The 125,380-nt window shown below is 38.3% G+C and overlaps 1 protein-coding gene across 2 annotated transcripts; it reads right to left on the reverse strand.

The window, feature by feature from the left end:
* Positions 1 to 2,051: 2,051 nt before the first annotated feature.
* Positions 2,052 to 106,393, reverse strand: ARFGEF1 (ARF guanine nucleotide exchange factor 1). Of its 2 annotated transcripts, XM_075023394.1 has the most exons (39): positions 104,752 to 106,277; positions 72,024 to 72,054; positions 67,611 to 67,767; positions 66,393 to 66,539; positions 55,930 to 56,109; positions 53,649 to 53,922; positions 52,984 to 53,097; positions 52,161 to 52,333; positions 50,907 to 51,040; positions 47,141 to 47,375; positions 42,626 to 42,725; positions 42,366 to 42,505; positions 42,155 to 42,263; positions 40,942 to 41,143; positions 39,753 to 39,864; positions 38,311 to 38,516; positions 38,126 to 38,210; positions 37,139 to 37,310; positions 35,770 to 35,921; positions 30,887 to 31,015; positions 27,594 to 27,752; positions 27,123 to 27,273; positions 22,834 to 22,924; positions 21,657 to 21,697; positions 21,379 to 21,548; positions 20,598 to 20,749; positions 20,264 to 20,436; positions 19,098 to 19,258; positions 18,305 to 18,435; positions 16,640 to 16,769; positions 15,462 to 15,597; positions 15,236 to 15,374; positions 10,441 to 10,510; positions 7,948 to 8,077; positions 6,952 to 7,091; positions 6,412 to 6,580; positions 5,325 to 5,463; positions 4,261 to 4,378; positions 2,052 to 3,517 (listed from the first exon to the last, which is right to left on the reverse strand). In XM_075023394.1, the coding sequence occupies exons 1-39, from the start codon at positions 104,873 to 104,875 to the stop codon at positions 3,353 to 3,355; spliced, it is 5,541 nt and encodes a 1,846-aa protein (XP_074879495.1). In that variant the 5' UTR covers positions 104,876 to 106,277; the 3' UTR covers positions 2,052 to 3,352. The 2 variants fall into 2 exon arrangements, 1 of the variants encoding a protein (XP_074879495.1); XR_012649819.1 differs by lacking the exons at positions 2,052 to 3,517; positions 4,261 to 4,378; positions 5,325 to 5,463; ... (3 more) ...; positions 10,441 to 10,510; positions 15,236 to 15,374 and having other exon boundaries at positions 18,316 to 18,435; positions 104,752 to 106,393.
* Between the last annotated feature and the right edge of the window lie 18,987 nt (positions 106,394 to 125,380).

The raw sequence follows: 125,380 nt of genomic DNA on the forward strand, positions 1-125,380 counted from the left end.
CCAAAATACTTTTAAGCAGCTAAGGTGAAAATGTTTTATAACAGTTATCACCCTGCCACTGAGCCTCTCATGCTGAAGCCCACCTTTGGTATTTTGTACTTCTCTTCCATTTGTCACCTGCCAGCCTGTCCCTTGTTTTTGATGCCTGGTGGCTCTTTTCAGCTGCTTCACAAGTTGAACTTTGTGATCCATCACTGTACTAACCCCAAGCTAGACATAGAACTTGTCTTTTCTTCTTCATCTAGTGGCCTCCATAAACTAGTTTGTCTTTGTTGCCTGAACTTTAACCAAAGTTTCACTCCCTGACAGAAGCATAAAGTTAAGTGTTATCCTAAAAAGCCAGCTTCATTTAACTGCAAGAATTGTTGTAAATGTCACTGACCATCACAGACTGGCACTCGTTTCCTCCAGTTCAAGTCTCAGACATGGCACAGCCCCCCCCTTTACATTGCTTCCTTCACCTCTGCAGTGACCTGAAACCACTGATCTTATTTTAACCTCACTACTCAACAGCATTTAGCACTGTGAATTACACTCTGCCTTGCAGCTCCCCTCCCTTTGGCATCCAGGCTGCTATTCAGGATACTCTTGGTCCTTCACATCTTTCCTTCAGCTTTCTCTGCACATCCAAAGTTCAGTTGTAGGCAGGGTGTTTCTGCCTGCCTTCCCTCATTTTTTTAAAAATTTTTTTTAATTAAAAAAAGAACTGCAAGTTGAACATAATACCCAGAATACAGCTAGTGCAGTTCTGGCATTGCAAGAACTAAAGAGAGGTACAGAAAAGAGAAATGATGATACAGGAGTTCAGTTTCCAATGAGCCAAGACTAAAGAGCTATTAGGCCTTTTCCACGTAAGCAGTAAATAAAGGTAAGGCATGAGAAGGTCATGCTGTAAAAAAAAAAATAAATCATTACAGAATAGGAGTACACAACAGAACAATGAAGCAGTAAGGTTTAAAACAAAAAACCCCGACCACCCAAACTACACAGACATTTAAAAGAGAATTAGGCAGACACATGGATAACAAATACATAAACAGTTGTTAAAACAGTGCTCCAGGCAACAGTGTTGGGAACACCTTGACAACGGTACCAAGAATACCATTTGCCACAGGCATGGGGGAGAGTATGACATCACTAGGAATGGGACACATTATACTTACTCTAAGAATTATTACTGATCACTGTCAAAACAGACAAGACTGACCTCAGGTCTGGCCTAGTACAGTTGTTTAAGATTTAAACATTACACAACAAACTGAAAAAATACAATACAGCCCAAGAAGAAAGGCTGTACAATTACAATTAATTAAATAAACGTCATTTCTCCCCCTTCTGACTTTGATAAATGCAATTTGGTTTTGCTCCACCCCAATTAACGTTATCAGAAAACTCCTAGTCACAGGTCATGCCTTTTAATTCCCTTCACTGGTTTTTCCATAGCTATCTCATTGAACTGCTTACACTTATTTTTGGAGCCTGCTGCCAACAGCCACAGGCTCATTCCCCTGTGAGATTAGGCTCCCTCATCCACTTTCTCAGCCTTCATGCTTCTCTCCTTTGCTAGTCATGCATTTTGTGAAAACACACTGGAGAACAATCCAATCCCGCTTTTACTTACAAAATTAGCTGGCTGCTGTATTCTGAGTCAGCAGTCAGATGAACTGTAATCCCAGCCTTTCTCCTCCCATCCACCCTTATTCCATAGTCTGTTTCGTATTAATATTTTAATCCCCAGAAAGCAAAACTGAGTATTTGAGTTTCTATCCATGCAGCACTACAGGGTTCATTTGACTAGTCCACCTACAAGTGCTTTTAATCTTTCTTTTTTTTGTTGTGTGGTGGGGGTTTTTTTTGTTTGTTTGGTTTTTTTAAACTTACCATTCTTTTTCACCCTGTATTTGCCTAACAGTGAGAAGACACATCCTAGTCAACCAAAGGACACCCACCTTTCTGCCCCCGGAGGGCTGGAGTTTGTTCCTTTGAAACGAGAGCATGAGATGCAAAGGAAACTGTAAAACAAGTAGCTGTGGATTAGACTGGTTTTGATTGCACTGATGAAAGAGTTCAAAAACTTTATTGACCTATAACCTGATTAGAATATGCCAGATGAGAACCAAATATTGTACAGAAAGTTGTACAGAATTTTTTTTACATAGAAAACTTTACATATCTGTACCATATACATTTTGTCCATCTGAAAAAAATTTCTACATCCATTGTAATACAGAATGCTTGACAATCTTCGTTTAACCATCAGAGCACAATTCACAGTATGAATACATTTCCAATAAATTTAACCATCCCCAAACCATGCCAGATTTGTTACTTGAATATATTCAACATTAAATTCTGTACATAAGAGTGAAATCTACATCAAACAAAAAACATCTGACAGCAGACACAACCTAGACTTGTTTGCAGTGATTCAAGTTCCAGTCCTTGAAGGATCATCATTTCAATGGCTCGTTATATTTAAAAGCCCTAAAACAAGTATATTACAGGTAGTTATGTCAGTCATGATATTTCTACCTCTGTTCTTGACAAAAGCCAGCAACACTAACTTCTGGGCTACAATGAAACAAAAAAAAAAAAAAGAAAAAAAAAAAAGAAAAAAAAGAAAAAAAAAGAAATCACAACCCCCAAAAATAAACCCAAACTTCTAGTGCACTTGGTAAACAATGAAGTGTTACGGGTTTTCAGCAAATCAATAATACAGAAATAAAACAATTCAGGAAGAACTGTATAGTGTTAAAGAGTTTATATTACAGACCTGCATCTCTGTACATTTTTCACAGAAGGATGATTACCAATGTCTCAGACAGCCTGAGTGTGCAAAAATCTTAGAATATCAGACATAGTTGCTAAATATCTTTTACCATGAACAATAATCTCCATTTTCTTTTCACTATAAACATTTTATCCTTCAAAATACAGCTCTCCTGAGTTGTACTTCTTGCAGAAGCTCAAACCTTTACATATATAGTTCTTTGGGTACATTTTACTTTCACACCCGCCATAAACATCTGTTGCTATACTGCTGTCTAGGACAGTAAAGGATATTGCAGCCCATGCTGACAAGAGGACTGTGCTAAAAACTGGCTCGGTGCTCAGCATGAGCCAGGTAAGAGAAACCGATAGAGATAATCCATCAGGAAATAAAGGGACTGGAGTGTTGCAAGCCTTAATTACAGTTGTAAGCATCAGTACCGTTAACCCTTGGATACACACTGCCATACAGAGAAACCATTTTTATGGATATCCAGACAGAATGGCTCAGCTACCTGGTCCTTTTATTTAGCTGAGGAATATAAACTTTTAAACGGAGCAATACTCAGTCAGTCACTATCTGTTACTGCTTGCTTATTCCAGACTCTTGTTCTGGTGGTTGGGATATTTGGAAAACCACACCAATCCGCAGGAAAAACCTTCGCAGAACGGCTCTAAGCTCAGGAATAAGGTCAAACTGCATAATTTCACACAACAGAGGATAGTAGAATGAGGCATGAGCCTTGAACTGAGGAGAAAACAGAAGAAATTATTCTATTATGCATCAATACACCTCAGAAAGTGTGTTGCAAGTGAAGAATTTTAAATAGTCTCCCAAGTCGAGGTGAAAAACCCACAAAGTGACAGCAGAAACATCTTTATAACTGAAGCCAGCAGTGCTAGAATAAGGCTAAGACAGCTGTGATGTACTCTGACAGATGCTCACTAACTACACACAACTCCTTGCTAATGCTTATTCTTCAAGAGGAAGAATTTTTCTATTATCAGTTAAGTTTTTTGTTGTAGTTGGCCCCTTTCAACTTATTACTTCAGCCAAGGTTTGTTAGAAATACAGGGACATCTAAATATGGATTTATGTACTGCAGAATTGCTTTGGAGAAGGTCAAGGTGATGTACATGTAGCACTGGAAGAATAAACAGGAGTTATTTCTTTAAATAAAATAATCAGCTGCTAATCCTTTTCCTCAGCAGGAGAGGGGTAAAAGCAACTTGCCACACACTTCTGAAGGATTTTATCATCTTTTAGATTTTCTCAGACACATTTTATTTTATCACTCACTGCACCCTCACTCTGCATTACTACTGTCTGTATCTGTCAAGTGCAGTTTCAATGTATATTCCCTCAACAAAGAGCGTCTACAGTGCAGTAGGAGCTTTGCAAGTCAAATATATAACTGCGTGAAGAACTGGTCTGGAACTACTTCTTACTTGTAGATGTTGTCTTAAATACCATTCCAAACAGTCACTTACCCTTTCATCACTTATCTTCAGGACTTTAGTCAAAAATAAGAGTAATAGATTAGTCCAGGCTTCCCGATGACTTTCTGAAGTAAGAGTGAGGAAGTAACTCAGAGCCTCACTGCAGACACTAGAGAGAAAAGACACAAAACCTAGTAACTAACATTTTATTTTGAGCTTTACTGCAGAGAGGGAGCTTTGACTTTGCAACTATACCAATGTAGAGCCCTGGTGCAGAACAGCATCGTTTCATGAAAGCTACTGTAAGCCTGATTAGTAACAGCAAGCAGTGGTTTTGTTCAACTCAAAACCAAAGTCCTAGGACTTCAGTATTAAATATGCTGACAAAACATGATCGTGCTCTTTGTGCTATATTTAATGTGTATCAAGTGCTCTTTGAGAGGTATTAAAATGCATGTGACAAAATGATATGTAGACTTTAAAAATTAATCTCATGCTGATGTAACCAGGTAGTTTTCAGCTCTGCTCCCTGGTATATAAACCTTAAAATACTTTCACTGCGTTACTACCACGGTTTTAAGCCCTCTGCTATTCCAACACTTGTTTGAACAACTTTGTAAACTACAAACCATTCAGGTGAACCTTAGTATTCACAGTAATGAATAATCAAAAAGCCAAAAGCTTCTGTATGCCCATAGGCTCCTCAAGCCCAGTGCTCATTTCTGCAGATGAGAACAAACAGCATCAGTTCCCTGAACTATCTGAGGTTACTGCAAGAATAAAGCAGGGTTTAGGTGATAGCTGCTTTTCTTTTTAAAGAGGAGCTATAACAATCCCCCACCTACCCACACGCTACAAAAAAAAGAAGGTGACAAAACCTTTGTTCTCTCCTGCAAATCATGTAATAAGAACAAAAAGCAGAGGCAGCGTTAGTAGCTGGAGGTACAGCACTCTCCCCACAACATAAAAACCCTTAATATTAGCTGTGACCACCACCATACTGTGTTAGCTCTAGGAAGTTTACTGCAAAAGGAGGAGGTCTATCCTTTTAAATAAAAATAAACATTCTTTAACATCAGAAATAACATCAACCGGTTCAGCTACATGGACCTTACTTTAGTAGTCTTTGCTGGACTTCCTCCCATGCACTGGTACGGCTTTCATCCATGTACATACGGAACAGAATGCGCAACCCACAGGCAAGACTACTAGTCTCCTGTTTCAGAAGATTAGGCTTTGATTTGCCTTTGAAACCTAGAGAAATTCCAAGCATCCACTTACTTTGTTTCATCTGACATTTTTCCTTACAGTCCCCCACTTTGCCTCTAAGCATCTTCTGCACATAGACAGAAGAACCACCTTATGTAATTAATTTCTCACAACATTTAGTACAACGGAGTACTGCTAAAACTTAACCTACGTATATATACATTGTGATTGTGTTTGGTGCCCATTTTTATATAAGCTTCCAAGTAGATGTGAAACCTGGGTGTATAATAAAAGTGCATTCTAACCACTTGAACAACGGACCAGTTGGTCTCAATCATATGTATCTATAGTGTATACTGTTTTATTGCTTGTTTTTGATAAAGATGTCTATAATGCTACTGTTTCCAAAGCTGTTACTGTATAATTAAACTCAGTTTGCTAGTGGAGGTCCATACTAGCAAGAAGCATACCCATAAATATTAATACCACCTCACTCAAGCTGAAGCGGTTCTGTGTATGCATACATCAATGTACCAAACAGCTTGCTGCATATTCACAGTATGCATTCACCATTAAAAATACTAGTGTAGCTAACCTTTGTGCAAAGAATAGATTAAACAAAATGCTACAGAGTCCATTTTCCATCTGTCTCAGAAAATGACAGATATTTCACTTATATACTGGTAGGTAAAACAACCCCCCAACAAGTTTTGGGGTTTTGTGCCTGCAGCTTCCAAGCATGGGACTCACACCTACAGCCCAGGATCAGCTTGGCAGCCATAACCCAGTGAAACCTTAAGTTTTAGGAAATTGAAAAGATATTTGCACCTGCACAGATGAGGTCTCCTCCCATTAGGGATTCTAGGGTTATAAAGTTACAGCCTGATACTCAATTTTACATTCAGCATCAAAATACTTCTGACCTATTTTTGGGTCAATTCAGAGCACAGTAACACACTCTCACAAAATACTTCTCCAAGGTGACTGACTCACCTGCTTTCCAGAGAGCAGTTCTTTGTTCATTGTTTGAATTAAATGCTTTAGCAAACCTGTGAGATTCCAGCAGACAGTCGAGAAGTTTGAAAAGCTGCTGTGATGTTAGAAAACGATACATCCCTTGATCTTGTGTATCCACATGGACATCGAACTCTACTGCATCTCTCTATTAAAATAAAAGAAAAAAAGAAAAGAGATTTCAAATAAAAATTCACAATTGTCTTCAGAAAGCTCCTGTGATAACTCAGTCCTACCCTGTTTTCATCTGTACTTGTATTTGAACTTAAAACTATGTTAAAGGTTCTATCCACATCGCAGTTACATAAATCCCTTTGAACAATACATGTCTTAATCTTCACAGTGTGCTGCCCCAGCACAGCAAATGCAATTTAATGCAAGATGTAGAAGACCTCAGTCTGCTGGAAGTTCTCAAGTGCTTCTAAAAACTGTAAATTAGAAGATGTTACAGGAGTTTATGAAACTTTATCTACTAGAGAAAAAGGTGTTAAAAAGAGAGATACCTATCGTTCTACTTACTTGTGCTGCTGCTAGATTCTCTGCATCCTCTTTTTTGCTAGTTGCTGGGAAGAACACAATATTGTCGATAGTCTGAATGAGTTCCAGTTGTACAACGCATTTGATCAAAAGAGCAGCAAATAACTTCTGTTCTGGAAATTCTTTAAAGGAAAGAAAAAGAAAATTGCTTGTTAACCAAAGAACTGCAATACTTTTTTCTTTTTTGAGCTATTTTGGAGTTAAGTTGAACAGCTGAACTTCAAGCACATTCATAAACCAAACCTGGAATCCACCCATCTGAATTAGTCTTCTAAAACCATGACTAATCATGATGTTAACAATAGGCAGGTTTTAAAAAAATATTTCCTAACTTTAAAGTTGCCTGCCATATATTGGACAAATACTCAACATTACCTAAAAATCACCAAAATTAGTGACCTTGTTGTGCGCATCAGTGCAATGGCAAGAACCAGAGGTGGAGACTGTCCACAGGCAGAGAAGGCTCAGGATAGCACTGATATCACTGATCCTTGTTTGTACTTGTGGCAAGTACTAATACCACCAGGCATGAGCATTTTAAGCACCAAAACGTAACTCTGCACAAGTATCCTAAGGGTTTGGTATACTCTCTTCAAATCAGTCTAAATACACCTTTTTTTTTTTCAGCTATTGCTTCAGTTGCATTCTGCACAGAAAGAACTTCGCTTTTAAGAAAAAAAATATTCCTTATTTACAAAGCATTATAAGGAGAGTACTATTTTTAATATTTTGCTTTGGGTAAAAAGCCTGCAAGTTAGCAGCTGAACTCTAGATTTTTAAAGCACATGTCAAAAATGTGGACCCACAAGAGTCCAACAGAACCTCGTCATACTACACAAAGACAAAAATTTAACCAATGTAATTTTTTTCACATCATGTTTTTAAAGTTATAGCTGGTGCTATAACCAAAGATATCAAACATCTGCTAAATAATACTCTTAACAGATATAAAATGCCAAATCACTACAAAACACGCACTTGCTGTTGGCCTGGTTTTACTCATTTCTTCAACTACTGTGGACCCTGCGCTGGGTTGATATGGACGTCCATCTGAAGATCTAGGCTGAATAGAATCATGAATATCTACAGACTTCTGTGAGATTGTATCCTGAAAAGAAAGAAAGAAAAAAAAAAATTAAAAAATGAACTGACAGAAAACTTCTGCAAGCTAATTGTCAATAGCGTTGTGCTCTTCATAGCTTAAGACGTTTGCCGTTTCAACACTGCACTTTTTCATTCACTTCACTCATATTTGGTATCAGCATTCAAGAAAGATGTACTAAAAAGATGACCTACTAAAAAAGAATTGAATAATTAACAAGTAACAAATATTTAATCACACAGCAAAGTCAATGAGTAGTATTTTGCACATAGGTTGTTTGTATGCCATCCAAGTGTTTAGTATGTCAGCCAACAGTTAGTTTGACTTTTACCAGATTAAGTGTATGAGGTTTGCTGCAAGGTTCCAATACTCGGAAATGCAGTACCCACCTTGATGTACAAGAAAAAACTCTAATAGCTTCTGTGAGAATTTGTATTCCTTTTATAACAGGTGAAAATGTGAACACACAGCTCTTAAATGACAAGTCCAAACAATACGAGGTATCATCAAACTTTGACCTTTACTTGCCTTCACTCCCTTGACTGTTCTGAATTATATACATGTTTGTAGGTGCTACAGGAATTTACCACAGTAAAATGATGGAGGAGGAGAATATATGCGTATCAAGAAAATGCACTAATTTAAAATCCTTCTGCCAGAGAGCTGCTTCAGCAGACTACTGCAATGTGTGCTGATTCTCCATGTTGTATTGTGTTATCTTGAGAGCTAGAACTCAATGACTCTGGAAGATGAATTGTTGGGGGTTTGTCTTGTTTTATTTTTTAACAAATACCTTCCTTCTTGATCAGTTGAATGTAAAGTATTAAAATCAATGGTAATACCTATTGCTTTCATTTCAGAAAGCATTCATTGAAAGAGGGAAATGTAATTAATAACAAAATATGTTATCATTAACTGCAAAGCAGTTATATATAGCGATTACTGTCCCTTTCAATAATCCAGCATTTCTATTGGCATTTGTTCCCTAAGTACCACTGGAGACTACACATTAATTCCCTGCATTGTGGTGTTAGCAAGATTTAAATCTACACATACAGCTCCTACAAAGAACATATCAACTTCTCATACCAGTAAATAACCAAGGTTTTAATCTCTATGAAGTATAAATATACTTTTAATAGATATTATGTCTACAGAGAGTAGAATGCTTCCTTATATTTGAACTACCTGAAGAAAAATTAGATGGAAATATCTAAAGCCTGCAAAAATTCTATTCTACCAAAAGAAATGATCCAAAATATATCTCCTTTAACACTACTTATTATACAAATTCTGTTAATTTTGAAGTTTTAAAATGTCTTTCTACACTGAAGACAAAAAAGATTTTTGAAAACATTCATTTTAAGCTGTTTCAAAGAGAAAAGACCTTTCAATTTATTCATAAGACATTTAATGTATTTGCCATTTTTGCACGCTATTATATTTAACATAAATGGATCAAAAACATAGCCAACGTTTAGATCAAACGTTTTATACATCAAACCACTACAAATGAGTCAAGATAGAGCAAGCACATTCAGTCACACGGATGTAAAATACCTGTATAATGAGAACTGGCTATCACAAACATTTACACTCTGTTATAAGTAAATTATGTTAATCGTCCATAAAGATAAATGGAGGGAGTTGGTCTCTCTTAGTAGAACTCATTTGGAACGATATCCTTGAAAATTTTTTATCAAATGTTTCATTAATCTATAAAGAACTTCATGCAGCAATCTTGTGAGAATGTCCAAAAGCTAAACTAATTCTCATCAGCAGTTAAGTATCTACAGGGCTGCCACTTGGAGGCAAATCCAAATTTTTACATCAGTTGATTCAATCAGTGCTAAGAAATCTGATGGTTATACGTATTTTCTATTTTAAACACTGATGTTTAAGTCCTTATTACCAGAGAAAATTTGAAGGGAATAAAAACCCCAACAGTCAATCTAACTGGCCATCTTTCCACCTCCAGCATTTTCTCATCATGCCAATGTATCAAAGAGAATATTGAGCAAAATATAAGAAAAACCATGCCCCAAACTAGAAAACAACTCAAACCCTAAATACAGTATTATAGAGACCTACCAGATGTAAGACATTACCTAAAACATACACAGATAACAACCTACAGCCAACTTCTGGAAGCTAACTTTGTTGCAAACAAATACATACTTTTCTTTCTCAATTAATTCCTTGCCATTTTTAAGGATCAAATAGCACTTTAACTGGAAAAAACTTTTTCAAGTAAACCAAAATTGAAAAACGGGTTTAAACTAAGTTTACTTTTCACTTATTCTACATCACAACACATTTGTACCAAACGCTTGCAAGCTCTTAAAATATTTTTTATTTCAGCAGCTTACCAGTTTTTCTTTTGTATCAGAAGGAGATCCAGAGCCAAACTCCCCACTGACTGGTCGCCAAGTCAGCAGCCTTGAAAATACAAAACCAGCACCAAATTTATTAAGTTTGAAATGATTAAATTTTCTCAGAAATACTGGATTTGGCTTTAGGCAGTGCTCTAGTGCCATTAGTGGGCCTTATTCTCTCACACTGCCTTAAGCTTTACGTGGAATAAGGAATGAATCTATCTCAGGACAAATCAGCATGAATGTCTAGAGATGTTTTGCGTTCTCTGTTTGGGATATGTTCCAGCATTGTGGTTCTATTTTCACTTAGGATTCAACACTTCCACTTAGGGGTCATTGCTGTTAGGAGGTACCATGTCACTGACAATACTTCTGATCTCTTCCCTGCTGTTTTCCTATAGCATGTTGCTATCTCAAGGATCTTTGCCTCAAGCACAAAAAAATTTCTACATTAACTGTAACTTACTGAGGCTGTCTGTGCCTGCCAAGAATTGAGGGAAATTGGATTAAATAACCTAAGTGGTCCCATCATCTCTTGTTCTAACAAATCTATTGCTACAAAGCAAGATTGAAGTTATTTGTCATTGTTAAGATCTCAAACTATTTAGCCTCAATCTACGTGAGGCAATGCTTATGCTTGATGGACATTTGTGTCTGCGTATCCTAAGTGAGGTCTTTCCCATTGTGTTAAGGATCCTAAATTAACGTATCACTGACCTCCATACAACTAAAGACTGTATAACTCAAAAGACAAGAAAAGATAAAATCTTGAGGCATGTAATGAGACAACAAATAAAGTAGAGCAGAGAACTGAGTTGATTCTTGAAAGCTACTAGGACACATATTACAGATTATTCTGGATTAGAGGTTGTTAAATACACTGTCATTTATTTGGGGCTATAAAGTCTTATAAAATTCCATCTGCCAAAGGAGGTATTGGAATAATGAGCCATTATGAGCCAGCAGGGGACAGATCATCGTAATTTCTGCAAGGAACCAATTCTAACTCTTGAATTTCCCCAGGATAAAATGGCATTCACCCTGGCTTCACGCTGGCTTTCTCAGCACCGGCAAGCCAATACTTGTTCTCATGATGCTTCAGAAAATTTCAGTTAAAAAAAATTATAAACAGAATAGAAAATAAATAAAAAGAAGACTCAAAGAAACTATTAAAATGAGGTAATGAATATGGGCTGGATGAGCAAACAGTGTGGTGGATTGAAAACTGGCTGAACAGCTGAGCCAAGAGGGTGGTGATCAGGGACATAAAGTCTAGTTGGAGGCCACCAGCTAGTGGTGTACCCCAGGGGTCAACACCAGGTCCAATTCTGTTCAACATCTTCATTAATGATCTGGATGATGGGGCAGAGTGGAACCTCAGCAAGTCTGCAGATGACACAAAACTGTGAGGAGTGGCTGATACACCAGAGGGTCAGGCTGCCACCCAGAGGGATCTCAACAGGCTGGAGAAATGGGCTGATGGGAACCTCATCCTGTTCAGCAAGGGGAAGTGCACAGTTCTTCACCTCCAGAGGAACCACCCCAGGCACCAGCACACACTGGGGGCCACCCAGCTGGAAAGCAGCTTGGCAGAGAAGACCCTGGGGGTCCTGGTGGCCACATGAGTGGACATGAGTAAGTAATGTGCCCTTGGTGCAAAGAAAGCAAATGGTATCCTGGGCTGCATTAGGAGAGTTGTCAGCAGGCGAAGGGAGGTGATCCTGCCCCTCTAGTCAGCACTGTGTCCAGTTCTGGGCTCTCCAGTACGAGAGAGGCACGGACATACTGGAGAGGCTCTAGCAAAAGGCCACAAAGATGATTAAGGGACTGGAGCATCTCTCCTATGAGGAAAGGCTGAGGGAGGTGGGACTGTTCAGCCAGGAGAAGAGAAGGCTCAGGGGGGATCTCATCAATGTATATAAATACTGAATGGGAGGGAATGAAGAAGATGGAGCCGGCTCTTTCCAGTGGTGCCTAGTGACAGCACTAGAGGCAACGGGCACAAACTGAAATACAGGAGTTTCCTCTGAACATCAGGAAAAACTTTTTCCCTGTGAGGATAACTGAGCACTGGCACAGGTTGCCCAGAGAGCTTGTGGAATCTCCATCCTTGGAGATACTCAAAAGCCAGGACATGGTCCTGGGGGAAGTGCTCTGGGTGGTCCTGCTTGAGCAGGAGGGTTGGACCAGACAACCTCCAGAGCCCCTTCCAACCTCAGCCTTTCTGTGTGATTCTGTGTTAGTATCTTTGGCTATCAACACCTCAATGATTTTCTGGAAGCTTGGCAGGAGTACAGTTTGGGCTTTTCTAGTAAATGCTGAAATTGGTAGCTGAGTAAATACTCCAGTACTAAGTTTTCCAAACAAGGAAATAATATGATCATCTCTCTTTGCAAAAAGGTAACTTGCCAAGAACCAGCAGAGGCTAGTCCTGGAACTAAGAACTCCTGCAGCCAGTGCTGCAATTCTTAAATTGAAGAAATTATACAATACCTGAAAGATATTTTACATGAATGCTAAAAAAAACCAACAGATGTAATCCTACCTGACTGGATTAATAAAAACCTCTGCCAGAAGATACTTTACACTCCAGAGATTCATAGCATCTGACTATTTCAAGACAATTAGCAATAAAGCACTTGCCCATAAAACTTTCATATATACCACTGTGCAATTTGTCTCTGTCTTCATTTCAATGTTAACTGTTGTGTTACTTCCAGACTTGGGAAAACAAAGGTAAAAGGAGCATTTGCCTTCCCCTCTAAGTACTGGGGCAGCCTCCACAACAAGCTGGGTACTAAAAATGTGTTGTCAAAAAAAAAAAAAAAAAAAAAAAAAAAAAAGGCTGGGAAGGCAGGAAAAGCTCCACTGCAAAAATAAGGCTAACAGAGGTACTAAGAAATACAAATATGAAATGCCAGCCAAACAAAGAGTCACTGAAAAAGAACCAGATCCCATTAAAAGAGGGAAAAAAGAAGGAGCTATAAAGAAGGAGAAAGAAGTATCCTCCTAGGGCTCAGAAAGGGAAGGGAAAAAATTAGTACAAAGTCTCCATTAAAAAGATAAACGAATACCTGTATATTGTTATCATAATTTTTTCTTAGCCATCTAAAAAGCTTCAGCTTTAATCAAATATGGTCAAAGTGAAAAGACTGTTTTCAGCAGTTTTGTGTCATCCAACAATTGTTTGGAAAGGTGCAGGCATGCCTTCACCATGGGAAAGGAGACTCATTACATATGCTCAAGGGATTACTGATGTATAAAATCCAAGTAAGATTTACTTTACCCCGCAAAAGTTGGGAACCTCCCAGAAATATAAATAGGAATAATATAATGAAGTTCTCAAAGAAGGCATAGAAGATTAAAAAAGGAAATGAGAAGTAAAGAATGGAAATCTAAGGAAGGAGTCAGATACCCTCATAGGAAAAAAAACCCATTTGAAAAGCAGAAGTGCCATAAACATCAAAGGGAATAATGCACATATTTCAAATCAGTTATAGCTAAAGGCAACAAGAGTATTCTACATGTGTCTAAATATGAAGATATCCAAAATGCTGCTCTAGAAGGGTTTTTAATATTCAGCTATAAGAATACCCGGAAACCTAAGTTTTGATCATATGTGGAACCCAAAGCAAATGTTCCGCTAGTAAGTATTCACTTCAAAACCTTTCCAAGTACAGGACATAGTAAGTTAGGGCTAATTCAATTGGAGTTTTACATGCAGAGATTTGGCTTCAGATTTTATTTTTGACAGTTACCAAAATGCAAAAAAAAAAAATTTTGCTAGCTCCCAAATGTTTCAGCTTTATTTTAGTATAATTTTTTGGATGCAATTAATTCATACCGACTCACATAGAAAAGTAGGTGAGGTAGTGACAGATGGATTAACTCATCTTTTAAGCATGAATGAAGCTCTCTTACAATGCTGATACATAACTCTAAAATAAAGGAATGACTGACATGCAGAAGGTTCCTTTTTGCTTCAGTTTTCTTCAGGCCTGAACTAGGTGACACCCAGAAGCAAATGCTATGAACTAGTTGACAGACACAGGACAAGTAATCATACAACAGTTCAACATTAAGACTATCAGATTTGAAAACAAGTAGTGTTTCACCTCAGTGTTGGCAGGATAGGGGGAAAAAAACCCCTCATCTTTGGTATAACGCTGGACACGATTTCTTGTTATTCTGCTCTATGATGTATATGTACAACATACTACACAGAATAGTACAGCCTTGTTCCAAGAAACTTCACATGGAGTTATAACATGAAGGGAAAGACAGTTACCAAATATGCAAGATAATTTTCATAAAAAGATTAGGATTCATAGAAACATATGATGGCAGTTATCCATCAACCACAGAGACTTAAATCTGTAAGACTGTTGCAGTATTTTACGGAAAAAGCTTCACATGTAATTACAAATTGCAAAGTCTGGCTATCAATAGCATTCTTCTATTACAAAAACAACATGACCAAAAAATCAGATGGTACTTCTCAAAAAATCCAACGCTGTAAAATTGATTCGAGTTACAGTTTTAGGTTGTGGGTTGTTTTTTTCTTATCTCCCATATGGTATTTCTAGTTTTTAACAGTTTATCATTTACAACACAGAAGTAGTATATCTAGCACCTAATTTATCACTATGTTCCAAGAAAGTCTGCTTCTATTTAGTCCACACATAACAGCTTTTTGTTCACCCCACCAATTAGATATCTAACAGTTTGAAATCAGTAAGTCATCTAGCTAAACTATTTTGCAAAGTATAAATATCAACAGTTGTCTTACGCATGAGGGATTGTAGTTTTGAAAATATCCAGCATGCAAGTACAGGTTTTATCCCAGATTTCTAGGGTAAACTTTTCACCATTTAGGATGACAACATTCTCCAAACAGTTTGTACCAGACCGTGCCAGTTGTTCATTGTCTGGAAAAGATGAACAGTGCATTTGTTTATTCACATTCGACACAGTAAAATGTTAACATCGTTTAACATAATTTGGTATAGTCCTACCTTGCTGCACACACCAGTACAGCTGTGCAAATATATCATCCAAAAGAACATCACTAAGTACTTCTAAATACTGTGTGAATACATCACATATTGCATAAAGTGCATGGTTGCAAGTAGTTGTCATCCATTCAGCTTTCTAGGAGGGGAAAAAAAAAAAGTTATAACTTTAAGGTGACATTTTTAGGATACACATCCCTGCAGGCAGGCAGATATACGTATTTACTCAATCTGAATTGCCTTATAGTGACATGCAATTCCTTTCTATATCTCAAAACCCCCAAAACTTGGAGTCCCAACTTTTGCTTTGCTAACTAGCCGGTTCAAAAAACTACAGAAACAGACAAACAACTATTCTTGGAGACCATATTATAAGACCGACAAGCACTTACCATCATGAGATATTGAGTTTGACATTAAACTTGATGTCTAACCCTAGCTCAATAGTTTAACGCCAAGCTAAGTTTTCTGTCTCTCTTCTAAATATTTTCCAGTGAATAAATATTTAGAAAGTGAGACACGTCTTTCTACAAGTAGACAGAGCCTCTCAAACAGTTGACAATTTTTAGCAAACTTCTAATATTAATAATTTACACGTAACTTACACTAGTAAGCCCATTTCTGTTTCACTTCCTTGTTAAGACAGTACCTGGTCCTGGTTTGGCAGGTCAAAACCTCTTTGGCTGGTCAAAAGGGTGCAGTGAAAGCACAGTGTTGTTTTATGTGGTTTTTTTTGTTTGGTTGTTTTTTTTCTTCCTAGTCATCAGAAAGTTTTGAACTAGCAGAACTTATTTCTTCTAATTGTGACTTCACTGCTGATTACAAGCCTCATCCATTCGGCATGCATGTTGCCATGAAATTATGCATGTCTCAGATTCCAGACATCACGTGTAGAAGTTGCAATTCTTCTTACAAACCCTAGATATGTTGCATTTTATGCTATTCTTCTATTGTTCATAGTGTAAACTACCAGATTTTTTATACACATGGTTTAAAAAAAAGAGAAAAGTGACAATACCTCTAACAGAATGCTAATAAAATAAAGTAAGGCGACTAGAACTACAGGTCAACCATGCAAGTTTTAGGGTTTGCCTTACATTACTTGGTAAGTTATATTACTAATTGAGTTTCCTACTGTAAATATAGATCTCATGTAAATTATCTTCCCCCGCTTTTTTCACCTCAGTCTGCTGTTCTGGCAGTTTCATATTGTCAAATATCCTGAAGACAATCCGAAACAAATCTTGCCACCAGTGTTTTTCATAAGTATGGCCATATGTTTTCATTATTTCAAACATTACTGTTAAGCCCCTGAAATGAAGAAAGAATATATATTAAGATTTACAAAAAGACATGCACTAGACCATGTATGTCCAACTGCAACAGCAATAACAAACTCAAATACTGTTAAGAACATTATACATTAATCTGATGTGGATCAGTCACACTAGTACACTAAAATTAAGTAGAAAATCAGCTTGTTTAAAAAGTACTTAAAAATCACAGGCAATAGCCAGAAAATACTTTTGGGAACTGTGGTAATTTCAAATTAAAATAGGAAAACAACTTCTTTACAAAGGACCACAAAAATAAAGGAACAAGTATTTCCAGGTAAGAAATACAGAGGTCTAGAAATGAGTATTAATCTTCACCAGCTATAAAGGGAGTCCAGATGCACAGCTTGTGTGTAGATGTGCAAATTTAAAATTATTTTCATACAGCCTCTCATATTTAGCATCTGAACTGCAACAGAATATACTTTATAAAGGAAAAGCTATATTCAAGGAAAATAAGCAGGTTTTACATCAAATCAGAGTACAGCTTTTTCAACTGTTTCTGCAGTCATGATATAAAACCAGTTTTAAAATCCTCAAAGGTAGTATGATGGGCAAGACACAGGAAGGCAGGCAGGACTGGGGTCATGAGTTTTAATTAAAACCAAAAAAAGATTCCAAAAGAATTTTGCTGTTGGAGTACACTAAAACAAAACTTACTCATTGCATGGAGCATTTTACATTTGTTTTAAACAGAGCAAAACCAGAAATATGACACGAGGCTTATCCCGGTCAACTATGACAAATCACTAAAATGGAATATGTAACAGGGGCATATATCATGGAATCAAACATTATACATTTATATTTACTAATGAATAGAGAGGATCAGTATTGCCACTGGAAAAATACAGATTTGGATATTAATCCAATGTAATACCTTATTTAAAAAAGGGGGGGAAGGAGAGGGGAATTTAATGCATATTGACCATTTATAGTTGACCTTCCACTTTAAAATAATGCTTGCTTGTTATATCTTAGAAAAGTTAAAAGTTGACTTTTACATTTTATTGTGTTCTATGCATAAGCTGCATCCATCGCATCTGACTAAGTTGAGCTGAGCTGTTTTAAATAGTTTACAGGTTCTATAATAAACAGAAAACACTCACTATATTTTCACTTAATTAAGCTTTAGTTTATTTTCAAATGAATTATTTAAATAATTATCTTTGTGATTTCATGGCTATTCATCCTAAACAGGCACTATCTGAATTTCAACTCTAAGGAAGTGTAATACTTACCTATTTAACATAATGCAATCACAACCACATAACTTCATTATTTATTATAATGGAAGATAAAAATTTCATGCATAAAGAACACAGACTTAATTTCTACATTCCAGCATCTATTTGAAAGGTGTTTTAAAAAGTCTGGTGTTCCCACAGTAATATCCCCTAAATTACATACATAAGTCATTTTACAACCATTACATTTACTAAGAGAGTTGTTTCTATTTTAAAAGTGTAAAGTAAGCCTTTTAAAATTTGAATTACAAATACTGATTGTTACCTGGTTCTTACATCTAATTTGCATCTATTGATGATACAGGACAACTCAAATAGAATTGGGAACCATCCTCGCACCCACACTCTGTCTTCAGGAGCTACGTTCATATCATCACTTGTGTATTCCTTGAATGCCTTTAGAAGAAAACACAGGGTTATACAAAGTCGTAACAGTTAGATTCTTCAAAATAAAACACAATTTGGACTGCAAATAACAATCTCTGCTGTACTAGTATTACACCCCGATACCTCAGGGGAGCTGGCAATCAAAATAATAATACTGAGAAGGTGAAGTGTTTTTCAAAGTAGTGCTTAGTATATTATGAAAAATAAACTAAAAAAATAAATGAGAAGATACATTCAAGCATCAGGTTTTGCTTGCAGTTCAGTCTGAGTCTGTCACTCTCTTTTTATAGAGACAGTACTGGAAGTGAGGATCTACCATAATATTTTGAGGATATCAAGCATTTTTACATATGCCATTATCCCTTCTTCACAACATTTCTCAGTAGAGAGCAGATCCTGAGATACGTTGATTTCTAGCAGTTCTCAGGAAAGCTAGCCACCAGCTGAACTGGGTGGATGGGGATAGGCAAGGGGGAATAAAAGAAAAGAAATAAATTGCTGATACTTTCAAAGCCTGTGGCATTTTATACTCTTATTGCTTCTGAATAAAGTACATTTCTCATTAATCTCTGAAACCTGAAGGGAAGCCAGTAAGGTTAGCACAAGTGTTTTTTTCTTTATAAAAGCACTATCAATTAAAGCACTTATAATTTAGTTAATACAGACTATACCTGAGGTCTATCAGATACATATTTTGCACAGTGGCGAATGAGGCGGATCGCTTCCATACTGGTATCTGGAAATGCTGCATTGCAGGCAAATTCAGACAAGCACTTTACTGCATCCTGGAATGAATCTATGGTTGCTGGGAAGTGTTTTTCAAACACAATTGCTGGGAGAAAAGTGTAAACAGAAGAAAAAAAAGTGTATGCTTTAACATCTATTAATTCTAATATGAACTGACTGTAACAGAAGTCATGAGAGACTGGTTCATTGATTGGTGCTGTCAAATGCTTAAGTAGTAATAAAAACTGAAAAGTGAATGCTCAACCAAAAAAAAAAAAAAATCACCTAGAGGGCATTCTATTTTGACAGTAAATAAGTGTCTAAAATAAATCAAAGTAGCATCTAGTCTAAAGGAGGGAAATTTAACTGTTAAGCAAGAACAGAGCAATAGGCTTACTGCTTAACAGTAAGTAGTCTGTGTGATCAGAGCTTAAGAGGGCTACATAAAGCACAGAGCTGCATCTACAAAAGGACTTCCCTCAGCAATATGGCCCTGTTGCCTTGATTTAAAATAGTCACTTTTGAGGAAAAAAAACATTCTTCATCAATGCTGAAAAAGTTTTAGGAACTTAGAGAGGTTGAGACAGAATAAAGAGATCCCTTATGGCACTTAAAGCCTGAGATCTAGATGAGAATGGGAAGGAGGGGGGGAAGAAAAAAAATAAAATCATAGTGCCACCTAGCTTAGCACTTTCTTCTAAGCAGGGCCATAGACAAGCACAATTCAGAAACAAGGAAAAAGATAAGCAAACAACATAACAGTAAAATGACTACACAATTTTTTTTCTGAGGGAAAAAAATTATAAAATTCTTCAATGAAAATGTACACATGAAGTAAAATTATCTAAGGCTCAACTTGTTTTTACTACAGAATGCTACAAACTGATAATTATTTTTTTTAAAAGCACAAAGGAAGAGAGGTAACTATAATCTTACTGAATTATTTTCGTAAGTACTTTTCCCAGAGGATTGGTTGAAAAGTGTAAAACATTGGTTCTAAAGCATGAAGTAGGCTTTACTATACAGGTTGTAGAGCCAACAGTTAAACGAAGTTTCTCAGCCTCTGGAGTCACATACACTTTCATGATGTCTGAATATCGTCAATACTCACTGACAATGTGTCCTGTAGTCTGGAATGCAAGTTCCACTATACTTTCATCCTGATCTGAGGCTGCCAGATGAAATACTGAAAAAATGTTTTTCCAGCCAGAACGAATGTTAGCAGCCTGGGAATTTACCATCTGTGCAATACACCGTACAACCATGTCTCGAATAGTAGGAGACCTAAAATAAAATAATAAACAATAATTGTTTCAACTGTATTACATAATCAATTAGAATAGTATCATTCTCCAGCAACTGATTTTACAAAAGTAATCTGAAACACTAATTGCAAAAGTTGGTGCTTATGATCCCAGGCGACTCAGTTAATTGTATGTTATTACCTGTTTCTCTTCATGATATGTTCAAATGGTCTTAGGAAGTCCTTCTGGAATCGGAAATTAGCGAGTTCTCCCTTTTCTAAGAACTTCATTGATAATTGTCTTAATGAGTCTACTGCAAAAATAGCTACATCTTCATTGGGATTGCAGCCAACCTGATAACATAGAATAGAAATGCATAGTAAGCTTGCATCAGAATTCTTACGGATTCAGCCCAACCTGCCTTTACATTTGATAATGCAGCACTAAGCAGTACTGGAAAATTAACAAAATTAAACAGGAGCCAGTTCCATAAACCTTATTGTTAATGCAATTCAAGAACCCCTAACCAAATCCAGCTATTGTCTACATTATATATCCTAGCATTTAAAACTTTCTAAAAATAAGCGAGCTGTCTAGAAAGACTTCAACAAGCTGTATTAAAAATGCAAGTCAAACATTCACCTGATAGTCAATTTAGTCCTAAACAGAAAACAACCTCTTATCCCAAGCCTCATAAACCCCCCCCACCAAAATAAGAAAACATAACTAAAGGCAGCCAGTTCTAGACCCAGATCATGATAAATAACTTAATGTGTACTCCTGCTTTTACATTTATTATATCGTGTACCTCTGTCTTCTCGCAGCCACTTCCAGCTTTACAATTTTTGTTGTGTTTTAAGCTACTTATACAGACGGACAGAAAAAATAGTATAACTCAGATGAGCACATGCTTTTCCAACAAATCTGTTGTATCAATTGTATCAATGCAAGGAGTATGCAGTATAATCATTAACAGGGATACCTTATTAAAGTGATCTCCAATAACTTCCCAGATTCTAGACCACTGTAGCCTTATCCGGCCCATGTTGTAGTAAGAAATCTCTACTATCTTCTGCAAACTAAACATTCGAGGGTGGGTAGCAGACAGCAGTTCATCCATAGATACAGCACAAAGCCAGCGAACGAAATCCACTGTTAAATGACCACAAATTTTAATGCAATATTTTTCCAAGGTTTAAGACAAAGCTGCTTTATGGGTTGGGGGGGGGGGGGGGTGGGGAGGGTGGTGGTAAAACCTACCAATAGCATTTCCATCCAACCTTGTAGATCCTGTAAATATTCTGTAAAGTGCAGTTTAAGACATTGTTACAATTTCTTAAAAAAGCACCTATTAAACATGCATTCAAGTTTTTTTTAAATATACATAGAATTAGCAATTGTGGAAAAATACTGAGCTTTGAAAATAAAATCAGAAATATTTCAATTACTTCTAATATTTAATATATGCATGGAGGCTGGGAGGTGAGCATCGCTGCTAATCCTATCCTCTCATTGACAGTGACTGATGAATAATGTCAGTAGTTTAGAAACTATTCAGCCCTGCTCCAAATACAAAGTCAAACTTCTCCAGACTACACAATTCCTATTTGCCATGACAAATAGATACTTGAAAACTTCCCATTATGAAGCGGGGAGAAATACTGCAAACATAAAGAGCTATTATCTGTTTGACATTAAGACTCCAGTTAGCTTGATGTGATTTTACTGCAAGGCAACTTTCATTGAACTGACATTGATCTTGCTGTCTATACTCAATCACAGGAATGCTTGTAAGCCTTCAGAATGATACCCCTTTGCGATTGTCAATTTTGACAACCATTAAGAAAATGACATTTTCTGATTTCTTATATGCTGAGAGAGCAAGATCCATTAACACTCCAGTCTGATCAGTACTTTACGATATAAACAGGGAATGTTTATGATATGTATTATGCTTGATGAAATCCAGTTATGATAAATACGATTCATAGAAAGGAAGACTGGAATAATAATTTTGGTAATTTCAGACAATATCTACATAATCTAGAGGAAAGCAGGGAGTCAGTAATTATATTTAGGAGAAAAAGGGTCTGTCAGTAATGCTCCCTGTACTAAGGCAAAATGAGATTTGCTATGTGTTACTATTTGCTATATGTCACTGGACAGCACAGCAGTCTTCATTCTGCAACTCTCCTGCAATAATTTTATATCAGTAAAAAGGCTTCTTGCTTAATCTTTGTTCTGTTCCTTCTTGCAAAATTACTTCTGCTCCATAAAAAAGGAAAAAAACCCACAAAACCAAAAAGCACTTTAATATGGTAATATTTATGTAGTTTTTTCTAAATAGGGATAAAGTAATAATGTCTGATTATTAGCACAGGGTATTCAAATATTGCTTAAAAACCTTGAAGTGGCAACAGCAAATTTAATACAATACCTGTCTACAGCAACGACAACACTTTGGGAGCTAGTTTCACCAATGGATTCCTGAATACTTGCTATCTGCTTCCAGTCCACGTTTCCACCAACTAGTGAACAAAATTTGAAAAATGGGTAAGAGATAACATAGAAAGGGCTAGGAATAAAGAAGAAGAGAAACTGTGCCACTACCAGTACAATTAAATGCATTTTTAATTCACAAAAAAGAGAAGTTATTAATTTCCCTTGCATAAGCTGGTGTAGTGGTTTAACCCCAGCCAGCAACTAAACACCACATAGCCGCTCATTCACTTCCTGTCCCCTGCCCCGGGGGATAGGGGAGAGAATCAGAAAGAAAAAAAAAAGTAAAACTCATGGGTTGAGATAAGAACAGTTTAATAGAACAGAAAGGAAGAAACTAATAACAAGAATAACAACAATAATAAAATGACAATAAAAATAATAAAAGGATTGGAATATACAAAACAAATGATGCACAATGCAATTGCTCACCACTCGCTGACCGATGCCCAATTAGTTCCCGAGCAGTGATCCCTCCCAGGCCAACTCCCCCCAGTTTACATACTGGACATGATGTCACATGGTATGGAATACCCTTTTGGCCAGTTTGGGCCAGCTGTCCTGGCTGTGTCCCCTCCCAACTTCTTGTGCCCCTCCAGCCTTCTTGCTGGGTGGGCATCAGAAGCTGAAAAAATCCTTGACTCAGTCTAAACACTGCTTAGCAACAACTGAAAACATCAGGGTGTTATCAACATTCTTCTCATACTAAACCCAAAACATAACACTATATCAGCTACTAGAAAGAAAATTAACTCTATCCCAGTTGAAACCAGGACAGCTGGGCATCTCAGTGAACAGTTGCATGTTGGTTTAAATCCTAATTCTCTAGATTCTCTATCCATGTATAAACTATTAGTCCCAGAAAATCATCCACATTTGGAACAACTGTGTGAATAGATAAAAGTGAAAAAAATTCAAAAGCACAAGAACGACCTTTTTCTCTCCATCTTTCAATGGATCTTTGGTAATTCTGCCACTGAAAATACACAACATATGATAGAGAATACTGCACAGAGGAGAACTTCTTACACTTTATTAGCAGCAAGTGAGTAAATCTATCCTCATAGATTTTCTTTTTAATCATTCACAGAGAAAAGCTCCCACCAAAACTCCATCTTAAAGCTACATCTCAAGTACAGCAAAATTATCACCTTACAGTAGTGAAAAAAACCTGTAATTAAAAATAGCAATATTTATTTTGGAGGCTAGTAACTGTAATGCACACCTGCGAAAGATCATGTTAAGAAAATGCTAACTTCACAACAAGCAAATTTCTGAAATTCCTGGCAATCTCTAAGCCCCCCTCCACCCCTCATCAAAAAAAAGAGCAGGAATTTTGCAACCATTCTGGGTAATTCCACCTACCCTGTATTTAGTTTTTTTTCTTAAACAGTCTGTCAGAAAGATAGGGGAGAACAGAAGACTGAAAGAAGTCCAGCAGTTCTGTTCTCAGAGCTTTGCAGAGATGAAAAGTTCTCATGTTTCAGACTGACTCCCAAAAGTCTGCCTCTAAGCCTTGTTGTGCTTCACACTTGAAGGTGGCTGGAGATGACTGGCTGTCAAAGCCAGATAAACTGACCCATCTGAAGTATTTTTCCAAGGCATTTATGGAGTAACCTTTCTGTGCATACATATGTAATCTTATACTAGTACTTCAGCAACTTATAATACTATTGGGTTTGACCAAGACTTCTCTTCCAAGCACACAAGCTACGAGTATCAATTAGCTTTAATCTTGGTAATGCATCAGCTAAGAAACATATCAAACAAGCAGCTGTGTGAAGTGAGTTTGAAGGGCTATTTCCAAGAAGTCAGGTAACCCTTACCAACTCTGCCAGTTTACATGAGAATTCCTTATTATCGTAGGATTTATAATCAATGCTTGAAAACCTGAACAGATAGCAGATTTATATTCCAACAGTTATGACATCCTTTACAATGAAACAGAGTCACCTATATAATTCTGCTTTACGTAAAACTGATTCCTCAGATTGCCATTGTCCAAAGAGGATTTCTGGTTACCTAAGAAGTACACTTTGGCTACAACCTACTCACAGCACCAAGTTTTGTCTTTCAACTTTGTGAATAGAAACTACAGCAGAAGCAAGCTGAACTTCACAGTTACAACTCCAAGACAGACAACATTCCTACCAAAGAAGCAATGGAATAGATGCTTATTCGTTTACTTTCACAACCCACATGCTTGTGATGCCTTGAATTTTCAAATAAAACAAAAAAGAGCTACAGCAGGAAGATAATGCAAGAGCAATGAAGACATTCAAATGTAGATGCCTGAAGAGTGCACACGTGAATCCTTGTTCAGGCAGCAAATGAGCAAAGGTGTTTGGGGGGTTGATTTTGTTTTGTTTTTTTAAATAACACACAATTCTAACTTCAGCAGGAAGAGTGAATGCTGATGCTTTTGAGTGAAGAGTGAATGCACGTCTGATTTTGCAAGCAGGTTTGAAAGATGAAGCTTCTGTGTCACCAGTCTGCAACTTCACTTACTCTAATTAGACAACTATTTTCCTGTAAAATATGTGCCTGTATATATGGACATATGCACTATGGGTTTTTCAAAGGAATTTAGGTTTATAGGAAGGTTGCCTGAAAGCCATAGTTCCAAAGGATACTTCAGAGTGATTATAGAAAGAAAATTAAAGTATCTGCAATACTGGACTTGTAGAGAAGAGTGAAAAAATTCAGAGTTGAGAAAATGACTATGTTCTAACAGCCCCTGAGTGCATGAAAACCAAATTCCTTTGAGTTAGGCATTTTCCTGTAAGACTGAAGTGATATTATTAAAAAGAAAAAAAGAAAAAAGAAAGAAAACCATTAAGTTTCCATATGTGCATTGTAACAAGTATTCCAGAAATTCAATTCAGAGAGAAACATTTTATGGATTTTGGGTATAGACTATTTTCCTTAGAAATGTAGTTGACAAGAGACGAAAGAAGTCTTTATGAGCTGGATCTACACCAATGACTAGCAAGTATGATTTAGAGACACCTGACTACATTCTTCAGCTATTAGGACTTAAAATTTTTAAAGGCCAGTCATTTCAGCATAGAGAAACTGCCAGCATTTGGAAATAGCAAAGTTGGATAGGTCATCGGGGAACACTAAACTGTAGGATGCATATTAGAAGGGCAGGAAGAAGCTCAGTATATGAGATGTTGGCAGACACATTAATTTCCAGGCATAAGGTTTCCCTTCAGCAGCTCTTGGCAAGGTGAGGGGAGTACATAGAGGCAGGCCAAAGGAGAGCAGAATGGAAAGAAAAGGACTGACTGCAGAATAAGAAGAACTGTCTGAGGAGAACACAAAGCCAGATGATTAGGACTAGTTGAGGGCTAAGATCAGGGCAACTAGTGAAATAATCATTACTCCTAGAAAAAGTTACAGGAAAAATTGAGGGAACACAAAGCTTTGCTTGGCTGCGGGTGAAGTTGTTCAAAAGGCAGGAGATACTGAGCATCATACTAAAATTGAGACTTTCTAACAGTCAAATGGAGTTATACAAACTTTCTTGATGGTTCCATAGTTTCCTAATGCCCTACACCTGCATGTCTTTAACTGTGTTCCCATTAAATAAATGAATAAATAAATAAATAAATAAAATGAAATCAACATTTTTAAGATAATTTAAGGTAAGACCGGTATACTTTTCTAGGAGGATAGGAAACAACATCTCATTAATGGAGTAAATTTTGGCTCTTAGGCCAACCTAAAAAAAGCACTTATTGAGTACCAAAGTAACCAGAAGAGGAGGAAACAGAATTTCAGAATTTAAGCTAAACTAATCTCCCACTTGGATTGAACACTGCGTTTTTCTTGCAAAGTTTCGTAACACAATGCTTAACCTACACATACTAGCTTGCCTGTTTGGTAAAATACTTTGTGCACTAACATTGCAGTATTATTAAATCTGGTCATACCATCAGCAATCCATTCTTACTTGGTCAGCTATATTTTAATAAAAATCAATAACGTATCATTTTCTTACATCTCCTACTCTCCCATTCTAGCAATAATACTTAACAGAGTAAAACAAATATTCCAGAAACAGGAATAGGTCTATTCAAAGCCTACGACAATTTTACAAGGACTACTTCACAGTCTCATCTCTGAACCTCACAGTCAATAATAACAAAAACAAAGGACAAACTTTAGTATCTGTCTGAACAATGCCAGTTAAATTAAATACTTCATATCTGCATTACTTACCCAGTCCCAGCCCCACAAATTCATCAGGTGCCTGATCTTTTGTTCCAGTAAAAGAACCTTCCCTGCCACGTACTGTCCCTGAGATGTAGCGAGGTTTTACTCCAGTTCCTATTAACTGTGCCAGTTCAAGTTGACTGATGCATTTCAGAATCTATTCCAGAGAATAAAGAAGTTGTTACAAAAAGCAGTTTGAAATAGTAAAAAATAAATAAATAAATAAATATTTTTAGGCAGATCTTTAGAAAAAAAGAATTCTAAACACTCAAGGTCAGGCAAGTATTTCTGTTCTTGTGTCTAAAATGAATATTAATTTAAATACTATCAGATTAGTCTCTCACAATTTTATGTACAGAAGTATATACTTGGCACATATCTAAAAAAACACTGTATTTATGCACAAACAAGTACACTACTGTGTTCAAAATCAGTACGTGTGCTTTCTTACAGTTTAAGTACAAATGACTCTTGTACCTCATGCCAGGAATTTCCTAAATAGTTTCCATCTGTATGAGCCACTGTGATGAGAGTTTTAATTGTGTCAATATTCTTCTGCTTCATTTCAGTAATACCAGAACTCACTGTAAGTAACGTAAATCTTGCTAATGCTTGGACATAGGCATCTCTTTCCAGCTACAAATGGGAGAAAAAAAAAAGGAAAAATTGTCTTCTAAGTATTTTCTCAGTTTCTTGTTCTTAGTACAATCTGTGTGATTTCAGTAACTATATTGTTTACCTTTCTCTTCCTAGAACTAAATTTCCAAAGCATTCTACATAGTGAAAATGTCTCATGTTCTTCTGGAGTAAGCTGTGGGATAAAATTACGCTCCCTCTGTTCAGGAACATGAAGTGTATGTCTGACAGCATAGAACACAGAGGTGGTTGTTAGGTTTCTCGTTTTGGTCTTTTGGGGGGGGGCTTTTTTTGGAAACAGGATGCTGTTTCAGAAGCAATGTGGCTTCTTAGCTAAGCTTTTAGTATTCTTTTACTATACCTGGACCTACGCTGAAAATGCTGCCTTAGCAGACTCTCTCAAGTTGTAGGATTTTTTTGGCAACAGAATCTAAATAATATATCTAAAAGGCATGTTTTGCCAATTCCACAAAACTGCTCAAAATACTTGATTTAATCTACACCATTTGGAGCACCTCAAACAGCAAGTGACCTATAATCTAGGCAGATGAAAACAATCTCACAAAAAAGAACATTCCACATGTAAGTACCCAATTTTTATGTATAGGGTATCTATAAACACCAAAGGAAATTCCTCAGATCTCATATGAATTTATTACAATGGTAAAAAGGGGATTACAGCTGAGCTCAGAAGTGCATTTTACTGTCTGTTATGTATGATCCAAGGCTGTAAAGTGAAATGGTTGTACAGAGAAACAAATGACAGCTATGAAATATATTTAACTGTTTGGATGTTTAAGACTATTTTGAAATAAAAAAAAATCACTGAGCACATAATAAAACCACATATAAAATATTTCAAAAAAAATCCCAGGAAGAATGTGTGTTTCATAGAGAAAACGTAAGTGCCACAACAGTGGCAATGATAGAAGGGATGGATTTTCACAGAGCCACAAAGCATGGCTGCCGTGTTCAAACCCAACTACTACTACAGGGTACACTGGCAAAGGCACAGGAAATGATGTATAAACACAGAAAAATGGCAGTTTCATGGAAAGAGTACTAAGCAAAGAAGCTTTAGAGTCTACAAACTCTGTATCTTCTGTAAAATGAAAATGTTTTCTGTCCTACATTCCTTCTCTGTGTTCCATACAGATATTCCCCCTCTGCCCCTTTTTTTAAGCCATCAAAGTAGGAGAAAAACAACTAAACAATGCGTCCATCAAACAGAAGGTAAAAATGGATGATACAAGCAAATTACGTACATCCTTTTGAAACATATCTTGTCCCAGATGCTTAAAGACAAAAGCCAGACTGTGACAGTCTAAGATTAAAAGCATAAATAATTAAAAACAGAATCTTTAATTGAGGTTTTAGAAGTGAACATGTATAGCTTAAACTATATTGTGTACTTTGGGAATTTTCTTAAAACTAAAAGCCTCCAGTTCCCTCGATTACCTCTCAAGGTGCGTAATGTTAGCTGTTCTTAGACATCAATCTTAACTTCCGTATGCTTATTCAGTGAAATAGAAAAGTTGCCAGCACCAGTTAAGCACAAGAGGAAAAACCTGCTTCCAACAGAAAAGACCTATACAGATTTTCCAGTCTCCTTCAAACCACCAGAACTATCTGGCATCTGAAGTCAGACAACACTGCTGTCTAATCAGGAACTTGTGCAATGGAATCATCCTGTAATGTACTGAAATCATCAACAAACCAGTATTGTTTTTAACAATATCAACAAAACAGAATTCCCATAGGAATACAAGAAGGAATATAATTTATATTGAAAATACAAAAACAAGTTTTTAAATTTCAGCAAATGAGAAGTTTTGGTTTTGAAACACCTCCAGTTCAATCAAGTTTGTCCTAAGGCAATGGAAGGGCACGACTGATTCTGGTACAACCTTGGAGCATGGGGATCTTAGTGTAAACGTGTCCTTGCCCTCCCCGCTCAAGGCAGAACATTGCAAGACTGGGAGCTGACCTCTGCAGCTGCTGAAACTGGTATTTGTACCAGTTTCACTTTCACAGATTAGAGACAAAAATAACAGGAATGTGAATTTCATTGAACAGCTGCAGGCTCCAGGGAACGCTTTGTTAATCAAATTTTTAAGTTTGTTCAGTTCAGGGTGGGGGTGGGAGGGAAGATGAAGTGAAAAGACAGAGGAAGGAAACCTTACATGATCTCAAATGGGCTTTTTTAAGCAGCTGTATCAGAGGTCCCACTGTGCCTTTCCACATTAGTGAAAAAAAGTTATCTAATTTGTTAAATACAAGTGCAAGGGGAGAGGGAAGCAAAGCATTCACTATCGTATCATAGTTCAACAGTTTTACTTAAAGTTAGTCTTACAAGGTTGTTGGTTTGGTTGGTTGGGTTTTTTTAAAATGTTTTCAATGTACACATGAAATAATGCAATGTCAAACATAGGAATTTTGCTTGCCCCTCTCTTCAGCTACCCCTACAATGGACTTATGGCAGACCAGTAGTCCATTTATTAACTAATAGTCTGCAATAACATAATACTATATTCACTACTGATGATTTTAAAATGGAGGGGAAGCAAAAAACCCACCCAAATTTAATCAGAATTAAGCTCTGGAGCCAGAGAGTCTGGAATTCTTGGCATTGTGCTTGATGCAAGATACATTCATGTGTTACATCAGGAATGACATTTCCAGTGCCATAACTGTTAAAATGGCATCCAATTATAGAAGTCTCAGATTAGTATAATCTCTCTGAAGTTGCGAACAACATTTCAAACACAGTTCACAGAGATACTATTTTACTTATGAAACAGGATTGAAAGACTTATTTTGTGAAACCTCAGAACAAAGCTAAACAGTTTTGGAACAAAACTAGAAAGTACGTACTTTGACATAAAAGTAGTCAACTTGTGGGGAAACAAAAATTCAGTACACAGGCATAGCAGCAGTTACTACAAAACACCAGGAAAAATAAAGGTCACTTTATTTAAAACACCTCCAATGAAGTATCAGATGAAGTAGTAATTGCAGAAGCGGGCAGCCCCTGGGTATGGCAGTGGATAGCTTCAGCAACAAGGACTCTTAGATCTCCACTAACATTTGCTGGAACATAAATCAAAGTATTGTCTCAATCTTAATTTTTTTACCTGAATGTTGAAAATGCAAGCAATCCTGATTGCACATCGTATACCCTCCAAACAAAGAGAGGCAACTTCTGTGTCATCACAGTCCTGTAGACCGACACTGAATGCAGCTAGAAAAGGTGTCCATGCCAACTGGAATGTACGCAAAATAAAAGTTACATTAGCAACTGTTAGTACTTGAAGGGAGTGTTATAGTTTCAACGTCTTGCTAAAGTGTAAATTCCATCCTTAATTCACATTATTAACCTTGAAGGTGCCTTTTGCCAAAAGAAATGGAATAGAATAAACATGAGACATTGAATAGGACAGAAGTATGTTTAGGAGAGACATGAGACATAGAATAGGATAGAAATAATGCAGATTGATGCTCCCCTCCGAAGCACTCTCCCTTTCCCTCAGCAACCAACACACACAACCATCTTCAGATAGCTGGAAAAAAAACAAACCCCAAAACTATGTCAGCTAAATGTCTATTGGAGTTTTGGTATTGCTGGGGTGACCTTTATCTTTGCACAGTGAGAAATAGTCAATACTTATTGCAAGAACCAACACAATGTATAATAGATTCTTTTATGATGAAAAGTATGTACTTAAATAAGACAAGTTTGTCCTGATAACACCAGAAGGAAAAAAAAAAAGAGGTAGGGTAAAATAGGGCAGCAAACTTTATTAGACAACAACAATAGGAGACAGGACATGACTCTTTCCTTGATTTCTCTGCTGTTGATTTTGTTGCCCTCGGCCCTCCACCTTTTTGCATCTAAGCCACTGTTGATGTTTCCCATTCCTCTTGCCTTAGGTGGGACTGAGAGTGTAATACACTCAACTAAAAGTTATTGCAGGAGACTCCATGTGGTCCCGTCCTCATAGTCAAGGCTCCCTCTCCCACAAGCAGAAAAACCAGTCAGAAGATGCAGAGGATCTTGCTGTAACTACACGTGGTTATAGAGAGAAAACCCCAGGGTATCCAGAATAATTTTAGAAATAATTTTACCTGAAGTCTCCCCAGATGAAATACAGAGTCAATGGGCACAGGAGGGAGCAACAGATATCACACTTAATTTCATAATAAAATGATGCACCACAGAGCTTTGGTTTCATTTAAGCCAGCAATTCCAAAAGCACTACCTCAGAAAAGCATTTAACACTTGCACACACCAAACCGTAACTCTGGGACAATATTAAAGGCACCACACAAATTCCTAGATCCAGGACTTAATCCCCTATTGCATGACCTTTAAAGGTCCCTTCCAACCCAAACTATTCTATGGCTCTGTGTTCCAGAAGTGCATGTTTCTTCCCCTCCCCTTTCTAATTTTTCACTCCTATTGAAACCAAAACTAATCTTAAAAATTGCAAAACTTTCTTAATACTTTCTTAAGAACTATGTAGAGATCTTTATAGTATGCTTTGTAACTAGATGCATGCTGTTATTTATAATAGACTACTTTGTCATTAAAGGTGAAAATTAGGCCTCTAAAATAGACAATCAATTTGGGGCTGCTTAGGTGGATGCATAAAGTACATTTTTTTTCTGTTTTAATCATTTAGCAAATCTGTCTGTAAATACAGTTATAATGATAAGTTTTATGCTGGCATCAATGGGTGAAAGAGATACCCAGAAATTTATATAAAGTTTTGCTAAAATAAAAATTAAAAATTCTAAATGAAAGATGTGAAATAAAATATTTAACTTCCACAGTTCTCACTTTTTTGAGAAGACAGCTCTCTGTTCAACATATTACATTGTCCTCAGTACTTTAATTAGTTTATGAACATCCTCAAGTAAAAACACTTCTAATTCTTAGCACATTCACAAAAGACATTTAGGGTGTTAATCTACCCTGATGCTTCATAGTTTGATCCTTTGACAATGGATTTTGCAATTGTACTTTTCAAATACTAAAGGCTAGGAATGTTATAGAGTAATAGGGCTGGTATCTTAAGGAAAAATAAGTCTATGAATTTTACAGATGTCTGCATGCAAGTTATTTCATTTCAGCCTTAAAGAAGTCAAGAGAGAGAAATTATGTCCAGTACACCTCTCTCAAGTGACACCCTGACAGCAGATCTTAAACAAGGGCTTCATTTAGCATTATTCTGTACAAACAGAGTACTATCCTACTTTTACTAATATGGTGATAAAAGAACTCAGAAGTTCATGGACAGCAATCTTACAGCTAGATCCTCAGAGTGCCCAGGTGGCCAAGGCGGCCAACAGCATCCTGGCCTGTATCAGAAATAGTGTGGCCAGCAGGAGCAGGGAGGTCATCGTTCCCCTGTACTGGGCACTGGTGAGGCCGCACCTCGAGTGCTGTGTTCAGTTTTGGGCCCCTCACTACAGGAAAGACATTGAGGTGCTGGAGCATGTCCAGAGAAGGGCAACGAAGCTGGTGAAGGGTCTAGAGAACAAGTCTTATGAGGAGCGGCTGAGGGAACTGGGGTTGTTTAGCCTGGAGAAGAGGAGGCTGAGGGGAGACCTTATCGCTCTCTACAGCTCCCTGAAAGGAGGTTGTAGTGAGGTGGGTGCTGGTCTCTTCTGTCAGGTGGCTGGAGATAGGATGACAGGAAATGGCCTCAAGTTGCGGCAAGGGAGGTTTAGGTTGGATATTAGGAAAAAATTCTTCACCAAAATGTTTGTCAAGCACTGGAACAGGCTGGCCAGGGAAGTGGTGGAGTCACCATCCCTGGAGGTATTCAAAAGACGTGTAGATGTGGCACTTGGGGACATGGTTTAGTGGTGGACTTGGCAGTGTTAGGTTAACGGTTGGACTAGATGATCCTAAGGGTTTTTTCCAACCTAAATGATTCTATGATTTGTGAGCCTGGGCCCGGAGCTCAACCTGACGTTGCAGCACATCACTCCAGGGAACCATTTGTTTATTATAATGGTAGTGGTCTGAGACCTTACCTCCCTGGACCAGTTCACAAAGGAGTCATATGAGTACCACTACTTGCACAAGGGCAGCAGATGAGAGCGCATAGTAAGGGTGCAACAATTTATTTCAGTAGCAGTTAGCTGTAATGAGTTAGTTATGCCAAAGACCGTATCCAATAGCATACTGCGGCAAAATACACTACTGAACAGACTTTCTATCTACGAATCCGACTCACTGGTGTGGAAAAAGTATTCAGGATGCAGACAGCTTTGCACCTACGCAATAGCGAAAACAGGTGTTTAGAATAATGGTTTAATAATACAGGGTCCAGCTACCTCCTCCAAAACTAGATGACAGTCCTAGCCTTTCTGAAATATTAATTTGCAAGACACAACATTAGACAGAAGTTTGTTATGATAATTGCTCCCCCAAAATGTAATGAAGTAATCACCCTTAGGAGGAGTAGGAGGGACTCAAACAATGAACTGGGATTAAACATTTCTCATTTTCATAATTCTGCTGTTTTGACTACACCTCTACACCTGAAATAAAAATCCTATCATTTCAAGTTTTTAACTATTCCCTGTACTTTTGTCCCCTCGACATACTCCTCATGACTCCTTGTATTGGTTTTATGTGGCAAGGTTTTGGTAGCGGGGGGGGTGGGGGTTACAGGGGTGGCTTCTGTAAGAAGCTGCTGGAAGCTTCCCCTGTGTTCAAGAGAGAGCGAGCCCATACCAGTCGGCTCTAAGACGGACCCGCCGCTGGCCAAGGCCAAGCCAATCAGTGATAGTGGTAACGCCTCTGTGATAACATTTTTAAGAAGGAAAAAAAGTTGGGAGTGAGGAACAGCCGCCGGAGAGAGGAGTGAGAACATGTAAGAGAAACAAGCCTGCGGACACCAAGGTCAGTGAAGAAGGAGGGGGAGGAGATGCTCCAGGCGCCGGAGCGAAGATTCCCCTGCAGCCCGTGGTGAAGACCCTGGTGAGGCAGGCTGTCCCCCTGCAGTCCAGGGAGGTCCACGGTGGAGCAGATCTCCACCTGCAGCCCGGGGAGGACCCCACGCCAGAGCAGGTGGGTTCCCGAAGGAGGCTGTGACCCCGTGGGAACCCCGCGCTGGAGCAGGTTCCTGGCAGGACCTGCGGATCTGCGGAGAGAGGAGCCCGTGGAGCAGGTTTTCTGGCAGGACTTGTGACCCCGTGGGGGACCCATGCTGGAGCAGTGTGCTCCTGAAGGACTGCACACCGTGGAAAGGACCCACGCTGGAGCAGTTCGTGAAGAACTGCAGCCCGTGGGAATGGCCCACGTTGGAGATGTTCGTGGAGGACTGTCTCCCGTGGGTGGGACCCCACGCTGGAGCGGGGGAAGAGTGTGATGAGCCCTTACCCTGAGGAGGTGAAGCGGCAGAAAATAACGTGTGATGACCGTAAACCCCATCCCTGTCCCCCTTGTGCCGCTGGGGGGGCTTGGTGGAGAAATCCGGGAGTGAAGTTGTGCCCGGGAAGAAGGGAGGGGTGGTGGGAAGGTGTTCTGAGATTTCGTTTTATTTCTCATTACCTTACTCTGGCTGATTTGTAATAAATTGAGCTAATTTTCCCTAAGCGGAGTCTGTTTTGCCCGTGACTGTAATTAGTGAATGATCTCTCCTGTCCTTATCTTGAGCCGCAAGCTTTATGTTATATATTTCTCTCCCCTGTCCAGCTGAGGATGGGGGAGTGATAGAACGGCTTTGGTGGGCACCTGGCGTCCAGCCAGGGTCAACCCATCACACTCCTCCATTATATCAAGATGCTGCTGCTATCAGCATAGAAACTTCTTAAATCCCAGGGTAAACGAAACTGGAGTAGAAGGCTCAAAATCCCTTCTTTCCTGTAGCAAGTTAAATAACTTACAAAATGATCAAAACATAGCAGACACAAATCTTTAGTATTTTCAACAAATCCTGTCAGTATTTTGTATTAAGGAACTCTGTGATATTCTAGGTAAACATTTAAACATGTATCTCACCTTAAACATAGGTCTCACATGCTCCAGATGTGTTGCACTAGTAAAAGGTGCCTGAACGTGGCTCACTGCCTCCATAAGAGCTTTAGCTGTTTTAGCCATTTGTTCCATTTCCAAATTATATAGAAGTCTTCTCTGCTTTTCACTAGCAACACCTGTAAACACATTTTTTTCCTCTCATTTGTGCATCTTTAGGAGTGGTGTCTTCAGGAATATAATAATTTTAAATTTTTCATTCAGTGCCATACTCAGATGCATTTTTTATATTATCTTTACTTTCTGAAATTACCAAACCAGCAATATATTTCTTTTACAATACAGATAAAATTTAACGTAAGGCAAACTTACATATGAAATGTACCCTAATTTTAAACCTTTACAGAATTTTAAGATTGGCACAACAAACATTTCTTCTCCATCACCTCAACTGACAGCAAAAATATCACATCCAGTAAGCTAAATTCAAAGTGAACAGAAGTTTCACAGCAATCCATCAGCACAGAAAATAACAATAAAAATAAGTGGACATCCTTTTTCTGAGGGAGAACTACCTTAATCACCTTTTCATTTCAATAATGGAAACTCCATCTCATCAAGAAAGTGAAACCCAAGTAGAATGTAATAATCAGCTTCTTTAAAATTACAATAAAAGATGATTAACATTATGTTAATCAAACAAGTATTGAAAATAAGAGGGATTCTTTCTTCCAGATGCAAATTTCTTGTAAGCAATGTGCTCATGAGGCTAACCTAGGATGTAAAAGTATACAAATTTGACTATGTTGGGAAAAAGTCAAGTGTCTCAATGTTCTTTGTGGAAAAGCTAAAACAAGTAACATTTGAATCTTCACATTGTGCAGAAAACAAAAAAGTTTTTCTGGTATTTGAGAGAGGAAAACAATTAATTTTAAAAGTGCATAAATTAGGGCCCTACAAACCAAATAATGCAACATTTTTGAAGATGACAGACTGGTTATTGCAGAAAAACACCACAGTTACCTTAGAAATAGAAGGCACAGTTACTGTGTTTGGTCTGCACTATGCCCATCAGCAACACTGTTACTTCATAAAGCCCTCATAATGCATTTCCCTATGTTGCTGTTCCACAGCAAAACCTGTCTTCTCCATGGTCAATGCACTGAATACCAAGAATTCAGATGCAAAGAGAAGTGAAAATAAGCAGTTGCATTTAACGCAGATTGGAAGGTAGCATCGTGCATTTATGTTAATGGATATGAAATTAGAAGTTAGGACTCATTCTGAGTTAAGTAAGTGGTGCTTGGCTTCATTCATCTCTCATTTTAAAAAGGAGATAGCTTCATGAAACTGAAGAGCCAACACTTTCAATAAAGCTAACTTTGCAACTACTTACTTTGTTTACTGGATTTTGTGGGTATTGTTAATTCTTTTGTTTCTTTCATTGAAATCTTCTTTCCAGCTATTTCATTATAGATAGCAGACAAATATTCTTCAGGGAGATCTTTACTGTCATTGATACCTCTATTCATTTTAATATACTGTTCTTTTGTCATTTTATTCTTAACCTGAAACCCAGAAAAGCTATTAATATCAACAAATAAGGCAACTTTATAGCAGTTACAATGCTGCCTATAAAGCAGCCAAACAGATGAAAAGTTACCAGCAAGGACAAACCTGCTGATTCAGAAGACATTTTTAACTATCCAACATATGCAAGACTACACTGTCAAATCTACAAAATAATGCAAGGCCATGCAGACATTACAACACTCATGAACATTCAGTAGGATCCGCAGATCAATTAGACATACATTTAAAAAAAAAAAAAAAGAAAAAGTTTTTTATCTTGTCATACAGACCAGACTATCTATTTTAAACATAATCCCATAATCTCTTAAGAGTTCAATACTCTTTCCAGATTTTTCTTAAGTAAATCATGATGTCTTATCACTGCAACTTTGAATATTATGCACTGCATAAGTTAGCTGTATTTATCAAAACAAAGCTGGTTATTTTTTTCAAAAAGACTGAAATCAGGAGCAGATTTGTGTTAAAATCAACTGGTAAGTACAAAAGTTCTGGGTTTGACTGTACGTTACATCATTACTGTAAGTGCCGTAATATGAAAGCAAATCCACACAATTTCTATTCAACACACAGTAGGGACGTGATACCTTACAGAAAGGTCTAACCAAAACAACTTAAAAATCTCAACACCCATGAAACAATACTGTTACTTAAAGATGCACACATTTAAGCTACCATATTTCTTACAAACATATTGGTGTTAAATTGAACATCAAGCTTTTACAACTACATTCTCACAAAGCCTGAAAGTTAGATGTCTATAGATTACACAAATATTTTTCTAGCAACATACCTGTGGACTGTGAAGATCTGTTGTCAACATGATAATTGAGTAAGCTAAAACATATGCAGTATCTGCACTAGCAAAAAGAGTTTGCCTGACGGGAGAAGGGAGAAAAAGAACAGCAAATGTAACATAATAGGGTTTTTTACTTATTATTCAGCTTTCCAAAGTTCTGAAGACAAAGTATAGCTTACCCTTGGTTACATTCTAAGTATCTAGCAGCAAATTTCTCCATTAGGCGATCAATTTTTTGAGCCTCTCCTGGAAGACGAAATCCCTCTAGAAACATGCGCAGAGCTGAAACAAAATCCTTTCCTGAAAAGTCGTGTTGGTCTACATATGCATACATGACTTCTTTGTTAAATTTATCATTGTCTCCCAGGAACTCCCCAACCTGAGTCTAAAATAAAAATAGAAAAGACAACTAGTGCATTTACACTGGGGGGAAAAAAAAGTAAGAAAGAACAACAAGAGTCGTACTGCCCATATGTCTCACAAAAAGAGAGGCCTCTATGCTGTTAACTAAGACAAAATCCTGCTTCTCCTCTTCTCTCTAAAGCCAAGTACTTTGGCCGTATATTCCATTAAACGCTCTTACATGCTCATATCTGCCTACTTTCCTCCTTCTCTGGTTTTACACATGTATCATTTTTTTCTATTAAATGAATTCCACATGTGCACAAGACAAAGTTATTATTACCAATGATTGATTGTTCTCTGCTGTAATGATTTTTGTAGTTAGGAAACTTAGTACAGGAATGAAAAGCTTACTAAACTCAACTTTATTCCTACTAAAGTACATATCTCAAACAGATGCAAGTGATGCTCGAATGTAAATAGCTGGTACTCAAATACACCCATGTTGATCACTGTCAATGCAACACAGTACAGTGAAAAATACTGTGCATTCAGATAAAGATGCCTGTATATGTAAACTGAGGTTAAAAATTTGTTTTGATGGCTGATTCTGAGCTCTAATACTGAAATTTGTGACTTCAGTCACAGCTGCAAGTATGCGCATATGCAAGCTTTTCCCTAGAAAACAACAAGGGTGGCTACTAAGCACAATGGTGCAGACTGCTGTTTCAAAAAGCTAAGTTTTTCATGACAATACCAACATGAGATATTCCCACCCTCCTCAGCCAGATATTGCAGGACCCTTCCAAGTCCGGCAACAGCTGCTGGCTGTAAATAAAATGAAAGAACTAATCTAGATTAAATAACTTTCCTTTGGGAGGCAGCAAAAAATGTTTTTCATGTTGCTGTACCATGTTATTTTTTAGCTGTCTCTAAAGGACACTTACTTCTGGCAGTCCCTTATTGGACTAAAGCATATACAGTTTAGTAAGTTGCTTCTAGCTATACGAGTAACTAAGTACAAGTTTTGAGTCAGCTCAAGTAGGTCAGTCTTTTCCATTACACTTCACTGAACTGCAGGATGCATATAATACAGGGTATAGCTCTAATGCATACTCCAATTCAAATTCCTTGAGCTTACAAATTTTAGAAGAGAGAAGTTCCCTTTTCTTCATTGTACAATAATGTTATACACTTTAAAACGCTATCATGTGATTTGCAGTTAGTATAAAAACATCAGCATAAGCAAAAACAACCATCAGGAAAACAGTTTTCTTACTGAATCTAATCTTTCCTCTTGATGCAAGAACTGAGCAATATCTTCAGGGGTAGTGCCAAGCATTCCTTGTTCTTGCAGGTACTGAATTCCCCTCTTTGGTTTCTTATTGAATCTGTACAATCAAAATCAGGATGGAATGGGAGTTAACCCTTTTACGCATTCACAAAGCCTTAACAGCGTAATTAAAAAGATTCAATAATTTGGGATGAGGTATTGAAAAATCTATGTATTAAAATATTTTTCCTTTATCAAACTGTGTATTAGATAGGAAGGAGCTATTCCCTTCTATGATTATTCCCTTCATCACTGGATGACTTTATGTCCCGTCATCAACCCCCCCCGCTCCGTGAACAGGCTCCTCTTCCTCTTTGCTACGTAACTGCCAGCATGGCATCCAAGCAGCTCCCAGTAAAGAGAGCTAAACACTATCATTTACTCTGGCACTTGTGAAGAAAAAAAATATTCCACAGAAATAGCAAAGTCTTGGCTTGGAAAGGAACAATCATGCTCTGTTGCTTTTTGTTGTCATCTGTATGAAACAATCAAGAAATCCATGAGTTACCTCTAAGAATGGAAATGTACAAGACAAGGAACCAGGCAACAGAAAGAAACTGAAACCTTAAAGAGCTAAGGCATGTTTGTTCAGGGTCTGAGAACTATACTACAGGAAACTTATTTTTGCATGAAGTGACCTCACTGAGGAGCTAAGCTGACAAGGCTGAAATCACACAGAAGATTCATGTCAGACTGCACTGAGAAATTATACTATCCTCCAGTTCTAATTATGACAAGTTAATTAATCAGAAGGAAGAATCAGCTTAAGCATATAGGCACTTTCAGCAGTAACGTGTACACTAAAACAGGTCGTATTCAACTGATCACACGAGTTCAATGTTCTTTTTATCCAAATATAAAAATCTTATTTTTAGACAAGCAGGTCTGGAGAAAAAAGAACAAACATTCAGAGTACTCATCTTCTAGCTGTGAGGAATTAGGTTAACACAAAACACTGTTGACAGGCTCCAAAGGGGACACCATTCAGCACTCTTTCACCAGAGGAAGTGCTGTTACATCCAGAGTTTTTTTCCTAACACAAGATGAGTATCTATGAGGAGAAGGAAGAAAAACCCAGGAATCTTCATAGCTCCAAAAGAATCCACCCTCCCATGGGCGATAAAAGGGCACTCACAAGTCAATTCCTTGTTCTATTATTTCCTTTTGTTGCTTTAGGACCTCAAACTGCTCTGGGTTATCAGTGCCAGACATCTGTGTGCTGTAACTGCCAATTCCTGATGAAGCAGTAGAATCCAAGGAATTTAAGCTTCCGTATCTGTTAATTGTCTCAGGGTGTTTGGTTTCATTGCTGTCCTGTTCTGTGGGTTTTTCTTGGCCTATAAATTGGAAAGGGTTACATACAAAATACATACAGTGAAAAGAAATTAAAAGCACAGGTTATTCTTCAAATGCTCTCTGAAGGCTTCTAAAACTTACTAGGGTTATCTTCAATGATCTATTTATTTTCATATAAGTATTCTGCTTTCGTTTTGGTTGAGGAAAAAAAAAATCACTACAATATAGCAAGGAGGATTCTTTCAGTTCATCGCATACCTGAAATTTAAGCCTTAAATTACAACTGTAATTTGTAAGCACTTGGAAAAAAATATATGACACCTTAGAAATCCAATTACCAATCTTTCCTTTTATTTTCAAGTTCGATGTTACTTTTGACCTCAAGTGAATCACACTATTCTAAGTTTTTGAAACACAGTCCCTAAAAGTATTTATGATCAGACATGCCAAGGAGCTGGTGCTCTCAGTTCACAAAGACAGCCATGCTAACCACCTCTAAAAAGGTTATTACTTAACCTACCAACTTTAAGCACTTAATCTGAAAATTCTGGCATAACCTTAGTGCTTTTCATCTCAGGTCAGACAGAAACAAGATTAAAACAAGTAATGCTTTAGTTACTTCACTGCTTACAACACTGAAAGTTCTATAGCTATATATTAATCAATAAAAAAATTGCTCCCCATCCAGCTTGCTTCAGTAGTAATTTAATCAATATTAAATTAGATGAAATTAGGGGAGCTTGAACGTAAGTTTTGTGATCTTTTTAAAATTAGAAATACAGAAAATAACAGGATTTAGTAATTTTCAGTGTAGTAACTTTCTAGGAATTCATACAATTAAGAAAAGACAACTTAAGACAACTTGTTCAAATGTCACCAATCCAAACTTACCAATATTTCTACCAAAGAAAAAAGAGTTTATTCTCCCTCTTTTTTTAATGCAAGAGGTTTTATCAATCTGGACATTAACAGTATCAAAACACTGGAAAAATGCACTAAACTCCTGCAGCACCTCTTTACTAAAGCCAGAAGAAACACAGTTCGTGTCTTACCAAGTGTTGTCTGAGAATTGGGATTTACATATTGATCTTTACTCCACTCCACCATACACTTCAGGATTGACACTAAGCATTCCAATCCTTTTTTTCTCAAACTTAATTCCTAGAGAAGATTTTAAAGCAATACATTAGTGGAATGGAGAGTTTAGTCTTAACCTATCATGCCAAAAAACATAAAGCCTCATAAAGTTCGGTGAATTTTTACCTGAACATTAGACATGCCAAGTTCTTGGCTACCCCTTCCTTGAGCAATCTTTGATAGGTCATTAACCAGCCTTTCAAATATATTTGCTGCATTTAAATCACAATCATAGTTCACATAGATGTCCACTACGCTCTGGGCATCTATAAAAAAAGAGACATTGTCAAACTTGGAACAAAAACTTGATCATTCAATGAAAGGCAAATACAGTTTTGTTCTTTAGCATAAAAATGTAAAAACTAGAACCAAACGGTCCTTAATACCTGCACATATCCTTGTCAGCGTTTGTATAACCATCCATTTATGATCAAATGAGCTAGTAGAAGTTTCCAAGATGTACAGGAAAATTTCTTTGAAGAAAACCTAACAAATATTCCAGGAAGAGGGAGAAAAAAATAAAATCTATTACAAACACAGTCACTAACTTTGATGGCCAATATTCTGACATAATTCTGAAAGCAGCACTTTAGAGGTACAGGAGAGAAAAAAAAAAGCAGGAAAGGAGGAAATATAACTTATGATTGATACATTCAGATTAGGAATTTGAATTATTACTTATGTACTTCTGTGCTATGTACTTATGTGCTTTTTTTCCAGCTGAAAAATTTCATTTATATTCTGATTAATCAAAAATATAAGAACCAGGAATGATGTGAAGTCCTGAAGGACAATGTAGCCTAACAAGAGGTCTAAGCTGCTGTTAGAGTTCGTTTGGGATTTTGAAAGGAGAGGTATTACCTCACCACAAAAGATCTTCTGTACGAGATGATGATATGGCCCAAACATAACAAACAGCCACTTATGGCAATTAAAAGTACTGGACCTTCATTAGAAGGGAAACAACTTGACACAAAAGAATCACTCTGTGGTATTAGATTATTGGAAGAAGGGTACTGGTCAGGCACAGCATAAAAAATGCAGCAGTTCCATTAATAAGTTACTCTTCCCTAAAAAAAAAAAAAAATTAGTTCTCCACGAAATCACTTTAGTACAGATGCTTTTGTTTGAAAGAGAGACTATTTTATCCCCTCTCAGTTAGTTCCTCACCAGATCCATTAGCATTATAGGCTGACTATTTCAGCTGAGCATGCTTAGCAGCTAGGGCAGGCTTTTTCTCACTTCTTCCCTAAGCAGCAGCAACTGCTGTAACAGCATATGAACTCAAAATGTGAACTGCTACACGGCATTACATCACCACCCTACAGAGCATTACATCACCGTTCTGCACTTGTGAGAGCTCACCTCTTCACAGCCAGTTGTGGCTACCAAATCCACCAACATATGTTTTTCTAGAACACTGCTGATAGTCTCAAGCCATCAAGCTCCTCTTCTCTGATAGCAGCACACAAATATCCAAATATATAACTACCCTTGTTTTGAATATTAGATACCTTATACCGCAGAATTTTTACAGAGATTTTTGTGCTATTAGCCAGGCAGAGATAAGCATAAGGCTAATTTTGCTTTAAGTCACACGTTCGGGGAAAAACAGCAACACTGCTTTTTAAAGCAACTTTGATGGTAAGCCATTTACTCAAGCAAAATATGCTAACAATACTTCCATTTTATTGGCCTCTTTAGAGAAAAAGAGGCACACAGCACAATCCCAGTTACTAGTCTTAATAAGAAAAGCATCCCTACAAAACATAAGGAGTTCAACACATAACAGATCAAAGACTTTCAAGCGCTTAAATATACTCAAGAGTGCTAGACTGATTTTAGCCACAACTTTATGTAATCCAAACAGAGGAAGACATAAAATTTTAATAAACTTGATGCTATGAGCAATCCTTAGTTACATATTTGCTGTTTTCTGTTTTTTTACTGAAAGACAGTAATGTTATATACCCACTGGAATCAGGAAAATAATTTTTTTCTGGTAGAGAATTTTAAAAAAAGAAGTCACTGATGGAGCAGACAAAAAATGTTTCAAGTATAAAAATTAAACCCAAATCTAAGCTAGAAGAGAAATTAGCTGGAAGGTCTGCATACTATGAAGACACTTTAGATCTCTGCTTCTGAGACAGCTGACTTCTTGCTTCTGGTGTCAACTTTCAACATGCATATCTTGGAATGAACAGCTTCTCATAACTGTAGTGATTATTTACATTTCAGATACTTAAAAATGCCATCTATCACTATGTTACTCATTGCAATTCATGCCACAGAGTTGAGACCTTGTTTGGAAAAGTAAACCAGAAAAGAGCTAATTATTTAGTTTGGTCAACTGTAAATAAGAGTTTTAAGATAGCTTATTCACAGTTATAAAAGAGTGGTAATGGTAAGTATAGCTAAATGACACCCCAAATCACCTGATATCTAGGACTTTATTTGCTGCAAATGTATTCATTGACCCATTTAGAAATACAGTTAAGGTACTCAAACTATTTTAACTGTCAGAGGGCAGTGTTTGCTAAATATCTAAGTCAAAGGACCAAGGGAGGACCACTTTCAACAGAATCCGAAACTATTATTTTAAAATATGCCAAAAATTTCTTACACAGATGAAGGATGCAGCCTCAATCCCAAAATATATAGATTTTGCATATTATAAATCAGAGCATATGGCTCTCCTTGCAGCTCCAAGACACAAACTGAATGTGAAGTTATCTACTTGTCTACCCACCTCTTCTGAATAACCTTTAGGATTAGTAGCTAAAAGAAGAGGAATTCTTAACGCCCAACCAGTAAAAAGAATAAGCTTCTAGAAATTGTTGTCCCCCATACTTTGTAATAGATGGATACCTAGGCAGCATCAAGCTTTTGGCTTTCGTGTTTGTGAGGAGGAAATGCAGCCCTGCTGCTATGTGGTGATGGTCCTAATTTAGCATATTCTACAATAGCGTAGGCTATCCCATATCCAATTTTCCTCAGATATGTCTTAAGTTTCTGTTTGGAATTTGGGGAAAGGATGGCAGGAATGAAAGCTCATCAAATTTCTGTCAGGGAAGCCGGATTGCAATGCAGTTACCACCTACATCCTGACTTGTAAGCTCTGTGAACACATAGCGAGTCCAACACTTTCTGGGAAGCAGGCTGTGTGACTGAAGAGCAGCTCGGCCCAGTCTGTCTGATGTGCTGAACGCTGCACATGCACTAGAGTCTTGTTGAGTACACAGTTTGTCTTGAAAGTCTTCAAAATGCATCATATTTTCAAGGCACATTCAATCAATCACCAAACCTGGATTTCTATCCAAGCTATGCTCAAGGAAATACTGGAAATCCTATTGTTTCTTCCCCTAAAGGCATCAATAACCTGGTAAGTGATTAGAACACAATACCCTTCTGACATGGTACTGGCAAAATGAGTTCTTCCTCCAAAGCTGCCACAACGTATCAACTTACACAATGACATCCATAGATGAAGAAATGCCTGAATTCAAGGTCCTTGTAACAGCAACATTATCAACATTTCTCAGCATCTTTTAATGTACTTAACCTCCACATTTATGGAGCAACACGTAGTCTTCAGTATTCACATCGACTCCCAAAACATAAAATTACCAAAATGAACAGTAAGAACACACTGCACACACTACTACTTTATGCACCAGGGAATTAAGATCTTTAACACATTGGACACACAAGAGGATAGCATCCATGTGGTTCAAATGGAGAGAATCATTCCAAGAAACTGCTTGTACCCTATGACACAAGAATTAGAAGTCAAGAACAAAGCCTCTACATACGTCTTGTTTCCCCTATGACTTAGAATATGTCCATCCAGTGGGAAAATTTGCAATGTCTGTCAGGATTCTGATGACTTATTGCTAAGAATACAGACTTATCTCTACTTATGGCCCAAGGAGTTAAATCATGTGTACACCTTTTGAGACCTGAGGAAATAAGATTATCTTATTCAGGACATATATTGATGTAGGCCCTGATATACAAAGGGAAGTGGCTATAATAATCAAACAGCTGGGATTTCCCTAGAGAAAGAAATCTGTTCAAGTGACCTCAAACAGAATCCACAATGCATTTCAAGTCATTAATTTTTATTTGAAAATTCCTTTGCAAAACCATATATTACACAGTCTTTTCATAAGTGTACTCATGATCTTCATTTGTACTGTGTCGTGCAGAGTTAAAACTTCCTAATCACATTATTGAACATTTGTTGACTGAGCTTATCCACAAACCTACTAATTTCTGAGTTTCAGCATCATTCTGCAATAACACTATGCCACAGCCAACAGAAAACTCTCTTTTAAATAAAGGAAACTAACTCATATAGTAAAGAGTAGTGAGTATGGGCATAGTAAATTATGATTGTAAAAATTCCACTCAATCAGAGAGTAAATCAAAGTATGTTTTGCACCGTAAAATTTCTTAGTTTATGTTAATGTCTATTATTAAGTGATGAAATGGCCTACTTCTTTAATAGGTACTTCATATTCTAGTTAAAATATGATGGAAATTTTTTTAAGCAGCCCTACAAAAGTTTTCCCATCACTTTCCACTTCACCAAACAACACTACAACAAGTGTCATATTACTTCTGATGTTGCAGAGCAAATCTTACTTAATCTGTAAGTATTCCAAAGGAAATGCTATTTTATTTGAAGGGGGTTTCAAGGGCATTGTTCCAAGCAAGTCCTTTGCCACTGGGTGAAAAAGAGCTTCTATGCATAGGAAGATCTGGCAAGTCTTATGCAAAAGCTGAGGTTCAGAAAGGAAAACAAATTTATCTAAGCAAGACCAAGCTACACACAAATATAAAACAATGTTCACTTAACAGCACCGCCCCCCTTTAAATTAGAAATTCATGTAACGTACCTCAATCTGCATCTTTAGGTGAGTCTTAAAGTTTGAGAGGAGGGTAAGAAATATGGAAAGTGAAAGTTCAAAAACTTCTGGAACTGATGAGACTCCATTTTTTGACAGTGCAACACAAAGGTACTGCTTAATAGCATTAATAAACATCTCATTTGTCCTGAAGACAGGTCCTGCATTTTGCAGAATGGACAGGAGCAACTGCAATGAAAGAATCTTCGATCGCAGTTCATGAGATCTAGAATAAAACAATGCAGCATATCAGCTCAATGTAAGTCATAAAAAATAAAACATTATCTTGAAAAGTCAATACACACCACAATGATTTTGTATGTGGAACATTCATCAAATAAATTCAAATTTGACACAACCTGGTGTAGACATCAGAGTCATAAAAAGATGACCTTTTTTGCTGAAGCAGTCACTCTTCAGCCAAGAAGTGGCAAGAATAACCTTTCCCAGTTACTGTTTCTCTCCATTACTGTTGAGCCATTCTCTCTTCTGCAGCATAGCACCGCAGGATGCAGCAACAGTAGGCAACGCTGCCCACCTTAGCCAGAGGATGAAGGGAGCATTCTTTCCTTTTAACGTTTTTTTGGAAGATCCCATCTAAAATATCCAGCCCATCTACATAACTCTGACTACCAAAAGGTGGAAATTCCTCTTCCTCCTCTATTTCCACCAGCATGGAAAGAGAATTGAAGGACCATAAAGACAATAGCTGTACTGCCTGACCTACTTCCTCCCAACACTGACATCTCTCTTCTAAAATACAGTATTTTGTATCATTTATCAGTCACTGGCCCCATCCCACTCCAGGAGTACCTAAGATACATAACATGCCTATTTTAAGTATGGCAAAATGAGGCAACTGCAGTGTTGTCAAGTGCTCCACAGTAACATCACACTTCTTACAGACTGAAGTAAGCTCTAATTCATGTTCAGAACAGTGCTACTATTTATGCTTCAAAAAAAACCACCCCAAACCCAAAACAAAAAACAACCCAAAAAACCAAACACCCCCCCCAACTAAAAAAAAAAACACACACAAACCAGCCAAAAAAAACCCCAAACCACACATACAAAAAAGTGTAAAGGAAATCTGCATGTATGAAAATATAATGCAATTTAAATAGCATTCTGGGTGAAAGCATTCTCTCCTCAGACTCCTGATGCTCCTTCCCACTTCCGATCATCTCAAAAAAGACTATAGCTCTTCTAGGAGCAGGTATAGATACAAATGGCTTTCCCAACAAGACAGTCCACAGCTTTCATTGAACAACCACCCACTAACAGAGGACAGTTATGAAACATAAGGAACAATGCCAGGAAATTTTTCACATAGTACAGCCTAGACATGGTAAGGAGCACTTCAAGTCAACACGTGACACACACAATAGTTGTATATTTGCTGTATACTGCAAAAATACAAAAGTAATTCTAGTCTAGCTAAAAACAAAAATGCAAATTAGTAACAAGTATGTTGCAATTAAACTTGGTGATTTCTGCACACTGGCAAACAAAGTGGGATGGGGGGGAAAATCAATCTGCAAACATTTCAAACTGATAGAATATAATCCCAAACTGAGACTATTTGTCTGGAGACACTTTTGAGAAGCAAAACATAGCCAGTCAAATTGAGTGAGGAACTTGTTCCTCCCATTCCTAATGGCTACAGGTCAAAGTAAATGCCCTGAACAGCTCACTGTAGGAGTTCTTCAAGAAAATGCCTGGCTCTGGACACTGCACAGCTGTATGGAACCTAACATAACAACCTCCTTTGACACAAAATGCTTGATTTTTGCATCACGTGTATCAAGTGTGCAGACAGCACATGACCAGACCATACTTCACTATGAAACATAACAATTTAAATATGAAGAGAATTTCAATCATAAATAAAATATTAAATATTTCCTACTTCCAGTGAGTGTCAGCTCATGACTGAAGCCCTAACTTGCTGGCCTTACAAATTCTGTATGATGTGTAAAGCCCACTTAATTTAAAACAAGTTTAAGGACTAAAATCTAAGTGAATCTTCAAGGCATGTCTCCCCAGTCTTATTTTATTTCAGGGAAAAAGGAGATAAAGACATTAAGCAGGTTCCCAGGAAGCATAACCTTGATCTCAACTCCCGGCCTTGTGATTTTAAGCTAAAGCTCCACATTCAGTTACCTAAAACTAAAAAATATTTTCATTAAAGACTTCATAGCTAATTTCACTGGAAAGATGGTTTTTAAAGAGGCAGATAAGACTTTTTTAAAATGCTGCAGATATCCTATGCCTCCTCTTCCAATTACAGCATGTTTGTAATAGCTCAAAAAGCCATCAATGCCTCAGAACCACCAATAAATTCTAGGCACTTCTCCAAACACAGGATGTCTTCAAATGCCTGTGCAGCTAATTCCTCTTGCCCTAAATGCCGTTTCCTCCAATTTGTTCTACATGAAGAGCTTAATCAATTCTAATACTAATGTCAAGGACTCCATGGATTCAGATGAAATGCTCCAAGTGCCTCAATAGCTATTGCTGCTCTTCCAGAGGGACTTACTCCATTAAAGCCTTTAATAAATGGACAGTCTTAGTCTCAGAGAACTGACTAAACCCACAGGATTTTCATGGCATTTCCTGGAAGACAAATTCTCAAAAATAGTGAGGAAAAACCTCATGCCTCAGTCTTCATTCTTGAATGTCCTAACTTTCCATAGTGCCTCACTAGATAACAATTTGAAAATGGTTCTAGACTAACCCTTCAAAACTCTTTCTACTATATCATATTTTTTTTCAGCTTATTAAATCCAAGACATGTATCAGTGATTAAACTAAACTGTCTTAAAGTTACCTGCTTTAAAAGTTAGATCTTGGAACAGTAAAGCTGATTTTATTTTGAAGAATACTGGGCCTTTGATTGTCACGAGAAGTCATACTACAGTTTTAGTATCTTAGGAACAAAAAAGCATTCCTCTTGAAAATTATTACCAATTGTTCCTAACCTCTAAAAAAATATGCATATAAATTCTATCCAAGATCAGAAAAGCAAAGTTCTTTGCCAACACTCACAACTAACTAATACTGGTACCCATCTATAGAGGACAGTATTTTTTTTTGGTTTACAATGAACAATTCTGTAAGCCAAATTGAAAACATGGTATCTTCAGTCAGAGGACAAGATTTCCAAAACAGCCAAATAAAGACTTTGTTTTCAAAACATTTGTGTTTTGATTAAGGAGGCTGTCAAAAGTGTATAATCTGAGCAAAAGGATGAAACAATATATCACAAATTTATCATAACCAGTATCAGCTCAAAGTGAGGAGCATATATTAAGATGAAGCAGAGTTGGGTATGTGTACTGGACACCCAACATGCAAGAGAGGTGAGAAATTGTGGAGCATAAACAGCAATGGTTATGAACCTAGGTATTACTTAAAAGCAGAGCAACATTAGCCGAGACCAAAAATACCTGACGACCTTCTTCACAAACCCTTCTGGAAAGTGTTATAAAGAGCAACTTAGAAAGAACATGATGTACTTACAGGAAGCATAGGCATTGTGAAGAAACGTCTAAACAGGTAGATGGGTAGCAGCAGTTGCTTTCATTTAACATACAAAAGATGCATTAAAACATAAAAGTACCTTTTCAAAATTTCTGGGTTCTTTTTACCACACTGTTATTTTCTCAGTAACTGAGGACTCTCAAAAATATTTAAATAATTTTTTTAAATTTTCAAATAGAAAAGATTCATTTTAAGAACTCTTAATTCTACTTACTTTGGATCTGGCGGTCCATCTGACAGGGGCTTCATGGAGAGTTTACACAGTGACCTGAATACAAGGAAGGCATCCTTTTGTAAAATGTGGGAAAACTTAGCACCAGGGGTAGGTCCTGAAGAATTTCCAGATTCCTAAAGAAGTTAACATATTTCAGTATTCCATTTTGCATTAGCAGGGTGTGTAGGGAAATCCCCACCTCCTAGCAACAAGAAGTTAACATATTATACAAATATAACCAATTCACTATAGCTTTATGGTCTCAAGACTAAACTAAAACAAACCAAAATATTCTGCAGTCCAGTTAAAATGAACAAACTCACTAATAAAAATTGCCATCTCTGTAAAAAGTTAGAATTAATTAAAGACTGTCATGAAATTAGGTAGGTCAAGTTTAAGTAAGGTAACTTGCAGTGAATTGCCTTCAGATATTTTCAGTACATAACTAGTTTAAAAAAAAACAAACCAACTTGAGATTTTAATAGAATGCGAGTAGTTACATATCTGTGGTAAGATACATTTGGTAACATTTCTATGGTACAATAACCACCCGTATTACTAAGTTCTTGCAATTCTGTATTGTTGTTCCTTATATAAGCAACATGCTTAACGTTAATCTATTTGTATGGTATATGTGACTGTAGCTTTTTAAGCTTAAAATCTATTATTCCCCAACCTAATTACTCAACACACTTTGACAGCAGATACCCTTGGTCAGTAGATAGTGCATACATGCTGATACCGGATACAACAGAGGGAATATATTTTCACTTCTTTTTTGTTAATGAAAATCAAATCCTCTCAGACATGAATTTTTTTATCTGAAATCATTGCAGTAAGGTCATGCTACAGGCTTAAAATTTCTATTTATCATTTGAAAAGAGCACACTGTAATTATACAAGTATGTCTATAATTGCCTATATTCTTCACTATGTATATTGAGTACTAGTTTTCAAGTTTCTCAGGAGCACTTAAACAGGGAACTGAGTTCCCTAATCTTGGAACAGTGTACTCTATGGTGCAGCTAAAAATATGCTAGGATAAAAAAGGGATCACATGCAAAATTTACTTACAAAAATTTAATTTAAATAGTGCATTAAAATAGAATAATGCTTAGAACATGACTTAATACTTGAAATTCATCTGAGTAACTTATTTTATGTAATTATATTAAACACTTTCTGCACAAGTGTTGGGTAACACTTAAAACATATCACTTTTTTCAGTATTTCCTACTTTGTAACTGCCTGTACCTGAGTATCATTGGAAGAGACAGATAATCTGTCATCGGGTAAAGATGGTGTATAAGCAACAGAAATTGGAGTCCCTGGAATTCCATTTGCCTGAATGTTTTCACTGTCACTGCCATCCTCTAATGTTACAATTGTGCCATCACCACCTCCACTTTCAGCAGTCCCTTCCACATCTATCAGAAAAGATGTAAGAATTATAAACAAATGTTACATAAGAATGCAAATTAAAAAGAGCTTTTAAATCTAACGTTTAAATACTAAAACAATCATAAGCAAAGTATCATAAGGAGGAGCTTAAGGCAGAATGTACATGGCATTATATAACTAAAAAAACCATCCAAATATTCTTAATTCCCACTAACGAAAATTACAAATTACAAAATTACTTATAACCTTAGGTCGCCAGGTTCACCATTCTACCAAGTTTCCAAGAAGTATTGGCGGGGGGGGGAAGTCACTGATTTGATACTCACTTTACAACAAACTGAAAAAGGTAGTGCTATGCTAAGCACTACAGGGACAGGCCCATTTGTGAAGTGTTTATGTGGAAACAAAACAGAGAAAAAAAAAAGGAACAATAATTTGTATTTTCAAAAGAACATTAGTCTCCAATATAGAGAGTGTAAATTAATGTACAAAATCTTGTCCATTTTACTGTTAAATAATGCACAGCTAAGATCAGACAACTGAAACTGTTTTCTTCAGCATCTAAGTGTTATTTAAATAATGACATATTTTAGCTAAATATTCAGAAGTGTTAAAATAATTCTCAATGTCAAGATTCAGAGTGCAGTTGCTATTGACTAGACAGATATTAATATACCTCCAACTACTATGTTCACCATTTCCTGCACAATACTTTCTACAATTTCTTGCGCCTTCTCTTCACACTCATTGCTTTCACCATCATATGTTCCTCCATCAGCTTTAGAAAGATCTTTAAAAAGAAAAACAAACCCAGACAAATATTAATGAGAAACTCAGAAATTAAGGAGATATTTTACTTGCATTTAATATTTTAAAATTCAATTACAGACCTATTAATAGGAAAGTATACGTTAAAAAAAGCCATGTTTGGATGCTTTGAAAACAGTATTTGCAGAACATAAGTATTCCAGTGCTTAACCTGTAACTGGTAATTAATCCACAGGCCTATAACAACAAAAGACATGAATTTTGTATTTTCATGTACATTAATCACTGAAAACTTACTAGTCTTGAAATGTTATTCTCAAAAACCTTCACAATATTACATAGGCGCAAAGAGGAATCTTTGCTACAGTGACTACAACAGAGTGCAGGACTAAAGGACGTTCATGATAAAGTTTAACAGTGGTAACAAGGACAACAGGCATTTTGCATTAGTCAGCTATTTGCAAATACATGCCTGACTCCAGATTTGGGAGAGGGCATAAAAGACAATCCTCAAGCCTTTCTTTTTACAGACCTTTTCCCTCCCTCCATGAAACAGAAATACACACTGATTACTTTCTGCTGCTGTGGCTTGGTCGGCTTCTGTCTGTTCATTTTCAGCACTAGAAATATCAGATCCATTTTCTGCCTCTATATCTTCTTGAAGGTTCTTGTCCACATCATTTGTGCTGTGGTCAAGCTCTCTCTCATGTTCTTTGGACAGCTGATCAGTCTGTGTTGGAATATGTCTCAGTTGAGGTGACTCAGGCTCATGATGGCTTACTGGAGACTGCTGTAGATGGTGTTGCTGTCTGTGTCTTTCCTTTTCCATCTGTTTGGCTTCCTGAAGCTACAAAAACATTGCAATCACACAAGAATTTCACTATCCAAACAGAACACTGATCTGTATACGTTTTATACATTATTTTATAAACATGAAATCTCTATTGTCTCTGCTTAAACAGTGCCTTAATAAAGCTGTAACAGTTTAAGAAAATGCATCCTTTGTATTATCATAAATAATTTTAGTATCATGGGATAAACATTTGCAAGAGGGTTGCTTCCCAACTATGCACATTACACTTAACCATACCTTCACTGTGGAAGAGGGCTGCCTAAGCCACACATAATATAGGACCAAGAGTTGTCTGCCTGCCCTATAAAGAAGTTCAGCCAGTACATGTGACAATATACAAGGACCACATGGAGAAACATCAGGGCAGATTTTTTTTCTTTTTTGAAAGTTGTCACAAAGAGAAATACACTGGAGAACTTACAAGTCTTCTGTTATCCTACAAGCATATGGTACTAAGGGAAAGACCAAAAAAAAAGGAAACTGACTAAACATCCAGGGTGGGGGAACAAAACGAGAGTTAAAAATTCAGAAGAGCAGCATTTCCAAAACACTACAGAAGACAGATCCTCAGGAAGAAATAATCATACTTAAAACTGTAAGACAAGGACTATTTTAGTTTCATGGTTCCTTGATCTGGAATCCCCAGAAAGGGAAGAATTTCTGTAACTTGTCTAATGGATTAAGACAACGGTTGTTAAAGTCAAACCAAAGCAGGGTGTCCTTCGAGGCAATGCTCTAAGGACTTTCTATCCCTGCAGAGCCTAGTATTTACCACAAGTCTGTAACTTTTTATACTGTTATTTTGGCCACTATAATCTCAGCCCTTTACTCTTTCACTTAAAGCTTTCTATGCTGTATCTTTTGGGGTGCTATAGATCACCAAATAAACAGTACCTTTCAAATTACAGCTCAAACAATTCCTTCTAGTATTTGTTAGCTATCATATTAAAATAACTGCCCTGAGAGTGTGCAAAACAGGTAGAACTGCTTATTAACTTGCATAAAGACTAGACTTATAGTCTGGCAAAAATGAAGACTTCCATTGTAGAATAGTAATAATAATAATAATAAAATAATAAAAATAATACAATAATAATCTATATTAAATTGGTTAAAAGGAGAGTAACTGCAGATTTCTCAAAGCACTCAGACACTGCATAGCTTTTGCCATGACATCATAAATATGATGTCTCATAAATCTTAAGACTGTGACGGTACCATGTACAAATATGCAGTTGCTTCTGAGAGGAAAGTAAGTTAAGTATTACATATTCTTAGAGAAAAGAGTTTGTAATAATACAGCAGAATTACTTCTAGAAGTAGCTAGGAATTCAACTGATTCTCAAATCTGGGCATCTGCTTTTGTGTGTGTTTGAGGTTTGGGTGTTGTTTTTTTTTAAAATAGGAATTACGATAATTACTTTGCCTTACTGATCTTTATTATCAGCAGTAGAAGGCACAGGGCATATGTTGGGGTCCCTGCTGACAACTCACAACAGCAATTTCAGTGACATATAAGTATCTGTTTGTGACTACTACACATAAAATGTTAAAAAATGTAAATGATTACATGACTGGAAAGGGTTTTTTTTGGTTTGATTTAATCATGGATTACTTCTTTGGTGTTTATCATCACAACAACATTGCAGCATTTACCTAACACTAATGTACTCCTTATGCACTCTTACGCAGGTAGTGTGGCATCTCTTGACAGCCTGACAATAGAAACTGAAGTTGAATTAAATTTTCTATCATTAAATATAAAAGACCACTACGAGAAGTTTAAATGGTATACACCATCCCCACCCCCCAAAAACACATTTCACACCTATTTCAGAGTGAAAAACACAAAAAGAACAATGTAAGATACCAGATTTTTTTTTCTTCAGAAGTACATAAGCTAGGAAAGCCCAAAAGCTTTAATAATAATGACAAAACAAATCTTTCAAGCTGGTTTGCATTTAAGAGAGAGTTTCTATATAAAGATACTGAGATACTCACTGCTTGATTTTCCATACGTGCAAAAATGACATTCAGCATTTGTGTTAGAGTGGCCTTGGCTGTGGTTTGATTTATGAGATTTTTGCTTGCTAGATAGATATTGTAACATGTTCTTACAGCCTGTAGCACTGTTCCTTCGTGGATTTCTATGTGTTGAGATGTTACTGCAGTGAGCAAAGCCTAAATAAACAAGCACACACACACATATTTTTTTTCCAGTCAAAACTTTTCTTGTCAATCAAATAGTTTGCAAATGAGTAAGTATCAAAATTGCATTACTTTTAAAATATAACTAAGTACACATCTTGAACTGCAGTTTAATTAAGTTTTCCCATGTACGCTGGTAGACATATCAGAACATCATACATACCAGTTATATTAAATTGAGAGTGGTTTTAATCAACATATCTAGGAAAAACATGCTTTATAGCATATAACAGCAAGAAGTAACCAATGGACATATCGGACAGGTAGTTAATAAAAATCATCCTAAATTTTCTAGACACAAAACATGAACAACAGACTACCTATTAAAATCTGGAAAGCAATCCAAAGGGTCCAAAAGTTGTTTTATACATAAATGTAAATGTGAAGAACAAAGACTGAGTATGAGATTAGGCAGCTGTAAGTGGGACAACTACCCTTTCTAAACACTCTCTTTGGGTAGATGCTAGAATACCGTGTTGCCCTCTCTGTAGAAATTAACTTCTTTCTTTCCATTTGAGCTAGTACCTGCTTGTCTTTTTTTACAAAAAAAATAGGCAAATAAGCCTTTAAAAGATCAGGTAACACAGAAGTAAGGAACACATCTTTAGGTGAGGTAAAGGCAGGCTGGATTGAAGAGCAGAAATAGTGGCAGATGAAAGCTGAGGACAGGGTGTGAAGACATTGTCAGAGGCGCATGTTGGAGAGTGGAAGGAAAGGGGAAGAGCTTGGTCCGCAATAGAAAAAACATGTTTATACTGATCATTGTACTCCAGTAGAAGAAATCAGGGAATTTTATGCATTAAAGACTTTGACAGAGTTAGTGATTTAATGGGATGTTTAGGGTAAGAAAGAAAGAACTGGAAGCACTGGAAAGCTCATACTTTTCTATCACAGTTTATCACAGTTAAAAACAATAGTTATTTTAAGTGTTGTGTCATTTACTCATCAAACTATGCCTCATTTCTCTTACTCATATTGCCAGCACTTCTGTCCACACATGGCACCAACAAGTGGACAAAGAGTATCCATTGCTCACTCAAACCCTTTAAAAATCACTGTACAGCTTAGCAGGAAAAAGAAAATCAAAGACCCACCTCACCGAGCTGATGCTGAAGAGACCTGAATTCTACTCCCAGATAAGCAGTCCACTTAAGGTCCCTTCTTATTCTACCTGTGGTGCCTCAGTTCTCTCATCAGTGGACATAGGGAGGTACATATATGGATGACTGTACTTACGTTTCCTACTGGAGAGTACACATTCTTACCTGCATGACCACTAAACAGCATCTCATGCTACAATCTACAAAGTAGTACTGCCTAAATGCCCACTAGAAGTCTTTTTAATAAAAAATCAAAATAAAAAAAACCAAAACCCAACCAACTGAAGAAAAGAAATCACAGAGGTAGGCAAACTGTAGACAATGGCTTTGTTAAAGGAACTTATGTCTCTGAGCACTGGTACTGGTTTTTTTTCCTCCCAAAATTCAGTTTACGTGTCACCAGCCTTCTAAAAACCCAGAAGTGCTAAGTTGAAATTCATACTATCATCCTTAATTCTCACCCTCTGTGTGCAACAATTCAGTATCTCCACAGAACTTATCAATACTCTTCTTCTGTTAATGGAAAAATCAGTCAGGGAAGAGGACATACAAAAGCCATAACAAAATCCAGTGCCTTATCTGGATGGAGATCAGTGACAAGTGGTGTCCCTCACGTGTACATATCGGGATGAGTACTGTTTAGTATCTTCATCAGTGACATAGACAGTGGGATCGAGTGCACCTTCAGCAAGTTTGCAGATGACACCAAGCTGAGCTGACATGCCTGAGGGATGGGACACCAACCAGAGGGACCTGGACAAGCTTGGGAAGTGGGTCCATGTGAACTTCATAAAGCTCAACAAGGCCAAGTGCAACGTCCTGCACCCGGGTCGGGGCAACCCCTGGTATCAATACGGGCTGGGGGATGAAGGGATTGAGAGCAGCCCTGTGGAGAAGGACTTGGGGGTATTGATGGATGAAAAACTGGACATGACCCGGCAATGTGCTCTCACAGCCCAGAAAGCCAACCGTATCCTCGGCTGCATCGAAAGAAGCATGGTCAGCAGGTCAAGGGAGGTGATTCTGCCCCTCTACTCTGCTCTGGTGAGACCCCACCTGGAGTACTGCATCCAGCTTTGGAGTCTTCAGTACAAGACAGACATGAACCTGTTGGAGCAGGTCCAGAACAGGGCCATAAAAACGATCAGAGGGATGGAACAACTCTCCTATGAGGACAGGCTAAGAGAGTTGGGGTTGTTTAGCCTGGAGAAGAGAAGGCTCCAGGGAGACCTTATTGTGGCCTTTCAATACTTGAAGGGGGGCTTACAAGAAAGATGGGGTCACTTTTTAGTAGGGCCTGTTGCAATAGGACAAGGGGCAATGGTTTTAAACTAAAAGAGTGTAGATTCAGACTAGATATAAGGAAGAAATTTTTTATGATGAGGGTGGTGAAACACTGGAACAGGTTACCCAGAGAGGCTGTGAATGCCCCATCCCTGGAAACATTCAGGGTCAGGCTGGATAGGGCTCTGAGCAACCTGATCTAGTTGAAGATGTCCCTGCTCACTGCAGGGGGTTTTGGACTAGATGATCTTTAAAGGTCCCTTCCAACCCAAACCATTCTACGATTCTGTTCTATGCTCCCTATATCAATGAGTGTGTCCCCAAAACCTATTTATATATTTAAGCCATTCACCACCTGTCTCTTCCCCTCTCCCCTTTGTTTTTAATACAAACACCTCCTACACTGGCCTACACATTTATCTTTCATTAAGTGTTATACTGTTCCACCTCTGCCTTACTGCTAGGAATTCCTGGGGGGGTGTGACACTTGCAGATACTAAGTTAAAACACACTGAACCCCATTAATTAGAGTTGTAGATCTCTTCTGATCAGGTAACATATCTCCATCCCCTGCACCACAGTACTCTCACACTCCAAAATTCACCCCCAAAGCTACTCATGTTAATTACAGCTCTGCTGACTTCTCTAACTCTTTCCTACATGTTTCAGGAGTGAATGTGATCACCCTGAAGGCAGGTAACTCCCAGTGATTAGATTCTGCACTCTCTGATCTTGCTGGAAAGGCTGCACACCTGTACGTATTTTAGTATCCTACTTTTGCAAGTTTTGTGCATCATAAAGTCCTGAAAGGCCAAAACAGAAAGCTCCCTTAATCTTTCACTAATAATTCTGTAACAGAATTAACCTTGGAGAACTTTGTCTATGCTAGTTTAAAAAAAATAAGATCAGTAACTCTTGAAAACAAGCCAAACAAGCAGAGCCCAGGCATAAACAGCTATTTTTTCCAAAGCACTACTGTTTGGGCCCAATACAGCGAGTACTTAGATTTAGTTAAGATTTCTTTCACCCATTTCCAAAAGATAACACTCACACACACACACACACTTACAACAAATCAGTTTAAGAACCTCCTACAATTTATCACTTGGAAGAGAAGGTCTCTTGCTGCCTAGCATTTAGGACACTAACGAAAAGGTGCAGGGGGGCAGGGGGATCAAGTCTCCATCTCTTTTCTTCTAGCTATGTCATTCATAAAGTTACTCCTTTGTGTCACTTTCTGTCTCCTTGTTAAATTCAGGTGATTAACAATTTGATATTTGGAAGTCCAATTTTAACTTCCATCTCCATTCAGTAAAGTCTTATGGGGGGGGGGGTGTCCAACTTTTAATAGTAGGAGACAATGCTTTTGTTTTAATTGGCTTAACAGCCTGAATTTTGTAAGTTTCTTCAGTATGCTTATTATGACTACTAGAGCTTGCTTCTTTACACATCACCTGATAAGGGAGTGTCTAGAGGAAGAAATATTTACACACACAGAGGGACATACCTCCTTAACAGATTAATCCAAATTCACTGAATAACTACATCTCCTATGCAGACTGAGAAATCAGTCTTTCCAGCAGGACATCTCCTTGCAGATATCTATTAAAGAGTTCAGCTTGGCTACAGAGGTCCTGACAGTCACTTCTTTGGGTTTCTTTCCTTCTCAGGCACTAGAGACAATGAACCCTAATGACCTCTATACATGTCTGTAAACTGATAAGCATTTTTAACTTTGATCTTTTGCTATTACCTTTCATATTCCTTCCAATTTAGAGCCAACCTCAGGCTATTAGTCATGCTTAGTTCATGTCTCAATGCCATTTCTTTTCCTCTACTATCACAATCTAGCAGAAATACAAGAATGAACATGAAACAGGAAGTATTTTACAATTACTTTCTGACAACATCCTTCCCTTTTGGCAGCTTCCATTTAGGGCTCAATTTGACAGCATGCCGTAAACAACATCACCTCATTCTGTATCATAAAAGAGAACATCATTACCACAACTGGCATGACAGCTAACCCTAAGAAACCACAGGTTACAATCAGGAGTGGCAGTCCTGCTCTTCTGAAACCCTTGTCAACTCGTATGTTAGAAGACTAATCGTTCCCTTCCTCACTTTATCGGTTTTCATCAGATTACCCCCCAACCCTACCCTGTGGCCAAACAGCTACTAGGTCCAATGCAAGGAGGAAGAGAGGGGAGACAGATGAGAAGACAACCACCTCAGCTACAGTCCCCAGTTAAGAAAGATTACACAAAATCTCAAACTGCTATGCAGCAATGCATGTCCTTGAGAGGTGGAACAACAAACGCTCTGCCTTCCTCCCAGCAATATGCTCTTACTGCTTATTTTGCAATAGGTCTGGGGCATGAAGCCACCTGTGCCACCTGTTTAATGGCAACCCATTAATACAATTAAAAACAAAACAGAACACCCCCCCCCCCCAGGTGCTTTTCTGGTGTTTACTTTTGGGGTTTTGTTTGTTTGTTTGTTTTAAAAGTGATTTTAGTTGATTCAGAGTATTAAATGCATGCCAGGACAAGGGATGAGGCAGGACAATGTCTGGGAGCAAAGCCTGGACAGGAAAATGCTTCTCCGCAGAGGTCAGAACAGCAAGCTACTGCAGTGGATCTACTGACTATGGAATCACAGCATTAGGTTGCTCTTTTCTATCACAGTACAGATTTGCTGCTCAAGGCTTTTTGCAGCTGAGTTCCCACTCCTTCTGGTCACACCTAGCTCATCTCTCTTCATCCAGTATCTTCAGTGTGAGCTCAGGAGAGATGATTTAAAAAAAAAAAAAAAGCCTACTTTACAATGCTCCTCCGCTTTGCTGTTCTTTAGCCACCTAAGGAAACCTTAGGAAAAACATTGTTGGCACTACCTCATTCTATTTCAGGTCCTTCCACAAAAGCTTTGTCACAAAGCCTGCAAAAATACCAACAGCCATCAAGCTTTCCTTGTCCTGAAACTACTGGCTATCATCCTAACTGTAAGATTGTTTCCTTAAGCTTTCCTTCCAGTCCTTCACACCTATTGTTCTGTATTTGAGAAAGACCCTATTGTTCTGTGCCTCTACCTAGTTACTATAAATAAAGCTTATTCATTTTTATAAACAACCATCAGACGGGGTTGGGAAAGGAGAATAATCTTCAGGATCATTTCTTGAGTTACAGATTATCATATCTTTGTATGACACTCATAGTATTTTTTCTTTTACCCTGAAGCATGATTGCCTGTTTAGTGAATTTCCTATTATGTAAAACGAGTGTATTAGAACAGTACAGGAAGTATCACGATTTGTGAGGCAAATGTAGTTTAAAAAGTAAACTAAATTAACATTAATTCTCTACTAAAAACATCCAGCTGTACCTGTAAACTCTTCATTCCTCTCACACTGAATATTCTGCAAGAACAGAATGGTTACGGTGAAAGAAAGTAACCACAACCAGGAGAACAATTTAGGAACACACAAGAGGCAGATGCACCTACATAGAGACTTGCTACATAGCCTAGTTTTCAATTTAGGGTCATTCTTTTCTTCCTCTCAGCAAACTCTGATGACCTTACCTTTGGAAGATTTATGACACAGTACAGCCATCATCTAATCAGCACAGGCTTACTTGGGGTAAAATACTCATAATTCAGTTACCCGGGAACTCTGGAGTACTTGAGACAGCACATAAAATGCAGTGGCCCTAACCCCTCTCTCTAGTGTATGGAACCACATAATTCTGTTTTCTTTGAGAAAGGCTATAGGGTTATTTTTAATAATAATTTTTTTTTAAAAGTCAACTTGAAGTCCGAACATTAACTTATCACGAAATAACATGTTACTATGGACTGACTTTTGGAAAAGTGCAAGAGACTTTAGTCCTTAAACCACAAAGCAAGAAATACATCAAATAACCTTCACAGATAAATAATTTTTCAATGAATGACACTAAAAAAATCATACAGAATGCAGTAATACAGTTCTCCAAGTGATGTTTTCTTTGTGAGCAAGTGGTAAGATTATCTCCTGCTTTTTACCATTTCCAAATTATTCAGTCATTTCTGTCATACATTTACTACAGCTTTAAAAGACCTACATCTACCTAACTTAGTTTACCAGCTTTGAAGACCTACGGAAATACACTGTAAGGGTATGAAAAAATAGAAAAAAATACAGTGTTTACTTCCAGCATGCTTTCACATCAAGACAGTGATTTAAATCGTGTCATATCCTAGATTCTACATCAGATTTCAGTAATAATGGATCATTAATTAACACTCAGTATTTGATTAAAACTAGCATTTTTTTCTATTTAAAATCAATTTCAAGAAAAAATAATCCATATTCACAAGTATGCGGTCAGTTACCAGCCCTGAAACACACTGAAGGATTATGACTGTGGAGATTGCAGGAAGAATAGAACTAAGTTCCAGCTTCTCCTGTAGAAGATAATATAAAGATTATAAATTATAAAAGAATATAAAGTTTTATTTAGTTTTATCACTGGAAAGTTAGGTGTTCAAAATGAACTAGAATCCAATATGGAATTAAATGGATACATATTTTGCAACACACAAGTATTTCATGTCCAACTCTGAAAACATAATCCTTCTCTAAAAAATAAAATTGCTAACTGACAGGGCAGCATTTTCAGGTTAAGTAACCAGTCCTAGCCATTAACTTAAGATGAAAGCCTCAAAATACAAAGATTCAGAAATAAAACCTCCTGCATCATTATTTTGATTCTCAAATCTTTCCATAATCCACAGCTCCTTTTAATCTCAGCAGGAGGAATTACACTTTCTACAATCTTTTTATAGAAAAAACTAACCACACTACTGCATGATACTGTAGATTATTAAGTTACTTAAGATAGCATTCCACACTACTGAAACAAAACTGGATATGGAATGGAAGAAGTTTTTTCTAAGGGTCTTCCCAATTTGGAATCCGTTTTAACACAAATTCTGTTAAAATTCTGTCAAACCTATCACCATTCTTCTTATGCCTCAAAATTAGTTAGCTTTTACAGTCTTCCCATTCTGTAATCCAACAATGAGTTGTCCTCTATTTTTAGTTAGTTTCAAAAGGCAACTTGTGCAAGCAATGTTTGATTCAACTTTTCTTCCTCCACAGACACTGGTAATACTGACAGCGTGACTTGTTGTAAAAAGACATATACAGGAGTTGACCTTATGAACAGTCATTACACATGAAGACTCAGAAAGCGGTCACTAAGATAACATTCAACTTTCCAAACTACAGCTATCAAGCACACACAAAAATTTTTCTTTGCCAAACACAAGCAAGTTAAGCTGTAAAAGTATCTAGATAATAACAAATATTTACTACACAGCAGACCAAGGAAAAAAAACACAGATGAGGAAAACCAGTTCCTCTCATGTCCCATTCTTCTTTCTCATCCCTATTCTTTCTTTATAGATTTAAAAAAAAATTTAATACCATTTTTGTCATAATTGTAGTTCTTCAGGAACAAAAAGGCCAGACAGAAACGTAAACAGAACTTCAGCTAAAACCTCTGCAGGTGTCAGCAGTAAGTTTGCACACACACACACACACACACACACACACAAATGCCATAGTAGCCCTAGCAGAGCAAGCCTCAAGGCAAAAAGGTTCAATCAAGGGAGGCCGTTTCAAACATAATTTGAACAAACAATTTTCACTGACAGCAGTAGCCTAATTACTTGCTTTTTTCTGCCCCAGCAATCCCCACCATAACAACTGAAGAAGAATTTGCATGGCTTCCCAGCAAAATTACACCAAATCAAACTAACCTACAAGAGGAAGGAAGGAAAAGGCCAATTTCCCAGTCTGGTTCATCAGAGTCTGCAGATAAAGAACGAGGGGATTACAGAGATGAGAACATGCAAGCAAAAATAGGGGCAGAAAAGTTAAACTGGCCGCCGTCAGAACTACCACCAGACACACCTCTAAGCTTGAATACCTAGAGACAAATTACACTCCTCAGTCTCAGTAAGATTATTTCCTTGGTAGTCAGCAAAAAGATATTTTCAGAACACCCAAGTGGTTCCATTTGTTGGGAACCCGCTTAATATGACTCCACAACTGGAAAGCCATCTCTAACTAGCAACCAGCACCACGTACGAACTCTTACCCTATGCCGGCTCCCAGATCTTAGACTGAGGGCAACATGCTATGTAAGGGCCTTCCATTCAGCATGCAGAACCGAGATAACCCTCCAGGGAGGAAGGTGCCTGAATGATCAAGGTTCTCAGACTTTGCCATGGTGTTGGTGATGCACTTGCCCTGCAGGAACACTGCTCATGTTGTGAAAAATAGCCCGGGAGTGCCAGCACAGAAAGCAGGAGACCCAGGTCCCCTGCCTTCTATTTCCCTGATGGAATTAAAATTCTTCAGACAACATACTAATCACCAGGACCACAGAAGAGTCTGCAAAGACACATGATCCAGCCTTCAAATCATACTGGAGAAGCGGGGTCCACACTCAGCCCAGAACTGAAGAATTATGAAGCCGAAGAGAATACAACTAACTTAGCAGTTTCATTATTCCCCCAAAGGAAGTAAAAACTTCTGGTCATTGCTAAGATTGCTTCTAATTGTGATGCTTTTTATACTGTCCAGTGTACTGGACAAACATGGAGTCAAAGCCACTGTCCCAGACATTCCAACATGGCAATCAGCTAAGTCTAAACAGTCAAAAAGTTAGGGCACTAAATGAATTTACACACTTAATGCATTTTACAATTGTTGAATAATTTCCTATTTTCTTGGACAGAAGGAATATAAGCTCACAGATAACCCCCTTCAGGCAGGGCGGACTGGAATAAGAAAGCATCTAGAGAGAAGGTATTACAGTGAGAGGGAGATACAATGGTTTCAGCCACTGAAAGTTTAAATCAACAAAAACCTCCCTTTGTAAGATGAAAAATGTCTTAAATGCTTGGGGAAAACAATGCAGCAAATCTAGACAACAGCAGTATAAACCAACATATGTAACCACTATCTGCTGGAGAAGTAGAGTGTCAAGAAAAAGGAAGATTTGAGCTATGAAAAGGAGTAGGAGAACAAGCTACATTTTTTGCAGTAAAACAAGTAAATACAATCTGCAAGAAATGTCAACACCTCAGGATACATATAGACAAGAATACAAGGTAACAAACACTCCATTCCTCATAATTAATTGTATTCTTCACTACTGCTCATCATCACAAACATTGAGACTACTGTTACAGGAGTAGGGTATGCTATTTCCAGTAGGTGGCTAACTTGTATTAGTTAGCATAGTAATTTTCCTAATAAATACCCATAATTAATGGGTGCAATCAGAAAACAGCTAAGGTTCCCCAGAAACACTTATTTGTAAAAACTCCACATGTAACATTTATACAAGCTATGGAGAGAAAACCTAGACCTCCTTCAAGCAAAAGTCTATGACACAGCAGCACAAAGCTACCATGGTAACGCCTGACTGCCAGGTCTAATTGCATTTCATAGAACAATTCCAAAATGGATTTCAAAATCTGCTGCTTAATTACCATCTCCCCCACTGGGAGTTCAGGATTATTTGATAGTAATTCCTCACAATTAGAGAGCTCCACAGGTCTGCTGTGAATGAAATTTCACCCAGTGGTCTGTGCACAAGACTTCAGGTCACGACCATGAATTCACCCAAAATGCAATGGGAGAGAGTAGGGAAAGGAGCGTAAGATAGGGAGTTTCCATCTCAAACAACCAGGATCAAGAAAAAAATATTTTAAGTTACCATTACATTTACAAATTAAATGCTTCTGCTTTTGAAATCTGAGGCCACATTGTCTTCCTGCTGTCACCACTATAAATACTGGAAGTATTAATCATATTACCTTTATTATTTGTAGTTGAACCCCTTCGTCTGTTTGAGGGCCTTGAAAACAGCCACATATTGTCTCAATAATTCTATCAATTAATTTTTTGCCTGGAGCTGTACTGTCTGGAGCATTCCCTGTCAAGTGCCCATATGCTATAAGTTTCTGGAGAGAAGAAAAAAACCCACATAAATAAGAGCTTAAAAAATAAGTCAGCTTTTCATTATAATAAATAAATTCACTTGATAGCTCTAACTTGCACAGAATAATTAAAACAGTACATTTTACCCCAAGTCTCATAAAACATCAAGGATTTTTTTTAAATGTCCTCCAGATTTATTCAATTTTCACTCAGCAACTACAATACAAGGTTTGTCAGCAAGCTTAACATTAAAGCTTTTGTTCATCAGTTAACAATGTTCTAAAACAAACAGGATTCTAAAAACTAACTCACATCACACAAGTCTTCATATGTAGTCAGCACACAGATGTTTTTAATACCAGATAAACCAGCTGCAAAGGCTTTCTATTTAAGCTACTAGCTAGTGTTGTATTATCCCTTTCTCTCCCTAGGTCTTCAATACTTTGAAATGGAATTTATTACAAAATTAACAAAATCCTCTTCTGAACACTTCAGGCATGAGAGTATTTGTAAATCTCCATGGCCCACCTACTTAAAAATACACAGAGTAGCAAGGCATCGTAGTGCAACAGCATGCCAGACATGCATGTGCGTGTGAATATAAATATATTAATTGAGTTCACTGTTGGGCTACTCAGGAGAAGTGAATGCCTAATTCCAATGCTGTAGAATTTGTTCTGAAAACATTACAGGAACCTCTGAGTTTTGAGAGACTAAGACATCTCAAATTGAATAAATTTTACTGCAATTATAAATAGTGTAAAATCAATTTAATAATGCTATACCTGCTGTGTTAGTTCAACACATACATATACACACAAAAATAGGTAGTTTTATACTAAGGTAATAAAACTGATCCAAATGTGTAACTGCAGTAATACATATATACATAAACACATACATGCACTACATAATACATAAGACATACATTCACCTTTTGTGAATATATTGAGAAATATATTCAATTTGGTTGTGTGTGCAATAAAGTAAAATAATAGAAAAACAATGACATTATTTGTTACATACAACTGTACTTCCCCTCCAAACCAACAGAATTTTATAGCTGACAGTTAAAAGCTCATCTTCATACAGACCTGTAAACAATCTAGAGATGTACTGACAATCCTAGGGCACTTCGACTGGCATGCCAATTCAAACGGTAGGAAGTATTTGTCCGCTTCAATGAAGCTTGTCTTTGATTTCACAGGTGGAAGAGTGCTTGAACCAGGCTTTGCTTCTCCATGAGGGGGACTAAACAGAACGATTGTATTAGAATGCTGTAAGTGATCACACAAATAGTTCTCACCACCACAATGTTTATGAATGAAATAAAATATTAAGAAAATTAACAGGGTAACATAGAGTAACTTCTGTGAAGTTAACACAACAGTAATATGGTTGTATAAATATTCTTAACAGCTTTTATACTTCATCTGTCTCCTTTATGGATCAGGCAAATTGACCCATTTGCACACTAAGTGGATATTCAGTGGTCCCTGCTGGTTTGAAGGCATAAAGACTTGTTTCCTCTGAAAATAGGAAAAGACTCCCCTTACTTGGTTTGTGAGGGCAGAGAGGAAGAAGGGAAATCTATTCGGTATCATTTCCACATTAAATGATAACTCTGAGAGAAGTCTAGTCTGTTACTACCGGAACAGATAAAAATACAACTTAGCAAATATTTTAATGACCCCAAAAGTTAAGAACTACTCAACTACTGTATTATGATATGAGTTTCGTTCAGTACTTCAGAGAAAGTACATCTATTTTGGAAATAAATCACATCCAAACTTCAATCCTGGACACACCCAGGGGAAAAAAACAAACCAAACAGCTAACCACCAATGAAAAAAAACCCCAAACTTTGCTCTGTCTGTGCTTCAGATGACACCACAGAATTTAAGAGTTCAGTGGTTACCATTGCATCTCACTTGGGCAATATATCTGAAATGACTAACTACAAAATTTGAGAAAATTATTAGTGGTTGAAGTCTTATTGCTTACAGCACCTTTAGAAAGGGCATGCTCATTAATACTTAGCTAAAAAGGACAATTAAGAATGGGTAATTTTTCACTGATTTGTGTGCATCAATGCAGTTTGCCTTTGACTCAAAGCAAGACGTTAGGATTTTTCATTTCACAGAATAGCTCATCACCATTATATAAAGCATTCCTGACCTTTTTCTGTGCACACATAGGTATCTTTACATAAAGGGTAAACTACACTGTCTTAGACAGACTTGTTAAGTGCTATAAAAAAAAAAAAAGAGCATAACTGCATATTGTGTAGTGAAGGATTACAAAATTCTTGCAGTTATTCAAATAGATCTTCACAGAACAACTGATTTCAAATCCAGGTCCTGTGCATTTGTCACAAATTAAATCAGATGCTTTAAGGAATGCAGATGGTAGAAAATACACAGTTTTCATATTGCTGAAGTAGAAGAATGAACCGCTAAGAGTTTATTATAAACTCATAGAATGAACGCAGTCCCATGCATCATGGAGAGAGCCTTACACTAACCAATATGATAAATTATTAATTTCAGCTTTTCAAGGAACAAGCTGGATTGCCCTTGAGAAGATGTTTGGTACCACATTCAAATAGTCCTCCTTGTTTAGGCTGCTTGTAAAGGGCACCTAAATTCTAAGTCTTAATAATGAATAATTAGTGTTAAGATGCTACTTTCTACTAAATAACTTCTCTTTTGAAGGTTTAGGTATTTTTACCTACATATTTTTTTTCCTGAAGAAGAACAGACATCTGTTTTTCTGTTGGATGCATAACTTTATTTACTGCCCAATGCTGTTTTGCTGGAAACAGCTCTTTTGGATGAAACCCAAATCAGGTAAGTTGCAGAGGAAATACATGATTCTTCTACGTTCTTAAAACTCTCTGAAATTCCTGTAAAAGCTTTTCTCTGAGGAATGGAAGGGTGGTATCTCTTGCTCATGTCTTATAAGACTGTTCTTCTTCTAGTGATTATGTCTACTGAAACCATTAATATTAGGTTAAAAGAGCACTTCAAAAATAAAACCAGAATTTTTCAGAAACAAGGAGCAGGCCATGATGTCATCCTGAAAATGAAGAAACCATGCCACAGCAAGCTACTGCAGAAGCCTGAAGCTTCTCTTAATTGAAAGCTATTAAAAACCACCCAAAATAATAAGTATGGATGATGCTGCTCCATTTGTCTCTGGAAAGATAACTCAATAAGCCCATCACCTTGCTGATTAAGGAAGGGAAGGGGATAGCAGGGAGAGGGGAGAAGAGAAAACCAAAAGGTCTTTTCTTCTTAAAGTCAGCAAAGAAACCACTTCAGCTGGTTTTTTTCTAGCAGACTGTCAAACCAGAAGCTGTCCCCAACAAAACTTTCTTCCACCAAGGGATCTACCAAGCATGAGAATTATGAAATATTACATATCAGCCATAGAAACAGGCTATGGTATGTATCAAACAATGACTTTTAAAAATTATTTTGACAGCATTTGCTGTGTAATGGTTACATAAATTGGCCTGTCCTTTTCTATTCCATTCCCCTCCGCCCCACTACCAAACACCAGTTCTGTTTAAAAAACAAACAAACAACAAAACAGAAGAAGCCATTTTCCATGTAGAATTTCTGGGAGGTGGAAATGATCTGTTTTTCAATGCACTCCAGGTTAACTGTGAGATCAGTTTCCTTGAACAGGAACTGGAAAAATTTAAAGAATTATCATCAGAAATCCCCTGTTAGGGTATTCAAATCTCAATTACAGAAATAAGCTGAAAATAATTTGAGACACTAAGGAGTTTCTCTATTCTAAGGCCTAGAAAAACCCCCAGTATTTTCTACTGCATCTAAAAAATCTGACTCTACAGTAAGAATAGGGAAATCTATTCACAGTTTCCAAGTCCAGCAATGCCTTCATAGCAGCAAGGCTACTGTCAAAATAAAGATAGCCATGAAGAAATCAAAATCTATTTAGAAAATGTATGTAGGCAGGTAAGACATACATATTATACCCCCCCAAAATCACAACTTCAGATATTAATAGGACAGAATTTAAGCACCCAAAGTTCAGAAATGGCTGAACCATACTTGTATAAATCATTATAATGCAGTGCTCTCATTAGTTTTAGCATGGTATTTAACTACAGGATCCGATACTACTTTTCCTTATTCAGTGCCCAGAACAAATATCTCTCACAGAATATTTAATGTTAAGCACTTTTAATCATGATTCACAATGTGGACTTCTGCTTTATTTATACTACTCTACGTAAAACCTATTATAAAACCACATTACTACTTTCTGTCTGAGACTGTCCTGTAGTGCTTGGTGCAACATCTTCTGAACACTACACAAATATTAAAGTTATTTTTACAACTTTATTATGAGTTGATGGTATTCAATTTATTTTGCTGGTGGAAACTGAAGCACAGTGACTCGAGTCAGATGCATTCACTAACTTTTACGTGCCCAATTTGATAAACTGCGAGACTAAATTCTTCAGCATATTTGATACTAAATTCCTTCACATCTTCTGAAACAAAGTTTCCACTGGCTTCCTTTCCAGCTAGAAGTGTTTACATTTTCCAAACCAAAACTTGTAGATTTCAGCTCAAATACGCAGGAGACAAAGGAGAAATCATTAGCAGCCAATTTTGACAGCTGTGGTTTAAATGATTTGCCTAAACCAGAAATTCAATTACAGGGCAGAACGCAAGTCCCCAAGCAGCACTCATCTGCTTAAGCCCTAAGAACACTTTCATCATCAGTTTCACCTACTGATCCGATTCCTTGAACAAGTGGTATAAACAGTCTTCATCACAAATCCTCGACTCGTGGTTAGCAACATACACTGAATGAGGAAGAAGATCCTGTGGAACATGTCATTAAATACTAATAATAGATTCCACAGTTTACCAATACTTAAAAATGTATTTGTTGATAGTGGAAGAGTGCTGAACGTCAATCTTGGCTTCTACCTTCACTTGTAGAGGGACTGCCTCTAGAAATCTACACCTATTCCCTAACAAGGTCCTTTCCAGATGCTATCTTTTCAAATTACACTAGTTTTTTTCTACCTGTTCCCGCTTCCTCACCCCAACCTTTTCCCCTTACTCACTCACAGTTCAAGTCTTTTATTTGCATGCCAGGCTCTTCCCACTCCTCTGAACCCACTTCAAGAGCCTTTTAAGCCCAGGCCCCGCCACCGATACTTTCTTTCTGTGCGACCCACAAAGACCTTTTCTAACCTTGATCCCCATTCCCACCTTCCCTGGCCAGACAATATCAGCCTGCTCCCTCCAAGCTATCTTCTGTCTCTACTCCCAGGCCCTGTCCCTTGTACCATTAGCAGCCAGTCACAGAAGCACATTTCCAGATACCACCACCCTTACAAAATATATTGAAAATGCTTTTCAGAGAGAGACCGTACTCCCAATACAGAATAAGCATGGTATACATTTTAAGTATACAGTTAAAAGCACTATCACTCAATATGATGAACTATCACATACCTTTGCTTTTCTGTTTCAGCCTTTATTTCCTCTGTAAAATGAAACAAAGGCATAGTTATGGAAATGGTTTCATAACCACAAATATAAAATTAAATAACTGAGAGTGTTTGGAAAGCAAAACTATTAGACAAATATTTGAAATCAGGATTAGTTTAAAACAGAAAATACATGTTTATAAGCAGTTTCATAAGAGCTTCTACTCTTCACCTGCAGTGTTTGCAAACTATCAAAATTACTTTACAAATCTATATTCAAAACTTAAATTTGCATCCCGTCATGCCAGCTAAACACCACATCCCAAGAATGTTTCTGCCAAGCCATTGGCAAGCTCTTTTCACAGCTCATGGATATAGAAATAATGAGGAAAACACATCTATCAATAAAGGACATACTGCTTATTAAATGTGGATTATACAGAAAACCAATAAAGAAACCACCATTGCTGATTCTTACATGAAACCTTGATGACTAATAATTATATCTGGTTTTAAACAGTGTTAGTCACCACAGTAATGACTAGAGGGGAGGAAGAAAAAGTCTGTAGTGCCTCTATTTCATACTACTTTAAAATATATTAAAACAGAAGGACTAATAGTTTAATGCTGTTGACAAGACATTCTAAGTAATTTTTTACAATACATTTTAAAAGTAATTTTTAATTACTGAAACTAATTTTATGAAACATCTTCAATCTCAAGAGTACTTTTCTCTGTATTCTCTAGTTATTTAGCACACTTAAATCATAGGAAATTCCATAAAGACTAAAGATTTCCAGTGTTGTCAGAATACATTCTTGAAATAAAATGTACAGGATCAAGTATGAATATATATATTTGTATGTTTTAAGAAATCATCTCAGGAAATCCATTCTAACGTCAAGTCCTGCTCAAACATGCAAAACCACTGTCAACTAAAACCAACGCTTTACTTTGATTTTTGTGTATAAGCTTTAAACTAGTGGCAAGGATTGATTGTGACAAAAAAAAGAATTTAGTATTTCTAACCAAGCACTAAGCTCCCATACAGCAAAAGCACACTTCATCTGTTTCCTATCCTTCATTTACCATTTCACAGAATCATACTGATTCATTTACATAACACAGGTTCCTAAGTTTGGTATTTTATCACAAATCAGTGGTATCAAATATGTTTACTAATTGACTTGCTCAACATCAAGAAGAGTGAACATAAGAAGTGCACGTCAACCTAAAATCTCTTATTTCTGATATGACTGATGCTCCTGTTTACCTCCAGTAAAACCCAGAGGTTAGCAGGTCAGCGGTTCATCCAAGAAACAGCTAGCCCAGAAGTGGTTCAAATCTGTGTTACCCAGGACTAGACAAAACATGAAAATAATTCCGTATACCAGATAGTCAATATTCCTCAATAAGTAACAATAACAACAACAACAGCAAGTCTTATAGTTAGCAATGTTTCAGCAAAATATGCCTTCCTACCAGGTTATGACACTTGACACATTTACTCGCTTGAAGACAAATACCTGACCAACAGAAGAAGAAACTCTCTTCCTCCCTTCCACCATCTTCACACCTTTCATTATTTTACCTCCCACCTTAGCATTCACATCCAGGAACTCTCCTCTCCGAGATGCTCTGAAGTCTATCCAACAAACAACATTATCAACCAACAGATACAACTGCCAAATGGCTTCCAAGTTCAAGGTTTCCAACTAAAGCAACAAAACTGAGCAGATTCTCACCCAGTACACAACTATTCTGAACACAGAATGAAACACAGTAGACTACAGAAAGTAAGGTAATCCTAATGCTCTGCTCAGATAGCAATCCCATTAATAACGGCAATTAACAAATTTTGCCTGCAAAATGACACAAGATGTTAAAAGTAGTGTCGTTAAAAAGGTGGGGGGCAGACACCCAACATGGAAGTAGAAGTCATGTCTTACTGAACTTGAATTAGTTTGAGTGACTAAAACTACTTTAAATCCTCTTTTTTAATATATTAAGTTCTTGTTTAAAATGATTAACATACAAATTGTAGAAACCACTTAGTTATAAAATTAACTTAAGCCATGTTAACAAACATTTCTACTGTTTTATATTTAAATTGTAATTCAAGATTATAACCCATTTTATGGTATTTAATATAAAGAAAGATGATATTCCAATTCAAGATAAAGCAATCAATGTCAACTTATAACACAAATTTCAGTTTACAATTTTATCAGATTTTAGTAAACTAATGTGTTTGTTTCAGCTTATTTAACAGTTTTACTTGAGATCACTTAGGTGCAAGAGTCAACTACTCTATTGACAACACAAAGATTTGTGCATTTACAAGTTATTTTGTACTTCGGCTAGGGGAAAAAAACACCAAACCAACAAACAACTCTAGAAAAAGAATTATTTCAGACTACTGCTATAAATAAAACAGAATGCAAAGCTCCACTTCACGTCCAATTCTGGTTGCCGTTCTCAGCCTCCTCCATGTCACTGGAACACTATGCCCCTGAGGCTAACTACTCCTCCCTAGGGAAGGTGCAAATTATAGTGGAACTTGTTCATTGTTCAGAATAGAAACAGTTGTGAGTATTGAATTAGTGTGAAAATTGCTTAAGGAAGTACAAGCAAGCCAGTTCTCAGCTCCCCACTCTCCCCATCTCCCCAAGAACAACAGTATTTTTCCAGTAAAAGACAGCATATGTCCTAAGCACAAATATTCTTCCAGCACTGCCTAAAGCAGATGTGACAGTAGGTGAGTGTTCAGACAGTCTAGTTGTCCTGGTTTCAGCTGGGATAGAGTTAATTGTCTTCCTAGTAGCTGCTACAGTGCTTACTGTGTGGTGCTTAGCTGCTGGCTGGGGTTAAACCACGACACTAGTCAACTTTACAGGTTCCAAAACAGTGGTTAAACTGTACGCTTAAGCAAATTTCTTGAGCTGAAAGCACTGCATGAACAAAGACAGTCCCTGGCAAACAGACAAACATAAAATAACATTCAGGAAAAGAAAGACCAGAAACAGCGGTTCTGCTTTGCACTAACTCATTTTATTCCTGAACTAAAAGAATGTATCAAACCCAGCTAGCTGTCATCTTGATGTTACGTCAGATTATCTCTGAAACCATTCTCTGCTTTGTAAACTAAAACAGTACTTGCAAAGGTTACCAAAATAATACAAAAATCCAACCAGAGCTGCCTAGAGCCCTCATTGCGCTGCTGATATTTTAACAAATTATCACTGTTCTTTCTTAAAATACTACAAGAGATTGTCTTCAGAACAGGTCACAATTCATATCAGAAAATATAAATTTTTCTAATTGAAGGAAGTATACTACAATTACAAGGAAAAAGCTTATGCAAGTGTCAATCTAATTAAATGTTCCTACCATTTTGAGCAGCACTGCATCAGCCCATTAATGTGCAAGTACAGATTTTATAACCTTTGTTAAATAAAAGGAAAGGTTCTTATAGTGGCCAACATCAATTATTTTAGAAGACTAAAATATTTTAAATGGCAGATAAGCACATGATATGATACTATTACTATGAATGAAGTAGACAGCAGACTTAAACTTTACTTTTCCCCTTGAGAACAGAGAAAGCCTAATTTCCTTCACTGTCTGATTGCTCCCTCTGCTCTCCACGCCAAAACACAAGTTAATCACAGTACAATTTCATGGTCATGTAACAACCACATCCAGTAGTAAGCATACAAAAATTCAAGAAGTATTATCAGCAGAAAAAGAGATTACAATAAAGGTAACTAACAATTTTCATGCTAAATAAATAATCTGTTAAAGACAGATGAACCAGAACACTGACTGATACATTCTTTTAAAGAGGAAACAGTAATCCCTGTAAAACTAAAGATTAGCTAGAAAAGGAAAATGAATTCAAGCTTGAAAACATAGGCTGCTTCCTTGTTTTGCTCTCCCTCTCTCCAAAACACACAACCAAAAACACAAAGGAGAGGATCCAAGAGCTGGAAAAGTTTATTATCTCACCATCACCATTCATTTTGTGAAGGAAGAGTAAGAGAGGTTGTAAGATGCTGTAACAGGGGAAGAGGACTGTAGAAAAGGACTACAGCTTCCAGAGTCTTCCTCTGTATTACCTGTGATGTAAACACAGAACTACTACGGAAAATAGATCAGATTATTCTACAGCACTGCAAGGATGATGTGTCCTAAAATGGAATTAATTGGGGTATATTTAGTATTCTTAAATAAAGTGCAGCAGAAATAACAAAATAAATCCCTCCTGAACTCTCACATTCACACACAGCTCCAGAAGACCTCTTTATAGAACTCTATTACAGAATTGATGGAAATATATGTGGCTTTTGCACAGAGAAGATACAGCTGATCAAAGACATGCATTATTTTGCAGTTTTACAATGGTATGCATCAACCGCTTCACAAAGCAGGCAAAATGAGTCATGTACACTAGTTTCAACATAATTTTCCATTTCATCTGCACTTGTACAGACCATCATCATTTCAAAGAAGTCTCTGAAAAGGTCTAAGACCTTTGTTATACAGGTATACTGGTTTTGGCCGGGATAGAGTTAATTTTCTTCATGGTAGCTGTGTTTTAGATTTGTGCTGAAAACAGCGTTGATAACACAGGGATGTTTTCGCTATTGCTGAACAGTGCTCACACAGCATCAAAGCCTTTTCTGCTTCTCACACTGCCTGGACAGTGAGCAGGCTGGGAGTGGACAAGAAGCTGGGAGGGGACACAGCCAGGACAGCCAACCCCAACTGACCAAAGGCATATCCCATACCATATGATGTTGTGCTCAGCAATAAAAACTTGGGGGGATCGAAGTTTGCCTGCTGTTGCCTGGGGACTGGCTGGGCATCGGTCACCTGGTGGTGACCTATTGCTTTTTTTCGCATCACTCATTTTTCTCGGTTTTGTTTTTCTTTGTTGTCCCTCCCCCCCCGCTTTTTTTTTTCTTATTAATTTGTCTTTACCTCAACCCAAAGTTTTCGCACTTTTACCCTTCCAATTCTCTCCTCGATACGAGCCAGTGAGTGGCTGTGTGAGTCTTAGCTGCTGGCTGGAGGAAAACCACCACAACAGGCATCCGTAATTCCATTCTCACCTCTCCAACTTTAATTCACTATTTCAGCATGTCATTTGAACATTCTTCCTTACCCTCTTCAGACTGCTCATGGTTTCTAGTATGAAAAAAGCAAACTAGGTTCCAGTTTTCTTTTCCCCCCTTTAACACCTTATAACCAGCTAATCTCATTTGTAACTTATAAAGTTAACAAATCTCTCTGTAATGATAGCGGATAACACCTAATCAGCAAGGTCAAAATGGGCCAAGTAGGTCAAGCAGGTGCTGTGGGCAATACTGTCTTAACTGGTCTATAATGCTGATCAAACTGCAACTTAGAACTAATTCAGTGTTTACCCCGCTAATCTGATTCAAAGAATGATTTAAACCCTAACTACACTGAAGGGTATCTCTAATTCCCTTTTGAAATTTGTTTATGACTTGATTATTCCTTTGGATCCTATGCCAATATCCCCTACATCTGAAATAGACTCCTCTAGGTTATCTTTAGGTAGCATTTCCATCTGCTTACCTAAATATGAATATCATGTAACATATAAATATTCTACAGTTATACTTTGTCAGAAGTCAAGGATAACATTCTCACCAGGTAAGAGATAACGAAATGGTTACCTTCAGGAATGGTACACAGAGCTAAGTTCTACGCTTTCAGCTCAACATCAAGTTGTACGTTAGACTACAGGGAAAAGAATTCTTTCGGAACTTGCTATTGGGAAAGGGCAAACTATTTACCATAAAATGGAAAAATACAAGTTCATTACAAAGTATGATGCTAGGAGAAACCCATACACTTAAAAGCATTTAACACGTATCTCACAGTATATTTTTCCATTCTTGCATCAGAATTGTATTCAAAAACAAAAGCGTATTATGTTTCCACGATACTGTATTCCAAACAACTGCCACTGCCTGTGAGAGAAGCACACACACAAGTCTCAATTCTACAAGGATCTGCACATCTAAAAATTAATATTCAGTGTAAACATCAGAATTAAAGTTTATTTACCTAACTGAAATTAAATCTATTGGAACAGAAAACATCCTGATTTTCCCTGGGGGGAAAAAAAAAAAAACCACTTATAAAAATTACATCCAAAATGTATACTGTTCCTCTGCTCACTGGGGGAGAGGCAGAAGAAGCTACTCTTCTACTTAGTATTGAAAATAATTGGATTTTCCAACTCTTCTTAATGCCAAAAATATATGCAGATTACTAAAAATCATAATGATATTACAACAACAAAAAAAAGGGTATTAAATATATAATGAATTTGGGACAGTAAGCAGTGGCATTTTAAAGAATTGTAACCATCCTGGGTAATCAGAAGGCAGAAACAGCCAAAGCAGTGCAGGCTGAAATGCTCTAAGGAAACATGTCAATGTTTGGAGCTCACATTACTTACACCATAGAAGACTACTGTGAGGAGGAAGCAACTTGAATTCAATTATTTCAAGTCAAAGCAGGTGGATGAGATCCAAGGAACATGCAGTGAAGAAGAATTTAAATTATATTGATATGTATATTTTAAAAAAAAAAGTTAAATCCTATTAGAACATTAAAGGCTTTGCTTGAATTGACTTGGCTTGCTTCCTTGCATCCAAGTATTCTAGTGACTGTCTCCAATATCGTACAAAATATTGTGGCAACCAAGGGATTAAAAAATCCCAAATTTTTCACCATTAACTACACTGAAACAGTCCTTCTCCCTGTCAAGGTATATGGAAACCCTCAAAGACCTAGCAATCTAAAGGTACTTGTCAATTTAAAACTGTAAGATAAAGTTAGCTGTACTGTAAGTAATATAAAACTAGAAATTCAGTATTTATTTGAAGAAAACTTTAATTAAGTATATTCCCAACTGTGTAATAAGATTATTACATATATGGTGATAGTTTAATTAAAAAAAAATTTACGAAGTTTGAACTCACAGTAGTAAAGCCATATAAACGTGATGGGACTAAAAAACATCCCCAAAACAATCTCTCCCTCAATGAGATAAAATTCCAAGCAGATCATGCTGAGTAAGTTTCACCCCAAAAGGGGTTATTAGAATATATTTCTAAATAAATATCCAAAACTTGTTTCTTTTCTTGATATCTGCTATCCGTTAGTTTCAAGTAGTGTCAAAAAAGAAAAAGTCTCTTGCCTATTCAGCTAAAGTAAGGAAGTATTAACGCCTGAAATCTAATAACGGACTTCAGATAAAAACTAAAATAATTAGGTCTAAGGAGTACAAACAATAGAACTGGAGAAACACAGCCATTTTCAACTCAGGTCCATTACATTCACTCCAATGATAATCCAGAGATGTTCCTAACATCTAAACCCCTTACAGGTCTTCCACAAAGCTGAGGATTTGCTGAGAGACAAAGAGTGTCAAGCACACAACACTGCATAGAAATTTTCTCCACGCTTCCAGCTGACCACTCTTCTTGCTCTCATGGAGCCTCTGCCTCCCTACTTCTAAACTCTGAACTACTCCAGTTTCAATATATTTTCTAGTGCTGAACATGTATGGAGAACAATAACTAGCAAACTCAGATTACAGTATTTCCCTCTCCCACTTCTTTTTTAACTGCAGCAGTATAATTAACTTTCAGTAACTTTTAATACATCTATCTTCAATGTTAATCTGTATCAGTGTATGTAAATAGCAAACACAAAAAAAGAAAGCTTTATAAAAAGCCTCACTGGGATTGCAAATTACCATAGAATAATTAAACAGTTTAGTACAATACTGTTATTCCCCTAGATTATCAAATCAGGTTGACTTGCCTAAAACTTGTAATAGTGTACGCAAATTCATTATAGGAAGGTAGTACTGAAATGATCAGTATTTTAGGTAGCCTGCAGAAGAAACCACTCACTATGAAAGCTGAAATTATTCCTTCAATGGAATTCCCAAGATGCATATCATAGCACTGTGTCTTCCTGTAAATCCTATAAACAGCTTTCTCCATGTGTGGTGGGTTGACACTGGCTAAATGCCAGGTGCCCACCGAAGCCGTTCTGTCACTCCCTCCTCTTCAGCTGGACAGTAGAGAGAAAATACAACAAAGGGCTCGTAGGTCGAGATAAGGACAGGGAGAGATCACTCACCAATTACCGTCATGGGCAAAACAGACTCAACTTGGGGAAAATTAACTCAATTTATTACCAATCAACCAGAGTAGGGTAATGAGAAATAAAACCAAATCTCAGAACACCTTCCCTCCACCCCTCCCTTCTTCCCACACATAACTTCATTCCCGGTTTCTCTACCTACCCCCCCCCGCAGCGACACAGGGGGACAGGGCAACGGGGTTTACAGTCAGTTCATCACACATTATCTCTGTCGCTTCATCCTCCTCAGGTGCAGGACTCATCACACTCTTCCCCTCCTCCAGCGTGGGGTCCCTCCCATGGAAGACAGTCCTCCATGAACTTCTCCAACATGGGTCCCTCCACGGGCTGCAGTTCTTCACGAACTGCTCCAGCATGGGTCCCTTCCATGGGCTGCAGTCCTTCAGGAGCACACTGCTCCAGCATGGGTCCCCCATGGGGTCACAAGTCCTGCCAGAAAACCTGCTCCAGCGTGGGCTCCTCTCTCCACAGATCCGCAGGTCCTGCCAGGAGCCTGCTAAAGCACGGGCTTCCCACGGAGTCAGAGCCTCCTTTGGGCACCCACCTGCTCTGGCGTGGGGTCCTCCACGGGCTGCAGGTGGATATCTGCTCCACCGTGGACCTCCATGGGCTGCAGGGGGACAGCCTGCCTCACCGTGGTCTTCCCCACGGGCTGCAGGGGAATCTCTGCTCCGGCACCTTGAGCATCTCCTTCCCCTCCTTCTTCACTGACCTTGGGGTCTGCAGGGTTGTTGCTCTTACATGTTCTCACTCCTCTCTCTGGCTGCTGTTTCTGTCTGTCCCAGCAACTTTTTTTCCTTCTTAAATATGTTATCACAGAGGCGCTACCACTATCGCTGATTGGCTCGGCCTTGGCCGGTGGTGGGTCCATCTTGGAGCTGGCTGGTATTGGCTCTGTCAGACACAGGGGAAACTTCCAGCAGCTTCTCACAGAAGCCACCTCTGTAACCCCCCCCGCTACCAAAAACCTTGCCACACAAAGCCCATACACCATGATACCGTCTAGCATGCAGCAATCTTTCCTCCCTTCCCTCAAATCCTCCTGAACAGAGTGACTCGAAGATAGACAAAAAATCCTATTTGTGAGAGTCCAAGAAGAGGCTGATAGCAGCATTGAGCCTTTAGGGGTGCAGGTTTTATTCTTTGTTTTAATTCAGGAAGCTAACCTAAAGAGAAATAGGATTGGAAGAAAAACAGATGCAAGTGCAAGCACATACAGTATCAAAGTGTGTATTTCACCTGTGTACATTCTCCCCATTGTAAAATACCGTGTTTATTTCCCCTCAAAATTCCTGAGCCCAGACTTTAGTATAGAGCCACACTAATAGTCTATTTACACATCTGTTCTTACTTATGACTGCTGTTATTTACTGGGGTCAATTAACCTTTCATTCTACTTAGTTTCCTCTACCTGCAAGACTACAGCTCACACAGCTGTGGCACATGGATGGAAAAGACCAAAGCTCCACGCAGATTTAAGAAAGTCACTGCTGTGGTCTTCACGCAGCATTTATATAACAGCAAATAATTCTTGTACAGACAAACAAAACAACCTTAAGAGTATATTTGAACACTTCCACTTACTTTCCATTCCAATGTATTATGCTGCTGCAACTTTGTGTTTACAGGTACTGAAGGAGTAAATAAGGAAGCACACATTAATCATACTATTTAAGAAGCAGCGTTCCAAACAAACAGCAGTTATATTTTGAGTCTGACAACTCCTGATGGAATTCTGTGCAGATCCTCCTTGTTGTGCTCTACAAAATCCCCAAACCCTCTCATCAACTAAGTCATATCTCATTAGCTTAGAAAAGCATGGAGTAGTAACCTTTGAAGTGTGTAGAGAAATACTTATGTGTATATACACACAAAGTAAAAAAACAAAAGCCATGAATCCAAACTTTGTACAGGTGAGGTGCTTCAATTTTAGATGACACTAATCCTTCTGAAGAGAGCGCTAATATAAATAAGGAACATTATGTGTTGCTACTTCCCATGCCATATTTTCTGATATGTTAAAGGTTTGCAGCAAATCCCATTGAAGTGTTTCTCTTTTATATCTGCAATTCAAAAGACAGTATGTCTGATAGTCCTTATTGGGTGTTTTATCTGTGAAGCAACCTTCTCATTTATTCTTGTTTTTATACAGTCATTCATACAGAGCTACAGCTTCTCCCCACCCCTGCTCACAATGTAATATCATTCGGGAATATGCAACTCTGGTGTAAATTCAGAAACTTGAATGCACAACCTGTCTCCACTCAGCCAACCTTACTACATGCTCCTTCAGCTCATTAGGTGTGACATTTTCAAACAGAGAATCACTAGCAAATCTACTCTAATGGCCTCATTCTGCTTAAAATTAATTAAGAATCATTCAATCCAATGGGGTTTTATAACTAGATTTTCTGTAATAATCTTTCTACTTGCTAAACCAAGTTGAGACTACTATGAAGTTGCTTCACTGACTACTTGGGAAGAAGAGGAGGGGTGACACACACATATAGGTCACACATTGCCAAGGATAACTGAATTGTAGTCATTATTAGTAGCATTTACATTCCAACATGTAGCTGAAAAGCTCATTTTCTGCAGCAGTAAATACCTCTGCTTCCCCTCAATATTATATGGGTCTCCATCCTTTATTAAACCTATAGCAAACTCCCAGCAGTATCCAAACTTTTTCTTCACCCCCTAAAGAAACTTCTCATACTTGGACAAAAATCAAAGAATGGAAATAGACTTTTTATTTACACCTTTAAATACAGTTAGAAGAGGCTAGCCATGTAAATTTATTTCAATCAAGCAGGGCATACCTTTCAAATACCTTGTTCCAGCCTTTTTTGATACCTCCTCCCACTACCCCCATATATCAGTTTCACACTCAGAACTGATGGCACAAGTTGCAGAAAGGTGCATTAACATACAAGCAATTTGGTTGCTTACCAAATATGTAGTCACCTAACCAGATTATAGAAAGGATCTTGCTTAGAGCTACAGGTTTCCAATATGCTTTAATCCAATCCAACTGAGGGTGACCACCCAAAAAGGTGGTTCCTCCTATTCCACGTGTCTCTTCGTGCTTATTTGCATGCTCCCGGCAACAAAGCACCACGAAGCTGCTCGCTCACTCCTCCCCCTGCCCTGGTGGGATGAGGAGGAGAAAATATAAAGAAAGGCTCGTGGGTCAAGACAGGGACAGGGAGGGATCACTCACCAGTTATGGTCACAGGAAAAAACCAGACTCAACTTGGGGAAAAAAACCAAAATCAATTTAATTTACTACCAATCAAATAAAAAACAAGGAAGTAAGCCCAAATCTTAAAAACACCTTCTCCCACTCCTTCCTCTTTCCCGGCTCAACTCCACTGCCGGTTTTCTCTACCTCCTCCTCCCAGTAGCAGCACAGGGAGACGGGGAATGGAGGTCAGGGTCAGTTCATCACATGTTGTCTCTGCCACTCCTTCCTCCTCAGGTGGAGGACTCCTCACATGCTCCAGCATGGGGTCCCTCCTACAGGAGACAGTCCTCCATCAACTTCTCCAACGTGAGTCCTTCCCACGGGCTGCAGTTCTTCATGAACTGCTCCAGCGTGGGTCCTTTCTGCAGGATGTAGTCCTTCAGTCACAGAATGCTCCAGCACAGGCTTTCCCATGGAGTCAAGGCCATCTTCGGGGGCATCCCCCTGCTCCAGCGTGGGGTCCTCCCCGGGCTGCAGGTGGGCATCTGCTCCCCCACTCACCTCCATGGGCTGCAGGGGGACAGCCTGCCGTCTCACCACGGGCTGCAGGGGCATCCCCTCCTTCCCCTCCTCCCTCACTGACCTTGGTGTCTGCACAGGTGTTTCTCTCACATTCCAACCTCCTCCCCTGCTGTAGGTTTCCCCTTCTTAAAAATGTTATCCCAGAGGTGCTACCACCGTCGCTGATTGGGTCGGCCTTGGCCAGAGGTAGGTCTGACTTGGAGCCGGGGAAGCTTCTAGCAGCTTCTCACAGAAGCCACCCCTGCAGCCCCTCCACCACCACCAAAACCCCGCCACAAAAACCCAAACCAACTCTTTAAACAATCACTGCCAAAGCACAAAGTTTGAACAGCTCAATAATTTTAGTTTTCATTGGGTCAGTGAGTGATTTCAACTCACTGTAGAGCTGCATGATCACGAGTTGCCACACCTCTTGTGTATCACGTTTCAGGAAGGAAGAGCTGGAACAGAACTGCCCATTGCAGTGGATGCCCACAGATGCACTGGAATAAATACACTGCAAAACCATATGAAGTTTACCCACTATGTTTCATCAGCATTAGTATTTTTTGTAATGAAGTAAGTTTTGCAAGGACAAATGTTTCTTCATCAGGTAAGGGTGGGGAAGCCTGCAGCTGTATATTCCTCTTCATAGTCACAATGCGTATAGTGTTTTCTGACCTTCTTTTTCATCTCTTATGTTAAAATTCTTCTGAGTTGTGTAAATCCTGATTCTCAGGCTGCAACCCCAGCATATAAGCAGAGCAACAGCTATCCAAACAAAGAGGCAGGTAGCACAACATTTTGAAAACAGCATAAAATAACTTCAGATATTTTTATTACTTTGCTGCTTAAAGAAAGTAATCAGCATATATATCCTATGCAGACAGATGAGTCAACTACTACTCAGAACAAAGACAGACTACTCAACAAGAAAAACTTGGAACATTGTTCAACGTGTTAAACAGCACAAACCTTTCTGCTACTTAACATCCCTTTCCTCCTGACTGCATTATCTATCTATATTACACCACTACAACTTTCTGTGCATGCATGCTATAAAATTGCAGAGGTATCTTACCAGTTGAAAAGTAACAAAGTAACACTGGATTAAGAAAGTACATGTTGACATTTTAAAGTTAAATTTTAAAAGATTTTTTTAAAAAATGTGGATCAGTGGTTTTACCATGTGGCTAAGAGTAGGATGGGGAAGAAAACAAATGCTTTAGCCAGTATTACTGCTACTGCTGGCAAAATATGCGGTGTTAATTATAACAGACAGGAATCACAGAAAGAATGGAAAATTAAATTCAACATGGAAACATGAAAATGTGTGTTGAGAGAGGTCATTTATTTCTTTACTAAAGAATATTAGAGGACAAAACTCTGCAGAGAAACAACCAAATTGAGACAGACCCTCTAGAAGAGTTTGATCAAAGGATATGCCACAATTATCCAGGTCAGAATAACTGTAATTTACAGAAAAAGCAATTTTACTGAGTGCAATGGTATACAGTATACAGATCAGTATATAAAAAAGTTCTTACAAACTGTCTCATGAAAATACCAACATGCTGGACTAAGAAAAGCATTGCGAATCTTTGGAGACCAAAAAAAAAAAAAAAAAAAAAAAAAAAAAGCACAACTTCTCTGCCTCAGTAATTGATTTTTCAAATATTCTTGCCAAGAATCATAACTGCCGTCTAAGTAACCCATAACAAGGTAAAAGAAACTAATTACCAATTATAAATTCCATAAAATAGGGATTATAATTGGCATAATTCTTACAGAAGTAAGACTTTATATTTACATCCGCTCCATACTGCAACCCAACATTACAAAGCACTCTGTGTGTAAAGTTCCTGGAAGTACCTGTAACTCTACTAGAAAGAGTTAGGAATGTACTCATTGAATTAAGTTTCAAATTTAAGGGAAAGGGGAAGGTAAGCCTTGAAGGATGATAGAATTTAATGGTTTGAAATAATATGGAACTCCTCCGGTTTCTCTAGAATGGTTCATGCAAGATAACCAGACTTCCGTCCCCTCCCTCTATTGTTTACCTAATTCAACTGATGGGATACATCAGTTTCTCAGCATATTCATCAAACAGAAAACAGAGTGAAAAATCAGGACAGACAGAAATTCTCGGTAGGATGTTATTGAGGGGAGACTCAATACATCCAGTCCTTCTCTCTATCAATTTTCTCAAATGTTCACTAGTTCATTTAAGTGAGTATTTGCTTCAGTCAGAATTGTAGCTTGTACTGCATTTAAGAGCATGACTGCAGACACTCTCTGAGCATGGTGGGTTTACGCTTCGTCAAAGCCACAAGGAAACCAGTAACTCTGTTGTTTAAGATTGTGAAACGTGTTTGCCTAGTTCTAGACAGGATGAATCATCAATAACTCCTTATTTGCCACAGCAGTTTGGTATGTTGTCCTCTGAAATGTAGAGAAGTCAAAAGCAGCCTCAGTTCTCCTGCTTCAACCTTTAAGATATTAACTTGGATCTAGGTCTATATTTTTCCCTTGGAGCACCGAATGTAACATAGCTATTTCACTTCATAGTAGAAAGTAGAAATTTAAGACTATACATCTCAATTTTTTTTAATATACATACACATATGTGCATACACACACAGTATCTCCATATATAATGTGATTTTTACTCTCTAGATTTAATCTGTAACTTGAAGAGGAAGTTTTAACCCAGCAGAACATAGGAAACACCACAAGCATTTAACTAATAGTTTGAGTCAGAAGATAGGTCATGACTGAAACTGCAGTCAGAATACTAATACATTTCCAGTCTCTAACACTGTTTCAGACATCCTGATAAACTTTCCATAAAAAGTACTCCTACCTACTCAAACACAACATAGAGTCTTCTTTTTTTTATTTTGAAAATTTAGAATTGAAACTCATTAATATAGGTGAATAAAAAATTGATTATGTGTATTTCTGGGGAAAACTAACAGATATGAAAGAAGCATACAATCATTTCTTACAAAGAAGGCAAACTCATGTTAATGCACATTGTGCCTTTTCATGTCAAGTTGGGCTTCCCCCGCCCCCCGGCCCTTAACAGAGTAGGTTAGTTTCCCTCATTTTTAAGATCAGAAACTCAAGCATATCCCTCATACTCAGCTTGGAAAAGCGTGAGTTTCTGCCAAAACACAAGGATGACAGAAGCAGAAACAAATTTTGCAGACACAAAACTAGAAATAGGGAAAGCATTTTCAATCAAATAATTTCCATCTGTCTGAAAAAGCATATCTGAAATTAAATACGTCCAGAACAAATTCCTGTGATTTGTAACTCTTCTGAAGGGACACAATGAGCTTCTTTCTGAAGATCACCTTTAAGTCTGACCTTTAAGTTTAAAGCAGGCAAACAAGAGCAGTCCAACTCAGAAAAAACAAAGACCTGATAGTAAGAAATTATCTCACCCCTCTGCAATATAATTGCTGGATTCTTCCACCATATCCATCCCTGGAAGAGAGAAATTTCTGCACAGTCTGATATGCCACTGCCTATTTATTACCTTTGGTAATATCTAAACAGTGAACAGGCTGCCCAGAGAAGTCGTAGGGTCTGCTCTGTTGGAGTTACTCTCACTACTGCTTGACAGGGCTCTCAACCTAATCTAAGGCCCGGCTTTCAACATATGATCTCCAGAGGTCCCGTTCAATCTAGACTCCTCTGTGACTTGACTCCATACATTTCCAAAATACTTCTGTTACACAAGAACATCTCTTCAGCATCCACTTGCAGTCAAACAATGTGATAAATAAAAGGCTTAACAGAAACAAGTCTCTTAAGTATTTGAGTAACTCTTAAAATATAATTAACATTTTGAATTGTTTGCATTGACAACTGAAAAAGCATCCCAAACATTTGCATTCAAGGTAGGATTCAGTTTTATATATACATGATGTTTCCATGTGCGTGTTTTCATGCATGCTATCTGCCTGACCTCTTTTAAGTGCAAGTTGTCAATGCAATCAACAGCTGAGGAGTCTGTGCAGCGGACCAGCCAGGTGTGCCTCAGGACTTGCCCAAGCATTCTCCAAAGCCAGCAGAGAGCTGATTAATATAATCAACAAGATATTTGATACATATGAAAGCCCCTAACCTTAGGCATCTTATTCTTTAACTGAGTCCTGTTTCAAGAGTTTATGCTCCCATGACAGAATCAACAACCTAGTAACAGAAGAACAAGTGACAGATAACATGACTTTAAGTCACAAAGCCTGTTTCTCAATTTTTCCTCAGCACCCATACTCTCCTATTTTCACAACAGTATTACAGTTGTAAATATAAAGTGCTGTATTTACATAAATTATGACAGAAACTCAAAGAAAAAAGTACCATATTTTCACTTAGGTACTTGGGTTATTTATGAATCAAATTTTTAAGGACTAACCAAATATAAATTGGAAAATCAAGCTGCAGCATATTTTGCAGCAGTTGAGTTCTCCTTATGTTATACAAGCATTCTGTTCTTCCTACTTCAGATACAACACAGCTTTTTACACCTACATGCAAAGTTTAATTCCAGAATTAGTGTATCTTCAGTTCATGATGCCATTCCCATAACACCAGTATTTTCATCATCATTTCATGTCATAAGACAGGGATTTGTATGCAGTAGCTCCAGTCCATTTAGTTAAGAAAAAAATTTATTTTTCCTTTGTAGTTAAACATGCATTTAAATACATAAAATAAAATAATTAAAACAGAAGGTAATCTAGCATAAACATTTTTGAACTTTTGCACAACCCAGCTCAAAAGCTATTTCACCGCAGACTGCAGACATAATGGAACTAAATGAAAGTAAATTTCAAACGAGGAATGAAGGCAACTAATCAAGCTTGACAGACAATGAATGTTTCATGAAATATATAAGCAGATCAGTGTCCAAAGATGCAAAAATGACGGAGCATCCCCATCCCTGATTTTTAAATAAAGTTCATGTAAACTTTGAGAACTGGGGAACAAACCCAGAAATCAAACCTAAAAACACCAGACTGTATTGGACAAAAAGATAGAATGGCAATTTTTTCTTAAACCCTTGATATCTAGCCTGTATTTTGCTTCCACGAGTGGCCAACAGCATATGCTTAAGTAAATGTAGATTATAAAAGCAGGGCAAGAATCCTGCAATAGTCCCCTCCTACCAGCATCTAGCCATCTGCGGCTCTTCCTGCAGGTTTGACAACCCTTGCTAAATTTCCATTTCATCACTTTTTAAACCATTTAAGCCTTTGGCGATCAGTGTAATACAAGCTGCTGGAAATAATTTTTTTTTTTGCTTTACTTTAAATAAGATGAGTTCTTTACAGGATCTCTGGAACTGCATTGCGAGAAATTACAATCAATTATTCTCTCTTCATGCCTATGCTACTTACAATCTTACACACTTCCTTTACATCCATCTTCCTATTTTTTTCCCCCTCCAGGGAGTAAGAGGCATAGTCTGCTTGATCTGTTCTGGAAGACATTCCTACTTTCAATCATCATTGTTGACTTCCAATGCATCATTTCTAAGTCCACTGTCTCTTTGGGAGGCAGTAGACAGCAGAACTACACATGGAATAAATGGTATCTTTATAAAGTGGTGCAACAGCTTCATTTTTTTCTCTATTGTTTTCATATTTGTCTTTTTGACAAGGGAATCAATATTTTGATGGAATCGTTCACAGTAACTCAAATTCCTCCCTCCTCCAATGGGTAAAAGTCTTACTTAGAGCCCATGTTTGTGCATGCACAATTTAGACCAGTTTCCTCCTCCACTCATATGGATTAGTTTGCATTTATCAACACTCAACTGCTGCCATTTTATCAACAACTAAGTCAGTATAGCACAACCGCCAGCTTTAACAGGTTGTTTTCACTCTTTTAAATATTTTCTTTTGTAAACCTTTGTCACTTCACCATTCACCCCAAAACACCATGAACCTCTCCAGAACTGAACTGCCTCTTGGCTGGGAAAGCAGATCATCTACTCCTTGACAGCTCACTATCTTCAAGCACCTTGAGTGAGCAACCTGGTTGAGGTTTACTCTAAAATTGGATTACCTTACACTTATCCACACACTCATCGACTCTGCCTTACAGATTTGTGATGGTAAGTTTTCTGCCTGCGAAGTCTGCACCGATTCTTTCTCACCACAGTAGAGGCAACCATTCTGTTCTCTACCAGCTTTATTCTTTGCTACAGTTCAGACTTGCCAGGCTGAAGTTCTCAGGATTTCTCCATCCCTTATACCCTTGGTACTTTTTTGGGTTTTGTTTTTTTTAAAAAAAAAACAAAGACTGACACTACTGACATTTAGTTCCTCCCATTCCTTTGTTAGCAACCAATGAAATGTTAATATTACAAGCTCTATTAAACAATTCAGCAATTTCAGATTAGACACCCTTTAAAAAATCCTAATCCCAATGGGGTAATAGGAACTTTGGTTTAAACTTCAAATTGGGGATTTTTTCTGACTCATTCTTTGTAATTCCACTATAGGAAACTTCCTCCGCTTCCATGTACAACAAGACAAATAATGTATTTTGGCCTCCTTCAGTATCTTTACATTCCCCAAATGGTTCTGTGATTATCATTTACAAGCCATACAGATATGGGTGTGTTTTCTTCTTTGCTATTTGTTCATACCAACTTTATCACAAGCTTTTCATCAGCTTTTCTCAATAGCTGGTATACACTTACTCTGTTAACAAAACACGTGACAAAGAAACACATTGTTAGCTCTAAGCATTTTGCTCCCTTCAAAGTGTCCTCAAACCTGTACCACTCTTTTTGAAATTTAAAAAAAAAAAAAAAAAAAGTGTTTTAGTGAGTCTTCTTCATGACTACTATGAAGCTGAATTTGAGCATGCAATGATGAAAATGCTCACTATGACAAACTAGCTCTTCATTTGCTACATCTTAAACCAATTCCTGGGTAGTGCTCAAGGACTCAAGAGCTGCTCAATACATCTTAATTGAATGTTACCTGTCAATGCAGTTGATTTATTTACCTAACATGACTAAGCTTTCTGTAAAGTACCGCAAAATTAAACATTCATACCTACATAATGAATGCTATGGAATTAAGACTTTTCCACAGATTATCCCTCCTCATTCCTGGCCTGTTAAAACAGCATACTCATTTTAAAACCACTGATACTTCAGCTGACCATTTTTAAAGACTTCCGGCATTCATACATAAACAAGCATACATTTGTTTTTGACACAGTTACCTATTGATGAAACTATTTCTTGAGACTTCTCTGTTATCTTCTACTATGTTCTACTTGCTCATTTGCTTGGTTGGTGACAACTGAAGACTGAAATAAATGTTTTACTAATGCTTTGTATTTATTCTGGCAAGGACAGGCTGCTGCTGCAGGACAAGACTGTCATTATGTTTCTCAGTCTTGTTTCTGGATCATTTGGCAGTATGAACAAAAGCTGCATGTCCGCTTTTCACACAGCCTACCTCTTCAGTAATACTTGGTCATGTAATGTGATCCTTCAAACATTCTTATTTTTTCTTAAAAGTTTTTTTCTTTTCCAGGGGTAAGCGCACATGCAGATCAATGACGATGCATCCTTATTCTATACTTTTTAAAGTATAACCAGCTACTAGAAACTACTATTACATACACTGAGGTCACTCAAGTTTCACAGTTTACTCAAGGTAAGAAAAGCAATTACACCTCTGCTGTCCCTGTAATGAGCACAAGCATATAATATATTAAATAGGTGTGATATACATACAAACAGACTCATGGAATAAAATAAATCCTGGCATATAATGATGATTATTCTAAGCCAGGCACATGAGCATATTTATCTCAAATTAGGTGTTTATTTTGACTGCTAGAATATCTTTTTTTTTTTTTATAAAATCCAGAGTTAAAACTGATCAGACTATGTATGTAGTAATGCTTCCCACATCCTGCAAAAAAGGAACCTTCATGCTTTTTGATCATCCTGATGACACAGGCAATCATTTGCTATAAAATTTTCAATGTCTACAAGAAGGTTTCATATACCTTTTTGTCAAGCAATCAGTACTGTGAATTTTCAAAGACTAGATACAACTGAGGACAATAAGCTCTTGTGCAGTGTGAAGTTCTAAGAACAGCTAGAATCAAATTAAAAGATCCCTCTGTAATATGGGGAAATATATGTTTTATTTTTAACCTCCATCCTTGCTGTAGATATCTGACTGCAATTATTTTTTGTCCTTTTGGAAATGGGTAGTTTAAAAGGTAATTTAGAAGTTGGAAATTACTAAGCTTTATTTCAGACTGAAATACAAGATCCTTCTAAGTTCATGATACCTTGAGAAATGGCAAAAAACCCCAACCATATTCCCACTAAGTAGCCTGCTCACTACAGTAACTTCAAAAGCAATCTGCAAGTAGGGATGAAAAAACAAGAAGCAAAACACATGATAGTGCAAGACTCTTGCCCATTCAAGCCCTAAAACTTTAAAGGTCACATGTAAGTCTATTCATGAATTATACTACTGGTAACCTTCTAATTAAAAAAAAAAAGCATTATGCTCTTGCCGTAGCTCTGAATCATAAGAAAATCATCCTCTTTTCCAGATACAAGAAGATAGCCAGGAGACTACAAAAATCTGTATTTGTAATAGAAAGCTCAAACTTTAAATCAGAAGTCCTGATGTGAGATCTTTCAAATGAATCTTTCAAATTGATCACACTGTTATTGAAGTCCCAACTTCTTCATTAAATTCTGATATAGGGAGCAGCTCAGACTAGGATGTTTGAATGAACAGAAGTAGTAAGAATACGAGTATTAGAATACTCTGAAAGCTCCAGTGTGGCCACCTTCAGTACAGCACATATGCATTAAATAATTAATACAATGAAACCTTTATTTTCTACACCCTATCTTTTATTTACATCCAAAAAAAGTATTTTTGAAAGTTTGGACTGCTTATATTAAGACAACTACTCATATGACAACTACTCTTTCTTTTCTCAGATGCTGATCAGAAGGCAAGTGGAAGACTACTTAAAAAGGTCACCACTACACAAATCTGTTAATTCCACCCATGTTGCACAGTATTACAAGGAAGTGGTTCCTTTACCATTGGTTACCAAAGCTGTGAAGAACAAGACAATTAAGGTATTCAGTTCAGTATTTTCTGGATCCACTGGATCCATAGTTCATAATAAACTACTATGAAAAAGTGTACTTGCATTGACCACACAAATGGTTTATATATATATATATACACAACTGTTATTTAATAGTAATTACTTAACTTCCCACTGCACTGAGATTGTGCCCCTCCTACTTGTTCTTTAAGAGCATTTGAGAACACATGAGTAAATAAATGCTGTTATAAACTACAACAGCCAAAGAACTTTCAAAATCACCTTCTCTGTTATAAAAGATGGTCTTTCTAACTACTTGTTGTTATCAAAATAATGGAAGTTTCTTCATATTTCAGAAGCCAGCACATAACTCTGTGGCTATTTCTGGGCAATCTATTTGTGATCAAATGCAAACATCTTCCACCACTAGCCAGTGTTCATCAGGCATCTATTAGACTACATCTAATTTGCGCTATTCAAGGCTTTATTATTATTATTTATTAATAATTATTAATTATTATAATTAATTATTTTAAATTTAAGTCATTGGTATATAAAACTATTTTGGCCATTTCTACCTCTACAGAGGTAGAACACATTTGCATAAGTTAGAGTTATGAATCATTAGTGCATGTACTGCCACAGGTACAAGCTGCATATGAAAATAAACCTCTAAAGTTACACATATCCTTTTAAGTTTTATAGATATTGGCAACAGATAGTAAAAGAATCTCTAACTTTGTTTTAAAAAGTCCTCAAAATTACACTTTATTGTTCTTTAAAAAAAGAAATTTAAACCCCTTCCTTTCCTTGTGAGAGTATTTCACTCTGACCCAGCCCTCCCTCTGGTCCAGTTTCAGAGAGCAGCTTTGGGCAGGGGCAAAGCGGGATTTTTGGTTTGGAGGGGGATGTTATTAAAGTGAATTCCTACACAGAAGCATAAAAGAAACAAACATCCAAAGGGCAGAGGTAGGAAATGTCTTGGTGCCATGCCACCTCCCTCAAGTTCATCATCGAAAGGCCTGGAGAGCAACTATGCAGACAGACAGCAGCTTCTGCTTTCCTTGATCACCTCCTTTTCACATGAAAGAATGGTCTATTGCTGCTTTTCCTTCAATGTAAAAAGACTGTTAATCATTTGAATGCAGAATATTGTTTCAAGCTTTACAATACAACATAAGACTCAGGAATGGAGGTCCAACTTAGCTCCTCTTCTCTTCCATTCTGCATCTAAGACACAACTCTAAAGCTCCTCCAAACATTGCTAATCATCACCGTCTATTTTCCCCACAGCGTTAGATACAATTTTAAAGAAGAAAACTATTTCTCTTTACTGCAAAATTTTTAAGCATTCAAGATCTATTTATATACATAATTATGCACACATAATCACACAAAATAAAGTGTCATGTCTTGAATCACAAGTGGAAAACATCTAAGTGTCTCATTTCACTGCAGGTGAAGAAAATTTTAATCATACTTCTCAGGCACTTAGGCAGTCTTTATCTAGCTTTCAAACTTCCATGCAAATGCAGCTGTCCTATTCTAGCAATTTTACTTACAGCAGTTATAAAGCTTTGTTTCCATTTCAGGATAATGAAAATAGAGGTTAATTTATTCCTATCCACTTTCCCATACACTGCACAAGATCCAGTACAGCATTCTTGCAGACGTCACAGTCCATTAGCCAAATGAAGTGAACCAAGTTAAGACTCCGCATTTTCCAGCTTTCCTGAGTTGCAGAAAAAATAATGTGATTTTATGCCAGCTGCTGCACTCAGTCCATGCAACAGTACCACCCAGACCTTTATACACACTGTTATAATCTGCAAGGTTGCTTACCAGGCATGCACAGGTGTCTTAGTTTTAACCACAACAGAACGACACCTTTGCCAAAAAATCTTCATTTGAAAGGGCATTCCCATTAGTTTATGCTTATTATCTGCATTAAAAGTACACTGTTTTGTGCATGTATATCTGTGTTAATTTGTAGCACAGTTTTAAAATTAAAATATGATGGGAAGCTACCAAAGAAATCAAACCAGTGCCACACTGCTTATATTTAATTTACAGATCTGAAACTTTGTAAGTGTACCTCATACTATTCAACTGGACAGCTGAGTCCTGTACTATAAAATACTATTTAACACCTCTAGTAAACCCCAACATTTTTATCTCAAATTGAAAGTCTAAAAATATCTTCTCCCCAGTTTCTTTCAAACTGCAAAGCTGCACATTGCCATGTTGAAGCATATTGGTCATTCAAACATTCCCAACAACTAACTGCAATGCAAACTGACGGTCAGGAGTCCCACATCTATGTCAAGTAAAAACACAAAGCAGTAAAACACCCCTGTATCCAGCATTGACTAAAATCTCCTGACATGAAATATTTACAAACTTAATTATACTTTTATTTCTAAATGAAGGAATAACATTACAAAACCTGTCAAGATTATTAGAACAGCAAGTGCTAAAGACAGTAAGTGCAGAATTTGTATTATTAATGGATCATCTTTTTTAAACCTATCTCTCTCTGTGTTTAAGAGCAGACAGCAAAAGGGCTTGAACAAACCCATTTATCTCAAGGGTGGGTATTTTCCATTACCTTAAAAATTATCTTAATTTTTTTTCTGATGCACTGGACAGCAGACATTACCCATTTTACCCATTTGAACAAAAACAAGGATTAAATAGCATAACATCAATAACCATATAATCTTGTACCACATTAGCATCTACGACATACAGATTACTAGAAATGCTGGGGGGGGGGGGGGGGGGAAGGCGGGGGGACAACAAGAGAAGTAAACCATTCTGAACTGAAATCAACAATTAAAAAAAAAGCCCCCAGCAATCACACCCTAGATGTCTTAATAGAAGACTCTCTTAGTTTTGGTAAAATTTAGTTAAGCTGTTAGAGTGTGTATACAATTCTAAAATAAAAAGCTGGGATAAAAGACAAAAAAAACCACTCAAGCATGACAAAACCAGAATCTGAGCCAGTGAAACAGGCAGCCATGTGAGTTTATCACAGTAGACAGGTATAAAACTGGGTTTGTCTTTTTATTTTAAAATCTACCAGAGATGCTACTGAAAAAGCTCAAAAAAAATCACAGGAGGTAAAAAAAAAAGATTAAAACTGAGCAGAAAGATATTTGGGGAATTTAATCAAACATTGCAACCAAATACATAACTGCTTTGGGATCCTTCACTAGCATGAGTACATTTGATCACAGCTTAGAGAAAAGCTACAAGTAGCCCCTTCAGAGAATAAACACCATCAGAATGCAGCAATGATCACTCAGTTCAGGAAGTTTTGGCAATTTATCATTCCTGAAGAGGCAAAAAAATCAGTCAGCAGGTGACCAAGGTGGAGGAAGTGAAATTCCCTCTCAAAATGAAAGCTCCGTTTGTCATTTCTGGGTTTCACACACACACAAACAGCACTTCCACAACACACTAAGTACACAAGCTTCTTGGTACAATGTTTAAAAGTACAAGCATAGTTTCACTTACATTTCCCATAAAATCAAGTGTGACTTTTTATTAAAGAGAAAGGAATTTCTAAAATAGAATCATCCTTTTTGCAGTTTAAAAGGAAGCATCCAGTGTGACTGCCTTTTACAAACTCCTGAAACGCAGAGCCAGACTAAGACATCTCTGAAACAATTTTTGCTTGAATCAAAACACGAGTGATATGAAGATTTGCAACATCAGAGAATAAGACCAGCCCACTGTTCTCCTACCTCTGTCTAAACAGAAGCAACAGACTTACTCTTGCACTATTTTTCATTCTCTAATTCTTATGGCTCTTCAAGCATGTCTCACTGATAATAAAACCCATGCACTGCTGAAACCAGGGGTAACACTACTCTAAAAGTTGTAACAGGTACAGAGTTTGTATAACCTCCACATTCCCTATCCAAGCTTCAAAGCTGCTCTTCACTACAGCATCATACTAAGAGCTCAGATTCCTCAAGACTTCAAGGTCTTTTAAGAGTTCCTCCTTCCCAACTAAAACCTTGTCATCTACCAATACGTCCACACTGAAAACCAAAATGCAACACTTCAAATTAAAGAAAAACAACAAACAAAATCAAACCCAGAAACCCCCAAAGAAACCCGAGCAAAAGATCCAACACCAAGAAGTATACCTAAAAGCTAAGACCATGGATAGAAAGAAACAACATGAAAAATAGAAAAAAACCCACACCATCCACACCCCCCAAATTTTATCAAGCCTTTTCCTATCAGTTTGGCAGTTTTTACTTCTAATCGTGTAAAATTAAGAACTGAAGAACACAGGAGTTAAAGACTAAAATGTGGGCAAAATGCCTTATTATCTATCCCAAAAACTTTAACTGGTAGAGGACTTGCTTTTTTTCCCCCCTTTTTTTAAAATCTTTCTCAAATCCTTGCTGACTGGCATTTTTGTTCTCACTCACATCATGCATCAGCTACTCCACTAGCTTGCCTGGGATCGACATCAGGCCAATACACTAGTAATTACCTAGGTCATGCTATTCATCTTTGTAACAATGTTGGCACAATAGCAGATGTCTTCCAGTCCTTTGGAATTTTCTCAGTGTCCTAAGACTGACTGGAAATCAATAAGGGAGTTCTCCCAGGTATTTCAAACTCTTGGGACTTGACAGGCCTGTTTTTAGCACCTCTTTTACATTTATACCCAAAATAGGATGTTTCATATAACAACTATCGTCTACCTTATCCCTCAAAACAGATATTTTTATTTAACATTCCCCTGCATTCCATTAAGATATCTGTAAAATATATAAGCTGGGGTTGGTTTTTGGTTTGGGGTTTTGTTTTTTTCTTCATTTTAAGTTCTGACATTAGGCATTTTTCACAGAAACAAAACGCACCAGCTACCATTTGTTCAATTGTCCTTGTACAATATTCTCTTTCTATAAAATCCCACAGACGTATTTTATGTTTTCCCTGGTTGTTTGGAGACTTTTTATATGTATGTGATTTTTCTTAAAGGTCTGGTTTGCCTAACAGTAACCTAGAGTTTCTTCTGCTATTTACTCACAGAAAGGACATGGTAATAACTGCCAACTATGCACAGAATACTTGGTCTATCCATCTGACTAGCACAGCTAGATTACATATTTTTGGCTTTCAGACACACACAATAGAGTTCTGCCTCCTCTAGCAGATAAAAATTATCAAGCTTCTTACTCACTTCTGTCTATTTCCTTGATACTTCCCTCCTTCCTCAAAATCTGCAGAGTTGCATTTCCCAAGTCACTTCAGCCTCTGATGCTCCACTGACAGTAGCCATCTTTTCCAGACAAAAGTATTTTCTCCCGGCAATTTACATATCACACAAGAAAGTTCTCTGGCTTGATGCAGAAAACATGAGACTCCCTTCCCCCTGCCTATTCCAGTCACGGATCTACCACTGGCTGTTGTGGAACTGAAGGAGAGTCATGTAGAAGTTTGCTGGTCTTGCTTCCCAGGATCCTGACAGCATTTGTTTACTTTAAAGTACTAACTAATCAGCAGCTTGATAAAAAGTATCAACACCAATGAAAAACCCAAAACTGACAAGTAGGTGCCCCAAAAGAAGACAAGGCTTTCTCATCTAGCTCTTTGTGAGTCCATAATTTCAGCTAGGAGTTTCACCAAGAACAGGGAAGAGAGAGACTGACTGGAACCCCACTGGCTGATGCTTCCCTCTCTATAAACACCCATGTGACAATCCTCTCTGATAACTAAACAAGTTAGCATGTTTAACAACATATATCAAAATACTCGCTCAATACCAATTATTCTCTGAAGGACTCCAGAAAAGCTCTGGAAAGTACATCTGACATAACGGCCAAGCTAATTTTTTTTCAAGTGTATATGAAGAAGATGCACAAGAACAGATACTGTTGTCATCGTGTAAACAAATGAAACAGTGGTTAACTGGAGACAAGCACCAAGAGAAGAGAGGAAAAGATGAAAAGATGACAGTTACAGGAATAATATACTGGAAGACAGTATAGAAAAAGATCAACTAGAACAAAACCCCACAAAACAGTAAAGATATCTCATTATAAGAAAAAGATGCACTCTGGTCACAAGGCAACAATGTTTCATTTTAAGCTTCAACATTCTAATTAGTGCCCTAAAATACCAGCAGAACAGAGGTATTTAAAAGTTGCCCTGTGTCACAAAGATGTGTTGAAGTCTTTCATGATTAGATTTTGCAAGATACTGAAAATCAACGTTAAAACTTTCAAAATATCAAAGGCTTTAACCAAGGACTTACTTCAGGAAAAAGTCAAAGTTCCACCCCTGAAAAATACCTTTTTTTTTTTCTTCCAAGACAAAAAGCAAATATTTGATACTTATTCTCCATTAACTTTTTTCCAACCCAAATACAATCACATTTTTTTCTACAAAAGTGTTTGTTTTTATGTGCACCCTGCCAACCATCCCCTTTCTCAAGGGAGATTAAAGCTCATCAGCATTGCCATTCTACACAGCCAAGAATTGACTACATTTACAACAATAAAAATTCCCTCTACACACAACTTCTCTTAAATTAGCCCCATAAATTCAACATAAACGGCACTTTACACCTCAAATGCAGAAAGCAACCTCGAAAGGAGTTTATGGGGCCAACCAAACTTTACTGTTACCAAGCCAAGTTTTAAATCTTTGCAAAAGTAGATGACATCTTAACCACACAGAAACCCTGCTAGTTAAAGCCCAAGCTTAGCAAAGCAAGCAAGAGGAGGGAAGGGCAGTTGCAACTTTTAGGTTTTGTTTGTTTTCTTTTTAAATATACAACTTGGTTTTACTAGCAAAAAAACTCCATTTATCCTGCTTGCTTACTTCAAAATAAGTGTTTCAGAAGAACAGTTACAACCAGAAGATAAATTCTGTATGGACAATGGTGACTTGTGTATTGTGAAAATAAATGCCTATAAGGACACGCAGACAACAGACAATGGTACAATACCAATGTCTTTGTATTCGGCATAGAAGACTCCAAAAATTCTGGACTTTGGCTTCTAAAAAAAGCACAACTAATTTGGGTGAAAGATGGAAGGTAGTCTACTGAGAACAGAATTATCCAAAATACAAACATAAATTTAGCACGTCCAACACTTCTCCAGTAAAATTAATTCCAGAGGAATAATATGATAATGGTCTTCAAAATGCATTTTTAACTGTTCATGCTAGTTTAGGAAAGTTTTTTTCAATGCACCCTACATTTCCAACATGTGCATGCATTTCTGTATTGACTGTTAACCTAGCTTACTCTGATAATAGAACATGGTTATTTATATATGAGGACACAAGCAAATGAAACTAGGAAAGGTAAAAGAAAAATTCACACAGGTGAGACTTTCCCATGCCTTTTACAAATCTGTGTAGGTAAAGATATAGATGAATCTTCCCACCTCTGGGGTGAGTTCTACTCCAAACGTAACCTGTTTTCAGAAAAACTAAGATTCAGTGCTTAATTATATCCTGCTCCTTCATCATCCTACATGTGCATGTAATGGCAGCACAAACTGAATGGAGCTGTTACTTTCACACTGCATGAGACCTACATCATCCAGCAGGATCTTTGCATGACAGACTAAGCAACCAAGGAGCACCAAAGAACCTTTTAAAACTAAGTTTCAGCCCTCTTTAGTCAGTACTTCCAGAATTCCAAGCAGCACATGCACGCTTTTCTTTAAAGTACATACTAGGTACATATCCCTATCATTTTACATTTGTGCTTTGGAGTTTTACAGAAGAGTTGCTTGACTCCTGATTTGCAGTTGAACCAGCAGCCTTTACACAAGCAGGGAATTCTGGTTTGCTCAGCTTGGTCCTCCTATAAACCACCTTTCCAGGCAGACAAATCCACACCCCAGATTCTGACACAAAGCACTAACAGTTTTTGTTCAGTCTGTTAAGAACTTTACATTCAGCGGAGGATTTTTTTTTTCCCCCAAGACCTTTTATGGACTATACATAATGCAGTATGTTTACTGTAAAGTTTCCTAGACAGTAATATGTCTGAAAACCAATACAGAAACAGCAGTGCAGGGAACTGACTGTGAAGGGAACCTCTAAATCTAATTCTGCTGTCAGCTTGTTGCCTGATGCTCTCTGCAAGTGGACAACTTTAAACTCACTCCTTACATAGATTAAGAGTAGCTGCTATGCAAGTAAACAATACAAAGTTCTAAATTAGCAGCTGTATTTCATTAGGTGACTAGAGAAAGAAATGTTACATTTTTTAGATACAGAGAATGTCTTTCAGAAAGGACAATGTTACATGAAAAAAATACATTAAACTTGGAGTCAACTATTCTGTATTAATCTAGACACAACCTGGTGAATCATTAGATACAGGATGTGAGTATCAGGCTTAATTTTGTCCCTGTTAAAAAAACAAAGAACATCTATAATTCAAGTTGCAATATTTAATTCATATTTTGCTTTCTTATCTTCTAATAGCCCTGAAGAGTGGTCATACTAGAAGGACCTCAACTTAACACCTATTCAGAGGTCAGACCGCCACAGTAACATATACCAGGAATGTTGTGGGGTTTTTCTCCTTCAAAATTCACAAATCAAAAACAGATGAAGTATAATCTTAATGGAATGCAACAGCACAGGTTTATAAAAAAATATATAGGGATTAAAAATGACAAAGGGATATGCTTAAAGATTCTTAAAATGCTGCTTGTCAACCTCAATCTAAAAAGCAGAGTTTTAATTTGATTGTCTATTGTACAGGAATACCGTATTTCTCGTCATTGCCTTCTTGCTTCTGAAACACTTCAATAGCAGCTCATCTCATACAAACAATGTAAAACAATGTAAATAGTGGATTTAGGGGGGAAAAAAAATTTCAAAAAAAGAAACAAAAAAAAAAGTCTGGATTAGTAACAACTACTAGTTAGAATATCTGATATACTAACAGTAAGCAACATTTTACTACAGTCATGCAGTTTGGAAAAAAAAAGATGTTAATGGCAGAGTTTTGTATTACATCAGATAATTTCAGTGAAGACTAATCAATAAATATTCAGACTGAAAAGACTATGATGTTGATTTGAGGATGTGTAATTACTGCCATGATTTTTAAAAGCTACCTTTTATTTAACAACCATTTTTAGAAATCCAATAAAACTTTAAAGCCAGACTTTGCCAGTTAACTCCAAATCGAACTTAACTCTAAATTACTATTTTACTAATGTTTTATCATTAATGTTGTTGCTCTCTACAATAAAAAAAATTTCTCAGGAGTAAGAAGTCTGCACCCCTTGCATAAGGTGGCAAAGCAGCATCCAGTTGAAGAGTACTCTCCAACAGATTAAGAGCTAGATGGAGAAAGCACAACACACGCACCCTATTTCCAATTCTGCTATGAAAATCACAGCTCAGCTTTAACACCCAGTTGCCTCACATGTGAAACAAGGAGGATACTTCCTTTCCTCTGAAAAGTTTTTTGTAGTTAGACATGAGCATTACTCTATTCAAAAGTTATACACTGCCACTTTTGAATTAGGAGTCTATCACACACAAAACCAGACAACGGACCATACTGTATTTACAATCACCAACTATATTTCATTGTGCCACAACCTAAAAAATTTTATTTCTGTTAGACTCTACGGTAGTTAACATCATGTCTGATATTTTTCCAGTTCAGGAAGCCCTCCTATGTACATTACCTAATACACACAGTCTTGTAGTTTTTTCCTGCTTCACTGGCTTCTATACTGACACACCGTATCATTTCCCTATTTAAGCCCCAATCACGCAATCAGATCCACAGGAGAAGGTTTCGATGAACCTCTAGCATGGAAATCACTGGGATGTGTGCTTGGCGGTCTCCTTGCAAAAATCAGTTTACAAGATAAAAGATGCAGACTGTACAGTCTAGAGGGCTTGCTTTATAATCTGTGTAACACAATGGAGCCATGCTTGGAGGGATTTGGATGACACCTAAAGCAGATCAAGCTACTGAAATAAAGTACAGCAGAAACATAAGATTAATACCACTGTCTAATTCTATGGATGACATACAGGCTGGATATAAATTCAGTTTAATAATAAGAAAACATTTCTCTGTTTTATTGCCAAGTTGAAGACGCAGCCTAAAGTCAATGGGAAGGCCAAAGGGTTATCAGTTTAATCCTATCTGCCTAAAAGAAGATTATTATTAATAATAATTAATTATTAATAAATCTAATGATGTAAGAAAATAACTCTTTCCAATACTTGAATTATTAAGAAATAAATAGTTGAGCTACTGTCATTTCTCCCCCTCCATTTGTCAGGGTCTTTCACAGACAAAGAAAACAAGAAAAGGAATGTTCTTTTTTAAAAAAAATTGAAAGCATTATAAAAGACAAATGAATAGAATGACAAAAGAACAGTTTGAAATTACTTATATTCATTCTTAAAACAAGCAAGTTTCAGCTTAATATTATCTCTTCAAAAAAATCCATTTAAACAGACATTATTACTGTACAAAATCAAGATCATTATCTCCAAAACCAGAAACAATTGCACAAGAATGGGAGGGACATAATCCATTTATGTATTATTTAAATAAAGCAAGCCTTTCTCCCAAAGTCTTTCAGTAAACACATCAGTTATTTTGCCACATAGGTTCAAACCCTGCCTGTGCTCAACATGCCAGAATTGTAAAGCCCAAGTTCTCCTTTCACACTGCCCGTTATTGAATGTGTACGTATGCTTTGTACTACCCAGCCCCGGTACTTCCGTCACGCTTCTAGACGAGGTGGTGTTGACACGGCTGCACTACAAACCTAACACCCCTCCTCAGCCCGAAGCAAGCAAACATTCCCACATGTTCCGTGGCTGCACCAGCTCCGCCACTCGTGAAGCAAGCCCCCTTCTTCATCAGCTGTTTCCCCGCCACGGCTAAAGGTCCCTCGCCTATCTCCTGGACCAGCCCCTCCCTCTCTAGCCCTCCTCCCTAGAGGACAACGTCCCGACTCCGAAGGGCCACCAACTCCAGACGTGGCCTGGTGTCATTGTCTCTCGCTTTCCGCCACCCCCGCTTCCTCCCCCATCCCTCCTCCCTTACCGCTGCCTGTCACCTGCTCCCTCCCCGCCGGCCGTCTGTTTCCAGGTCAGCTCGGCTCAGCTCGGCGCCTCCGTCTCTCTGCCTATTCATCCTGTGAGCGGGGAGGAGGAGGAGGAGGAGGAGGAGGAGGAGGAGGAGAGCCCGCCGGGCGCCGCAGCGCCCTCACCGCCACTGTCAGCGAGGGGCAGTGCGCGGAGGGGCCGCTCTCGGCGAGGGGCGAAGCTCTCCCCTCAGCCCGGGGGCACGCACGCTGCCAGAGGGCTTCGCAGCAAGACGACGACAGGCCTCGACCTCCCTGCGCACCCACCCCGAGTCTCACACAACTAACCAGACCCTCCACCGCTCGATCCCAAAACCTGTGCCACGGCTCAGCCCTTCCCCCCCGCCGGGCAGCCCCCTCCGGGGCATTTCCCCAGAGAGGCCCCAAAGCGCCTCTTCTCCCCACCCCACCCCCCCCGCCGACACAAACGCACACCATGCAACGGCGAAGGGGGGCCCCGGAGCGCACCCCGACCCCTGGGCCGCCGCGGTGCAGTCCCTGCCGGCCGCCCCTTCCCGCCCCGGGCAGCGCCTCACCTAGAGCCACCTCGCAGGCTTTGCGTAGCTGGGAGTGATGCGCCTTCTTCACCTCCTTGTCGGCCAGGATCTTCTCCAGGGCCCGGGTCAGGAACATGTTTTTCGTCTTCTTCCCTTCATACATGGGCGCGATCGAGCCGGGAGAGGAGGAGGAGGGGGAGGAGGAGGAGAAGGAGGAGGAGGAGGGGTGGGGAGGGGAAGGGAGAGCGGGGCACCGGCCGCTCCCGCCGGGGGAGGGCTGCGAGGGGCCGGGGCAGGCGGCGAGGCCGCGGGGCCGGGCCGAGGCAGGCGCGGGGGAAAGTCTCCCTCAGAGGGAGGGCCGCGGCGTCCCGATACCCGCTCGGAGGCTCCCCCCGAGGGGAGGCTAGGCTGGGCTGGGCTGGGCCCGGGCGGCGGCGACGGCCAACCCCCGCGGCTGAGGGAGGACGAAGCCTTCTCCTTCCTTTTCCTTCCCCCCCCGCCCCCGCTGCGTCTGTGTGCGCGGACGGCGGCCGCGACGCGCTCAGTCCCCGAGCCGCCCCCGGCCGGCACCCGCCTCCATTAGCAGCGGCAGCGGCGGCGGCGGCAGCAGCGGCGGCGGTGGCTGCACCAACAACCTGCCCTCGCCATGTTGGAAGGAAACGACGTCAGGGCTGCGGCCGCACGGCTGCGGAGCGGGAGGAAGCAGCGGCCGTGCCCCGGCCGGGCGGGCGGAGGGAGGCGGCCGGGCGGGGAGGGGGGGCGCTCGCCTTCTGCCCGCCCCACGGGCGCGCTACAGGTGAAGTAGACCCGCGGGAGGCAGCGGAGAGGGAGGTACGGAGATGGCTGCTGTCACCTGGGAGCTGGCTGAGGAGGAGGGGCAGGGCTTCCCTTCCGGGCCACCAGCGCTAGGAGGGGGAGGAAGGCTCCCCCGGGAAGCGCCACCTGCCCCTGAGGGGGGGGCTCCGCCGGGGGCAGGGCAAGAGGCTCCCTCGGAGGGGAGCTGCCCGCCCTTCCTCGGCCGCAGCCGTCCCTTCCCCGGCAGCGGCCTCCCCTGACGAGACGCCCCCCGGCCTCTGCCTCACGGGGGGAAGCGAGCGGAGAGCAGCTCTCCGGCGCCGAGGGAGGAAGAAGCGCGTCAGGGTGCGGGACGCGAGCGGGCTCCCCGCGCCCCTTCCCGGGGAGACGTGGAGCGCGGTGCCCGCCCCGGCGGCGGTCCCTCAGCGCCCTCTCCGCTCCGGCGGGGCGCGCAGGGCCTCGCCTCCGCCGTGCGGGAGCTGCGCTTCCCGTGAGGAGCGGCCGGCGCGGCGTCTGTAGCCGCCCGCCCTCAGCCTTGCTGCCCGCCGGTTTCTCGCTCGGGAGCCCTTTCCCTATCGCCTTCGTCCTCTGCCTTTAAAATACGGACAACTCGCACTTCTTTCCCGTAGTACATGCACTAGGAGTACAGAGCATCAACAAAAAACCCAACACATTGCATCTCCACTTATAACTAAACAGTGACTGTTGTGTTCTGTTATTTTATTAAATTGTTACTAACTTCTGTAAAATTGTTGGGGTTTTTTGCTTGCCTTCTTTGGCCTTTTTCCCTCCCAGAGTGCTAAGGGGTAACTTCTTCATGCTTGGTTCAGGGCCAAGAAAAGCTCTCGTGGACTCTGGCTAACTGGGAGGCAGCAAAAACATAACAGGGCAAGTTTTTGCACTCAGAGGTGGTACACCAGTATTTAAAAGTAGAATATGGCACTAATTGAAGCCAAGTCTGTTCTAGAAAATTTTTACTTTAAACAAAAAATATTAATTGAAAATTAATCTGGAAATGAGAGGACTTGTAGCTTTCAGGCAGAGCGGGACAAGTCTATAGCATCAGCGAGCAGAAAGCAGAGATGGTTGTGGAAACCAGGGGCCATCTCTGACCTCAGAGGACAGAGAGCCGGCACATGGGAAGGACGTTATCCCCAGCTAACTCTTCCTGTCTGTTCTGTATTCCTCTGGTCCTGTTTCATCAGCCAGGACAACAGCCTTCCAAAGAAGTTAATCCTGATCCCTTCCTCATCGAGAATTTGAGAGAGCCTGCCTAGGCTATCATGCCACCATGCTAAGGCCTCACAAGCAGTCTTGCATTCTTCACTGAATAGTTTATTTGAGCACCTCTGTTTCTTTTTCTACAATGGAGCAGTTGTAGCTGCATTAGTAAAGGTACAGTGATCCTAGTCCCCCTAATGAAGAGGCAGCTAATGCTGCCCAGTATTGCTTTAACCAGTTTCCCAAATGAAAAATTATTTGTGCCAAAATGACTTGTTGCTTTATAGGTATCAATACTTGGACTTTTTAAGGAATACCCCGGCATGGGGAATTCCGCTAAAGCTGTAGGTGAATGTCAGGCCTGACTGTTAGAGCAAAACACATATTTTGCTGAAATGACTTCATCTGCACCAGGGGCTTTTTCTAGTCACTGTCAGTTAGAACCCTCAGGCTGTTTTATTATGCAACTGATAAACAATACTGAAAATATTAAGAGGGTAGACCTGATTTTAGCCTTATAACGGCTTTGAGAGAGGGGTAAAAGTCACATCGCTAAGCACATTGATTCCTGAAAAAAAATAGGCAAGTGTTTTTTAATTACCATATCCAGGTTGGGTTGGTTTATTCAAAAGGCTGCGTCTTCAGCAGCACAATTACTAAGCATAACTGAATTATTTCTAGTCATTTATTTACGGAAAAACCTTTTCTCAGTTTTTTGTATCCACAGGTGCAAGTTCAGATTCTGATGGCAAAATGACTTTGGTCTTTCAAAGCTGCCCGCTAGTGACCACACGGCAAGGTTAATAATTTCCACAGAGTTCTTGCTGGTAGTTTTGCAGAAACCACCCAAGTCCAAATTTCCTTAGCCAAGTCAGAGCTTGCAAGTGTTATTTAGCAAATGGAGTTTGCTATTGATTTTCACAGTCCATTTGGCAGAAATAGACTTGCAATTGCAATATCATGAAGACAATGGGTATCTGTATGTAAAGAGCACTGAGGGCTGCAGTTACCTGTTTTGTTCATATGAATGTCTATTTTCATATGCTGTACGCAAGATGATTTTACATGTAAAATATGTTTTAGTTGAACATATAGAATTGCTCCTGAAACATCAAGCTACTGAAGGAAAAGACCTGTCAAAAAGATGCTTAGTTCCATGTCTTTCGTTCCTGCTCTAACATGAATAGATTAAACTTCATGTTTTATTTTGGTTTTTTTTCATGTGGTTTGAATCTTCAGTTTCTGTTCTCAGGTTCAAACAACTGCTGCTCACTTCACTCAATTTATGGCTTGGCACAGCTGGTACTCTATATCTATATGCTAGTCACAAGGCACCCCCTGCCTAAACCCGGCAACAGTGTAGAGCCTGTATGTTATTGAAGGACTGCTTCTGAAATTGCACAGGAAGATCGTTGTAAATCATCTGTCCAGCAGGCTGACATCCAGTTTCCTTCCAAGAGCTGAACCAATAAGGATGGAAATCACAGGGGAACTGTAATACAGCATTGGAGATAAAAAGATAGTCCAGTGCCCTCCTTTAGGGCCAAGATATGAATGGTTGTCAGCTTATGTGCTGGGTCCCAGGGCTTTGAATAGAGCCAGTTGTTATGACAGCTTTATTTAGTAGGGAAGCCATGTATTAAAATAATGTTTGGTCAATTATGAAGAATTTTAGGGACTTTGAGGAAGCATTTTTAGGGCAGATTTTGTTACAGAGACTACAGACCATAAGGAACATGTTTAGCTCTTTGCTGATTACTTTAAAAGCTAGGGTTTTATTTCTATTGAAAGGAGAGTAAGGAAACTCACAAGAAAGGTTGAAGATTTAGAATATTTCTGTCTTACATGTGTTCCTAGCTAAAGATAGAATCATAGAATCATGGAATCATTTAGATTGGAAAAGATCCTTAAAATCACTGAGTCCAACCATAAACCTAACACTGCCAAGTCCACCACTAAACCATGTCCCTAACCACCACATCTACATGTCTTTTAAATACCTCCAGGGATGGTGACTCAACCACTTCCCTTGGGAGCCTGTTCCAATGCCTGATAACCCTTTCAGTGAAGAATTTTTTCCTAAGAACCAATCTAAACCTCCCCTGGCACAACTTGAGGCCATTTCCTCTTGTCCTATCACTTGTTACTTGGGAAAAGAGACCAACACCCACCTTGCTACAACCTCCTTTCAGGTAGTTGTAGAGAGCGATAAGGTCTCCCCTCAGCCTCCTTTTCTCCAGACTAAACAACCCCAGTTCCCTCAGCTGCTCCTCAGAGGACTTGTTCTCTAGACCCTTCACCAGCTTTGTTGCTCTTCTTTGGACACGCTCCAGCACCTCAATGTCTTTCTTGTAGTGAGGGGCCCAAAACTGAACACAGTATTCGAGGTGCAGCCTCACCAGTGCCGAGTACAGGGGGACGATCACTTCCCTGCTCCTGCTGGCCACACTATTTCTGATAGGAGCCAGGATGCTGTTGGCCTTCTTGGCCAGCTGGGCTCACTGCCGGCTCATATTCAGCCGGCTGTCAACCAGTATCCCCAGGTCCTTTTCTGCCGGGCAGCTTTCCAGACACTCTTCCCCAAGCCTGTAGCATTGCATGGGGTTGTTGTGACCCAAGTACATGACCTGGCACTTAGTCTTGTTGAACCTCATACAGTTGGCCTCAGCCCATCGATCCAGCCTGTCCAGATCCCTCTGTAGAGCCTTCCTGCCCTCAAGCACATCAACGCTCCTGCCCAGCTTGGTGTTGTCTGCAAACTTACTGACGGTGCACTCGATCCCCTCGTCCAGATCATTGATAAAGATATTAAACAGAACTGGCCCCAGTACTGAGCCCTGGGGAACAGATGGTGCCATACAACAGCAGTGCCTTGCAGAGAATTCCAAAATGCTTGTTAGATACAGTGATTCCAATGTCTGTATTGTTTTGGTTTCAGCATGCAGATTTCTGCTTGACTGCTAATTGGTGTCAGTCAATGGCTGACCGAAGGACTGTAATCCTCGTAGCTGCAGAGATCCCTATTTGGTTGCTGGAGAAGTCCTGAAGATGTGGAAAAGGACTGATAATTGTTTTTTCCGCTCACACTGCTAAGTCTGCAGGCAACATGTATGAAATATTATAGTTGTGCTATCTAACCTAAGAAATGTTTCCTGACAAACCTAAAAGAAACATGTTGGTATATATGTGCTAAAGCACAAAAGCATCACTGCTTTGTTGGAGCCTTTATGTTTAAACATAAAACAGCACAAGAAAAAAAATGTATTTGAGAAACACCCCCAAAATTACTGTCTTGTACTTTTTTATTTACAAGTTAATTGGAGTATTCCAACAGCCATTTATATTGTTTCGTATATTTAAAATGTTTTCAGACAGTATTAGTAATGTGCTTAGTAAAAAACTCTGCCGACCTTTCTGTGTGAGAGGGAAAAATTAGCACCTGCTTCTGATGTTTTTGTGTACAACAATTGTATGTAGTCCTTGTTTGAAAATGCTGAAAAACTAGGACTTTTAAGCCTTTCCTTGTGATGGACAGTAAAAGCTGATAGTAAAAGTGCAGTTTCATGCTTGGAACAAGCTGATGATCTATGGCTCTACTGCCTTCCAAAGGGAACTCTTTCACCTGTATGAGCTCTTATCCCCTTTCTTGTGTTGGTGGAGTTGTGCAACTGTGCAGTGAGTCAGTGCAGCTCAGTGGTCCAGCCAAAAATCAGCCTTACGAGAAAGTCGGTTTTCATTGGGATCAGTGAATTGATCAGACTTACCTGCATATTCATAATTCTTACACAAGAAAGGGAGTGGGGAAGTGTGGTCGGGGGTGATGAGAAAGCCCGGTCTACTGCACATGGTGGCACTGTCTTAAAGCATCTTGATGAGCTTTGAAACAGCACAGTAATAGACTGTGATCACTTTAAGCTAGAATAAGACAGAACTGCCACTAAAAAAAGCAATCCTCCCCGCTCCTACCTATATGTTTCTTGCTTTCTTGGTCAACATAAGCATTTGCATTGTCATGTTGTGAATTATGTGCTGGATTATATTCAAAATTTAATTAGGTTGAAATTAACCTGACAAGAAACAGAGGATTTTTAAGCCAGATAAATTCCATAACCTGATTCCTCAGGCAACTTCACAGATGTTTGTGTTAGCTCAAGGGAGGGGATAACACAAGGACAGGAACAAGAAAATGGGCAAGAAGAAGGCAGGCTGGTGTTTTTCGGCAACAATACCAGCTTATGCCAACTTAAAGTATTGTTTAAACTACTGCTTTTACCATAATTTTTCTTCAGTATTTCCATTGTGCAAGAGACCACTCAGCCCTGTTATGTGACCCCATATATAGGATTGATGGGTCAATAGCTAGGACCAGTGTGTTAGTGGCAGTGTATATGATCCTTTAATTGTGGTGGCTCACTTGTTGGCACCTTCTTTAGCTGCATTAAATTACTTTGCATTTGCTCCCATTCTGTTTTCATGTACCAGATGCAGGTAATCAGTGTGTGATGGATCAGGGTCCAGATGGGTCCAGCAGATGGGAACCTGGAACAAGAGAGAAGCTGTGATTCTGTTCTGCAACTGCAAGCACCTTGGTGGAGAAGTTTCCAAGTCTCTTACTGAATGCATAAGATTTAACAGGTCTGCTGGTGGTGCTTGGTCATGTAATACTGAGGTAGAAAAAAGGCATTTCTTTCTATCCCTTTGTGGAGTCCTAGGCCTGCCACCCTTGTAAAAATAAGTGAAGCATAATTCAAAATGTCCACTGTATCCATTATGCAAAGGATTGCAATCTGTCAACCAAACTGCAAGAGATACAGTCAGTATAAATGTACTTTATTATTTTTAAGAGTTTTTTTTTTAAGATAAATTCAGGAGCTGAAATTAAGAGTTCATAGTTTGTTCGTAGAGTGAGTATTCTAAGAGGTTAAAACAGGCTGCAGTGTATCCACTGCTGCACTGAAAGAACAAAAAGCAAATGTTTATTAGCACAGGGAATATTAACCAATAGGTAATTCCTAGGTTGCTTCCAAACATTTGTACAAATGCGTATGACACCCTGGAGTGACCAGTAACAAAATAAACATCCATCACTATGAGGAGGCTCTTGCAAGGTGACAAATTTATGCCTTAAAGCTAAAAAGTAGAGGCTCCTGTTGTATTGAAATACATTCTTGATACTACAGTTAAGCGAGGATACATATTCCTAGTAAAGCATGATATTTCTCAATTTGTGACAGCTGCAGGAAAAATGACAGATAGCAGTGAAGAAAAAAACCCCACCTCTTGTGGTTGATGGAATAAAGTTTTGAATTGTGGCTGGAAACTGTGGAGGATATAAAACGTTCCTGGCTGTAGCTTGCATTTATGTGCTGGAAGCTCATACCGCTGCATTTGCTGGAATGTGATCCCTTTTTGCTAGGAATTTTTCTGTGGGAATACATTTTCTTCTAGCTACCTATAGGAGTTTTCAACTTCTTTTTTCAGCATTTTGCTCCTGCTAATAGGTGAATAATTCAGATCCCAGCTTCCATGGCACCTCAGCATACCATTCCCTATATCGTGAATGAAGAAGGAATACGAATATCCATCTTAAAGACAGAAGGAAATATATTTTTAAAAAATTGGTTATATGGGGTTGGTGGTTTTTTTTTAAGTTTCTTTAGTAGTTTTTTTAACTTCAGGACCTGCTTATGGATGTATCAGCCATACCTGTCTGAGAAGGTGATTTTCTGAGATACCTGTTTGAGAAAAGACAGAGTGTTTCTTTTGAGGCACATAGAAATGAATAGTATATCTTCACCCTCAACCAGGAACCTACTATGCAGTTATTGTTTTATGTGAGGCTGTGCAAATGCAAAGGCAAATCCAAGCCAGTATAGCAACTCCTTCATAATGGCAAGTATTTCTGTCTCTGAATACCAAGGATATAAAGTTCTGGCAATTTCCCGAGAGCCTTGCACTGCGAAAGAAGGTGTGTGGAGGATGTATGGCAAAGGTAGCAATAAGATCCACTGATTTATTGCTTCTCCTAGCCAACTCCAGCAGATAAAATTGCTGTTACTGGATTTAAAGAAGAAACTATTGAATGGGGGGAGTCACAACATGACTGCCCTCTTTCTTGGGAGGTGCTGTCCGTACTGTTACGGCTTTCCTAGATTACTCTGTGGGTGTGAGCCTGGTTAATTAGTTATCTCTCCAAACACCTGTAATAGGAAGAACTACCATAGTGTATGGTTATCACGAGTTCTTAATTAAGGCCAAAATGGGAATATTTGGAGTTGTAACAACTTAGAAAAGTAACAAATTTACTGAAGATGATTACTCTCCTACCTTTAAATCCTAGCTTCAGACTCCTGCAGGTCTTTGTAACTGATGTGACCTGATCAGCATAATGCATGCTGAGTTGTCTTACAGATTAGGCATTAAATAGCCTAGATATTGGGAGCATGAAGCATTAGTTTTAACCTAATTTTTACATGCTGAATGACTCTCTTGCCCTTGATCTGAGGTGAATTCAGCATATCGCTTTCGAACTTGTGCATTTTCAAAGGTTTATGCAGATCTCTTTCAATAAGCTGATAATAACAAAAGAAGGGTTGAAAATGAAAAGGAACTGAGAGAAGTTGAATGGAATTCAGCTGGAGAAAAATAGCCCTTTAATCTCTGGGTAGGGTAAGTCAAATGAATAACAAGGATGGTTTTCAAGTATTTTAATATCTGTGCTGAAAAGCTTAGACAGAGAGGTCATAAAAGTCATGTGAATTAAGGTGAGAAGCAATGAGACTGGAGCAATAATCACTTCTAACTGCCATGAAGTGATCTTTGAATCTGCCTGATTGTTTCCTCCAGCAACTGCAGCAGGTTATTTCCTGTCAAAAATGCAATAACTGATATTTCAGCGTATACATTATAAACTGTGGGCTTCATGGCATGAATGAAAGATTTTGAATGTGAATAACTAGAAAGATAAAATTGAATGGGAGTTATGGATATTCTTGCCTAGAAGAAAGACATTAAAGAAGTGCTGTAGTGATTCATTCTAGTATCCCAATTAACTCACTAAGTATTTACTAGATGTGTATTCACTCAGATATTTTTACAAGACATTTTGAAACACCTGTGACAATTTTGATTAGACTTCCAAGATGTTTTCTAGTTTCAAGTCAAGTGTCAGAGCTAATGTGCAATCTGGATCATTAAAAACGGGACTAACTGGTTCACAGAATGTACGATAGATGGTTTCTCATGACATTCAAAGCTGCTGCTGCTGTCTGGGTTCAGATCCAGGCAGACCTGGAGTGTTTAGTTTTGATATCTGAAAGTGTGTATTGTGCGCTGCTTCTTGATAAAAGCTTTATAATTTTAGATCTCCTCATACAGGAGTAGGGACGGTGGCTATCAGAAAATGTTGCTGTGCCACTGGTGGGACTGTCGAGGTGCAATTTACAATTATTTGTAGCTGAGAAGGCCAAACAAACAAATGTTGTTGGGCTGGTAAAAATCTCATTTATCATAGGTTGTGAGACATGCAGCAGATAATTCTACATGGCCAAGTTCCTCCGAATCCATAGAGCCATTGCTGATGTTTGTGACTGCTTCTATTCTCAGTTCCTGACAAATGTGATTTGAGGTAAGTTGTGCTTACCGGTACTGCAACCCTTGCTTAAACACAGGTTCTGTAAAGAGGAGGCTTTATGCAGGGCCCTTATAATAGATACATAATGATACAAGTCAACAATAATGGTAATTTTTATGGTGGTTTTGTAGTGTTTGGACCAAACTTGCTTCCTTGGGTAGTACTGTGACTAGATACATTTTGCAATAAAAGCTTGCTTAATAGCAGGTTATGGCAGTGGAGCTTGAATTGGTCTTGTGTATGCATGGGTTGGAGGTCACACCTCTGGATAGCCACAGGTGTCGTCCTTAAAATGCTCACTTGACAAACCACTTCTGTTCATTAGTTTGTTCTTCCTTAACTTTTCTTGGGTTAAACTTGTCAGCACATTGCTTTTCCTTTGCTCACCATTTTAGAACAGAAATAATACATGGGATATTATTGCATGCAAATAGCATCAACACAGATGTAAGAAGGAAACAATATGGTACAGTTTTTCAAAACAAAGTGTGCTGGCAGTAAGCTCTGTCACATGGATGAGGTCAACCCAAATCTGGATACTTAGAAACCAGAACACTCAGCCTGGGCAACTGGAATTTTCTGCCTTTTTTGGTGCAGCAGTATGTATGGCACCTGCAAGATAGCCTCCTTAATCTTAAGGCATAATAGTCCATGGAGAAATACGTAAAGGAGGGTAGACAATTGTGCATCATTTAAAAATAGTAATTTGAGGCATTCATGTCACAAAATGTGAGACCCCAAGTTTGTGGCTGTTTAAATTCATGGTTTCACTTCTTTTCATTGTAGTGATGGATCAAAGGTAGAAGATTAAAATCCAAATGGACTTTAAATTCACAGTGTACCATATAAAAATGAGGTTGTGTCCTTCAAAATACGTGTGAGCTCTCTGTGGAAGCTGACTGTGCTGTTTTAAAAATCCAAGAGATGACAGCAATGTCTTATAAGCAGGCTTTGTGTATTTGTGCACATTTCGTAAATGTGGTCACCGTGTGAAATATATTAAAACATTCTGGTGTATTTGCAAACCTAAATGTTGTTGCAATAATTGCAAACATTAATTTATTTTAAAAATCGCAGAATACAGAAATCTGTAGTCACTATTTCTATGCATAAATTCTGAAGTTGTTTTTACTATGTCATTTACTAGAAAGCATTTTGTTCACTCATACAATTCTAATTAATGTTTTACCATGAAACTATGACTGCATTTTGTTATTCTTGCTCATAAAAAGCTCAGAGCGTATTTTCTTTCTAAGAAAGGTATTGGCTTGTATAAGAACAAGATTGGTTTCTGCAGTGGGAGGCTGAAGAGGCTATAGCTTACTTTGAATATTTGTTTACTAGTCTCAATTACTGACCATTTACATCAAACATGAAGTTCTTATACATTCTTACAAAAATAAGATAACATTTTCACTTTAAGTTCAGGGAGCACTTTAAACTCAGTAGCCTTTAAATATCATATAATGCCTGCTAGAAGCAGGAAAAAGAGATTATTAACATAGGAGACTGACTGCTTAAAGGGGCATCTCCTATGGATTCAGTAGGCAGCTGGCAGCCAGTCAGCTGCTGGAGTGAAATCCACAGGGTCTCACCAACCCTGGAATTTGCTATTTTTGGTGACAGATTTGGAACTGCCCTATGATAGATTTTGAATACTCTACATTGCTGGTATGTTGTGTGTCTTTGGTATCTTCTGTATACTTTACGGTATCACTTGTTTAACTTGTAAAAAATCTGTCCAGGAGAAAAGAAGAAAAAAAAAAGCATCAAGCAGCTAACTCCAAGTTAGAGAGCTAATTGTTATTAATGGGGACTCTTACATCTTTGGCTCTCTCTCCAGCAAACTACAAGGACAAGAAATGAAATGTGAATTTGGAGTAATAAAAATAACTGGCAGGATTAATAGAGACATGAGAGAGAGGGACAGAAAGGGAGAAGCGTTCATGGTCCACAGCACCTGAAAGAGGCCAGGCTTCACTTGTGGTGGCTGAAGAAATTAGGTCTGCCTGAATTATAGTTGAAGTTGCATGGCAGAAATATATGTAGACAGTTTAATGATTATGTGTACATTATTTTCTATAAGACAAATATTTACAGCAAAAATAAATAACATTTATTTTTAAGAAGGCTGTTTGTTCCCTGAGTGTCCCATGTGCCATGGGCAACCCTGAGAGAAAGAACTTCAGGCACCTGAATTCAGCCAGAACTGGTATGTAAGCATGGTTGATCTACTGGAAATTAAAGGACACGTCTCATGCTAGGGTGGAATTTATCTTAATTAATTTTAACAGTTATAAAAGCTAGGCACCTAGTCTAAGCTGTCATCTGGGCTCTTGCTATGCAAAAAGACTAACATCTAATGAGTAACTCATGCAATACTGATGGTACCAAGTCTAAGATAGATGTGACCTGTCATCCTCTACATCCTTCATTTTCCTCTACCAACTACAGAGGAAACGAAGTCAGTTTAGTTTAGATGAATAGCTTTCATATAGTTGAAGTCAAATGAATTAAATCCCACCTTTGGAGCTGGAGGACTGTGAAATTCTCCTCCCAGACAGGTGAAAGTTGAGGCCTGCCACTCCAGAGGATGAATACAGAAAAAACAGAAGGTGAATGGCAGCATCAGTAAGCCTGTAACTCTAACACCTCCTTCTTCCTTAGTACCCTGCATTACTATCCCCCACGAGGAGGTAAAAGGGCTGCCTGTTTTTTCCAGCCATGAAAGAATGAGAGGATTTACTGGGATATCTCAGAAACCTCAAGTACACTTTTGGCTGTAGGATTATTGCCAGTTGTCATCAATATGCTGAATAATAGTGAATGGGCTGTTAAAGATTTGGATCTTTATCACAGTGGTGTATAGAATTGTCAGGGAACACCTAAGGCAAAGCACAGAGGGATTTGTGATTAATGTGTGTGAGCCTGGTTCTGGCTGGGATAGAGTTAATTGTCTTCACAGTAGCTGGTATAGTGCTATGTTTTGGGTTAGGTGTGCGAATGTTGATAACACACTGATGTTTTCAGTTGTTGCTAAGCAGTGTTTACACTAAGTCAAGGATTTTTCAGCTTCTCATGCCTGGCCAAGAAGTTGGCACAGGACAGAGCCAGGGCAGCTAACCCAAACTGGCCAAAGGGGTATTCCATACCATGTGACATCATGTTTAGTATATAAACGGGGGGAGAGTTGGCCGGGGTGGGGATCGCTGCTTGGGAACTAACTGGGCGTCAGTTGGCGGGTGGTGATCAATTGCATTGTGCATCACTTGTATATTCCAGTCCTTTTATTATTACTATTGTCATTTAATGAAATGTTATCATTATCATTATTAGTTTCTTCTTGTCTGTTCTGTTAAACTGTTCTTATCTCAACCCATGAGTTTTACTTTTTTTTTCCCAATTCTCTCCCTCATTGCACTGGGTGGGGAGGAGGTGAGTGAGCAGCTGCGTGGTGCTTAGCTGCTGACTGGGGTTAAACCATGACAGCCTTGATAAGTAATACTTTTTTGTATAACAAAGAAATTTGCAAGAGTTCAAAGATTATTATTTATTTATTGTTCCTTGTTTTAAAAGATATATACTAGGCAAATAGACTGATTCTGGATGTGTTAAAATAATTTCCCACACTGAATGGCAAGTAAAATGATACATATCCAATAGTTTTCCCTTTCATTGAAGCCTTGACTTCGGTCCTCCAGTGAATTTTAGCATAAAGTATGGTTTAAATAGATACACATTGTGAAGATTTAGTGAAGCCTAGGAGAGCCTTCCTTGGAAACATTTCCATGTAAGTCTCATCTTCTGGGTTCCAGTACTGCTTTTTGCTTGGAATTTATGGCATGCTTTTAATTTCATCCATATATTGGTGGTACTGCAACTTTATCCTTTTCAGCTATGGTATCAGTCTATTCTTTAAAAGCTGTGCACTTATGAAATGCATTGCAATGCAGAAGAATAGAGAAAAAATCATCATTGTGTGGCATTATGGATGTCTAATGAAAAGTAGAAGAAATGCACTTCTACCATGCAATGGGATCAATATCTTGATGAATTTTATGACAAGTGAGGCTTTCCATAAAGGAAGCTAACCTTAACCCTCTTTACCTTTTGGTCTCTAGTATCTTGCAGCAGATTTACACTTATACACGTTCCCTTCTGGACATATGGCCCAAATATAATGCAAACGATTTCTGCTACCTCTGTATGGAATCCACTGCTCTGCTGCTTCAGACAGCAGATACCCATCCAGTTTTGCTGTGTTAGGCTTTATCCACATGTACAGCTGGAGGGGTGGAGGTAAAGTGCCAACTTGCATGGAGTGGGAAATACTGTAATTGCCAGAGAAGGTAGTGAGAATTACTAGATACCTTTACCTCTTTGCTAATATCCATGTACACTAAAAATTAATTATGTCACAGGGTTACTGAATATTAATTAACATAGCCCCCATGGGAGTATTCCAAAGGCAGGTAATTTTTTAGGTAAGAGAAGCTTGATTGTGGGCTCTGACACCATCAGGTGAACAGAGAAGTGATTCTCCTGATTTTAGTGTCCCTTTGGTCTTCTCTGCTTGTTAATTTTAGAAATAATCCCAGCAGTATCTGTTTACTTACTCAGGATGAAGCTATTTTTATACTTCTCACAGAGTGTCATTCAATCTAAAATGATTAGTCTCTGCTTGTTTTTTTCTAACTTTTGTTCTTCCAACTGTTTGTTTAGTCACAGATAGCCATGTGCTCTCCCAGTAGGCCATCTGACCCAGCAGTCCTCTAATTATTCAGCCCATTAACATCATTCAACATTTTTTCCTTTCATCTTTCTGAATTATTGGTGCTTCAGTGATTTTATTCCTCGTTAAAAATAAAAATGCCTTTTTATACTAGTCCAAGTAATCTCTGCTGCTCTTGGGACCTACAGTCTTGCTATTTATTTTGGACTTTGTCCTCTACTCCATGTTAGACTTCTGTCCTTTGCCTCTATTTTTAGTCCTGTGTCCTGGTTTTGGCTGGGATAGAGTTAATTTTCTTGCTAGTAGCTGGTATAGTGTTATGTTTTGGATTTAGTATGAGAAGAATGTTGATAACACACTGATGTTTTCAGTTGTTGCTAAGCAGTGTTTAGACTAAGTCAAGAATTTTTTCAGCTTCTGATGCCCACCCAGCAAGAAGGCTGGAGGGGCACAAGAAGTTGGGAGGGGACACAGCCAGGACAGCTGACCCAAACTGGCCAAAAGGGTATTCCATACCATGGGACGTCATGTCCAGTATGTAAAGTGGGGGGAGTTGGCTGGGGCGGGTGGGGGGGGTGGGGGGGGGGCGGATCACTGCTCAGGAACTAACTGGGCATCACTCGGCGAGTGGTGAGCAATTGCATTGTGCATCACTTGTTTTGTATAATCCAATTCTTTTACTATTATTATTGTCATTTTATTATTGTTATTATTACCCTTGTTATTTTATTCTTTCTGTCCTATTAAACTCTCTTTATCTCAACCCATGAGTTTTACCTTTTTCCTTCTGATTCTTGCCCCCATCCCACTGCGGGGGGGGCAGTGAGTGAGCGGCTGTGTGGTGTTTAGTTGCTGGCTGGGGTTAAACCACGACATCCTGATACCGAGTGAAAACTGAAAACATGTTCCAAATGTTCCATCTTTGGTCTGTGCATTCAGAATTAGAGTATGAAGATGATACATACTGTATTTCATATGGTTTTGGATAAAACTTTTTGTAAATTGTCTTCCGGGATTATTTTTTTCCCCTGTACATACAAGCTGTTAGTTTTCAGCAGAATGGAAAACACTGAATACAAAAAGGAATTTTTAAGAAATCAGCCTTTTGTGTGTCCTTCAATAGACACCTAAATGGGGGAGAGTTATTGCATATATTCAGGCTGATGACGGATTGTTTAAGATTGTCAAAGAGATAGAAGCAAAAACCAGGATGGTGATTCCAGCAATTTTAAATAGTGCTGTTTCTGATGGGCTGCGTGCCAGCAGATCTGCAGCCAGGCACACGAGCGAAGGAGCCTTTCCCCTGGTGCCGTGCAGAGGAGTGTGAAATGAGCAGGGACTTTCCTTTCTCTGTTAAAACTCTGATACAGTCTTTTAATGTTTTTTTGAAAAGTGCAGTCCTGACAGCTGCGGAAATGTGATGTTCCTACTCTCCGCTCAAGAGGAGAGAGTTGTAGATGAGCTTCCCAACATTCATTAGCCAGTCTGCATCAAAACTGCTCTCTGAAGAGTAGCCCGCTCTTCAGAAATGTTTGCTGCGAGGTGTCTGCTGAGACATCTCCTGAAGGTTGCACTTATTATCCGCAATGTTGGTAGGTGTGTGTTTGACAGGTAGTGGACTGCATCCACTGACTCCCTAAACAGCCTTCAGCATGACAGCAACTTCAGATTATTTCTACCTCAGCGTCTCAGAAAAGAGACCTCATTTCTCAGAAAAGAAACCTCATTAAAATAACCACAATAGCTTTAATAGAAAATCTTTAAAATTCATAAGAAATGTATTCCTTCAAGTGGCTCGTATATGGAAGAATTGTTCATGGGCTGAAGCAGTCCAAAAATCCTGGTGGCAGCTGGTATGGGCTCTCCAGCGCTCTCCTTAGTGCGTCCAGACATTACAGGAACACCTTAGACACACCTTTGATCACTATGGGCAATGGTATAGGGTCTTCTTCATAACCCACGAGGTAATGACGGCTTTCTGGGATGCAGTCCGCATTGGGAATTGAGGGAGTTAACACCTTCTTACAGCCTAAGCATTCGCAATAGCACAACCCGGCCTCTTAGCTCTTTATGGTGCAACACACAAAGGGCTTGGCCCATGATCTGATCTTGTAGGGGGTGTGTTAACGGTAGTAGCAGAAAACCCACAGAAATACGCTGCAGGAACCGCAGGAGGAAGACTTCTTGTGTTGCACCAGTGAAAATAGTGTTGGGGGCTTTTAGGGAACTGGCCAAATGAGCTGAACTTGCGTGTGCTTACAGCAGGCAGAGGAGAGATGCCGAACACATGCTGCCTGCTATCAGCAGCCCTGTGGTTGCCAAGAATTGCAGCTACACCATTACGTAAACCATCACACAGTACACATTGTGCAGACAGACATCTTGTTTGTGTGTGAATGGATCTGCGTAGGTATGTGGGGAAGTTCACACATTTTAACAGGTTCATGATTTAAATTTAGTACCAAAAGTTAGGCGCTCTTATAGCCTGAAGTCATCACCGACAGACAGTATCCACTTCTTTTTTGAAATGGAGGAAGAGGAATGGAGACACATGCAGCATGATACAGCAAATTTATCCTGTTAGAGAAGGCTCAAGTACGTTTTGTCTTTTTGACAGATTCTGTGCTAACAAGGCCAAAGAGCAGCTCTGGTTCTCCTACCACACTAGCAGGTGTTTCACTCATTTAACCCTTAGAAAACTGGCTGGCTCACAGGAAAATAACAATACATCTTGCCAAACCATACTAAGCTCTGTGACTGTGATAATTTAATTCAGAGTAAAGCAATTAGTCTGTATAAGGAACTTAAAATATACCAAGTTGCTTTTTTTTTTAAAGTAACTATTTCTAGCTCATTAGCACAGAGGAACCCTCTACACTCAGCTTTTTGACTGCACTCCTTCAATTCAGCCCAATCAATCAACCCAGATTTTCTCAATCTAGAAACAAAGTCAAATGAAACAAGGGAAATGAAACAGTAAGTAGATCGGTCATTTCTGCTCAGCTTTTCAGGCTGCTATACTGTTTTTTTCAGTTATGGCATGCTGAAAAAAATAACCCACCTGAAAACTCTGGCTGTGATTTTACAGATGCATTATTTTCAAGAAATTGAAAATTCTGTTATAAAATGAAACTTTCTCATACTTTTTGGTGTGTATATATCTTCAGACCTAACTTGATATTCTGCTCAGAATTCGTAAAAAAAAAAAAAAGAATTTGTTATTTGGTTAAAAAAGAGACAACCCTCCCAGCATTGAGCCATCCTGGTATACAGAGGAATAGCCTGGCACATAGTAGTCAGCACAGAAGACTGAAACACCTGCTTGCAGTCATACCACAATATTTATTTCAGAAGCAGTTATCTATTACTTGAGATAAAGTGTGTCCTCCTACAGACCTGAGGGTAGATAAAAATACTTTATTGTTATGGCTATTCTGCCGCATGTCTTCTTCAATAACACCGAGCAGTGCTAAGGTGGCTGGACTCTAAGAGCAGGCAGGACGGATGAAATACATTATCCCGTGTCTTTATGGCAATGGATGGATTTTCTTTGTCGCAGGCAAAGTGCACTTTCTGCATGGCTGGGGACAGTGGCAGATTTTTTTAATTAACATTTGAATCTATTATTTATGAGTGCATTCCCTCATGTCTAAATCCAAGGGCAAGCCCTGCTGTGCTTGACTCGGTCTCTCAGGAGAGGGCCGAACAGATCTGCAAGTGGAGAGAGCCGAGATTTTCTGGTTGACCGCTCCTGCCTGTCAGGCAAGGACAAGCATTCAGGGGCTAAAGATTTGTCTATTCTAAATGTCCATGCCCCAAACATCATTTGCTAAGGAGAAACATGTGTTAGCTCACTGCTCTGGAGTGACTCTAGTTATTCCAAATTTGCAGGTATTAACAGAAGACCTTGTTGTTAAGGCAGGCCCTTTTGACACCACGTGCAGCCTAAGGCTGTGAATTTCCTACAAACTGCTCAACCAGTGCATCGCGCTTAGGGTGACAAGCACGTTCAGCCGAGGACTGTGAAAACCACTCTGGAGTTGTTCACCTTCCTCCAAGACAGACCCACCAACAGCATCACTACTGACTTCGTAAGGCTGATAGGGCTTGAAAGCCTATCGATGTAGTCAGCCAGAAGGCAGCTCTCTCCGCACCCAGGTTTCCTCCTACACAGTGAAGGAGGAAGTAATTCCAGCTGTTTTGACCTTAATTTTTTATCCTGAATGAGTGTGAGAATCAGGTGTACATTAAGCACGCCAAATGGCCTATGCTTTCTGTGGACAGAAGACTTTTAAATTTACAACTCAGAAAAGGTATTTTGTGTGGTGAGCATTTTAAAATGTTTTTAAAGAAGTATAGCTAATGTTACGTATAGCTAATGTCACGGGGTTTATATTTTAAAAGTCTCTCTCTGTAATGTATTTGAATTTCTGTTCTCTTGTCCTGTTTTCTACAGCAAAGGGGTAGTTGTATTTCTACATGTCTGAGATACTGTTCTGGTGTTTTACCATCACTTAAGAACTGCATGAAAATGGTTAACATCTGGCTTTTAGGCAGAGAAGTCAAAAACATGAAGTTGTTATGTGTGAGAGTAGCATTTTTTAACAATGAATGTGACTGCTATATAACAGTGAACTATGGAAATGATATAGTAGTTTTGCAGAGGCAAAGGAAAGGTCAAAGGACTTACAGAAATACTTATTACTCTCCCCATGCTACCAAGTATCTTCTTCTTTGAGTGGTACCATTAAATTTTTAACATAAAAAGGGAAGATATTGTTTAACAGGAATAAACTAGAATAGTTGAATAGTAACTTACTTTTGGTAGGAAATATAATGCTTTCTTCCCAACCTTAAGAATTAGATGCAGTCTTTTCAATAAACAGTTATTTTGCGCAGTCCTCAACTAGGCAGCACAATCTGCATGCTGCAGTTTGTTATAGACAAGCGGACTGGCACTGCATGTTTCGAAGTAAATGTATGTTGGCATTCAAGGTCACTTGGACTCTTTCTATTCAAATTTCATAAATTTAAGAAAAGAATTGCATTTTTCCATAGGCTTGTTACCTGAGTGACAAAATACATTGGCCTTTTTGAAGCAACTTCTGAAAAACACACAGGGAGCTTCACCCATCAGCTGTGCTCTTTCTTCAAGGTTTGCAACCAAACTCAGTATCTTTTTTGACCTCTAAAGGCCGATTTTTTATCAATTTATGAATGATGATTCAAGGCAATTTGGGATAATTGTTTTGTTGTTGGGAAGGGTGACTTGAAGAGGCATGGGCCTGTTTCCTTCACGTTAATTAATCTCAGGATTTTGTTTATAACTAATAAAAGTTATAAAAAAGAAGAACAGCCCTTTTTCCAAGTTACAGAAGTGGTTATAATTATTCTGTCAATAACAAATGGAAGTGTAACTCCTGGATTTTATATAATCATTATATACGTGATTTTGACTGCTGGGTTAATAACCAGTGTTTTGCTGTTCACGTAATTTTTATTGTGTTGAATGATAAACTATACCTACAATCATAAAATAAATTAACTTTTCTCAAAACCAGTTATCGATTCTGTTGTCCTGTAGGGAATAAAGACTTCTGAAGAGAAGTACAAAGGGATGAGAATTAAGCAATTATGGAGATAAAAAAGAGCTGTTCAGAGAAGTAACATTTGTAAGTCACAACAGCTGTTGTTCCATATCCCAATAGCTGATTTCCAGTAGTTCTTTCCTTAGGGTAAACTATTTAGAATCACTCTTGCTGATAAATTGTCTTACAAATTCTTAATTCAGGAAATAGGGTTTGTTCTTTTCTAGTGACTGTCTTTCTGATAAGCTTTAGTGACCCTGAAATTAAAAGGCTCAGAGACTATTTACACTTGTATTCAGCTACGGGGCACTAAATTACCCTGCACGGGTCTTCAAAACTCAGCTCAGAGTTTTCAGTTGCACATAATACATAGTATTCAAGCTGAGTCCATCCAGATACCAGGATGTAGCTTTATGCATGGACTGGTTTTGATATCAAGTACTTTTAAATGTCAAAACTTCTTAGATACATGTAAGAATACTTGCAATTATTCCTGTCTGAGAAGGTCAACTAGATCTACAATGTGAGGTCCTTTTGGTAACTGAAAGAGGGTTTGTTTGGGGTTTTTTTCCCCCCTTTCTTGCTCCAAGAGTTCAATTACTTTCCAGTACCAGTGGAGATGTGATGGTATGAAGATAAAGCTGAAATGTTTCATGTGACAAACTGTTGGACTACGAGCAGGAATCAAACCGTCACATC

Source organism: Buteo buteo, chromosome 3 (assembly GCF_964188355.1).
Source record: "Buteo buteo chromosome 3, bButBut1.hap1.1, whole genome shotgun sequence".
NCBI classification, from domain to species: domain Eukaryota; kingdom Metazoa; phylum Chordata; class Aves; order Accipitriformes; family Accipitridae; genus Buteo; species Buteo buteo.

Coding starts and splice junctions, on each gene's coding strand:
- ARFGEF1 (XM_075023394.1), bottom strand. CDS start 104,875: ATGTATGAAGGGAAGAAGACGAAAAACATGTTCCTGACCCGGGCCCTG. Junction 66,540..67,610: donor CATCTCTAGATTGTTTACAG/GTCTGTATGAAG, acceptor TCTTCTCTCCAG/AAACTTATAGCATATGGGCA. Junction 20,750..21,378: donor TTGGAGATCACTTTAATAAG/GTATCCCTGTTA, acceptor CTATGTTATCAG/GTTGGCTGCAATCCCAATGA.